This window comes from Maniola hyperantus, chromosome 16 (assembly GCF_902806685.2).
Source record: "Maniola hyperantus chromosome 16, iAphHyp1.2, whole genome shotgun sequence".
NCBI lineage: Eukaryota > Metazoa > Arthropoda > Insecta > Lepidoptera > Nymphalidae > Maniola > Maniola hyperantus.
The window spans coordinates 4,635,889-4,780,067 of NC_048551.1; the positions used below are offsets into that span (position 1 = coordinate 4,635,889).

The 144,179-nt window shown below is 37.1% G+C and overlaps 10 protein-coding genes across 18 annotated transcripts; 6 read left to right on the top strand and 4 right to left on the bottom strand.

Annotated features, from left to right (window-relative positions):
• Positions 1 to 3,745: 3,745 nt before the first annotated feature.
• On the bottom strand, positions 3,746 to 23,738 carry LOC117989758 (cilia- and flagella-associated protein 61-like). The gene is made up of 30 exons (XM_034977170.2): positions 23,596 to 23,738; positions 22,955 to 23,089; positions 22,441 to 22,601; positions 21,756 to 21,900; positions 20,621 to 20,756; positions 20,125 to 20,273; positions 19,477 to 19,561; positions 18,587 to 18,801; positions 18,273 to 18,355; positions 17,745 to 17,865; positions 17,411 to 17,522; positions 17,068 to 17,144; positions 16,668 to 16,844; positions 16,489 to 16,567; positions 15,517 to 15,642; positions 14,034 to 14,146; positions 12,496 to 12,627; positions 11,680 to 11,874; positions 11,079 to 11,207; positions 10,110 to 10,270; positions 9,650 to 9,834; positions 8,833 to 9,028; positions 8,285 to 8,454; positions 7,706 to 7,806; positions 7,430 to 7,492; positions 7,113 to 7,248; positions 6,656 to 6,829; positions 6,099 to 6,212; positions 4,962 to 5,069; positions 3,746 to 3,930 (listed from the first exon to the last, which is right to left on the bottom strand). Exons 1-30 carry the CDS (start codon positions 23,736 to 23,738, stop codon positions 3,775 to 3,777), a joined length of 4,077 nt encoding a protein of 1,358 aa, XP_034833061.1. The 3' UTR covers positions 3,746 to 3,774.
• Positions 23,739 to 24,680: 942 nt separating this feature from the next.
• On the bottom strand, positions 24,681 to 45,303 carry CoRest (REST corepressor). 5 transcript variants are annotated; one of them, XM_069503712.1, is made up of 11 exons: positions 45,011 to 45,303; positions 44,556 to 44,693; positions 44,089 to 44,303; positions 43,000 to 43,188; positions 40,822 to 40,908; positions 37,501 to 37,610; positions 36,112 to 36,343; positions 34,488 to 34,641; positions 34,037 to 34,189; positions 33,769 to 33,863; positions 24,681 to 32,859 (listed from the first exon to the last, which is right to left on the bottom strand). In XM_069503712.1, the coding sequence occupies exons 1-11, from the start codon at positions 45,117 to 45,119 to the stop codon at positions 32,767 to 32,769; spliced, it is 1,575 nt and encodes a 524-aa protein (XP_069359813.1). In that variant the 5' UTR covers positions 45,120 to 45,303; the 3' UTR covers positions 24,681 to 32,766. The 5 variants fall into 5 exon arrangements, with proteins under 5 accessions (XP_069359813.1, XP_069359812.1, XP_069359815.1 ...); XM_069503711.1 differs by having other exon boundaries at positions 44,556 to 44,708; XM_069503713.1 differs by having other exon boundaries at positions 32,780 to 32,873; positions 44,556 to 44,708.
• Positions 45,304 to 47,329: 2,026 nt separating this feature from the next.
• Positions 47,330 to 65,166, top strand: LOC117989566 (uncharacterized). Its single transcript, XM_069503705.1, has 14 exons — positions 47,330 to 47,751; positions 48,814 to 48,998; positions 49,646 to 49,719; positions 50,503 to 50,608; positions 54,892 to 55,061; positions 56,073 to 56,563; positions 58,493 to 58,677; positions 59,561 to 59,692; positions 60,182 to 60,343; positions 60,811 to 60,976; positions 61,953 to 62,054; positions 62,902 to 63,089; positions 63,752 to 63,910; positions 65,013 to 65,166. Exons 1-13 carry the CDS (start codon positions 47,637 to 47,639, stop codon positions 63,905 to 63,907), a joined length of 2,232 nt encoding a protein of 743 aa, XP_069359806.1. The 5' UTR covers positions 47,330 to 47,636; the 3' UTR covers positions 63,908 to 63,910; positions 65,013 to 65,166.
• A 1,467-nt stretch (positions 65,167 to 66,633) lies between these two features.
• Positions 66,634 to 90,050, bottom strand: LOC117989565 (uncharacterized). 4 transcript variants are annotated; one of them, XM_034976926.2, is made up of 14 exons: positions 83,126 to 89,611; positions 82,560 to 83,043; positions 81,917 to 82,020; positions 81,254 to 81,355; positions 80,747 to 80,822; positions 80,008 to 80,158; positions 79,195 to 79,412; positions 78,132 to 78,361; positions 77,707 to 77,848; positions 77,149 to 77,323; positions 76,468 to 76,656; positions 75,556 to 75,835; positions 70,711 to 70,820; positions 66,634 to 67,876 (listed from the first exon to the last, which is right to left on the bottom strand). In XM_034976926.2, exons 1-14 carry the CDS (start codon positions 89,581 to 89,583, stop codon positions 67,602 to 67,604), a joined length of 8,994 nt encoding a protein of 2,997 aa, XP_034832817.1. In that variant the 5' UTR covers positions 89,584 to 89,611; the 3' UTR covers positions 66,634 to 67,601. The 4 variants fall into 4 exon arrangements, with proteins under 4 accessions (XP_034832817.1, XP_034832819.1, XP_034832820.1 ...); XM_034976928.2 differs by lacking the exon at positions 70,711 to 70,820 and adding an exon at positions 73,764 to 73,843 and having other exon boundaries at positions 67,735 to 67,876; positions 83,126 to 90,050; XM_069503704.1 differs by lacking the exon at positions 66,634 to 67,876 and adding an exon at positions 73,764 to 73,843 and having other exon boundaries at positions 83,126 to 90,050.
• A 1,495-nt stretch (positions 90,051 to 91,545) lies between these two features.
• Naa20A (N-alpha-acetyltransferase 20 A) lies at positions 91,546 to 93,423 on the top strand. The gene is made up of 5 exons (XM_034976935.2): positions 91,546 to 91,764; positions 91,835 to 91,950; positions 92,079 to 92,208; positions 92,544 to 92,680; positions 93,302 to 93,423. Exons 1-5 carry the CDS (start codon positions 91,712 to 91,714, stop codon positions 93,385 to 93,387), a joined length of 522 nt encoding a protein of 173 aa, XP_034832826.1. The 5' UTR covers positions 91,546 to 91,711; the 3' UTR covers positions 93,388 to 93,423.
• Positions 93,420 to 97,010, bottom strand: crn (pre-mRNA splicing factor crn). The gene is made up of 5 exons (XM_034976932.2): positions 96,806 to 97,010; positions 96,527 to 96,712; positions 95,884 to 95,999; positions 95,403 to 95,559; positions 93,420 to 95,121 (listed from the first exon to the last, which is right to left on the bottom strand). Exons 1-5 carry the CDS (start codon positions 96,842 to 96,844, stop codon positions 93,547 to 93,549), a joined length of 2,073 nt encoding a protein of 690 aa, XP_034832823.1. The 5' UTR covers positions 96,845 to 97,010; the 3' UTR covers positions 93,420 to 93,546.
• A 1,171-nt stretch (positions 97,011 to 98,181) lies between these two features.
• On the top strand, positions 98,182 to 102,785 carry mldr (mitochondrial ribonuclease P catalytic subunit). 2 transcript variants are annotated; one of them, XM_034976898.2, is made up of 5 exons: positions 98,184 to 98,408; positions 98,500 to 99,295; positions 100,161 to 100,547; positions 101,293 to 101,482; positions 101,863 to 102,785. In XM_034976898.2, the coding sequence occupies exons 1-5, from the start codon at positions 98,351 to 98,353 to the stop codon at positions 102,007 to 102,009; spliced, it is 1,578 nt and encodes a 525-aa protein (XP_034832789.1). In that variant the 5' UTR covers positions 98,184 to 98,350; the 3' UTR covers positions 102,010 to 102,785. The 2 variants fall into 2 exon arrangements, with proteins under 2 accessions (XP_069359846.1, XP_034832789.1); XM_069503745.1 differs by lacking the exons at positions 101,293 to 101,482; positions 101,863 to 102,785 and adding an exon at positions 101,112 to 101,256 and having other exon boundaries at positions 98,182 to 98,408.
• A 761-nt stretch (positions 102,786 to 103,546) lies between these two features.
• LOC117989471 (uncharacterized) lies at positions 103,547 to 109,383 on the top strand. The gene is made up of 6 exons (XM_034976841.2): positions 103,547 to 103,674; positions 104,241 to 104,421; positions 105,462 to 105,606; positions 107,024 to 107,135; positions 107,348 to 107,530; positions 109,307 to 109,383. The coding sequence occupies exons 1-5, from the start codon at positions 103,554 to 103,556 to the stop codon at positions 107,524 to 107,526; spliced, it is 738 nt and encodes a 245-aa protein (XP_034832732.1). The 5' UTR covers positions 103,547 to 103,553; the 3' UTR covers positions 107,527 to 107,530; positions 109,307 to 109,383.
• A 17,181-nt stretch (positions 109,384 to 126,564) lies between these two features.
• LOC117989456 (pro-resilin-like) lies at positions 126,565 to 129,099 on the top strand. The gene is made up of 2 exons (XM_034976824.2): positions 126,565 to 126,678; positions 127,350 to 129,099. The coding sequence occupies exons 1-2, from the start codon at positions 126,667 to 126,669 to the stop codon at positions 128,757 to 128,759; spliced, it is 1,422 nt and encodes a 473-aa protein (XP_034832715.1). The 5' UTR covers positions 126,565 to 126,666; the 3' UTR covers positions 128,760 to 129,099.
• A 5,715-nt stretch (positions 129,100 to 134,814) lies between these two features.
• On the top strand, positions 134,815 to 136,625 carry LOC117989647 (uncharacterized). The gene is made up of 2 exons (XM_034977038.2): positions 134,815 to 134,883; positions 135,512 to 136,625. The coding sequence occupies exons 1-2, from the start codon at positions 134,863 to 134,865 to the stop codon at positions 136,397 to 136,399; spliced, it is 909 nt and encodes a 302-aa protein (XP_034832929.1). The 5' UTR covers positions 134,815 to 134,862; the 3' UTR covers positions 136,400 to 136,625.
• The last annotated feature ends 7,554 nt before the right edge of the window (positions 136,626 to 144,179 follow it).

Sequence of the window (144,179 nt, forward strand, 5' to 3'; positions counted from 1 at the left end):
CACCAGTCTGTACGCGGCATTATACAATTAAAGATATAATCGTACGTGCGCGTTCAGTGTAAGGCGCAGTCCTAATTATATGTGACATTTCATCGTGCGATGAACCTGCTAATAGAACAATTATTAGGACATTCAATAGATATCAGTATGTACGATCAAATATTTGCATCGTAAGCAAGCTCATCGCGCGATCGATGCGATGGGCAAATTGGCAATGGACGGCTGCGCCACGTTTTGCCGTCGCCTTCTACTCGTTTCAGTCTTAAGAAAAACGTTTATATCAAACAGGTACAAGTACTACTGAGGCCACACGATGCGTTTTCAGTGCGGCGTCGCATCGCCACGAATTTGAGTAAGTATTGAGTTCCACACGAGCACTGCGTTGCCGCTCCGACAGAAGGTCCCGTTGCATCGCACCACCCTTCCCCACCTTGTCTTTCGTGAGGTGCGGGGCCACATGACGTTGACGATAATTTGTAGGATAACGCAGCGGTACCGCTTATGCGCCGCACTGCCAACGCAACACATCGTGTGGCTTTACTCACGTAAGACTGAGGCCACACGATGCATTTCCGGTGCTTTGCGGCGAAGCACCGCTGTGGATTTGAGTACACTGCGTTACTGCTCCGTAAGAGAGTATGGCGTTGCGACGCACTACCGCTCCCCGCCTCGTCTCTCTGGTTCCAAGTCCGTTACGCCGTCGTCGGTCGTCGGCGCCGCACAACGTCGTAGCGGATCGTGTGGCATTTCTATGTAGGATGACGCAGCGGCACCGTTCAGGCGCCGCACCGCCGACGCTACGCATCGTGTGACTTCACTCTAAGGAAAGCCTTGCTTGGATATTATGTATATAGGTACAAAATAGGTTTCGAATTTAATAAAGAACGCTGTTTCTCTATATCGATTACTGTGTATGCTAGTCATTATTGTACATATATTTTGGATTAGTTAAGTGGTAATGTATATCATATATTTTTATTGTTGTATTGATTACGTGAGTTAAACTTTAAGTTAATAATATGTATGACAGCCCCATATTTTAATTTAGCTGTGAATGAAATAACGAGTAAGGTATAATAAAAAAATAGTTTTTAACTCTATTTTAACTAGATATGGGTCGATTTTTCGAATAATAGACAGTACAATTATTTTGTTGTCTTTTTTGTTTTTTTTTTCAATTTAATCAACTCGGTCTGCTCATGGAGCTGTCATATAATATTAAAATTTTAATTACTAAATAATTGCAATACAGCCCTTGTAAATAAATATTAAACCGTTTGCATGATACATTAAATTAAGGTGTTAACAGCTCAACGATACTATAATAATAAAATATTTAGTTAATTAAATAATATTAAATGGTCATTTCCGTGTAATTTTTTTTGGCGATAAATTGGATCATATTGGCGATTTTAAATTTATTTATTACTACCTGATGCCCGCGACTTCGTTCACGTGGAATTAGGTTTTTTAAAATCCCGTGGGAACTCTTTGATTTTTCGGGATAAAAAGTAGCCTATGTCACTCTACAGGTCTTTATCTATACCCATGCAAAAAACACGTCAATCCATTGCACCATTGCGACGTGATTGAAGGACAAACCAACAAACAAACACACTTTCGCATTTATATAAGGGTACGGATTATTATTCTTTTAAAAACGGCAATAGACCTAATATCTAAACGAGTAGATCATTTACATTATTACGTACCTACCTGCCTTTATCTATCCATAAGAAAATTCCAAAACAGTGGAGGAAGATCAAATAAAGTAATTAATAATAATCCATATATCCATACAAATATTAAAAATATGAAAGTGTATCCGTCTGTTTACCTTTTCACGGTTCCATCCGCTTTGGTAACTGGTTATTAATCAAGGTTAATCAAGTTTGTACCCGACTATAAAATGAAAAAGTTGTTATAATTTGTCAAATTTCATAGTCAAATTGGACAAAAAAAACTAGTTTTCATTTTATATACAGTTAGGAACCTGATTACCCTTGATTAGTTACCAGTTACAAAAAGACGTTAATCTTATTCCGTTACGAACCCGGATAAAATATTCTTAATTAATAACCAGTTAAGAAAAGAAGAAATATTAATCTTATTTTGTAGCTGGTTACCAAAGTAGACGGAACTCTTTTCACCGCCAATCCACTTAAACGATATTGACGAAATTTGGTATAAGAGATAGCATCCATCCTTTAAATTTTCAAAAAGTCCAAAAGTATTTGTATTTTTTTTTTGTATTTATTTATTTCTTAAAGAAGAATATTTACAGTAGGTTACAACAAGTTTGGTGCATTCATAAACTTTAAATATCGTGATATTAAAAAAAATCTGAATCCACGTCGACTAAGTCGCGGATATCATTCTAAAATTTAAATTCTACTTATTAGAAAAAAACAATAAAGCTTTTTTGTGGATTTGAATATGATATCAGGCAGATAATTGAGAACTTCTTAGATTGTAGTAATTTATGCCTTAAAACCGCCAACATGCCAAACACCCGCTAGTCACCAAAGCACCGAAGTATGATGCTAGTCGTACATAATTGAATAAAATGATGACGTAGTTTCCTATCCTAGTAGGTAGGTATTATTATTTCAACTTTGTACAGTAAACAAAACTAATTGAAGGGAAATATTTATACATTCATATCTATAAATAAAATAGTACACCTTCGCAGCATGTTGTATTTTTCCACTAGCTTACGCTCGCGATTTCGTCCGCGTGGACTACACAAATTTCAAACCCCTATTTCACCACCTTAGGGGTTGAATTTTCAAAAATCCTTTCTTAGCGGATACCTACGTCATGATAGCTATCTGCATGCCAAATTTCAGCCCGATCTGTCCAGTAGTTTGAGTAATTGTGCGTTGATAGATCAGTCAGTCAGTCACTCACTCCTTTTACTTATTTACAAATTGAACAACAGGTAATTTTATTTAACTTTACTTTTACTTAGTTTTTTGTTTGGTACTCTTTTTGTTTTATTTCAAATCTTGCATGGGATTTTTCTTTCACCGAACTTATGTAAGTAACTCAAAGGGATCATTTTAGTTCAGTAAGTAATGATAATCGTAACTAATCATTCTGATTATAATGAACATATTATTTTGCCGCAAATAAAGTTTAATTTATACCTACTTAATAATAATTCTACTGCGAAGGTATAAAAGTTTTATTTACCTTGTTAAATTAATTTTGTTACTCGGCTATCTGTGCATCTTTTGTAAATATTATCTTTAATGAAACTTGTCTTACAATGAACATGTGTAAAATTAAATAAATTGTCTAAAAAGGTACTTTTGTATTTTATTAATTTATGTATTAATTTATTATGTAGCCTACTATGTCTAAATGCAGTAGAGAAGGTATAATAATGTGAAAATCGTATTAATTGTATTATTTTGTTCTGTAGGCTTCGTGACCACACGTGAGCGCTGTGGTCTTATTAGTGAGAGTTCCCGAGTTCGATTCCTGGCAGGAAAATTTTGAATTTTAGAATTTCCAAAAAAAATCTCTGGTTTGGTCTGGTGGGAGACTTCGGCCGTTTCTAGTTACCAAGCTATTTAGCGTTCCGGTACGATGTCGCGTAGAAATCATAAGGGGTATGGTATGGCATTCCGAGTTAGACCGCTTCCACCTTAGACTGCATCATCACTTACCACCAGGTGAGATTGCAGTCAAGGGTTAACTTGTAACTGAATTAAAACAAATATAATTTGCAATACAATTTTGGTTTTACTTTAAAAATAACAATGTATTTCAAATGTATTGGAAATCAGGCACAGCATAATGTGGGTTCGCTACGGTATTCTTCTTCAGGTATTTCGTCAGATTCCTAAACACGATTCGTTCCCCGCCCACAGCTTTCCAGAACGTATCCGCATCGTGCCGCAGCACCTCGTTTTGACCGCACTCCTGAAAACAAATTCGAATCTGTAGTACTTATTGTAGGCGTACGAATGTTTATAAAATTCTGTAGTAAGAGATACTCGTAGGTAGAGAGAAGTAGTAAGAGATTTTGAAAAATAATCAAAATAGGTTTCAAATATTACAACAAAAGCAAAAGTAGGGTTTTTCAAAGAAACTTTATTTAGGCCCACTTGTGACTTGCAAAAGGACAGGTTAAACTTTATAATAGCGAATATTTGGCGACATAATGTGGTTACCAAAAAGTGATAATATAAAATAAAAAAAATGTCCTAAGTGAGTCCGAGATCCATAGAGCGTAGGTACACGTACTTTGACTTAGGTACTCTAACAGCGATCACGCACTCGTCCGATCCGAATCCGTGAAAATACGGATATAAAAAATATCTACGACATAATATGTAATAAGCTACCATACAAAACAAAAATGAACGTATTTTGACGGACTCGGATCGGATGAGTGCGTAACCGCCGTAATGGTATAAAGTGCGGGTTACGGGTGACAGCGCCGTTGAATTCCTTTACCTCAAATTTACCCAAGCCACATACCACCACCTATAGACGCCTAATAGCCGAACACTCCTGCTCGCCAAGCTTAGGCACTTGCTTAGCATTAAAAAAAATTGCAAATCGGTCCAGAAACCAGGAAAAAATCGATGTATATACATTAAAAAAAAATCGAAAAAAAACGGGCCGAATTAAGAACGACCACCTTTTTGGAAGTCGGTTAAAAAGTCGACCTACGCCCGTTCGGTACCCTCATTCCGCACATTGTTTTGATTACGTGACTTTTAAGTTCGCCAATCACGACAAAGCATTGTACAATGTACCCCCCTGTCCCCCGCCAACATTTTACGATTTTGTTTCATGCAAAACCTTGTGTGCATCGTACTCTAGGAGTTGAATTCTCTGTGACCCAAGCCCTACCTAACGACTCATTTCTGTGAAACAGTCTATAATATCTTCTAAGAAATGGTATTGACGTCGCATAGTGAATAATAATATGTTTGCGGCTTTACCTTGCATGCAGGCTCCTTAAACTCTAAAGCAGACATATCTCCTGTCAGTGATTCGTCTTGGTTGCTCTCATAAAATTCTTTGTATTTTGTCTTCACTACATCATATACCTAAAAAATACGTAAGTATATAATGCATAAATTTTAAGTTCTCACGCGCCATTTTAACTTTTTGTGTCAAGTGTCATGTCAAAAGTACGATTTTAGTCCTTATTAGGTACTATCTTTTTTGTTCTATTGCAAGATAGGCTTGCGCTTGACGACAATCATGCTTAGAATAGTAATGATGAGGTCTAGGTTGGAGCGCGCTTGCCTAGAATATCACTATTCACTCTTGTTTTGATGGTATTTAGGTTATACGTGGCAAGAAACACGGACGCCGGAAGGGCATTCTACACCTTCGTTGAAAATCTTAGTAGAGTTGAAGAAGTACACCTTACCTTTAGTGCCTAACCTTTAAATATTGTAGAGGAAGACTTAGATTAATCTATAACCTTCTAAATCTAAATATACAAAAGGATTGACTTACTGACTGATCTATCAACGCACAGCTCAAACTACTGGATGGATCGGACTGAAATTTGGCATGCACATAGCTATTATGACGTAGGCATCTGCTAAGAAAGTATTTTTGAAAATTCAACACCTAAGGAAGTTAAATAGGAGTTTGAAATTTGTGTAGTCCACGCGGACGAAGTCGCGAGCATAAGCTAGTTTGTAAGAAAAGTCTTCGTCTCAAACCATAGCGCGTTTGAATCACCTAAATCTTACAAATTCAAAAATTGATAGTCAAAAGTATATAATATGTAGGTTCCATGGTAACCATTCATACTATCCATACTAATCTATCTATACTAATATTACAAATGCGAAAGTGTCTGTCTGTCGGTCTGCTAGCTTTTCTCAGCCCATCCATCCGTTCAACCGATTTTAACGAAATAGCTAGTACAGATATAGCTTTCATCCCGGGGAAAGACAGGCTACTTTTTATCACGAAAAATCAAAGAGTTCCCACGGGATTCTTAAAAACCTAAATCCACGCGGGCATCATCTAGTTTTGAATAAACGCTTCGAGTTTGAGTTTGAAATCAGGTTATTGAAGACTTATGATTATGAGATTATGTGCCGTTTATAACTTACCGTATTGCCACCATGTTCATAAATATCGTTTAGCAAATTGGCAAATGGCTCCTGGTAAAAGGCTGCTATCCAAGTATTCGTGAAGTATTCGAATAAATCATCTATGAGATTCATCTGAAACCAACTTATTGTCATTAATTAAATCTTAACTTGGACATACCTAACACTTGAACGTATTTATCCAGTCCACTTTAGATACTTACGCAATTGTACAGCTTCTGATCTAAGCAAAGCTTTTGATGTAGTTGCGCACAATAACCGTCCATACTTACTTATAATATGTATTATCGAATAAAATGTCCACTATTTAATATAAAAATAAACATAACAAAGATTTTAAAAATCAGTTTAAAAATATCCTATGTACTCACGGAACAGAATTCCGTGTATGTACTTGTGGAATACCTTGGAATAAACCAAGGAGGTCTGAATTCGCCTTAGTTTATTCAATGTTTACGTCAATGACCTGAGTGTTTTTGAATTATAATGGAGCTCAATGCTATATAATATGAAGATGTAAGATTTCCAAAAATTACTACTACCTACAGGGTACTTACATTAAATCTAGCGAGCAGATTATTGAAATAAGCTTCATGTTTTCCATACAGTTGTGTAAGGGTTACAGGGCAAAATTGCTTCTTAGAGAGGCATGTGATGGATTCGACGCAATGCAAGGCATTTATCTGCAGTCTGAAGTAGTTATCTCTTTTATCGGTTATGAGCGTGTGACCCTACGAAAAAAGAGGAACTTATAAATTAAATGATAAGTATTTGTTGTATTGATTACAAGTTAGTGTTTGGCTACAATCACCAAATAATTAGTAAGTGCATGCAAAACGGAGCCAGCTGATCTATTTTTAATAGCTGCGGCAAAAACCCTAACTCTCTCCAAAAAATTCAGAAATCGAATTTGGGATTTATAAATCTACAGCACACTGCATATATGCACTGCTCTATGGAGGTAGTCAAACAAATTATAGCAGGTACCCACCTAACTAAAACAAATAGATTTACCTGTTGAGATAACAGAAGTTTTACTGCCATTGGTGTATCCCGACCTGGTTTTCTTAGCACCATATAATATAATGGACCCGGCAGCGTCGTTGACTGCACTATCGGCGACTCGAATTTCATAATGAGTTGCCAGCGGCTAAGACAGAAAAGTACTCAGAAGTATGATGAGTTGATACTATCATAATCATACTTAATAATCATAATCATAACCATTTATTTATTTTTCTTGGATATGGTACATGTATATCTATTGTTTACGTGGGATCTGTCTGTTGATATAACTTTGAAATCTATTATCACAAAGAATATTTAAGTACCTTTTCTTAGCACTATTTGATAAGCGACGAGAACTGGCAACGCTAGCATGCGATTCTCTAAAGCTGTAAAAATAGCATTTACTTTTTGGAGGAAGTATACTCATTAATTACTAAGAAAAAAAACTATCGATTCATTCAATTAAGGTAATAATCGTGAAGCACGAAAAATGAATAAAATGATTCTTCAAAAATATATAGTTAAGTAGCTGAATTTAGAACATATTCAGTACCTAGGTATACAAAGTAAGTATAAAAAGATCTGCAAAAACATCTTACGCGAGCAAACTCGAACTATATCGTTGCGTAAGTTCTGGTTCTTCAAGGTCAGTTCTTTGTGTCATGAATGGATCAACTTTCTTCAAGAAAAGTTTCGCTAGCTGAAAATCATAAAGCGGGGAAGAAATCACAGATTAGAATAGAAGCAAAAAATTTCAAGCATTGGAGATATTTAGGAAGAATATAAGTTTGCAGTTTCAGAAATCAAATTTCAATGATAGGATGAAAAACTTGAATGTAACGGAATAGTGAACCCTTGAAAAATTTGAGAGGGTTAAATTGGATAAGTCCCGCAAATTGCTAATGCGCGCCGCCGCCATTTTAGTGACGTCAGCACTAGACTGAAGTTTCGAGCAGATGGTATATTTTTATTTCGGGTGACATCAAAATGATGTCATTTCGACGTTAATGAGACATGTTTCCAGCGCAATAGCAAATTGCGGGACTTATAGGTACGCGTTGGACTACGTCGCAACATTTGCGCTAGATTTTACGATAATATGTGATACTGACTACTACTTCGACTTGATTAAGATTAGGTGTTATGATGGAATAAGTCTGTAAAGCGTCAAAATTTACCGCTTCCCCGACATCCTCAGAACAATAGTACTTATGAAGATGATGCGGCGCGTATAGACGGCGTGAGTACCGCACGCAGGGACCTGCGGCGAACACGTGCGGGTCGTTCGTCTCAAATAGAGGACCAACCACCACACCACCGTCGTATACCAGACCACTTTCGTTTATAGCTGTGGAGTATTCAATCCATACTTAATATTATGAATGCGAAAGTATATCTGTCTGTCTGCTAGCTTTTCACGGCCCATCCGTTCAACCGATTTTGAAAAAATTTGGTTTAGTGGTAGCTTGCATCCCGGGTAAGGACATAGGCTACTTTTTATCTTTGAAAATCAAAGAGTCCCCACGGAATTTTCAAAAACGTAAATCCACGCGGTCGAAGTCGCGGGCATCATCTAGTTATTATTCTCCGAAATTGTGTCTTTATAAAAAAACATTGCACAAAATCAATCTACCAATGAATGTCTCATTAATTACAATAAAAAATAAAAAAGCTAAAAGGTTAAGTTAAAATAATGCAATAGATGAAGGATTTACTAGACGCCTACCTTTAAATGCATTCAAATCAATGGCTTTGATCCCGTAATAGAAAAGAGCGAAGCAGGGCACATGTATGGCATGCAGTGGAGACATAAGTCGCACGTATTCCACAATTGCATCCCTCTCAAACCAACCGTTGAAGTAGCACTGACGGTAGGTGCGGATACCAAGCTTATCTAGCTTCTGTTGCACTCTTTCATCGACCTAAAGGCAAACTACGGATAGTAAAAAAGTTACCAAATCATATTTCCACGAATACGTACGAAGCAATTTGCCTCATTTTAATTTGAACCGCTAGAATATGAAATGCCCGTCCAGCATCAGTTTTCTCCTTCAATTTTAATATGGGTACCTTCAAATCAAGAGTGAATAGGCATCTTCTAGGCAAGCGCGCTCCATTATAGGCTAGATCATCACTTGCCTGCCAGTCTGACTGCAGCCAAGCACTAGTTTACAAATTTAAAAAAAAAATGGAATACCTACAATTTTGAATGTTGTTGTAGCCACATTAAGTATAAGATGTATCTACTACATAGACCTATAAATCTGCTTGGTTCTTATTTCATATTTGATCATTTAGTAAAATAGAATGCGTAAAAAAATCGAACGAAGAAATAAAAATGTGTCCTCTAGAACAAACGTGTTCATACTTCAAATGAAGCCTACCGTAGATTGGTAAATACAATGTGCCTACCGCGATTCATTTTTGGTTTCATTCATCCTGCCACTTACTTCCTATATTCTGATCACTTACTTATATACACATCACTTCATACTATAAAAAATAACACTTAATTACTTAACAGAACATATTTTAATACTCACAGTTTCATTATTAAAGCAGTTGACCCTCATTGCTGTACCATCTTCGGGCGGGAAAGGCTCAACAAAAACGATCGAGTTACCCAACAGACCTAGTTCTAATAGCGCCGCCATGCAGCTATATGCTTCTATACAATCTCCGTAAACTACCACTGGCTTTTCATTGCTAAGGCAATCACTTGTGTTGCCTTTCAAAAGTTCATGAAAAAAGGATGTATTTGGGTAAAATAGGACACTATCAATTATCACTTTTTCAGTTACATAATGACAATGACCGATGTATGCAACCAAAGAAAAGAATAAATGAATAAATTATTAAATAGATATAAGATATTTCGCATGCCGATATAGCTTTTAAGGTTCCGCACCCAAAGGGTAAAATAATTTGCCATTTATATTCGTCTTTATAAAAATTCAAAATTGAAAATTCAATATTGCTAGAATCAATAATAAGCGAACTTACTAGTTTCAGATATCATGCGCATAAGTTTTCGTAAGCAAGTATTGGCTTGGTACAAAGAATTAATGAGCATCACATTGTACGGTAGTTTTGGCTCCAATGGAACGCTGTCCGGCAGGTACGCTGGATTGTCCATAAGGGTTCTGATGCAAGGTTTGCCTTTCCTAGTATAAAGTAAGTATGTATGTAAGTAGGTAGGTTATAGTATAGGTATACAATATAGAACCTACAATGAAATCAAAGACGTTATCTTTGATGATCAGATTAGAACAGATCTTCGAGCAAAAGTTTTTAAGTGAACAAAACTCTTCATGAAAATGATGGCATTCATCTTTAAGTATTGTATCTTTGTAAGTATAAAAGAATATTCCTCCAACTAAGCGTAAGGGCGGTTACGGACTGCATCCGATCCGACTCCGTGAAAATACGTTCCTTTTTGTTTTGTATGGGAGCTTATGACATAATATGTGACAAATGACAATCGCTGGTATTCTAACGAGTAACGGATGACGGAAGTGCAGTGCGTAATGGCCGTAAGGGCGGTTACGCACTGTATCCGATCCGAATCTGTGGAAATATGTTCCGAAGTAGTCATAGAATTATTTGTATGGTAATTTATGCACTAGACCGAGACTTCCGTCATCAGATTTCTCTCCGTAATCCGTGAAGAAATATTCGGACCAAAATAGCTGCCGTAGTTTTGCCGTAATTGCCATTTCGACCTGTCGCGTACCTAGTATACAACCACCTACAATATATTCTACTTCTTAGGTTGTATCCCTAACTATGTATAATCCATGAAAGCCAAATACAACTCGGAAGTCTAGTGACTAGTCCACTGCTTAGTATGAGTCTTTATGATAATAATAGATACATACTTACTCTATTTCTTGGTTAATAGTAATCTTTAGTGTTTGAAAGCCAAAGGTAGACTCGGTAGTTTAATCCTAATAATTTATTTTACATACTTACTCCATTTCTTTGGCAAGTTCGATAGAATCCTTCAAATATTCCGGATGTTGGAATTGGTGACCACACGTCAATATAAGTTCATCATACAATTTTACGCCACCGCCCTTAAGGTGAATGCATTTCTTTTTCCTGTTATTAAGAAATTCGTTATTCGTTTATGGTTCACTGAATAAAATCTGATGGCCTAAAACTGTACTGAAATTGAGTTGATTAGGTATATTTCAATCTATATTATTTCCATCGCCATCATCATCATGAGCAACCCATTTTCGGCTCACTACAGAGCACGGGTTTCCTCATAGAGCGAGAAGTGTTTATCCATAGTCTCCAACGCTGGCCAAGTGCACACTTGGCCAGCGTTGCTTCACACACCTTTGAGAACATTATGGAGAACTCTCAGGCATGCTGGTTTCCTCACGATGTTTTCCTTCAACGTTAAAGCAAGTGATATTTAATTACTTAAAACGCACATAACTCCGACAAGTTAGTGATGCGTGGCCAGGATCGAACCCCCGACCTCCAATTAGGAGGCGGACGTCCTAACCAATAGGCTATCGGAGCTTTTTATGAATTTCCATGATTACAGTTAATATATTGGTACCTGTCGATTTTTACCATAACAGCGGCCATCACATCGACATAGTAATAGAAGGGCATGCTCTTGATGTATCGATCTGTGTACCGTCCATCCCTCGGCACACAGGTTTCCGCTGCTCGCATAAAATCAGGTACCGTTGGTAAGCCGTACTGCGATACTAATGTTATATTTGTGAAGGTAAGGTATTCTGATGTTGGCCTGAAAATATTTTCAAGCTTTTTAACCGAATTCTAAAAAGGAGGTAAGTAAAATAATTATATTCGATCCCTTTGTATGTTCGGTATTATACCAAAGACTAATGAACTGATTTTGATAATTTTTAATTTTTGAAAACTTTCTTTCACTGAAAAGTACCCATTAAATATGTATTTAATGATGTAGACGTAGGTATTTCAAACCTATTTTTATATAGCTATATCCCTGGGGATATAATTATCACGGCACGTAGACAGTCACCAGGTAAGTAAGATTTTTTTTGTGAAATTGCACCTTTAACGGGCTTAAATAGGGGTTAAAAATTGGTATTTGAGATTTCGGTTGGAAATAAATAAATACCTATGTGTTTCAGGAATTTAGAAAATTCCAGGCGTTCATCGAATTAAAAAAATTAAAAAAAAGCAAAAACGATTATTTTTGAAAGTTGTGCCTTACATCACCAGTAATGCCTAAATGTTTGATTGATCCCGGGCGGCGCCTCCAATACTTGAGCATTAAAGTAAAAAGACCTCAAGTAGAAGAAGCACCAAAATAGATAAGTTATGTCGTATTATGTGGCACAGCCTGAAAAAAGAAATGAACAAATAAATAGGTAGAACATACCCGAGAAGTAACGTTTCTATAAAGGCGAGCCCAGTTCGACTAGCTCCCACGACTACAATGCTATTGTTAACATGTACCATCGGCATGCTGGTCAGCGGGCGCTCTAACATCCACAACGCGAACGGAGTAGCACTATAACATCTATACTAATAAATAAAATTGAAGTGTCTGCCTGTAATTTTGAAATAACTACCTCAATTTAAGCTCATATGGTTATTTGAAATGTACCATAACTGAATCACACGTTTCTAAAATGTTGTCTTTCTGTCGGGATAAAAGTAAGTTAAGTGTCTGATTTTAGTATAACCTATAACTACCTCAAATTAAGCTTATATGGTTATTTGAACTGTACCATAACTGAATCACACGTTTCTAAAAAGTTGTCTGTCTGTCGGGATAAAAGTAAGTTAGGTGTCTGATTTTAGTATAATTACCTATAACTACCTCAAATTAAGCTTATATGGTTATTTGAACTGTACCATAACTGAATCACACGTTTCTAAAAAGTTGTCTGTCTGTCGGGATAAAAGTAAGTTAGGTGTCTGATTTTAGTTAAATTACCTATAACTACCTCAAATTAAGCTTATATGGTTATTTGAACTGTACCATAACTGAATCACACGTTTCTAAAAAGTTGTCTGTCTGTCGGGATAAAAGTAAGTTAGGTGTCTGATTTTAGTAAAATTACCTATAACTACCTCAAATTAAGCTTATATGGTTATTTGAACTGTACCATAACTGAATCACACGTTTCTAAAAAGTTGTCTGTCTGTCGGGATAAAAGTAAGTTAGGTGTCTGATTTTAGTATAATTACCTATAACTACCTCAAATTAAGCTTATATGGTTATTTGAACTGTACCATAACTGAATCACACGTTTCTAAAAAGTTGTCTGTCTGTCGGGATAAAAGTAAGTTAGGTGTCTGATTTTAGTATAATTTAAACAATTTAGTATAACGCTTAAAATTTAACTCCTAACTAACCAATCTATCTTTGAATATCTATGTAGTCTGTGACACTACGCTACCTATGTGTCACATACACAAGCGTATACCTAATAAGTATTTAAAAAATGACATCTCACGCGCCATTAGAATTTTATATGTCAACTAGCTTATGCTCGCGACTTCGTCCGCGTGGACAACACAAATTTCAAACCCCTATTTCACCCCCTTAGAGGTTGAATTTTCAAAAATCCTTTCTTAGCGGATGCCTACATCATAATAGCTATCTCTGCATGCCAAATTTCAGCCCGATCCGTCCAGCGGTTTGAGCTGTGCGTTGATAGATCAGTCAGTCAGTCAGTCAGTCACCTTTTCCTTTTATATATTTAGATTGTTATGTCAAAAGTACGATTTTAGTCCCTATTTTAAAGGTGAGCCGTACTTTTGTGACCCATAGTGTTAAAATGACTCGTGAGTCGAACTCGAAAGTCATTTTGTACGGACTATACTTTGTCTTCACTCTTTACTTTTTAAAATACAGACGGACGAGCTTTGCCTATCTGAAGTTTTATAATATCTTTGTTAAAAACTTACATATCTTTGAATACTTTCTCGAGATGGTAGTTGCCAATCATGTTGGGCACGGCTCGGCGAGGGCGAACCGGCATCATGTAACCTGCTAGCGACATTAGATTTCTGACCGGGCTCTAGATTTATAATGAAAAAATTATTATTATACAGGGTGTAACCAGAACGCTGGCAAAAACAAAGGCAAGTGATAGTATAGTACTGATATGATACCACAAAGTAAAACGCGAAGAAAAGCCTTCATTTTCTACAATTTCACGCTATATTGCAAATAAAAACATCATGACTGACTCGGAGTGAATGCCGCGTCGTAGGCGGGGCATTGACCCGAGTTTTGCACGCTATACATTGCGGGTTTGAAAAATACTAAATCACTAAAACTACAAAATGAGGCTAATGGTTATTGGTATTGGATTCTGTTTAGGTACGGGTAGTATAACAATAACCACGGAACAGAAAAACAGACAATAACGCTAAGTTTTTGCTAGCTTTTTTGAGATGTAGTTTAATAAAAATTTAAAAACCCCTTAAAATTATAACAATTTGATTCATTAGTTACCTAAACTGTAGCTATGACAACGTCTTACGTGAAAATAATTCATTAGGTATACTAACCGATGCCTGCTACTTCGTCCGCGTGGATGTCTATAGATTTTTTAAAATCCCGCGGGAACCTCTTTCCGGCGTAACCTAGGTGACGCTTAATTCAGGAAATAGGTAAGCTATTTCCACTCCTTTCAGCGAAATTGGTTCAGTCATTGAGGCGTGAAGGAGTAAGTAACAAACATCCAAACTTTCACAATTAGAATTAAATAATATTATTAAGTTTAGGAATTTAACCAGTTAGGTTTCGCATTTATATTTTTTAGGGTTCCGTACCTCAAAGGAAAAACGGAACCCTTATAGGATCACTTTGTTGTCTGTCTGTCTGTCTGTCGGTCTGTCAAGAAACATACAGGGTAGGTAGGTATTATAGCAGACATTCGGGGAAAAATCTGAAAACCGTGAATTTAGGATTACATCACACAAAAAAAAAATTGTGGTCATGAACTAATAAAGTATTTTCAATTTTCGAAGTAAGATAACTAAAGGGCTTTACTTGAACATTCTAAAACATGTTTTTATTTATTTTTACGCATGATTGTTTTTGAATTATCGTGCAAAAAAAAAATACGACTGTAGTACAGAACCCTCGCTGCGCGAGCCTGACTCGCACTTGGCCGGCTTTTTTAGTTAGGTCACGTTATGGCGGTTTCATTGGTGCTGCAATTAATGTTCATGGGCGACGGTAATCAAGATAACATCAGGTGGGTCGGGTCGCCTGCTCGTTTGTTCACTATTTTTATTTAAAAAAAAGGTATTTTTCTTTATACTTAATTTGATTTATAAGAAATCCATAAATCTGAAAAAAACTTTTATTTCACTACAAATAGGTACCTACTTATATATAGTATATTGGTACATATTATTATAAGATTTGTTTATTTACCGCATCTCCTTTAGCGAAAAGTCGGCAGACCCAGAACAAAGTACTATATTTTGTGTGACGCAACACGTCCCTCAAATACCAGCGCGCATGGGGTTCCATGATTGGAGATATAACACATGCTAAAATCTGTCGACAAAGAATAGGTACAGCCCTTTATAGCGCGACTTGAGTTGTTTAATAAGACCATTTTTAACGTTTAAACTATCGTGAGTGATTTCCATTATAAGTACCTAGACATAGATTGTTACGGCTATATACTCACGTATTAAGTCGACTTTTTTATTATTATTATTCAGATACAATCTAGCCCTTGACTGCAATCTCACCTGGTGGTAAGTGACGATGCAGTCTAAGATGGGCTAACCTGGAAGGCGTATGGCAGTTTTTAATAAACCCTGCATGTCCCTTTGGTTTCTACACGGCATCGTACCGGAACGCTAAATTGCTTGGCGTCACGGCTTTGCCCGTAGGTAACTAGCCACGGTCGAAGCCTCCCACCAGAGCAGAATTTTTAGAAATTATAAAATTCCAAATCCCTGCCTGCCAGCCTTGCTGGAGCGAGCTGCAAATCCAATCCACACTCTTTCATCCTCATTGTGTATACACAGATGTATAGATAACGGCAGAGGCGTCTTTACCTATGGTGCAGGGTGTGCGGCACACACGGGCCGCGCCGGGTCTAAGGGGGCGCCGAGCGCCCTCTAATGCGACACCTCCAAAGATGCGTCGATGCCGGCGCTCTCAAAGACCCTGCGCTCGTGTTATGGCCGACGCCGTCATCATTTAAAATCATCATTTAAAATTGCACCATTTGCATCCGAATTTCCATTTGAAAATATAACTGTTAGTATTCCATTTTGACCCTGCTCCTACTAGACTAGAGGGCGCCAGGGTACTGGTTGCACACGGGCGCCACAAGGGCTAGAGACGCCTCTGAGATAACCCACTGTGGGTGTATAGATACCCACTTACCGAAGCGTCAGTCCCAGCTCTTCTAGCATTTGTCTCTAAATCATACTGAGTTCTTAAAGATGTGCCATCTTCCAGCGGCCTAAAATAAATATATCGAAGACTTACACTCTGTCTGGTAGGTAGGCATACGCAGTAGGTACGCACCCATTTATTTTTTAAAGAGCGGAGTGATGATTTACCCAAGAACTACTAATCCAATAGGCTGATTTTCGTTAAGAAGGACATATGAAGATAGCGTTAAAGAGTCCAGGCTATCTTCAAACAACTCCATGAGGTCCTTCTTTCTTGGAGCGTGTTCCAATACTTCTTCCAAATTAGGGATATCGTATGCTTCCGCTGGACGAACGCGAAGGCGCCTGAAAACCAGTTATAGTACAAAAACTAAAACCTATTCCTCTTAAAATACCACCAATTAACGCATGCGCTATCTTGTGCGAGGTTACCATTCCAGCACTTTGATTGTCTACAAGTGCGAGAATACGCAAGTATTTTATTATATTGAAATAAAAAAGCAGGAAAAATATACTTATTTAACTTCTTTTAAAAAATCTAGCAAATACCAATTTGATTAATAATTACCCTCTGATCGCATTCACATGAGCTACGTATAATGAATCATTCATAAATCGCGTCCTAAATCTGCACGGTGTGACCAGCTATAAGAAAGAGAAATTAAATCAAAAGATAAATAGCCCAAGACCAATAATTATAATCAATAATATTGTTATTGTTTTTATATAATAAATAATATTTATAACTACAATCGTACTTTTGACATGAAATTTGGCACATAAAGTTAAAATGGCAAATGAGAAGTCATTTTTTATGTATTATACCTATCTACACGTCATATAAAACCGTCTTTGAGTTTTCTAAAAACAACCTTAACAATAAAGTTAAAAAAGTATGCAAATTGAAATACCGTAAAATGTTCTAGAAGTGGAAAACATGTGTGGCAAGATGGAAGGCATATGATACAGTAGTCCCTGTCGGGAAATAGCTCATAGGCCGCTTCTAGCATCTCAAAACCGTACCTGGTTTAAAAAAAATAAGCAAAGCTCAGAAAATAAAAACCAGATACGAACCCTAGAAGAAATAAAATCACGCAAGCGTGACAGATGTACCTACACAACGAGAAATAAAATGAATAAGTAGGTACCTACCTACTTAATACCTAATACAAAATGTTAATTTTATTAAATGCCTGGGATTCTTGGGAAAGGTCGCTAATTTATATCTATTAAAAATGATCTTACCTTTCATCGTAATTGGCTTGCATAGCAAACACTTCTAATAGAAAAGCATTTGGTGTTCCAGAATATCGAGTCGGTTCTGGAGCTTTGCACGAGGAAATTGAACTGATGTGTGGAGCAGTTGCTGTCATATCACAAAATGTTTATAATATACTTAACTAAATATCGTGTAAAAAGGAGGAAGTTCCAAAGATGAAATATTATTGCAACTAGATGTTCGCCGCTTCGCCCGTTAGTTAGGTTTAGTAAAGTTAGGTTTTTTTAAATCCCGTGGGAACTCTTTGATTTTTCAGGATAAAAGTAGACAATGACCTCTATACCAAATTTCTTCAAAATCAGTTATACAAATGAACCGAAAATGCTAGCAGACAGTCAAACATACCTACTTATAATATTAAATAGTACCTACTTATGGATTCATTTAAAAGTATCCATGAAAAAAGCTCTAAAATTCAATCGGAAAAATGCAAGGAAATATACGTACGTAACTACCTAAGTACATTGCTTGAATTTTGATTATGATTATCTTACCAAAGGGCTTCGGTTTTTCTTTTAGAATGTATTTATTGTCAAAACCTGATTCCTGACGTCTTGGAAGAATCTCATCCGAAGATCTGACAAAAATAATAAATCCATTGCGCGTTTTTCTAATAAACATATTATAAACTCACAACTCAACTCTCAATATATAAGTACCTATAGATTCTAGTCATGAAAAAACTGCACAAATATCTATGTAATTTTACCATTTTATCATTTAGCATGTTATAGCCATAGATTTAATTTTAGCAGAGTAGGTACTGCTGTCAGTACTTTATGAAAAACAAAAAAAAAATAGCACCTACCCTTTGAACTTCATAATATCATCGCTCGTAAACAAACGAGGAAGTCTCAACAAATCCGTATCAATATTAACGATATCGTATTCAAATTCATCTTCATCTTCTTCTAAAAGCTGTAGACTGTCCAGCTTCGAATAATTGTCAAATTGATTCAATTTAGATGTCTCCACTTCGTTGCGGATGTCTTTGAATGCGTCATCTTCATATGTCCATGTTACCTAAAATGTACTGACAGAGGCAAATGGCAGACAGAGAGACAACGAAGTGATCCTATAAGGGTTCCTTTTCCTTTTGAGGTACGGATACCTAAAAATACACGACTGCTATAGGAACGAACAAAAAAGACATTTTCACATTTAAAAATGACACCATACAGTCGCCACATTGTTTTTTTTTCAAAAAATTATTGCTAGCGTCACTTGGGATGATGTAAGGATTCTAACGTTACCTACTCCATTCATCCCTTAGAATTTATAATATTGATCATCTATTCATCCAAATCTGTACAGGTATGTTCAATGTTCATACAAGAAGCCTGGAAACATTACACTCCTTTTCTGGGCAGTCGTGTAATTAAAATAATTTTGCAGTGAGCAGTCCCAAAGGGATTTTTTTGAGACGGTAGATTAATTTAACTAAATAACTATTTATAAATTTCTTTAATAAGGACTAAGGACACTCGGCGGTCAAGACACACACTTGGCCTGTTCTTTTAAATAAACAAAATTGTAGACACAGCTCCTATATCCAGTTAACAGGATGTAAGCTTTGAATCTCTGTGCCTTATTCATCCAGATAGATGCAGCGTTTGAGCCGTGAAAAGGTAACAGACAGACAGTCAGACAGACACACCTTCGTGTTTATAATATTAATATAGAAATGACTAAGCTCACCCGTTGTTTAACGTCTCTCGGCCCGGAGAAATCTGCGTTCAATTCTTGTAGAGATTCAAACATATTGCCTGCACCTACAAATAAACTGTGGAAAGAGGGAAAATTGCAGTTTGAAATAAACGTATAAGTAATAATTAGCCAGTCAGCTTCGCACTCAAAGCGCGTACCATCGAAGGTACAAGAAATAACACTTTTTAATTTTTTTGTAATATAACCACAACTTTACGGTTTTCGGATTTTCCCATTACTTGTGATGAAACATATTGCAATCTGCTAAATTTCATGACTCTAGGTCAACGTGAAGTAGGTACCTTATTAGTTTTGATTCTCTTGACGGGTCTCGACAAACAGACAGACTGACAACGAAGAGATCTATTAGGGTCCCTTTTTCTGTGGAGATACGGAACCCTAAAAACGACAATCTGAGCAGAGTTGGGCTGCGGACATCATGGAATCCGTGTGTTGCCCAATCTCATAAATAACTAACGACCCGGCCCGGCTTCGCACGGGTGGCTCATTATTATTTTTTGAAAACAAAACATATAATGGGTCAGTATAGTTTTAGAGATTACCCCCTACAAACAAACTATACAAACTTTACCTCTTTATAATATAAGTATAGATTTAAGTAGGTAGGTATATAGGTACCTAGTGGTGGAACCGTAGTCCCGTCGCCTTGGCGGATTGTCGACGAGATGCCTCAGTCCAGCAAACGGCAAGAGTTCAAAGCTCTCCTCCAATGCCTCGTAGTTGATCTGCGTGTTCAGGATCATCACACCGACTGCTACCTCTCTGTGCTGTTTTCGTAAATAAAATCTATTATATTATGTACCTACCTTATATATTTTATCGTCAAATTTGCCATTGGTTTCCGTGGAACTATTTTGAAACCAACAAGAACTTAAAAAAGAAGTAGCAGAGAGAGAGAGAGTAAATGATCGCGATTTTCAATATAACTTTTTCAAATAGTTATAAAAACTTAACAGGTAAGAAAAGACCATAAAAAGAAATACCAGTACTAGACTATCTAACGTGTGAAACAAGTTCTACTAGCGACACACCTACTTAACTCATAAGCTGTAGTTTACATGGAGCGTTCTCAAAATTTCTAGCCTACCTATGCAGGATTCAAAACCATACGTACCTCGCACACAAGCAGTACTCGTTCGGACTCAGGATGTCGCGATATTAGCTCGCTGATGTAGAAGTCGCCATACAGCTCGCGTAACAACTTCGAGTGGCGCTCGATTATAGGGATTATGTCGTCGTTGTCTTCCTCGCTATATAATACGGGAACCTTTTTTGAATTTCTATGATGGTAATTGAACCCACGAACCCCCCAAATAGGAGGCTTCGGTCTTAACCAGCTATCACCACTTTACACTGGGTACGCATCTCTAATTTTTAGGAGTTACTTACGTTTGTCGTAAAACAATTAAATATCACTTGCTTTAACGGTGAAAGAAAACATCATGAGGAAACCTGCATGCCTGAGAGTTCTCCATAATGCTCTTAAAGCATTGATGCCTATAACACGAGTGTACAACTTATTTTAGGCATCGGTGGCTTAACCTAATTTTGGTTGTAATTTTGGTGAAACAATAAATTATTTATTATTATTATTAAAAAGGTGTATGAAGTTTACCAATCCACACTTGGCCCGTGTGGTAGATTACGGCCAAATCCTTCTCATTCTATGAGGTGACCCGTGCTCAGTTAGTGAGCTGGCACTGGGTTGGTCATGACTCATGATGGATTCGTCGCATTCCCTCCCCCGATTGCCCTCTCAACCTGTCGCGTAATAGAAACACACAACCGGAAAAATATCGTATTACTTACTCTATGATTACTTAGATAAGTTTTTCGCTCGTTTCATTGTCCTGTCGTAGCTTTATCGTAGCGGTTGTCTACGTAAAGAGCTACGCAACCGAAAGTTTCAGTTCCATACTTAGGTGGTAAGTAATTTGTTTCGAATAGCAGACTGGATACATAAAAATAAAATAGGTCCAGGTTCAAGTCCCAGTAGGAGCAATTTGGTGGTTTGTTTGGTGTTTGGTGGTTTGTACATTGTCTCTGGTCGATGGGAGGATTCGACTGAATATTATAGTTACCGACAAAAAAGCCCGCCAAACGATTTAACATTCTAGTACGATGATGCCGCGTAGAAACGGATTAGCGGTATGGTAACTAAACAACCCTTCAAGTTCTGTGAGACAATAAGACTATCGTGTAAAAGAGAGGAAATAATAATTAGTACAAGAAAAAGAAGAATAACTAACACCGCTCTCCGTATCTTTAATTTAGGACTGACTTCTTTCCGTTCCGCGACCCACAGTGAAGGCAACTGATCTCCGGACAGGCCTCGCTCTCTGGCCTGAGTGCGTTTAAATGAGCCTTCACTACGGATCTGGCCGGGCATCAACACTGTTTAGTAAAGAAATTCACATAAAGTAGAACGAGATTAGCCTCTGTCTCAGTGAGGCCGGAAATTTGAATACCTACACATATTTAGGTATAGTCTGCGACAGGTCGAGATGACAATTTTGGTGGCGTGGGTGTGCAGGGGACGCCCGCACTGGGTTAGCGCGGGGGCTGTGCGGGTGTGCGGAGCGTTCTCTCCCCGATCGCCATCTCGACCTGTCGTGTTCAATAGATACAAATCGCACCGCGACGACAGCGTGCGTCTTCAGTAGTGCGCCTTCACCATGCTTTGCTTTGTAGTTTTAGAGTAGGCCTTCGACAAGAGTGCTACGGGTGGGGTTTAAACCTGTAACTTTCAGAATTCAGTATGTTCTGTAAATGTACATAAAGTAATTTAAAAAATGTATGTAAAGTAATTCGTGCATCCAATTCCGCAGCACAGCACCACATTTAGCAGTAAGTAACTTAAGCTTCGCTTAATTTTGATGAGACATTCTATTCCTTTCTTCTAGAAAAAGTAAACGATGCATTCAAATCACTTACATGAACTGCCGATTATAGATTTCATCATTCCAATGAATTGCAAGTAATGATCATGCATGAACACAGACCTCAGCATGCCATCCACCAGCTCGCGGCCGTACGACGAGTTCCAACATAACAGATGTATGAACACCGAGTTCCTTGAGTTAAGCTCTATAGTTCTATAATAACAATCAAATTCATTTAAAACCGGCCAAGTGCGAGTCAGACTCGTTCTAGTTCCGTACTACAATCGTATTTTATCGACATTTTGCACGATAAATCAAAAACTATTATGCCTAAAAATAAATAAAAATCTGTTTTAGAATGTACAAGTAAAGCCCTTTCATATGGTACCCCATTTGGCATAGTAATCTTCTTTCTATCTATCACCGAGATTGGGAGCTAAAGATAGGTAAAGACATGTCATTTGTCCAGTAGGTACCTACCTATTATTATATTTGACTATGATACTCTCCGAAGAAAGTGGTAATAAATGTAGGTAGGTACATACTATATTATAATAGGTATTTACTTATATTTGGTGTGAAGGAAATCCTCCCAAGCGCCAGGATAGATGGCGGGAATCAAGGGATAGTCTTTTAGGACAAGACAACCGACTACAGCCTCGTTACTATCCAAATGGCATATTGACAATAAGCAGGTCTCACTGGAAGAAATGTGAACACGAATAATACATAGGTATAGTACGCGACAGGTCGAGATGGCAATCGGGGTGGGGACGCATCGCACACCCGCACAGGCCCCACGCTTACCCGGTGCGGAATAACGCGGATATCGTGCGGGTGAGCGGGGCATCCCCCCGCCTCGTACCCTCATTGCCATCTAGACCTGAACGAGTAGGTGGATCACGTAGGTAAGTGATTGGATAGCCCATGAGCATTTGCAACACCACAGGAAGCGCCAATGCGTTGCGCGCTTTTTATGAATTAGGCGTTTTGGACCCTTGACACAACCAACTTGCACAACTAGTAGTGTAAAAAAGTAGTTCGAACCAAAATAAGCGATTGCCTAATGGACAGCCTACAAGAACTACGATTGACGTCCCTTTAGGCAGCCATCACAGAGGAATGGAGACGCATAGTTAAGCGTGCTACAGCACTGCAGCGACAATCACGACGGCTCAGCAAGAGCGTAACGTCAAAGAAGACTTACAAAAGGTACACAATGTCTGAAACATCGTTGACTCGGAAGTTCTTGGCCATAGATTCCGTTACTAACGAAAATATAATTGAAGCATCCTCCACACTTGCTAATCGCAAACGGCCCAAAGGAGCTTTCAATTCTCTCGACACCATGATTTTATATGAATTCTCCTACAATAAAGTTGAGAACATGCGAAGAGTTTGAGAATTTTTATGACACTTTGATGCTTTGTAACATCGTCTCCGAAAGTGACATATAAGTTGTTCATTTTGCTTTTTCTATTAATTATAGTCCATACAAAATAAAAACTCACTCGCCATTTTAACTCTGTGTTAAAACGGTCATGTCATTCGGTTTACCCACGACATGCCCACCCACCCACGACCTGTTTTTGAAGCAACTATCATTTTGGCACTGATAGCATACTGTGGGTGTGGTAGGTGAGCAGTGAGCGTACTCAGAACTAAATGTTAGTGATGAGATATCTGCCAGTGATGACATATGGATCCGAGACATGCCGCTAACAGCTATGGGCCTCATAAGAAAGCTCGGAGTCACTCAGCAGGCGATGGAGAGAGCTATGCTTGAAGTTTCTCTACGTGATCAAATCAGAAATGAGGTCCGTAGGAGAGTAACCGACATAGCTCAACGGGTTGCGAAGCTGAAGTGGCAATGGGCAGGGCACATAGTTCGTAAAACCGATAGACGTTGGGGTTAAGGTGCTAGAATGGCGACCTCGCACCGGAAGACGCAGTGTTGGAAGACTCCCCACTAGGTGGACGGACGACATCAGACGAGTCGCAAGGAGCCTTCGAATATGTACACAAAAGTTACTTTTTTGTACGGGTCACCTTATCTAGCGTACTTGCATATTATGTCTATATTAGTGGCAAGTCCACATAAGAGTGAACTATCACATATCCCATGCGAAATAAGGGCACAAATAAGGGCCTACGCAGACGACGGACTATATAGTCCGCCGACAATTTTAATGGTATGAGATCCGGTATTAGGAATATCTACCCTCATCTGTTATTTAATGGTGATAGAGAATTGACGAGGATTGGCGAAGTTTGAGAAAATAAAACTCCAAATTCATACAGACTTATGTTTAAGTATTTAATATCCTAAAATTCAAACATTACGAATGTTAGAAATACATAATAATATTATGTAACATAATAATAATGTAAATTGAAAAAAAACTGCCAGGACAAACTGAACAGCTGTTTGAGCTTAAAGTTAATGATAAAAGAACACGCTTATTTTCATTTAACTAAATTGATCAATATGCTTAATATACAGAGAACACAATATTCTAATAAAAATAATTTAATTCTGTAACAAAATTTTCTACTAGACCTAAAAATTAGCATCAATAAATAAGATGACTTCATTTTGTGGATCTCTTTGGAGTGGATCTCAAGTGCATTGTAAAAAAAACAATTAGTAGGTATTGTTTCAATGTTTCCATTAACAAATTTGTTTAAGAAGCACATAAAGCCAACATACGAATTTCAATATTTACATAATTTCCACGAATAATAAAACCCATAACCCAAACTTAAACTCAGTTAATTATAAATTAGTGAAAAATATTTGACTAAATTTTATTACTAGAGCATAGTTACAAGTTTGTTTAATTAAACTTAAGTCTTAAAGTTACAAGAGTTCGATATTATTGCTGAAGGAGTTGCTACAAAATAGAATTTAGTCTTTTTATAACTAGCCCCCCTTCCTTCATGTCAAGAATTAGAACATAATTCTTTATTTTCTAACGATTAATTATTTATTAATAATGTCCTTCAAACTTAAAATTAAGTATAATATTACAGCAGCTTTTAGTATTTGCAATGTTGCTGTTACTATACCACAAAATGTCTGCATGTATAGTGTATATGTCGCAGGTATATTGTGAAAGCCGTGATATTACAATTTCACTAGTGATATTATAATTAAACGGTAGATTGTCAATCCACTTCATTTCTTACAATTTAACGGCCTGGTTTTAGTGATATTGTAATGTCACGGGGTCATTATAGCGACATTATAATAAATCTAGGTATATTATGAGTGAAGTTGGCAGTGGGAGACGTCGAGCGTTCTGATTGGTCAAAAAGTCCTCCTCCAGAAAAGTGTCATACTACGTGACTCATTACTTTCCATGAAATTATTACAATGGTTTGTGATTTTTTAATTATAACTCTATGATTGCAAAATTGACATTGGAAACGGACCAATCAGAGACGGCCTCATAATCTGAAGACCAGTGAAATAGGTAGTTAAAATATAATTGCCTTACAATATCACTATAGTGTCCCCGTGACATTACAATGACACTAAAACCAGACAGTTAAATTGTGAGAAATGAAGTTGATTGACAATCTACCGTTTAATTATAATATCACTAGTGAAATTGTAGTATCACTGATTTGACAATATACCTGCGACATATACATTGCTTGCTTTTTGCAAACCAAAGGCCTGCCTGAAATAACCTACAAAAAAATTGATTTTAGGCTCTTGAGAATTGGGCGCTTTGAAAATTTTCGGATCCTGCCTTATAATTTGTTGACATTGACCGGATTGATACATTTTGTGTTTAATAACATAATATACGATTCTATGTCAATGGGCGAAGACTAACGGCGACTACGCACTGCACTTCCGTCATCCGAGTTCTATCCGTCATTCGTGAGAATACCATCGATTATCTACAACATGTCATAAGCTACCATACAAACCAAAAAGGAACGTATTTTCACGGACTCGGATCGGATGAGCGCGTAACCGCCGCCGTAAGGCTTCACATTTTTACTATTACGGCGCTCGTTCCTTACGTTCAAAAATACGTTCCTTTTTATTTTGTATGGTAGCTTATGAGCTTATGACATAATATGTCGTAGATATTTTTTATATCCGTATTTTCACGGATTCGCATCGGGTGAGTGCGTAATCGGTGTTAGCCTGGTTAGTTTTGGAAAAAACACACAGGAATAATATCATACATTTTTTTTAAAAGATATTGCTTAACATAACGTTAGGCGGAATATTCTGAATGTAAAATAATAAATCATTTACTTATTATTATTATTTTCCTTTTATCACAAGCAAGAGTACTTGATTGCCTTCAACTTATTCAAAACATGTGAGTGCTTATAAAAAGATACTAATTACAAATCTACGTATAGGTAACCACATCTTCGGCTCAATAAAATAAATCAAAACCATTACGTTGAGATCTGGTGGAATTTTTAAGAGCGATCGCGCACTCATCCGATTAGATTCCACGAAAATACGGATATAAAAAACTCGGACCGAACTCTGATCCAAATCCAAGCATACAGTGGACATCTTTGACATAATATAGTCATACGTCCGATTTGAATTCGAGGCACATCTGAGATATTCTTATGGATGACGGAGAGAACTCGGATGATGGAAGTCGGATTTAGTTCGTAAGCTGCCTTACAAATAGTTGTCCGACTTCTTCGGAACGTATTTTCGCAGACTCGGATCGGATGACTGCGTGATCGCTCTAAGGGTGTGCTTAATAGTAGCTGAATGTTGTAGTATGCTTACGACCAAGAAAACTAGATATGTACAGTACGCGACACGTTGAGATGACAATCGGGGAGGGAGCACATTGCACACTTACCCGATGCGGGCGAGCGCGGGTGATGTGCGGGTGTGCGGGGCGTCCCCCGCCTCATACTATACGATCTGTCACGTACTATAACCGCGATCACATGTTTCCCTACGTAGCTTCATATTAATATAATCAATCAATCAAGTTCCATGATACAACAACCGGACCCGCTCGGGCTTAACACCAGCCCGGAGATTAAATCTTCCTATTGCTACGGTTGAAGGGATATTAGTTGATCATCATAAACAACTCTATATTGCCATGATCAGGGAAGGTAGATGAATATTACAGGCATTCAGCTTTTAATAAGCACCATCTCATAAATTCCCATGGTCTCTCCGCCTATAACATCTCATTAGTGGTATCACATTAAAACTATTTGTTTCGCATTGATCATGCTTACGATTAAAACGATCACGATAAAATGAAAAGGAACGTAATGCCTAAGATATAAGAATAAAATTAATACTAGAATAGTTGATGTTTTTTCACATGATCTTAATTTTAAATACCTATCGTGGCTAATTTTCTTGTGCACAATATCTTAACTAAAATAACGGGTCAAAATATCCCTTTCATAATGCTCCGTGCGGAAAAAGATGGCTCTAGATTTAGACCTGTCAATTTAGTTTAATTTAAAGATACTGTACAACAGAATTGGCCACATTATGAATTGAATGTTTGAGTGTACAAAAATATCTTCAATATTTATAACATTTGTCTATAATTACATAATTCTGATAAAGCTATATTACTATAAGAGAAGATGTTTTGAAGCAGTGAAATTATGATCATATCAATGGTTGTAAGTATATTTATAGGAGCTTGTAACTTAGGTCAAAAAGGGTTTTTTTTTTTTAAACGAAGCTACCAAAACTATTGGGATTTTATTTTCATATTAATTTCCCCGAATTTCATTTGTTAAAACAAATGTTCACTCATAGTTACCATAGTAGAGACCACTAGTAAACGACACCAAAATAACTTGTTTTGTAAATAAAGATATTTTTATTTTATTATTATTTTTTATAGTTATACAGATATTCATAGTTCAATCGTATTAATTCTGATTTCTGAATTGATGGTAGTCTTGTATTACCATAAGAATTACAAGTTACCCTATCTATGATTGTATTGATTTTTTTTTCATTTTAAAATAGATAGACACTAACTCAAGTTACAAGATTACTCGAAAACGTACACTCGATTCTTAGAAAATAACGGGCTTTATAAACTTTACGCGGTCTAAACTGACGTTAACATACACGTACATTGTAGGTACCATAGGTAAGTCGGGTTAAACTGACGTTAACATACACGTACATTGTAGGTACCATAGGTAAGTCGGGTTTAACATTACATTAAGCCGTATGTATCTAAAGTTTTTAGTGGTAAGACAGCAAAAGTTTGTAATTTATGTTATTGTGTAAAGTTAAACTATTAATTGTTTATTTTATTAGACATGCGATACATCAATATAAGTTATCTAAAGCATTTATATGATTAAAATTATTAGTAAGTTTCAGTTCATTCAATGGCATTCATATTTTTATTTGCAATTAAAAAAAATTGACACTTAATCAAAATCACAATGAGGGAACTTGTCTAGCTATTAGTTATGCATTATTACTTATACCATATTTTAAACTCTTCAATTTGTGTTAAATTATGATCCCATCAGCCCTGCACGACAATATTTGCCATCGAATATAGTTTCATTGATAGACGTCCACTGCTGGATATACATCTTGCACGGATTACCACAGAATTCGAATATATTTATATTCAAACGTTGTAATGGGTTTTGCATATACATAATAATAAGTATAATATTGTTTTAATTAAATAAATATGGCTGTCGGCATATTATTGTCGTACAAAACCCATGTTCAACTGTATCGTATATTTATATTAAAATTTAAGGTATAAGCATGCGAGTATACGATATATGTAAAGTATGGTGTAACGCACACTTGCAAAGTGAAGCCAAAGCGCAGCGTCTTTTTCTTAAACTTAGCCTTTTTCTATACACAGCGCTCCCCTTCAGTTTTCTCTGCTTTGTTTCCACTATGCCAACTTCCAAGTAAATAAAGCTGAGTCTTGTTATCAAAAAAGCTGCGCTTTCAGCTTTACTAAAATTTGAGGGTATGTGTTGCACCTAAGAGGTAATCCGATTGCGCACCCACATCTTAAAATGCTATGTATTTGACAAGTATAAAAGATATCTATCCCGGCTGTGCTCACGTGTCTAGTCGACGTTGGCCCGACTAGTTTCGAACCTATCCGGGGTCCTTTTTCGAGGGAGTCAGTTCGCGCACGCGCCGCGGCTGTGACTGTAAACGCTTAAGTATAAAAGATTTAAGAGTGGGGCGAGCAATCTTAACTCTTATTATCCCTAATTAAGGCCTGTGGGTTTGGAACAAAGCTTACAACTCTATGACAGATTGTATCTATATAATGTTACCAAATGTTCTAATTATTATTAGAACAACTTCGATTTGAAACCTAGATTTTCAAGTGATTAAACACCTACAAAAATTAAAATATTTTCGTTTGATGACAGACTTAGTATTATGACAGACATATTATGTAATACATTTAATTACATATACATATTATTTACAAGTTTTTATGTACAAAGATGTTCGACAGAAGTTTACGATTTTCACGTTATTTTAAGAAATGAAAAATACCTATTTTTTTAATTATAAACTTCTATTGTCATGGATATAAATCGCCTCTTAACAGAACCAGCGACAGCCAATCGATGGGAATTAAACAAGTATTTCACATTTTTTCACATTATTAGTTTAATAGACCATACATTTAGAGATCCATCAGAGATAGGTTTTGCCCATTTTTTGCCCCTTTTGTCATTCATGTGATGGATAACACTATATCGCTTAATGCGATGGCTGATGTTCACATGGAAAATCTCTAGATAGTTCTCTGTTTTATGAAACATCATTCATTAATATAACGAAATTAAATACAGAATCTTTTATTTAATGAAACAAGCAAATGACATTTATTAATAGATAAACGAATCTAAACAAATCAATAAATTACTTTCCTAGTTCATAGTAATTTCTATTCAAAAAATATCGGTATTAGCAAATACATATTTCCCTTTTTTTTAAATAGGAAATAAATAAAGGATGGTTGTTCCAACAACACTTATGGTCACTGGCTTTCAGTGCACGAGTTTTTGTAGTTATTTGATTTAGTATTGTGACTAAAAAGACCTATCTAACACGTAAATACTATAATATAATGTATCTTTAGTAAAAGATATCTGTAGTATCTATAAGAATTACTTAACTTGCTTTTATCTTATGAAAATTTAAACGCTAATATTCCTTAATTATATTTACACAATTGAAAGCCATCCCCTAAAACGTATACCTTAATTTATTCATGATTTCTAAAATATAAGAATCACATTTCGAACCTTTGTGTTAATCTATCCATGAAGTTAATATTTGAGATCTATTTGTATATAAACCGTTATACAGGGTGAAAGTTGGCAGCTTGTTACATTTCACTGACCGATAAAACTATGTGCCAGATTTAACTGCAGTGTAAAGTTTTTAAAACTGCCTCACTTTAACTAAAAACCTTTTAACAAAAGAAAGCCATATTCAATCCGGCCTAAGACCGGTCAGACACGGACAGCTTGAAGCAGTCAGGATGGACTGCTTCAAGCTGCGACTGCATACTGAACTACAGACTTCTACGTACGTACATACACGAACAGCTCAAGCAGTTGCAACTGCAACGGGCGGTTGGTAGCACGGTGAAATTTCATCATGCGGTCAAGCAGTCGCCAGGCATACAATGACTGCTCGAGCTGTCGACTGCTCTCACGCAGTTACCTCCGCCCGCGCTCCTCATTCCACATCGCGCACGCTTCCCGCCCGCACGCATCGTTGTTATTGAGAACAATGGACGACAACATCGATAGTGATGCGCTTATAAGTGCAATAAAATCACAAGAACTTATATGGAATTATAAACTTGATGAGCACAGTGACAAAATAAAGAAAAATAATGCATGGGCAGCTTGAGCAGTTAAGCTAACTGCTCGATGGCAGCTTCAAGCTGTTGACTCTGACTGCAAGAGCGGTCCGTGTATGGTGATCACTGGCTAACCGCTCGAGCAGTCCGTGTATGGCCGGCCTATGACATGATTTGCGCATGTTTAAGACAGTGCTCAGACAAGCCGCCAAGCACTTACGAGCACGAAGAAATCAACATTAAAATCTTTTGTTTTTGTGGAAAATAAATTAAAAATTAATTGGAACGCTTATTTGCTCGGCAGTACCGCTTTGCTGGTAGGATTAAGTAATTAGCTGCCAAAATCTCAACCCTTTATCGCTCATGTTTATGACTAAATACCCTGGCCGGTTTCTATACAAATATTGAATCCTATTCAAGTCTAAATCCTAAGGACTATTCTTAGTGATATCCATAATTTTCCAATATCAATATTTTTTTCACTCATTTGTTGGAGTAACAAGTGAGTTAGGTATATTTATATAATCAATTCATAATAATATGTTTTAAAATATAAAGTTAATATTTCTTGAAAAAACTTAAATACTATTTGTATTTTATTTGTTAAACTATTGGCAAAAAAAATTTTGTTTGTCTACATATTTATCTAGTGGACGAAATCGAAATGTGTATTTTTAAATCATAGACGTTACTTAAAGCTGGGAAGCTGGCTGGTAAATCAGAATGCTCAAGACTAGTCGTAATGGGCTAGATTTAGAATATAATGGAAAGTGGATCCCACCTGTGGGATCACCAACACTGAGGAATAGCTATAGTACGCGACAGATCTAGATGACGGAAATTGGGGAGGGAACGCCGCTCACAAACGCACAGCCCCCGTACTAACCCGGTGCGGGCGAGCGCGAGTGACGTGCGGGGCGTCCCTTCGCCACATACACCGATTGCCATCTCAACCTGTCTCGGACTATAGTCACAATTTCGGATTTTTTCAGTGTTTTATGTGTGCCTCTAAGACCATTGCAGACAGAACTGAGGGGTGATTGGCTAACTCAGTGATCAACGCTAAATGATAGCCATCACAAACACATTTGACATTGATCAGTTCTACATTGCTGCTTCACTGAGTGATGGCAAAATAATTTTTCGTAGAAAACTTAAATGGATTAAAAATAAATGTCAAATCACGATTGGTTGATGCTCGCTCCCTATTGGCTACATGTATTGTTGCAACAAGAATAGCACAAATTTAGCCAATCAGAACAATTGAGATTGTAATAATGATTGATGCAGGTTTTACGAAATCGACCTAGGTCACTGCTAGCCTAATATTTGACAGATGTCGATTCAGGACCAAACCGAGAGTTTCCTCAATCTAGTTCACTCTGGTTTCGATATTCGAACCGCAAAGTAACGTCTGCTTCTATCAAACATTTAAAAACCTCGTGAACAAGCAAACTTAGTAATCAGTGGCGTGTGGTGTGGTGCAGGGTGGGGAGTATGTGCCGCGGCGGGCATCACTTGGTGGGCTTGTGCTTAGGCGGCGTGGTGGGCGGCCCGCCCTGCTCTGCCGACGCGCCGATGGAAACTCCTTCGCTGTCTACCTCCGTCTAAACAACATGTACTATTATGAGTGAGTAGGTTGTGAGCTCTTCTCAAACCTGTACGCTTAGTACGAGATTTTTTATATAGTCAACTGGATCTTATCTGCCTTGTTTTAAAGCTCAAGTTTGTCTACACATCTACAGCCAACGCCTGAAGCGGAAACGTTGCGAAATTAAAATCAGTGGTATTGAATTTCAAAACTTCAATTCAAGGCTCTTTATGTCCATTTTACTTTGACGTTATTGTGTTTCGACTCTCGAATTCTAGCAACGTTGGTGAGACGTAAAATCTTATACTGAGCGTACTGGGCACGTTTAGAACCATAGCAGCTTTAGTTTTAAGTTTACTTAATTATGACTATTACATTATTTTCCAAATCCAACAATTGACAGTCAAAAAGTGTACAATCCATACTAATATTATAAATGCGAAAGTGTGTCTGTCTGTCTGTCTGTCTGCTAGCTTTTCACGGCCCAACAGTTTAACCGATTTTGATGAAATTTGGTACAGAATTAGCTTACATCCCGGGGAAGGACACCCTTACCTTTTATCCCGAAAAATTAAAGAGTTCCTACGGGATTTTTAAAAAACCTAAATCTACGCGGACAAAGTCGCGGGCATCATCTAGTGTTACATATTTTAAATAAATTACTTTTGATATAATGAGGGGATCCGTAGGAGAACTAGAGTAACCGACATAGCTCAACGGGTTGAGAAGCTGAAGTAGCAGTGGGCAGGGCACATAGTTCGTACAACCGATAGACGTTGGGGTCCCAAGGTGCTGGAATGGCGACTGCGCACCGGACATGATGCTGTTCGAACCGCGGTCAGGTTTTTTGCACTTTTTAAATTACTTGTTATACAAAGCATTATTGGAAGGACGATAAATAATGTTTAAGTTTCTGGATACTTACTTTCTCATCTTTAGCATTGGTCTGTGGTGACCCGGTTCCATTGTTGGCATTACTGTTATCCACATCATTTTCTGCTGAGTCTGTGCTTGTTGTACCTTGAAAAAGATAAAATAATTTAAGACGAAAAATTAAAACAATTTAACAGATAAATCGATGATAAGTAATAACAACTAATTCTCTGATTAAAAAAATGACCATGAGCTGGACAACCAGTATTTCTCTGGATGGCTGGATATGGCTCATATGCCAGCAGGCGTGAGTGGCTCACCGGGCTGTATGTGTTTGACGTTGAAGCGGTCGGCCTCGTGCTCGCGCAGCACGGCGTCCAGGTTGTAGCGGCGCCGGTACGTAATGAAGAACGAGCGGATGTGCGCCTCCGTCTTCGTGCCCAGCGTCTCCGCGATGGCTTGGTAGTCTTTACCTGTTAAGTATTATTACAATACAATAAATCGAGACGACGATCGACGAGACGTTGCCAGTGAAAGATTAATACAAAAACAAACAGTTTTAAAAGATGGGAAAACCTGCATAAATCAGAAGTCATGATAAGGAATAAGTAATGCACTTGTTTAAACACAAAAAAATCTCGAATTAATACTATTCAACGCTATTAAATTCGAAACTAAGTTATGAAAGAATTTCCAAATATATAAATTGTATGAATCAAAAACATGTGAGCAACAGGAAAATAATATTAGACATTAAAATGATACACGTACCATATTTCCTCACAGCCGTAACCGCCATCAGTAGCTCGTCATTATTCCACCGCGACTGAATCTTTGCTGGGGGCTCCCCGGGCCGCAACTCTTCTACCCCCGCATCACCCACTTTGCGTTTCATTGCACTCAATTGCTGCTTGTTTTGTTGCACCTAAGCACAAATACTAATAAATATAAAATAATCCTTCAAAATACAGTATCAAAATCAATAGCAATTGTTATCCAAGTTTTTAGTTCACGTCACGAAATCAGAAAAAAATGGCAGTTAAGGTAGGGTCTCCTTGGTGTGTAAACATGCAACGTACAACTGGGTACGTTAAATGCACCTTTAGTATAGTGCCAGGCAAACAACTTGAACATAAACGCGAATGGCGGGTGCACGCGATTGGTGGATCAGTATGCGCGGAAGCACGCCATTGGTTCATAAGTTGACCGTCGTTGCTTCGTTGATTTGCCAACTTTTTGCTACTACGCCGCTTAATGCTCAACTTTTTTGCCGGGCATATTAAGTTATGCGGTACGTTGTGCGCACACACTTTATATTTCAATAGATTCTTGTGACTTCTGCGTTTGATGCGCTGCGTGCGCCTGCGCACCAAGCAACCCCTACTTCTATTAATTCGCAACTTCGTGAATATTTTCGTACTTCGGATAAAATTACGCACTTTCGGTATATCCTGAAAATTAGGTACGTTGCATGCGGCTCGTCTCGTACTGTAAAATCAGCGATATCTATCGACGTCGCATGCGCCGCTATATTCGTCGCGTTCTGCGATGTACTGCTATATAGATCGTTTCGAGCGCGCTTTTACAAGATATCTGCGCTTTTCAATTTTCGTGACGAGAACTGTAACACCGGCATTCATAGTCAAGATAGGGGCTTCTTTAGAGGATGAGTCGGACGACATGTGTCATACACTACCTTAATGAATTGCATAAAGGTTGAATGACACATGTCGTTTGAAGCATCCTCTAAAGAAGTCTCTATCTTGACTATGAATTCCAGTGTTAATGCTAGGCAGGATTGGGGAGTGCATTGCATATCTGGATTATCCAAATTAACTCTATACGCAGGACTCTCACTGCATTGACAAAAGTTCATCTCAAAAACTAGTTAAAAACTAATGATTTAAACAAAGAAAGAAAAAATAAATTTACTACTGAGTATGTGTGCAGAATATATTGTTAAATCGCCTAATGCATAAAACACTACTGTAACTTTTTACGAGATCAGTTTTTCAATCACATTCTCCACATTACATCACACATTCGATTAGTAACAACCATGGTGAGTACAAAAATTAATAATGTTAAATTGAAGATCTCCGACCATTACAAGGAACGTGCCATAACCGCTTCCTGATAACTCTTGCGCAAAGTGTAAAAGTTTGCAGTGTCATGTATAGGGTTCTATGCAAGATTTGCCCCTGTAAAGGTCAACTAGGAAAAAATTGTGATCAATTCTATCCCGACTTGACACTTGCACGGGTTCAATTAAATCATACGCGATACGGCACGCTCCCATGTAGCGGGCGCCAAGCTAAGCGTCGGGTGTCGGGTGAGATCGTAAGGGTGAGAATGTGAGCTACATAGCGTCATCGGATGGCGGGTTGCGTCTTACTTGTCTCTTGAGCGAGATAATTTCTCTGTCCATCGCTTTGAGCATAGCCTCGCCCTGATTGACCAGGCCCGGCTGCAAGGCGTCGCCGGGCTGCGGGCCGGTCGCCATGGCAACGAGATCGTCGTGATTGATGTAAATGCCGCGCGGCAGGCGGTGCTTGTACCGCTGCTGTTTCGAGCCGGGCCCGCGCCGCCCCGAGGGCCCGCACAGCGGCCGCATGGTGCCCGTGCGTCTGCGCATCACCGCCAACGTCAAACAAACCCGACCAGACCCCATCTACCATCAGCTCCCTAACCTTATATTTCTCATGCTTTTTATTACAATGCTCAAAAACTCAATTCGCTTTTCGCTACGTAAGGGATTAACACTATATTAAGACACCTTTTTTTTTCGCCTTATTTACATACTCAATTAACGGATTCGGTGGCTATTTCATTTTAGTGGACTGAAGTTAAGAAAATCTGGGACACTGAAAATTATGTGGCTCAAAATAAAACCACAATTACATATTATAAGTGCTGCTAAATCTTTGAATAAAGTAAGTAATTTACAAAAATAGTAAGGAATTTACAAAAATTATAAGGTTGTGTAGAAATGAAAAAAGTGAAACTTCTTTAGGATCGCTCGCATGTTTGTATTGTCTGTTAAACTTAAGGGTTAATAGACAATAAAACAACTCAAGATTCAGGTTGGGTTTTATATTTAACGCGCACTGATCCATGTCAATCAGGACTGAACGTTTTAAGATTTTATTTCCACAGTGTACTTAACGGAAAACTTTGGTGGGACCAAATATTTTCACTTCAATTAACTATCCCCTACCGCGACTAAATAAAGAAGCCTTACCCTCACAAATATTAGCAATCAGTGGGGACTGTCGACAGAAGTGAAACTTAAAACTATAAAATTGCACTGTTTTCTTTGGATTTTCAAATTAATTGTAGCATCGAAAATTTAAAATTCCATAATTTGTAAATGAAAACCTTAGTTTAGTTTTTCCATTGTTACACGCTTGGAATCCTCGAAGCTTTAGTTTTAAGTTTACGCAATTAATTATCACCATTACATCATTATTTTACAAATTCCATAATTGACAATCAAAAAGTGTATATTAAGTCTATGGCAGAATAGTACCCAATTTGAAAAAATAAAGCGTGATTGAAAAATTGGAGTTTGAATTTTGAGTTCACCTATCAGCACTCCGAGCACTATTAACATTAGCATGTCTGTAACTCGAACTTGAATTTTTTACCCATCCCCAAATCGCCAAACGCACCTAAAGAAGTTTTCACTTCAAAATGTTAATCCCGTACGGAGGCGCGATAAGATACTTTACTTGAAATGGTGAGTTAATTCAATATTGTATGCAGTATGACAGTTGGTACCGACCTGGCGTGCACGAGGCATGCCTGGCACAACTTGTGCGAGTTGTGAGCGGTGGTCTGCGAGCACTGAATGCCGCACACGGTGCACCACTTGCCCGCCTCACCGCCGTCGCCCTACAGCCCAAGGCAACACTTTACTTCACGCCTAACCACCACAATACCTCCTCAACTATTCGAATTACCTACATTTGGAGGAAATTACCTAATAAATTTTTAAATACAAGTCAATAATTGCAGATTTATCGCCATTTGAAACTATCAGGCTAGAGCCCAGAGCCGTAAAGCCAGTTGAAAAAAAAATTGGAACTACCACCAGGTCTTACCTAAAATGAATTTAATTGAATTATTTAGTTTTTAATTCACTTTACGTGGAATAAATGGAATATTCAAGGACCCTAGAATATTATCAGGTTAACATTTACTGTGCGTGAATCTGCCAAAATAGCATGAAATTACAAACACGACGTGATCCCGTAACTTTGTCGTCTATACTAAATGCCAGATCTACGCACCGTGAACTTGAAAAGCTACGCAAGTTACGCCTAAAATAGAAGGGGAAAATCTCACACCCGTCTGAATATCGCAGAGGTAGAATAATGGCTGATTAACGGCCATAATGAATAAGCTTATAATCTATCCACGATTTACCGTGCTAGGGATAGAGATGTGTGGTAGCTTGTATGGAGCGTATCTTTAGTAGAGCAAATCGTGGATGGATAGCTTATTAATTTTGGCCGTAAGTCACATTTGTTTTACTTACCTCTGGTGCTCAAATTATTTATAAACGTGTATTTTGTCAGTCGAAACGACTGAAGTACCTAAAATTCTAAAAGAAAACACTGCAGCTTTCTGTCGATTTTTAAAGGCCCAATAGAAACCAACGGAACAATAACAAGACCAAAGAATAATTATTCCGATCGATTTTGTTACATTTTTCAATATATTGTATTTAAAAATTTATTAAGCACTCCTCGGACTCCTCACACACTTCATTTAAAAACCCGTTAAAACAATATTCTGCACACATTTACAACATAAAATCCAATGGGGGCTGTTAAAGGAAGCATGCGGGAATACTGAGGTATATTAGGAGGAAAAGGTTGGGTGCTAATTTAGTTGATCTTATACACAAATAAGAATAATAATTAATTAGCGACTCTATAAATAACATTACAACAATGGGTGTCATTTATAACACTAACATACCCCTAGCATGACCACTGAGAAATGCGCGAATGTCAATAGCAAAAGAAAAACTCTAGCAAACTAGAACTCATGTCTCATGATAACAATATTCCCGATTCAAAGTTGACTAAACGCGTCGCATAGTTCTCAAGGCGGTCGTGCTACGCACTGCTATCGTGTTCTAGAATAGGAAATAACCACAGCCAAAATGGCATAATGTTACTTATGTGTGATAATAAAAACGCAAGGTTGAGTTTTTTAACTTTCTAACGATTCATAAAAAAATTAAATAGATTGATTTGTTATAAAATAAATATAATAAATGTGAACATGATAGATAGACACAGTCTGTAGATAAAAATGCAGAGCAGTGAACTTAAAAAAAACAAGCACAGTATAAAAAGCGCGCAAATGAAAAAAAATTAAGTACATAGAAAATTTACGAAACCAAAAAATGAATGAATCAACTTGCTATTTGAACTACTTTTAGTTGTTGAAGAAATAGATGAACCTAACTATAACGTACGCCCTATAATACCAATACAGTTTTATTCGTTTTTGCATCACAACAAAAGATGGTTTTTTATATGAATAACATAACATAACTCAGGAAAAATTGGTAGAAGGAGAGTTACTTAGTTTTTGGTACTAGTTTTTGTAGAGCAAAGAACTTTTTACTCTACTTCCAAGGCACAATAACATATATAATTAGTGGGAAAACCATCATTTCAAGTCATTTAAAAGCAGTCACACTAAAATACAATTTAACTAATGGAAATTTTAAATAACTTAGATTTGTTTAAATACTATATTATGTAGAACAAACAATAATAAATAATAATGAAATGTAGTTTATCGTATGAAACGTAAATACTAAATAGTTAAGCTGAAATCAAGCGAATGCTTTCACAACTGATACATAAATGAAATAATGAGAAGTGCATTTATGAACTGTGTAACTAGTAATGTGTGTGTATAACAAGGCTCCAGGAGGATTGGAAAAAATTGTCATGGACTGATCGATTTGATAAACATCAAATTATGGAAGACAACACACCAATATACAGATAACAGTGAGAGAATGGAAGAAGACATTGAACATCCAGGCATCGTAGTAGCGATGGGACGAGTCATTTTACTTTAACATCAAGGAACTCTCATGAAGGAGCTTAATTCGCTACAATCCGGGCATGGTACAACGTGGATGTGATATGACCTGCCTCTTCTAGTAGTAGTACTAGAAGCGCAGGCGGGGCATATCTCATGCTGCATTTCTGTTTTGAGGGATTTCCTTATATTATGTTATGAACTTCCGCAATGTAACGTCTGCTTCTAAATCCTTATCATTTTAAATAATCCTTCTACCTTATTCTAATATACCTTTAATTAGTATGGGATCCTGAGAAAAGGGATGTGAAGTAGCCTAACATGATATTGGTAGATTTTACATACATCTCTTGATTTATACATACATACACCTGGTGAAAAGGCAGCCTAATGGGCGACTCGTGTACTCGTGTTTTTACTATGGTTACATAGTATACACTAGAAACAACGCGATGTGATATCGGAATTATTTTTCACGTCGTGTGGCGTGTCTTTAGTATCTCGAGTGAGTCCCAAATCGATCGGGATCGTTTACAAATTACGATGTTTCGTTCCCACTCGGGCACGGAGCGAGACGCTAGAAAACGAGTGTGTATGTAATGAAATCACTGAGTCACTCAAGTTCAGTACTACCCTTAGTAAGAGTTGTCATTTGTCATATTTCCACAACGTTGATAGATTTCTATAAACACTATAACGTAGGTGTAAAACGAACCTTACTAAAGCCCCTTGTTTTAATGTCGTATATTCCAGTACTTGCTATTTTTATTTCGCAAAGTTTCCGCTTGGGCTCTGGATATCGAAGTAGGAACGAACTTAGCCTTAAAACAAATCAGTTTAAGTCTATTATAACTTGAAGTTACTGTTTCGATACTCGAAATCTATCAACACTTTCGAAATATGCAAACTCGTTAGCCCTATAGAGAAAAGCAGCTCAAGTCAAACTGTGGTTACTCAAATAAAAGAAAACGAATCAACTCGTCCATCGCTATACGGTAGCAACATGAACACTGATGGGAACAGAACAACCCACCTCGCCTTGTTGGCCGGCGCGCAGTGACGGCCCGCTAACCGGCAGGGACTTGCCTCCGCGGACTATACCTCGGTGTAAAGTCCACCTCTGTCATTACCAACATTATATTATCCATAACAGAAATACTACCCACACTTAGGTATATCTTACTAACCCTTGGATAATTACATCTATGACAAGCTTTTGTTTGCAGCATTGAGCTCCCTGATGGATGGACTGATTTCAATATGGTATACAAAAGAATTTCCTTGATAAAACAAGGAAATTTTGTTTTTATTGTGATTGCTGGCAATTCGCTAGGTTTTATGGATATTGGGATAGTAATAATTATTAATTAATAGACAATGCCAGCGACTTTGTCTGCTTGGATTTAGGTTTTTAAAAATACCATGAGAACTCTTTGATTTTCCGGGATAGAAAATAGCCGGGATGCAAGCTTTTTCTGTACCAAATTTCGTCAACATTGATTGAACAGATGGGCTATGAAAGGCTAGCAGACAGACAGACAGACACACTTTCGCATTTATAATATTAGTATGGATAGTATGGATTGTATTTGGACTAATTTTAATCCTCTTCATAAAACTAATAATAAGCAATAACTCAGACGAAGGGCAAAGAGTCAGTCAGTTCTAGAAAAGCATTGAAATCAGTTCATTTGATGGTGGTATTCAAATTTTTTAATTTTGTACTTATGATCCAATAACATTACTAAGAATTGATTTTTCAATCGCCAAATAAATTTAACTGATGAATAAAATAAAATCATTTTGGTAGATTTTTTTGTACAATGTCGGAACATCAAAATCCTTTAATTGAATTTTATTTGGCGATTGAAATATCGGCCCTAAACTGATTATCCTTAAGCGACGCAATAAAAATACAAAATTATAAACAAGTAGGAATACAAACAATAATTAGTAAATCCCTTATTTAGAAGTATTGTGTTTTTTAATGCAAGTCTAGAATGGATGTACACTACTTGTATGTAATCAAAGAAAAGTTCTACTCTGCATTTTTATTTATGGAGCCACCAATGATTTATTAATTTTATCTATTAGTTAATAGCTTTCAAAGAATAATCATTGGACAATCCAGATACACCGGTTCATAGTAACAATGGTAATAACATGTCTTCTTAACCTAGAGTAAGTTTACAAGTTAACAAAATGTGACATGACCAAATACCGAAACATATCTTAATACTTAAGGCCCGATTTCCACCAGAGCGGAGATGGGCGGAGATGTGTTTAGCAGACCAACTAGATTTTTGTGAAATGACGTGATAATTTTTTCGCCTCATCTGTAATGTGATTGGTCTGCACACCACACTCCACCCATCGCCGCTCTGGTGGAGACCGGGCCTTAGACACACCCCTAACACTCCATAATCCATATAAACGAACTGATTATTATTAATTACCCAATACTACTACTGACCCACCAGCCTGTCTGCATGCTTGTATAGAGCTGGTAGGGCGGAGCATGGCCGAGGTCTGAGCGAAGCCAATCAGCGGGACAAGGACAACGCTATATGTAAGTAACATCAGTGTTTCTCGCTCGCGTGATAGAAAGTGAGAACCGAGTAACGCCAGCGCCAGCACGGCTGTGACAGTTCAGTACACGGCAGAAAGTAATGTACATCGATCGACCTTTAAAAGGAGATAGCAGATTTTTAGAGCGTTGTCTCTGTTGTTGAGATCGTCAAAACGTCATATATGTATGAGTGACAGAGACAACGCTCCACAAAGCAGAAATATCATTCTAATGGCTGATGTACATTACTTTCTGCTGCATACTGTAGTCGTGCCATTACATTACGGCTGATGATAAATAGGCGGTGGGTTAGTTAGTTTTCTGTGCTAAAAATTTAAAGTAGCCCAAAAGCTAAATGACTGTTTTTGATATGTTTCAGAATTTCGTCTCCATTTGAGCAGAGTTAATTGGTTTTGTATGGAGTCGTCAAATTATGTACTTTGTCCATCTGTACAGGTAGATTTACACTAACTGAAATGTCATGTATGTCTACTTGAAAACATACACTAATGACTAAGGCTATACAGTAGGTAGCAGATTATATTATAATTTATATAATAACTGAATAATGATTGGTGATAGACAAGAATGAAACACTAAAGAAAAGCTTTTAAACAAACCAATGTGAATAATAATACATACCTTTTCATCATTATCAGAGTCTTTGTCGGAACCTCCTGGTTCCGATCCTGCACCAGATTCCCTTTTACCAGTTCCGGAGCCAGTGGGATTGCGACCTTCACTAACAACATCCATTAGTGATGTCCTTGCTCTCGTCTTTTTCCATGAATAGTAGTACTTTACTAGGGATGCTATTGATTTATCTGGTAACTGATAGAAAAATACAATTAGGAAACATGTTGTTTAACATTGCATTTTATTTACAAAAGGGATCATTAGAATCCTCTGAAATAGCTGTTTAGACTGATTAGCATCATATAGAGATGATGTGATGATAACAGTACGCGGCCGAAAGTAATGTACATGGACCATTAGAAGGAAATCGCAAATTTGTAGAGCACTGTCTCTGTTGTTGAGACTGACAAAATGTCATTTACGTATGAGTGATAGAGACAACGCTCTATACAAACCGGAAATGTCATTCTAAAGGCTGATGTATTACATTAATTTCGGCTGCATACTGGGTACTGTATACTGGTTATAAAGGGTACATACAACATATAGATTCTATACTCTTTCATTATCTGTAGTACTAGTTTCTGATTTTAAACAAATTGTATTTTATATTAAACTAGTTTATGCCTGTGACTTCGTCTGCGTGAACTACACAAATTTATAACCCTTAGGGGTTGAATTTTCAAAAATCCTTTCTTAGCAGATGTCTATGTCATAATGGCTATCATAACTACTTAAGTAATTTTTTAATTTATATTTACTAACATTGAAAAAGCTAAAGTGCAATGAACATGTCAAACACAACTGAGCGCTTGATGCATCCTCTGAACCACATCTCACGATATACCTTATAATTGACAGTTGTAATGGGTCAATTTTTATAGAAGGAATAGTTTATTATCTATTATCTATACTAATATTATAAATGCGAAAATTTGGATGTTTAATGACTAAACCAATTTGATTTGATTAGACTGAAGATAGCTTGTACCCTGAATTATCACATTCGCAGGTATCATCATCTAGTATTCTGTAACTTCTTTTCAGAACATTGAAATTACCTAATTCCCCAAACTAGGCATGAGTCATACCCACCATTTGTCGTATTCTGTGAAAGCTTTTGCCATGAAACTGAAAGGCTTGCTCAAAAAGCACTTTGTCTTCTACCGTCCACTCATCAGGAAAAGGTGTGAAGTTCGCAAGGTCCATCGTTGCTCTGTTCAGGTCATGTTTGTGCCAGAACAACATACCAAGTGCCTGTTCACCATTGTACCCATATTTTTCCTTTGCTGTTGTTATATATTCATCCACTAAAATAAATAAAAATTAAATTTTTCAAATTGCAAACAGTTTGCAACTTCTAAAAAATCTGGCTTATTGTTTATCCACCCTAGCATTTTAAATGGAAACACCCCCTGCAACACCCCCTTTCGTATGCCGCCCGGGGCCATGCCCCCTCCCCCCCGCACCCCCCACGCCATGCCACTGAGCCCTGGGAATGTCAATTTGCTCTGTATAATTAAAATTTGACTTGGTTTTTTTAGTAGTAAAAAAATACTCACACTTAATATCTGATATGTCAGCTGTAGGTGACCAAACTAGTAGAGCTCTGTCAGATATCTGATCTGGTCTTCTCTGGTCTACTGGTTCCAACTCTGGACATACTGCCTGATAATCTCGACCCACTCTTATTTTTTCAGCTGCAAATGGCACTACTGCTTGGTTTGGGATTTTATATGATGTTTTGATGAGATGAACGCAGCATGAAGGCAGATGAAGAGAAGCATAAAAATAAAGCATGATATGAATTGGTTAATCATTATGATTTTACAAAAAGAAGCTTATTTTAGAGTAAACAAATGGATATCATTGTTTGAGTTTAATTAGACAGCACAGTTATAGGCATCGCTGTCATGCAGTCAGAAATCAGCAGCCAGGTAGGTACGTCTAGTGAGTAGATAGGTACATGACGAATTTTAAAATTGTACTAAGTACATTAATGGGGTTCAGACCTTACCATTCTCATCTTCCGAGCTAGAATCTGGACTTCCATGACCATTCGGGCTTGGTCCTCTCGAACGCTTCCCGTTTCGAACATCATTATTACTTCGTTCAGCCAAAACCATGATTACTAATTTTACTCTATCACAATAATTTCACTTTGACTGCTCACACACTTTAAAAGTCCATTGAAAAGATATTTTAAGCAACACTAATAAATGATTAAATAAAACTATATGCGAAACTTCGCACTTCAATTCAAACGTGATTCAAACCACCGCATCAATAATTTGACAAACCAGACATTGGCCGCCTTGATTCATTTCATGGCGTCTGTACCTCAGCCCTCTGGCATTCACTTTTGATGATTACTATTCTTTTAAAATATTAACTGGGGTAGAAAATGTAAAAAATGTAGCAATTTGATTTAACACGCATAGTTATAATACCATCATAGGTAGGTACTTTTAAACCGTGATTCAAAAATTTATAATTTTCAGTTCGTATTTTTTTTTTATTGCAACACTACACTACAGACTCTGGAAAAAGAACCAATAAACACTTTAATCATCATCTTTTCACGATTAAATCCTCGAAGTAATTAAAAGGCTGTAGAGAATTACAATAATATACTAATATAGGTATTCTTCAATGATGAAAGAAATAATAATAATGATTGAAATAAGAAACACATAGTTATTTACCTAGGTAGTTAAGTAGTTACTCAACATTTTATTTTGAATAAGAGATGGCGCTTTACATTTTACAATCATTAATTTTACCAACTACTCCGGTAACCCAATCTCCCAGCTCCATTCTCGATCCACCACCCCGATTCACTGGTGTCCCGATCAGTACGACTCCCCGGATTCAGATAGCCGACTCTGCGAATCCATGACCCGTGGTAGGTAGGTACTTTAACATATAAAAATATCACGATTCACGATCTCATCCTCCGACCCCCGACCTCCTCGATCCCCTAACCAATAACCCCCAACTCCACGACAACACGAGTCATGACCTTTCGACTCCCTTACTCTTGACTCCTGACTGACCAATCAAATGGCCCACCATTCCATGACCTCCCAAACCACAATCCAACCGCCCTAACCGCGCACACTGACGACCGCAACTGCCCCGACTGCCTGCGACTGTTTGACGGACTAACTGCGGCTCTGACCAAATGACTGTGACTGTCTCACCGACTCCCTGTAACTGTTTGACTAACTGCGACTATATGACTGCCTTACCGACGCCTGCGACTGTCTGACTGACTGCAACTTTCTGACGAGTGAGTAGTGACTGCTACTATCTTACCGACTGCCTGTGACTGTCCGACCGGCTACATGCGACTGCCTGACTGACCGAGTGCAACTGTCTGATTGACTGTCTTACTCTTAGCGACTGACTTACAGTACGCGCGGCGAGAGTTTGGCTTTGACCGTTATTGCGCAGAAATCAGAAATTGGGTATCAACGGGCAATTAGTGGGGTGCGGGGCGGGTGTGTAGGCGCACGCGGTGCTCTGATTGGAGCTCCACTGCTCCAGTCGTTCCCTGCCTCTGTTTGTACAATCAGGTTCACAAGTGAATTGCTATTTTCGTTAATTGTTTATTATATAAGAATCTGAATAGCACTGCTGCTAAGACTTTTTTTTAATGTTAACTTTTGTATTTAATAATTATTTTAAGTTTTCTTTTGTTTGTATGTACCAATTTTACATGTATCTTGGAATAAATAATTTTATTAAAAAACAATTATTTAGAATTTTCATCGCTGTCTCTGTAAACTTTAAAAGGAAATAAACATTTTATATAAGTAAAATAACTATCAATAGTTTTAATAAATGAAGAAGTTTATCTATTTCGTATTATTTTCTAGCATTATTACCACTGTACATGAATTTTGACCCACTCAAATATCCAACCTGGTACATAAAAAAGGAAAAGTATTGTGTGCGTGACAGTACCCATGCGCAGTAATCCCCTCCACCCGAAGGTCAAAGCCAAACTCTCGCCGCGCGATCTGTACCTGCAACAACAAGAAAACAATTTCTTGAAAGAAAAGAATTTTCTTGTTATCAACAAGAAAATTACAAAAATGAAAATAAAATAAAAGGTGTTATTTCTTCTGATGGTACGGAACCTTTCGTGTGCGAGGCTGACTCGCACTTGACCAGCTTTTATTTAAAAATCCCCGCTTCTACCCGTTTCTACTGTAGAGTTGGCAGAACTGCATACACATGGCAATACAACTACAAGGCATAGACACATGTCTAATGTCAATTTGAATTTTGATGAAGTGTCAATCTTGCTGCTGCTGTCGCCTGTCATTTTTCGTCACATTTAATTTTTTTGTTGCGCGTTGATGTGCTTCAGTGTATAGAATTTCATTTCTTCTAATTAAATAGTTATCGTACTAGAGATAATGAGTGTACGTGCATTAGTTTTCACACAGGCTCGCTGTGAAGTGAGCAAACGTGGGTGACGCGATACCCAATACAGAGAGGATGGTGGTCTCGTGAAGAATATTCAATAGTTTAATACCGCATTGTGAAATCGTCATTGTTTTCGCACAAATATTTAATATGATTGTTATGTAATTACTGCTAGTTTGTTATTGTGATATTTGAAGCTGTCGAAGATGAGGGCGGTCGCGTTGATCAGCGGTGGGAAGGACAGCTGTTACAATATGATGCAGTGTGTTGGTGCCGGCCACACGATCGTGGCGCTGGCCAACCTCCAACCTGTTCTCAAAGGTTACTTCTGACATTTTAAACACATCTATTCACCTATCACTTGTAACTATACAAATAATTTATTATATTACTGAGTAATATATCTATATCTTCTAGACAAACACGCTCCAATCTGGACTCAACATTGCTTTCCATGGCTGACTGTCGACTGTTGTTAGGTTATACTCGATAGGCTTGCCTATATTTCTATAAGAAAATATTAAGTAAAGTTGTCTGTGATTATGAAATTCTAAGCTCATAAAATGGTTTGATAATTATTTATACAAAATCAAGCCCAAAAATATAAAAAATTTGATGAAAAACTTTTTAAGATTAGTCATTTTGGCGGCTGTACCGATTTTGACGCAACTTTCACTATACATATTTGTTTAGTATAGACAAAATTGTGGCCAGCTGCTAGTTTTATTGTTATTATGGCTATATCTACCCTAGTATAGACATATTAGTAATAATCATGCCTTTTGTATTTTGTATGAATATAAATACTTAATGAATGAATATAATTATAGGCATATTAGGCATATTAAATACTACCATGTTTATTTATAAAATACTGTCCCCTTATATTTGAAATCTAATATATATAAGCTACAAATAAATTTTTCTAATTTTTTTATTTGGAAAAGATCAATGTTTTTGATGTAAACTATTAAGTAAATATGGAAAAACAATTAAATAAAACTCAGTATGTCTATTTTTACTAAATAAATAATTTATTTGTGCTGTAATAATGAATAATAATTTTTACAAACAAGTGAGAATATCACTTTAAAATATAAACACAATAAAATTCATTGGGGCTTCGATCCCAAGCACGCACCTCTAAATTTTTAGAGTTATGTGCATTTTAATTAATCAAATATCACTTGCTTTAACAGTGAAGGAAAACATGACGCCTGAGAGTTCTCCATAATGTTATCAAAGGTGTGTGAAGTCTACCAATCCGCACATGGCCAGCATGGTAGATCATGCCCAAAACCCTTCTCACTCTGAGAGGAGCCCCATGCTCTGTAGTGAGCCGGCGATGGGTTGATCATGATGATGATGATTCTTTTGTTTTAGATGAACTGGACAGCTACATGTATCAGACAGTAGGTCACCAGGGTATTTCCCTGTATGCGGAGGCAATGGGTTTGCCTCTATACAGAGAGATAATATCCGGTGTTGCGGTGGACCAAGGCAGGAACTATAAGCCAACTGACAATGATGAGGTGGAAGATTTGTATAGGCTTTTGGCAAGAATTAAGGTAAGGTTCTGGACATCCGAAAGATAAGATTTTGTAAACGCCAGACAATTGGGTGTGTGGAAGTCATGTGGAGAGAGTTCTGTATGATTAATATGTATCTTTATACTTAAATACTTTAAATAGTATTTCATTGAGATGGCCTAGGGTGTAAGACGTCTGTCTCCTATTTGAGAAGCTGTGGGTTCAATCTTGGGCACACAGCTCTAGCTTTTTGAAAGTTATGTTCATTTTAAGTAATTTAATATGACATGCTTTAATGGTGAAGGAAAACATCTTAAAGAAATCTGCATGCCTCAGAGTTGACCATAATGTTTTTAAAGTTGTGTGAAGTCTACTAAGTCAACTTGGCTAGTGTGGTAGACTATGGTCATCCAGTGGCATGCAGGTCATAGAGGCATAAATGCACTGCTTACCCCAGTTGTAATAGCTCAATGCAAATTTTACATTATGACCTGCCAGTAAACAGGTTCCTACCTAACTAATGCCTACCCTGGCTTCAAACCCTGTGCACGCCACTGGGTCATACCCTTCTCATCCTGAGAGGTGACAGTGCACAGTAGTGAGCTGGTGATGGGTTGATCAGGATGATGATGGATGATACTTTGTAGTATATTCAGTAGCATAATAACGTATATATTTTTTTCCAGAATGAAATAGATATAGATGCAGTGGCATGTGGAGCCATTTTGTCAGACTACCAAAGAGTTAGGGTGGAGAATGTGTAAGTGTTTAATATTTTTATTTTCCTTCTCCAGCGGATATACTTATACTGCTGATATAAAGAGCCTCTCATTGGCACAGTAAACTATAAACCTATAAACTTCAAAAAAAATTGGCGTAGTTTGCAATCAGCGTGTACATGTTCCTTGAACCTATTGGGCCAATGTGTTCTGGAGCCATTCGATAAAGGAAAAGTGAAATATTTGTCATTAATTTTGTCAAATGTACGTTTAAAATACTTACTTTCTGTTATGGTTACTAATGGATAGCTAAATACGTAAATATTTTTAAAATAATCCGCAGGATAAGTGCCATGGTAATTTTTACAGAAAACTTGCACATTATTCAAAGAATTAAATTTAAAAATCGAAAACTTATACTGTTTTTGGGCTGTAATTTTAAAATGCTAGAAGATATTTCTTGTTTTATAACTGTTTATTATTAACAAGGATATGTACTAGCAAGAAATAAAAAAAATCTGATGAAATACATTGTTTCTTTTTTTCAATAATTTTTAAAGTGGCACACACCCTAGAAAAAAATAAAAAATGAATAACTTGAAAACAATACACTTTTGCATAAGCACTTTAGGGGTCGTTTGATATCTAACGTCCTGTACTATAACCCCTTAACGGTATCGTGTCCTATTTTCCTGTAACCTTGTATATTTATATTCATAATGGTTACTACTCATGATAGTTTAAAAGCTTGATTAATCAATTCATTCAACTTTTTTTTATACCTTGTGTGTATTAGTTTGAATAGGTGTACAATTTGTTTTTAGATGTCAGAGGCTAGGTCTAGTATCCCTTGCATACTTGTGGAGGAGAAACCAGAAAGAGCTGCTGCAGGAAATGATAGCCAGTGGTGTTGAAGCCATCATTATCAAGGTTCTAGTACAACATTCAACTTATATAATAATAATAATAGATGATGCCCGGGACTTTTTAAAAATCCTGTGGGAACTCTTTGATTTTCTGGGATAAAAAGTAGCCTATGTCACTCTCCAGGTCTTAAAATATGCCCATGCAAAAAATTACGTCGATCCGTTGTGACGTGATTGAAGGAAAACCAATCAACCCAAAAACAAATACACTTTCGGGTTTATATGGGTAGTGATTTCACAATTTTAAAGATAAACACTATTTTATTACTTAATTTTAATCAGCCTTTACACTTTTTTATATAGGATAGTCATATTATTATAGGAACGCCGTAAACGGCATTATACCTAATCACAATAATAGTAAGTGTATTTTATATCTTTTTGGCTTTTATATTTATTTTGCACACGAACCGTGAGAGTAAAAACATACCGATAATAATACATCTTTATCTGTTCTGAAACAAACTAACCTAAAAGAGCTCCTGAACCCCCAAACCAGGAAAGCCCATGACAGGGATCAGTCTCTTTAACAAAGAAAACATGAGGGTAAAATCTAGGTATACATATTAAATAAATTGTACTACGCTCAGAAAATAATGTAGGTACATCGACCTTTAGAAGGAGATAGCGGATTTGTAGAGCATTGTCTCTGTCGTTAAGACCGACAGAACGTCATATAGGTAAGTGACAGAGACAACGCTCTACAAAGTCGAAATGACATTCTAAAGGCCGATGTACATTATTTTCTGCCGCATACAGTAGGTATAAACCGGTTACAACCGTCCAAACTTCATGTGTTAGTTACTAAGAAATTGGCCAATAATAATCATTCAGTGGTTTATTATTACATATCTCGTTGGGCGTTTATCGAGATATTTCGGGGCAAAAACAGACAGTGTTTATGCAAACGTAAACAATATACATTGTTTTAGCACATTATTAACCTCAGATTACTTATTAACTAGATTGTGGTGATGTTTACCAAATAATTATTTATCACCATAAGTATTTTATCTACATATATAGGATAATTAATAGGTGTGTCATAATATTGATGTGCCTAACTTATATTTATTACTTTGTATATTAATTAGCTAGACACCTACTTGCCTACAGTCTATTTGTATAGCAGGGATGGTAAATCATTTTTTACAACTATAACGTGAAACTTTCCTTCACTTCAGTTTTCAAAGAAAACTTACTAAACTGAAAAGACAAAATATATATTATAGAAACTCCTAAATTAATCACGGAATGGCACAATTTTCGCTTTGCTGTTGTTAAAAATGTAAGTGCAAAAGATTAATTAGATTACAATACTCAATGCCCAATTATTTTCTAAAAAGTGCCGAAGACCACACTTGCCGTATATAGTTTGCCTGTTTTATTCTCGTAAATATTTGTTTGTAAGATAAGGTGATTATTTATTTATTACGCTATAGGTAGGTCCATGTTGTATGAACATATTGCCATACATAAATATTTTCCCATCGATCATTTTATTAACTTTCCATCTACCTTATAGTATTATATTATATGTGACAAACGATTGTTATTTACCTAGTTTGAGTAGGTATATTGAACGCTGGAAATTACAATGTAAACTTTTGGAGTACCTATACTACGGCCACATTATGAGTAATACCTAACAAATACGACCTTCTGGTCATAATTCAATGGAAAAAAGTCAGAAGACCATCTGACCAAATAAGAATGTTTTGGCTGAAGAACTTACGCCATTAATGGTACTGAAAAAACTACCAGTCCTTGTATTGCGCAGGAGCGCTCAATGTTCAGATAGCCCAAATAAATGCCAGCCTCTGGTAGAGGACAGCATTACAAACAGAAATAAAAAAACAAAATTGACTGGGCGCACTGTGTTATTGGTTGTATTAACTAGTCGATACTAATAGCTAGTAACATGACCTTATCATTTAAGACTCCACTTATCTATTAATTGTCTGACGGTGCCTGCATTAACGGATGTACTTCGACCTCAATCTATCTTTTGTACCTACACAAATACTACCGATGGTCGTACATTAGATTACATGGGGTTATTCAAGGGGCGGAGCAACATATTTCTGAAAGGTCGGCAACGCATAGGCGGTTCCTCTGGTGCTGCAGATGTTCATGAGCGGCGGTAATCACGTAACATCAGGTGACCTGCCTGCTCGTTTGCTCGCTATTTTTATTAAAAAAAGTCAATATTAATTTTTCTGCATACGCGAACTATGTATAATATGCTGCCGTCTTCCGAAATGAGATGGTGCCATGTCAAAATTAAATAAATATTATGACGTCACATCTATGTGTATCAGACAAGCTCTCATACTAAGGGAGCGTTTTGAAGTTTAATAAAAAGTTGCTGATTTGACTATATTGGGCACCATACCTATTTATCTGGCGCGTCAAGCCATAAACAGACCGACAGCAAAGGCGAGCTAAGACGAATTGTGGGTGTGTCCGATAGACAGCGAACTGAACGCCCGTTCGCTTTTGCAGTTGCTGAAACAGCGAATGCGAGCGAAATTGGTAGGGGTTTGTGGCAGAGGAGTTTCTACAAAGTATAGATTTTTTTGGTAGGTATTTGTGAATTTGTAGAACCACAATTCGCCTTTGCTTGCCTTCGCTGCTACTCTACGCGTAATTAAATGCTGTCAACACAACGTCCGTCTTTCGCAAAAAGCTGAAAAAGGTGCTGCTTGAAACGCGTACCGATTTATCTTGTGATATGCAAACGGCTTTAAGCACTTATTCATAATATGGTTACGTGTTTTTGTTTAGAACTGTGTTAAGATATCTTAAACCAAAGAAGACTTTTTATGAGAGGAAAGACACGACGTATCATATTTTCTGTATCTGAAACTTGAGCAACGACTAAATTATTTGAAAGTCAATATTAAAAGTTTAAAAATATGCAAAGATCTGATACTCGTATCAAATTCCTTGGATATCTAATTTCGTTGTAGACTCGTATTTATTTACTGTCGTTATATTGATTTGTGGTCCTTGTGGTTAGTCAGTGAATGGAATGACTTTATAAAGTTATAAGTATGTTCTTGCTAAGCAAAATAGTATGATTATGCTAGATGATGCTCGCGACTTCGTCCGCGTGGATTTAGGTTTTTACTCTTTGATTTTCCGGGATCAAAAGTGGCCTATGTCCTTCCCAGGATAAAATAAATAAAAATAATCTTTATTATCTTAACAAACATGTAACTAATATTGACAGGCTGTAGTGTGAGGCCCTGCCTCCTGAAGTAGTGAAAACTGTGTTTCAAGATACAAGCTATCTCTGTACCAAATTTCATCAATCAGTTAAACGGATGAGCCATGAAAAGCTGGCAGACAGACAGACACTTTCGCATTTATAATATTAGTATGGATTATTATGTAACTTTATAAGTAGGTAAGATTTTCGGAGCAAAATATAATGTTTTGTATTATGCTATGTTAAATTGTTTGTATAGGTACTTAGTCAAACTCGTTTGTACTTTCCTAACTTTCCTTGGAAACTTAACACTGTGTTGTGTCGTTTGATTGATTACTTATAGTCCGCGACAGGTCGAGATGGCAATCGGGGTATGAGGCGGGGGTATGCCCCGCACACCCACGCTCGCCCACAACTGGTTAGCGCGGGGGTGTGCGGGGCGTTACCTCCCCGGTTGCCATCTCAACCTGTCGCGTACACCTAGTTTCTTTTTCTATCTTTCGAAAGAGCCCTTTAATATGATATTTAACCGTTAGCCTTTAGTAAAATTAGGTGTTAACTCCAACAAACAAGTGCCTTCTCTGCGACACTGCCTCGTCTTATGGTCCTCTGAAGTATATTGGCGTATATTATATGCAATCGCTAGCCAGCTTGTCGACTTTTGTAATAAATAATAATTAATAAATAAATGTTTTTGTTTGCAAAATTGTGGGCATAACAAGTTAACAATAACACAACAGTCCCTTACACAATCGACTGTCACCGACAGTGTGCAAATATTTAGCTTGAAATTAATATTAACATTTATAATCAAAATCGAAAACTTTAGTCACTTAATTATACTCGTATATAATGTCAAACAGTACAATTTCAAATTACTCAGTCAAATTATACAATATTATAGATTATTGATACATAAAAATAGTTAGGTTAACTGGTTATTTTTAGTATGTCATTCCATATAAACAAAGGATTTGAAAGCATTCCGCAAACAGCGGTTACACATTGCCCGGCACTCGCCGGTCGCATTAGGCAGGACATTTCAGAAAATGACGTGTTTTTTTACAAAATAGGTGGCAGCGTTAGGTCTGGATCCACGGATACACCTGGGTATGACGCTCAAAGAAATCCAGCCCCATCTTCTAGTCATGCAGGAGAAATATGGACTCAACGTGTGTGGTGAGGGTGGCGAATACGAGACCTTCACGCTCGACTGTCCGCTATTTAGAAAGAAATTAGTTATGTGAGTATATTTCTTATTTATCTCTACATAGTAAAAAATAAAGTCGCTTCCCGCTGTCTGTATGTATGAACGCGTAGATCTTTTAAACTACGCAACGGACTTTAATGCGGTTTTCACCAATAGATAGAGTAATGCAAGAGGAAGGTTTATAGGTATAGTTTAATATTGGTTTGTGTTAATTTGTTGAAATGACGATATTTGAACAAAATGTTGGAAGAAATCAAGCTTCCATCGAAAATTAACAAATATTCCGCGCAACAAAACGAGATGGCGGTGGGCGCATTTATAATATTAGTATGGAAGTGACACTACATAAGTATCTACATTGCAAGTTGCCACCCATGCGAAGCCGGGGCGGGTCGCTAGTCTAAATATATAAAAGGAAAAGGTGACTGACTGATCTATCAACGCACAACTCAAACCGCTGGATGAATTGGGCTGAAATTTGGCATGTAGTTATTATGATGTAGACATTCGCTAAGGATTTTTGAAAATTCAACCCCCTAAAGGGGCTAAAATAGGGATTGGGAAATCGTGTGGTCCACACAGTCGCGAGCATGAGCTAGTCTAAATATATATAAGCTGACTGACTGACTGATATATCAACGCACAGCTCAAACTACTGGACGGATTGGGCTAAAATTTAGCATGCAGACAACTTATAGGCAACTAAATTTTTCTATTTTTTACACAACTGCCGATAATAAGAAGTGTAAAAGTATTCAAGGTTCTTGTTAAGTTGTATGTATGTATGTATGTGAGTTTCTTTATTCCACTATAACTTTTAAATGCCTGAACAGATTTGGATGTATGGGCTATCCGCTATCGCTAGAATCCTTAAATCATCCCGAGTAATATAAATTAAAAAAAATCAATATGGCGGATGTAAGGCGCCATTTTCACTGTGAATATTTTAGTTTATAGTTCATTTTTTGGAAGGGCAGTCGTGTTTTTAATTTTTTTTTAAGTTCGAATCGTTTAAAGTCCGTTTAACGAATATTTTGTCCACAGAGATGAAAAAGAAATGGTGATACATACCGAGGACCCAGTAGCTTCTGTTGGCTATTTAAACTTAAAATTACACTTAGAGCATAAAGAGAATTACGAAACAATCAAACTACCTCCAACTGTGAGAAACTCATTAGATTTTGTAAAAGACTTGAGCGATACAGTGTTTAGCGACATAAGTGATATGGAACTGAGTGAGACCGAACTAGAATCTATCGAGAAATTAGAGAAAGTTGACAAAAATGAACTTAACCCTTTACTTACGTACTCCGGAGACAATGTTAAAGCGCTTAATTTAAGTGATAATGAATATGAGGAAAGTGTAGAGGATGGATACTACTACGATGAAATGCACGGGTCCAGTGAAATACAGCCGGTGTTGGATCATAGAACGATATACGGGAACAGACACGGGTGGTACTTCATCGGAGGCATAGTCGGTGAGGGTGTCGATACGGCTGTAGCGACTACGGACGCTATGAAGAAACTCATTAGTAGGTAAACTTGTGCAAGAGCTTTTCTTTTATGTGCTACTTGGTGCATGATTTATGTTTAGGGTTGCCATTAGTGAATAAGTTTAATGAAGAAAATTTTTTAAAAACCCTTTTCAAAATGTTATCAAAATTACCTTTATCTACACTTATATCTTAAAATCCTGATAATGAATTCATAAAGAATAGTTAAATAATGATAAATATGATTTATTAATTACTAACATCTCTATTATAAAAAAAATAACCTAAAATACATGGTGGCGTTTTAGATGCGTTGCGTTGCAGATTTTAAACGCGATGTTACCATTATATTTATATGTGGATTTTAATATATGAATTTAGATAAAGTAGTGTAGCTGGGTACATATTAATTTAAAACCGGGAAATATTTTTGAATAAAATAGACATTAAATACAAATATTTAATTTCTATTTTGGAACCATTCTCCGATTAGGCTTCCGATACGATGTCACATAAAAATAGTTTTTTGCAAGTTTAATACTTGTCAGTAAGTTTATAAAAGACTGGATGTTTTTGTGTATAAATCAATTTGACTACCAAAAAACCTTTTGTCTAACATATTTTCGCTTCGTTTCTACCAAGAACGTATTTCAAGGCATTTTCATGATTTTAGTATAAACGTGAAAATTCACTGCTTACATTGCATGTAAACCAGTCATTTCATGTCTGATAATATTTTAAGTTAGAAATAAGATATTCGGCAAAAAATGGTTCAATAAATAGCATAATGTTTGACATACTTTTAATCAGGGTACAAAAAAAACAGTTAAAAAAACATTTTTTTAAATTTAAAACTTAAAAAAAAAACATGTTTAAAACACTTGTCTTAACCCAATGCCAACCCTGATTTTTAATGCATCAGCCATCAATATAAGGCAGATTTTCCCGACATTTTTTCAAGGCTGGAGCGTTCAGAAAGATGGCAACACTGATGTTTGTTGTATAACGCGTAAAATTTAGTTCCTCACGCGCCATTTTAACTTTATGTGTCAAATTTCATTTCAAAAGTACGATTTTTGTCCTTATTTTAAAGGTGAACCGTATTTTTGACATGACAGTTGACCGATAGAGTTAAAATGGCGCGTAAGGAGTCATTTTGTACGGACTATATGCTGTTTAAAAGATGACAGATCACTCGATAAGATAGTATGCACTACCAGTACATTATCGTTGTCAGTTTTATCTCATTATTTAACTTTGTTATTGTTTGGGTGCAACTTATTATGTATATTAGGAATAATAAAGTAATTATTTAGTCACCTTAGTCACACAGTGCTAATAAAATGAATAATTAGAAAACATAGTACTCACAGTACGCGGGCAAAAGACATGAACATCGTTCTTTAGAAGGAGATAGCATATTTGTAGAGCACTATCTCGGTCGTTGAGACCGACAAAACGTCATGTTGGTATGAGTGACAGAGACAACGCTCTACGAACCTGCAATGTCATTCTAAAGGCCGATGTTCATCACTTTCGGCCGGTTACTGTACATGATATTCAGTCCTTAATTATGTAATAAAATACCAAAATGTGTTACTAGATGATGCCCGCGACGTCGTCCGTGTGGATTTAGCTTTTTAAAAATCCAGAGAACTCAAGAAGAACAGAAAGATCCAAAGAAACTGTTTGATTTCCTGGGACAAAAAGCACTACTATTCTCATTGAAATTTCAACTTACACGTCATGTAATTATGGTCTATTTTGAAAACTTCCTTGCTTTGCTGTGCCACCAGTGGGCGCCGGGTCTCAGGAATATATAATTTCTAAGTTGGCTCAGGTCTGGCCTGATGGTTGAGTTGAAGAAATGGTTGCGTTTACCATTATGGCGCTGCTCAGACAACCACGTTGATCGTCGCGTCAAAAAACTTTGAAAAAATATAAACTGACATGCTATAAAAATTTCAGACCTCCTCGACTCGGTAAACTTGCAACTACCCGACATATGTTCAGTGAACATATACATGCGTGATATGGACGAGTACGCGGCACTCAACAATGTCTACGTCGATACTTTCTCGTTCCCCAACCCCCCAACACGAGTGTGCGTGCAGTGCCCTCTGCCGAAGAACGTCGGACTTATATTGGACGGGGTAAGAACGTGGTCCCATAAGAATAAATATTAAATTTGTACTTTTTCGGTTGTACTCAATCTATAAGACGCATTGACAAGTTTAGAAGTAATCAAGTGTAAAAACACGATTCTGACTCTTAAGGTTGAGATCTATTATAGAGCGCACTTTGACTTTTCTCAGACTTAAGAAGTTAAGACCTTGTTAAAACGAGACAGCGTTATTTATCTGAAACTTGAGTCTGACCAAAGTCTAAGTGAGCTCTATAGATCTCAGCCTTAGTCTACTACAATGTGGACAGACTTAATAGGCCGAATTTGGGATAGTGTATTGCCAGACGCCCATGAAGTTTAAAAGTTTAAGGTTGCCTTGGCAGGGGGTTTTAACGATACTAAGTGTCTGGCAATGCATGACGTGATTTCTGATACTATTTCGAAGAAAATAATATTAAAAAAATTAGACTTTATACTTACGTAGGATTTTTAGGGTTCCGTACCTCAAAAGGAAAACTGAACCCTTATAGGATCACTTTGTTGTCTGTCTGTCTGTCAAGAAACCTCCCAAACACCCTATGGTGTTCGGGACACAAGTGTACTTCCCGTTGACCTAGAACCATGCGGTTTGGCAGGAAGGTAGGTCTTATAGCAGACATGAGGGGGAAAATCTAAAAACCGTGAGTTTGTGGTAACATCACAAGAAAAAAATTAAAATGTGTTCATGAACTAATATTGCTATTTTCAACTTTCAAAGTAAGATTACTATACCAAGTGGGGTATCATATGAAAGGGCTTTACTTGTACATTTTTATTTAGGCTTATTTTTAGGCATAATGGTTTTTGATTTATCGTGCAAAATACTTACTTAATCAATTAATTTGGCCCTTATTTATGCATAAATGTTCTAGGTTGCATATAAAGCAGTCAACGAAAATAACCAGGAAAGTGACGGAATCTCGAAGGAGCGCGTGACGATGCATGTTCAAGGAATATCGCATTGGGCGCCGGCGAATATTGGACCGTATAGTCAAGCTGTTAAGGTATAGTTTTATTTATAGAAGAAAACACTATTCTTACTATTTTATCCATAACTAGCTTTTGCTCGCCCCTTCGTCCGCGTGGACTACACAAATTTCAAACCCCTATTTCACCCCCTTAAGGGTTGAATTTTCAAAAATCCTTTCTTAGCGGATGCGTACGTGTCATAATAGCTATCTGCATTCTGCATGCCAAACTTCAGCCAGATCCGTCCAGTAGGTGGAGCTGTGCGTTGATAGATCAGTCAGACAGTCAGTCACCTTTTCCTTTTATATATTTAGATATTCTATCTTTTGAACTTTATCTATTTTTTTCATAACAATTTAGTTTCACAGAGCTCATCCAAACAATTTTTTTCCTTCAACCAAAAAAAATTGTATTCCTTAACGGCTCTTGACAGACCCCTTGACAATAAAGTGATCCTAGAAGAATTCCTTGTTTCTCTGGATATACGGAGCCCTAAAAAACACACTAACCCATTTATATGGTAGGTGGGCGAAGTGCTGGGCACGTGCGGGCAGATCGCTCTCGTGCCGGGTTGTATGAAGCTGACGGAAGGCGGAGCGCGCGCGCAGTGCTCGCTCGCTCTGAGACACCTGACGCGCGTGCTGCGCGCGGCGCACTCGCGGGCACACATCCGCAGTGTCGTACAGGTAACATGTTACTGTGATTGTACCGGGTGGTGAAAAAAGGCCTGGTGGAAGGCTACGGCCGAGGCTAGTTACCACCCTACCGGCGACGTGCCCCCAAGCGATTTAGCGTTCCGGTGTAATGACGCGCAAGGGCATGGAATTTAATGAAATTGCCATATCCCTTCCAGGTTAGCCCGCTATCACCTTAGGCTGCATCATCACTATTTGGCATGTGATTGCAGTCCATGCGCTGGACTGCAATCACATGCTTATAGAATAAAAACACCAAACATGGACTAGCTTCCCAGCTTTCCATGACTATTATTGATACTAGCCATGACTAATATTCTTCAGTAAAATCTCAAGAGGATAAACACGAAAGGAATTCATACAATCTAGTAATTTGATTCTTGCAAAATTTTATATTTTGAAAAAAATGTTACATTTACGGTTTGGACTTGTGCTTACGGTGTGTTAATATTACTTAGAGCGTTTGTTACGTGACCGGTCGAGGCGCGGCCCGGGAAGCTAGGAGGCAGTTGGAGCGACGTACGGCGGGCGCTATAGTCCAGTGCGCTGTGGTGGAGGCCTTACCGCGAGCAGCGTGTGTCGAGTGGCACGCGTGGGCGCACACGGATAACAACCGGTTCGAATGTGAGTGGATATTTATCTGTTTGACCTCAGAAATTAGGACTAATTAGTGTTAATTTAGTTATAACTTTGGGGGTAGGTCGCGATAAAATGACAGCTGCAGCGTGATGCATGGAGCGTCATGTAGTATAGGGCAAGGTGGAGGGTGCCAGAGGACGAGATAAGTCACCTATACGATGGACCGACCAAATTAAATCCGCTGTGGGCGGTCCCGTGCACGAGTGTACTACACTATCGGCCAGTAGGGAGAAGTGGCGAATGCTCGTGAGGCGCATAGCATCTGTGCCCAAAAACCTCACTTTGTGATTGTGATGACTCTGTCAAGAGTGTTACGACGAAGAAGTACAGCGTGACGAGCGTATAATGAACTATGATTGGCTGACTATAACTAATGCCGAAAATACATTACCCAGAATACTATAAATTCATACAATCATAACAATCGAGATTATATTATCAAAATGATAATAAAATTTTCGTAATCGATTCGCTGAACTATTCGCCTGTTTGGTTATAAATAAATCAAACTAACAGTAACTCCAAACCGGTCTAAAAAAAATATGCTTTCCTTTCCACAATAATCTCTGGGTTCAAAGTTTTCAACTAACAGGTTTCTCTAGTTTAGAAATTTTTCTACAACCGAATCGATACTAATTGCTGCCGTAGGGTAATATTTTTTTGGCATGTATTTAAATGGTAATTTTTTAATGATTGATCGATTCCCTTTCCTTGAGAGAAAATAAATCAAATCAATTGTTATTTAATTATGTTTAGAACTACGCAATTTTTGTTTAACTTACTAACCTAACCTAAGATTTTGGGCGGATAAATGGCCAGTCACGTATTCAATCATCAAAAAAACTCAAAGATATTTAGAGTATCAAATAATATTTTCCCTATCTTTCCACAATATAAGAAGTTTTTGACCTATTCCATTTTTAATCTATTTTGATGATCTATATTCATGATTTTCGTACAGATGAAGAGACGGGCTGCAACGTGGGCGACTACAAAGTGGCCATCACGAGGCGATGGAACTATGAGAACACTGTCGCTGCTATTGTTTGTTACGTTGCTACAGGTACGTTTAAATTGAGGAGCCGGCAAACACGGTATTTGACAACTAGTCAAATCAGTAACTTTTTATCAAACGTCAAAATGCAGCTTAGTATGCGAGCTTCTTTGAAATACTGAAATGTGACGTCACAATCATGCCATGTACTTTTTTAGTTTAATCGATAATTTTTAATGATTATTACACTTAAAACTAACAAAAGACGTGGATTTTACGTATTTTGGAAGACCCTCTATTTAATAATCACTGAGAAATAATTTATTTATGACATAGGCAAGTACCCAATTGCAAGAAACCCGATCAGATCAGGCCATCTGCCAAGCATAGTGATTATGGGCAAACCCTCCCGTTGGGAGAGGCCTTAGTCAAGCTGTGGATTAAAGGCTGTTGATAGGCAATAGCCTATCAATAGATGAATCGCACGAAACGAAAATTTTACAGGAGGAGCAAAGAGAAAGCTGTTGAAAAATTTCTGTAATTGTACCATTTTAATCGAAATCACGAATTTCGAACTCAATATAATTTTTTTTTTTTAATTTAACTCGAATGTTTCGATAGTACTGCTGAGGGAGATGTCATTCTGTCGCGGAAAAACGAACATTTAAATTTCAAGCTTTATAGATGCACCCAGTAACCATTTGAATAGACTAGTGGAATAGGGTGCCTGCAATCTTCAAAATGAGAACTCACTCGCCATTTTAGCTCTAAGTGTAACTGTCATGTCAAAACTTATAATAAGGACAAATCGCACTTTTGACACGAACTGTCGTGTTTACGCATAACGTTAAAATGGCGAGTGAGAACTCAACATTTGCATTATGCATTATACCTACAATAAGGGGGATTTTGCCAGGTTCGTCCCCCTCAACGTGTCAAGTGTCGTTCCCGGACGCGGCGGCGTGCGACCGCCACCGCACGCACGCCGCCAACATCTCCCGCACCGACCTCGAGGCCGTCCTCGATTATGCGCTCAGAAAACTGCTCAACGACTGCCACGAGCGCGAACCTTGCCCCGCACTCTATGTCAGGATATTCTACCAGGTTCGTGCTTGTATAGTACGTGACTGCTCGAGATGGAAATGTGGTGTGAGGCTAGGGGGCGGCCCGCACACCACCCGCGCTATCCCGCACCACTGTGCAGGGCGTCCCCACCTCAATTGCCCTGTCGCGTACATCATAGTAAAAAGACCCTTTCACAATACTTGCAGTGCGACGCGACGTCGCACCGTAAAATTTCTACAATGCATTGTAATTTTCATGGGAAAGCATTGAGGTGCGATGTCGTTCTCCCGATGCGACGTCGCACTGTAAGTATTGGAAATGCTCTAATTTCCCGGAACGACCTCTCTAGGCCCTACAGTCTGCACGACTACGCGCTACTCAACAATAGCCAAGTCTACATTAAAATATTCTACCATCATTTGTTTTCGAAGCTAAGCTTGAACATCTACAATCGCAGCGTTCAAGTCGATTTTATATTATTTCGGCGATCGAACGCAGAAAGTCATCAAAACGCGATGCAGACGCAAAATCGCCAATCACTGATGCTAAAAGCATTGTCTGCTATGGGCTATGGCCTCGGTATAATGCGATGTGTATTGACTAGCTTTCAAATAATACCGTGCATGCGAGGAATATCAATATGTAAATTTATCCTTAGAAATAGGTATCCATACAATATCCGTGCGTTAAAATGTCCTCAGGTATGGGGTTCTCCATCGCCTCAAAGCATGGCGGCCGCCGCAGCGACAGTCGGCAGCCGCCTCAACGCGCGGGTGGCGTTGAGCGCGGTGCCCGTGGTGGCGCTGCACAACGCCTTCACCTTCCTCTCCATCAGCGGCCTGCGCTTGCAGGAGTAGCTCGTGAGTATCATCATCATCACAGTTCCGACTAAAAGATAGCGCGCACCTCGGTAAATTTCAGTACATTTTTTTCCCGCAAAATCTGTGAACTATATGGAAGCGCGCGCACCGCACCGGATTTTGATACATTTAAATTCAAGTTTACGTATTTTAAAACTCACTGCAACGTGGTGCGCGCTAGCTCTAAAAGACTAGATTGTTATAACGGCGCCCAGTATACGCCGAGTTTCGGTCCCTTATTAAAATTGTATGAACATCTATGGAACGGAAGTCAAGCGCTGCCGTCGATGCATTAATTTTAATAAGCGCCCGAAACGCAGCGCATGGACGTGCGCCTCGGGCTCCTGTTATTACAGTGCCCGACAGAAAATATTGTACATTGACCTTTAGAAAGAGGTAGCGGTTTTGTAGAGCGTTGTCATTGGTCGTTGAGAACGACAAAACGGTATGAGAGACCAAAGCCGATAACTCTTTGTAATAGTCGATGTACAATATTTCCAGCCGGCTACTGTAGTCTCTTAGCGTTGTCCCACTTAGGTTTATATCTCCCATTTTGCCTGGTTTTGAGCATCTGCTTTTTTGTGTTTATTGGCTCTCAGGTCTACGCTCACGACGTCTACCCAGCATTTTCTTGGACACCTTCGAGATTTAGCTCCAGGGACGTCCTACTTACTTGATTTCAATGCGACATGGCCATACTACCTAAGTCGGGGCTCTTGCAACTAACTTATCACCGATGTTACGCACACAGAGTCTACCACGGATGTGATCATTGCGTAGTCGGTCGCGAGCGTTGCACACCCACCACAGCACAGAATCATCACAAATGCACCACCTATTCTAACATCATTATTTCGAAAATCCTCTTCTTCTTGAAATCTTGAAAGTTTTAAGGACAACAAAATCTGATGTTCGAAACTAATCAAATGGAATCGGTGCGTTGTGGATACGCACTTTAGGTGTGACGCGCACAAATAAGTACATCAATCCCAAGTTTGCAACGTTGAAAAAGCAAAACAAAATAAATAAATAGAATTTGCAACAAAAATTATTTTTTGCAGTATTAACAATATAATTGTTATTTTATACTTTTTGCTTGCAGGTACCCAGCTCATGAAATAAGAATGCAGATGCTTTATTGCCGTTTTAAAAATATATTTGCTGAATATTTTTCAGTGTTTATAAAATTTTGTTAATTATGCTACCGAGTTTACCATATTTTAAGTCAAAATATATAAATTATTTTTATTGCATAATATCTGTGTTTCAATTCACCCAGAACAATAAAAACAACGGGTCAAATTAAATTTACTTTATTTTTTTACAAAATTGACCGAACAGTGCGAGATTTCTAGAACGTTTACACTTGCATTAAGTAGACATAAAAGTTATAATTATTTAACTTACAAGTAAGTCTTATTCACCTGTGTCAATAAAGCAATGCAATTTTGAGGTATGTAAACACACCGGAACCAGTTGTGTATACCATAAAAAAGTTACATGATTTGACGAAATTATCTGCTGACATATCTTAAAAATTGTCACTAAGTAAATTATGATTAATAATAAAGAAAGCATAATTATAAACTAAACTTCGATACATTACACTTAATCAGTATTAGTTGAAGTTACTGATTATATCTCTAATACAAGGTATAATACACAACATATTGGGACAATTGCACTCAGCAGTGGTTAAAAGACGATAGCGCGCAGGGACCATAAGGAAACAATGCTTAGACGGATGCCAGATTGCGTTGCGACAGTATAAATTAAATTTTTTTTTTCTACACATACTTTTCTGTCATAATATTCAATCAACTAAATGCCAGGATATTCTTGTTTAAGTTTAAAGGAAATTGAACCATGATCAATAATTTTGTCTATATGGGACTCTTAGAACAATAATAGTGATGTAAAACCAGTAGAAATGATTGTATCAAAATGATGCGATTCCAAACATTGATTTTCTGTACAAAATCATGGCCGATGATTCTTTAGAGATTGAGCATCATATGACATTATTTAGAGATAGAATTAAAAGTACACAAAATGTTTTTTAACCAAATGGCGTAACGAACAACCATACATATTGCTATCAAAAAGTAACTCTTACGTACATCAAAATAATGCACCGTTTCACTGAACACTAAAAAATTAGAAAATATAGAAGTATTGATAAATCTTGAACATCGCCCGAGAAATCGGAAGCGCCTAAAATTCTCTATGTAAGTAATACTAAGTATAATATGATCCATGATAGAATAAATAATTTCTATATAATGAAAACTAAATAATATTATACTCTTCGATATATAATTTAATAATCTGTTAATAAACTTTATTTATTGGGCTTTTACAATTTCTAGGGCGATTGTAAATAAATTAGCAGATAAAGGTAGCCTATGTTTTGTACTTTGAAATTAAGACAAAATGCTAGATCTAACTGGCACTAACACAAAAATACTTAAATCATTTTCAGTGTTGAGGAACACATCTTTTGACAGAAATGTAAAACATACACAATAAAATCTCTATAACAAGATCTAGTACTTTGTCTTGAATGAGTAAAATAATATAAATCGTCACTTGGAAGAAGAGCTGCTGAATTTCACTCGTTCAATTAAACTAAATAAAACCTAACAATCTAGTAATAAAGCAACAACGTTCAAACAGTAAATTAACCAGTACTCAGTTTTTACGAGTCGGATAAATTTATGTAATAAATTTATTCATAAGTAAATTCATATCGGACATCACAGTAACTCTCAACTGAAATATTATGTTCATTTTATACTTTCGCATCTCCTCGAATATACTATAATAATACATATGAATAATGATACGGGTATATGTTGTATACAGTTGTATCCATATAAAAGTATAACTAAAATAAATACCTTATTAAGCAAAATTAACAATACTCTAAAATTAACCTAAATTCAAAAAGAAAATGCGCACTGTCTTCTTTTCAAATAGATCTTTTAAGAAAAACGTCCGTCCAATCGTTTTATTATCTCATTGTCTACGAAGATATTGCATTACAAATGCATTAAAAGGCAGATTTTTATAATATACAGTTTATTTTTTAGTTTCGAGAAATTGTTTGCAGAGAAAACATTCTTGCGAGACACATTCTTCCATGGATCGCACACGTGTAAACAGTAATGTCAGCTTCGATGAAATCAACGTTCCTAACAGAAAACAACACCACACCACTCGATCTCTCGTACCCTATTACTCCACTCCTCATAAATAACACGGGGATGCATACACGATTCGTCTCGCTAACTTTAAAAAAATTAATATTAAAATAGTATGATTGCCCAGCTACCCATATAGTGAAGTTAGTATTAAATTACTGTACAGTTTATGTCGTTAGTGAACCGCTCACTACAGCTATCTAACCACTTTAGACGTTAATTCATACGCGAAACGAAACCTACGCCCTCGAAGGTCACAAGGGACACAACCGGCCATCTCCTCACTATCCGACAGCTTACCTATACATAGCCTACTATAGTTAATCGTTATATTAATCAGATTTATGCAACAGTTTATACCTCACGACCGTATTACCGAAGCGGATAAGAGTTATACATTACGAACTAATAACAGCTAAATATATTACACAGTTCGAAAACTATACACCGATAAGTATGCGCGCGGGGCGGAGGCGGGGTGGGGGGATTCACGGGTCGGGCGCGTCGACGTCGAGCGGGTCGCAGGCGTCGTCGGCGAGCTCGTCGTCGGAGCGGCTGTTGTCCTGGCAGAGCCGCTGCTGGCGCGACTGCAGGTACTGGCGGTGCGCGTACTTGTTGAAGCGGCGCTTGGCCATGAACAGCGTGGCAATGGTGCGCGGCGCGAGGCGCACGGCGGCAGCGCGCGAAGTGATGCCGCCGCGCCGGCACTCGCCGCACGTGTAGTCCAGCACGTTGAGGCGCTGCACCGTCGCCTTAACGCACTCTGCGCGACCACACCACACGTTACACACACAGTCGACGACACCGATCCGTCTACTTACTGCAAGAACTCGTCTACAGTTTACAGTAGATAAATAGAACTACACTCGACGAACTCGTCAAGATGTACCCTATGACGAGTTCTATTATATAGAACTTCGCCACAGGACATATTCTATTAATTAAGTATATTATAGAGCTTGTCTTTAGGATTTCATAAATTGTTGAAAACTGTACCTACATGATGATTTTTTGCAATTAATCAGTTCTTGCAGTAAGCTGACGAAATATTGAGTAAATGCTGAATCGAAGCTCGTATAATATCAATGAAATCATTTCGGTTTTCGTTATTATTCTAGTACTTTAACAGTTAACACTCGGGGCGAATGTGTGCTAATTTGGCAATCGTTGACTTTGACTTTGCTCAGACTTCAGTTTCGGTTAAAACAAGACAGATATAACGCTATCTCGTTTTAACACTGCCTTATTAAGTCTGAGCAAAGACAAAGTTCGCTCTAGAGATCTCAGCCTTAGTGCCTTTCTTCACTGATGCGCTTTCCGACTAGACTATGATTTGCTTAAAATTTTTCAGACTAAAAAAGTAAAATAATGACAGATACTCTCTGAAATTTCCAGTCGTAAAACTGGCAACTAGACCAATGGAGAAAGAGGTTATTCTATTAATGCTCAAGTCTTACCTTAGAGCAAAATAACTTATGAGAACTCACTCGCCATTTTAACTCTATGTGTCAACTGTCATGTCAAATAGATCTCATTTTGGACGTTATGCGACAATTTTTTTGTAAAAATTTAAATATGGAAACATGGAAACCTCAGAATTAGGTATTATTTTTCACCATCTCCACACACCAAGACAAAGTTACAGTACGCAGCAGAAATATTGTACATCGACCTTTAGAAAGAGATAGCGGTTTCGTAGAGGTTTGTCGTTGAGACCGACAAAACGTAACATAGGTATGAGTGACAGAGACAATGTTCTACAAAGCCGAAATCTCATTCTAAAGGTCGCTGTACAATATTTCTTGCCGGCTAAAGTGTACATAGATATTTAATTGACAGACACTCAACGTGTCTTTTCGTCATTCCTATGAGAATCCAATATACCTACATTATATATACTTATTACACGAACCGATTCAGCAATATTTACCACAAATAATATAATATCATAATGCATTGCACACACATCAGCATTTCTATTTGTCTATTAATCCACCATTAAAGACCTAGACCTATTAGTACTAATTCGGTTGTAAATAAACCTTAAGCTAAAAAGACAGTTCTAAAAGTGATACTATCTTTTTCACTACACTCCTTACAGAAAAGGACGGTATGATTTTTAGCCCAGTCAATTTAGGTCAGTTTAGGTTTTGTATACAATCGAATTAAGCACCAATGTCTAAGATGCAACAGATTGTCCAAACGAGGTAGTGCATACATTTTGAGAACGCATTCGCCATATTTTCTCTATGTCAATTATCATGTCAAAAATACGATTTTAGTCCTTAATTTACAGTGCTTATACATATCTAATAATAATAGATAGATAAGTTATCTGTTCAGGTGGACAACATTGGCACTAGAACCGCGTCAGCCGCCATTTCAAAAGCCACGCGGACGAAGTCACGGGCATCAGCTAGTATTGCAATATATTAAGCTATGTTGAAAAAAATATTTTCCATTTTTTCCTTAAAAATAACAATACCAAATTCTCCACTAGCGACGCTGTCACCTGAACAGGTAAGTTGGTTGCACTGAAAGTTTTTAACCATCCTTTTGACGTGACAGTAGATACAACGGAAATATGGCGAGCGCGTTCTCAGAATGTATGCATTATTTTACTGTGTTTACACATCATGCTTTGGCCTATATTATGTCCTTCTAAACATCTAACACAAGACTAAAGCTTTCTATTGTGTTGTTTTATAGTGTATAATAATATATCTCATACATTCAGACTTGGTAAATGATATTAAAGTACATCGAGAGTTAAAAAAGCGATTAATAATGGAATGAAGCGTAAAAATGACAAACATTCATATACCAAAAATGAATTCATGTAATCATGCAAATGGATGCGTAAAACTTGAAGGCATGAAGCATACGCGAGAACACTATTTTCTGTACAAACCCAACAAAACCCCCGAAAATAGTGTCCTTTTGTTTGTTAATATAAACCAAGCAGTATAGTAATAAATAAATACATGGAGGCTAGACGCAATAGGGTGTTCATAGACTAGGTTATTTTCTGGGAGTTTACGTTTCGCTATAAAAATACGTATGACGTCATTAGCACGCGTTGCGACTGCATCAAGATTCAAACATATTATTAGTCTGACACCAACGTTGATAGAACTTAAGCGTTGATACACAATAATGTCAGAGTAAAATGGACTCAAAGCTGCTTGATTTAAAGTATAAAATTCATTTCTTATGGGTTTGGTTTCACTTGAAGCGCTGGCTGCTATGCTGGCTGGCTGGTATGGACGAATTTGATCGTTAGAAGCAGTTAAGGTCCAGTTTACTTCGCTGAAATGTTCGATGCCTTGAATTCTAACAACGTTGTCCGACGCAGAACGTTCAATGATGCAATGCGATGCAAGACGATCAATGTCACACATTTAAAAGAAAGACGTCGCGTCGCCTTTTGTCGCAAATGGCGCTTGCAGCGCGTTCTGATGACGTCACGTGTAGTCAGCAATGGAAACCCAATATTTTATGTTCTCATTTCCGTAGGATATATTACGCCTAGCCCTGCGGTGTGGGGACTGTGGGGGGTGCGGGGCGGGACGCGGGGTGGCTACGGCGGTGACGTACCTTGATGCAGTTGCCTATCGCAGAGCTTACAAATGACGAGCTGCATGGTCCCCTTGGGCCCGATGAAGGAGCGCTCACACAGCGGGCAGTAGCGACCGATGCGATACGCCCTACGTACGCACACACACATACGGACCGTACGCGCACAAGCACCGGAACACAGAAACACGCCATTAGTATCAATCGAGACCTACACCTTGCCGGGCACGGTCCCACCTCTCTGCACTTTGTTACTTCTCCGTTGGCTCAATTATTTATTAAAATATATATATTTTATAAACTAATGTAAAATATATGTACAATACAGTAAATATTTTCACATAACCCAATTACCACTATAAATTATTAATATTAATAAATCAAAAAAGAATAAATATAAGCTTGAAAAGTTAAATAGAAAATAAAATATATTAAAACAGGCAGTAATTTACATTATACAAATTTACGTATAAATCATACTCGTGTAAAACAGAAAAGATTTTGAACACCAATTGTTAAAACAATAAGAACTGGTAATAATATACAAAATAAATAAAATCAAGTGTTTAAGTGTAACATTTGTGTAAAGAGCCAGAAAACAAGTAACAAAGTGTTTGTAGTTAGTGAACGCTTACAATGAAGTTTAGGAATAACGCCCGTGTTAGTTGACAAGTAGTATGAAATGAAGTTAGTTTGTATTGCCATGGCTGATGAGATGTGGTTGATATCCATAGCCACACGATGGACTTATGATTAGATGGCAATTAACTGAGGCAACATTCGAGGTCTAATAATATAATGGAAACATTTAGTGGAATAATAAAAAAAGAGCATAGAGCATGTTGCATCAATTAAAAAACGATGTAATGGAGAAAAATAATTACCAGTAATCGTAAAATTTAAAACGGACAGTAAAGAAGGTTTGATTTATATCGACTAATAACCATTAAATTAATTATAGACCGTACAAAATGTGTTCGCATGCGCCATTTTAACTCAATGTGTCAACTGTCATGTCAATGTTTGAGCCTCAATGAGCTATTGAGGTAAACCGGTAAAGGAGTGGACTGAAAACCGAAAGGTCGACGGTTCAAACCCCGCCCGTTGCACTATTGTCGTACCTACTCCTAGCACAAGCTAGCTAGCGCTTACTTGGAGAGGAAAGGAGAATTATTAGTCATTTAACATGGCTAATATTCGTTAAAAAATATAAAAAAATAGTATGGTTCACCGTTAAAATAAGGACTAAAATCGTACTTTTGACATGACATGACAATTGGCACATAAAGTTAAAATGGCGCGGTAAAATTCATTTTGTACGCATTATAAATTACTTAGTCAGAAATTTTGTAAAAGGTCTTGCTCTAAGTGTCAACTGTCATGTCTAACGACGATTTCAGTCCTTTTCATGGTAAAATCTTACTTTTGACATGACATTGACACATAGAGCAAAAATGGCGAGCATGTTCTCAAAATTTACGCATTATATGTAAACAAATATTTGTACCCCTTTGTAAATGACATTAATATGCATTCGCACCTGCTTTACTGACCAACAAAGATTGTTTGCGTGAACGATATCAATTTAAAAAAGAATAAAAGCACCTTCAAGTATTCAAAAACTAATTTACTAAAAGATAAAAAATTAAAGAATAACAAACAACCTCCGTAACTTAAGTAATCATAAAAATAACTTACGTATGAAGAGATGTGGAGCATGCAACTTAAATAGTAAATATGTATAATTAAAGCCAAATTCTACTAACGAATGCCTTCAATTTTAGCATATTTTTTCAGTATTTCATGTGATTTGACAACTTGGAATGTTACTTCGAAATATTAATGCCTTAATCATGATTTGCCCGTTTTTTCTCTCAATTAACTCTAAATATTAAAATAAGCATTTAGTAGAATTTGACAGCCGGATTTTGTGCTGAATAAGAACGCATGGAAACGCATAGTATGCGGGGTCAAAATGCTACAATATACCAGAGACAAAGCGGATATCGACAGTGAAGATAGAGCGTTGAGTATAAGCTTTCAAGCAAACAAGCGCGACACTAGAGTTCGCATAATTCTGTTTGTTTGTGACCTGCTGCTCGATAATGGAAAAGTTACATCAATCAATATTACAATCTCAATTGTTATGACTGGCTGAATTTCTGCTGCAATAATATGTATATTTCAGCCAAAGAGTCTCGGCCAGAGGTATCAGACTATAGCTGTCAAACTGCGGTAGGCCCCTAGCATACGCGTACTAGCAGGCTGTTCGATTATGGAAATCTCAATTGCGGTTGGCTGAATTCATGATATTATTGTTGCAACAATGCATTTTAGCCAATATGTAATTTTTAAATTTTAAATCCTGGGATTATAAAGATCGGGATTACTGGAATAAGAACCGGACAAAAAATAACTGTTATTTTGTATAGCACACCATTTGGAACATACTTGTATATTATGTCAATTTCAGTGCAATCACATCTGATTGGTTGACACTCATTCACTATTAGCTAAAAAGGTAAAAATGTATTGTTTTTGCAAATCATTATTAATCTGTTGTTTCTTGCTTAGTGGCTGTTAGTAGTGCCACCATGGCACAATTTACTTCTCCAATGACGATATACCCAACGAGAGATTGCGTTTTTGACGTTTCGTTATCAGATATCAATATGACACTTGAATGACATTGACAAGGGGGCGCTGTTGGAGAACAAAGCCTTAGAATATTCAAACTAGAACATAGGAGACGCTTGACGGCAACGTTAGTTCCGATTTTCGCCACGCGCCAAGACGCGCGCACTGTAATACGATACTATTTTGTCAAAAACACAATCTCTCATTGGCATAACAATTTCACATCTCTGAAAGTTTTGTCATACTTTGACAGATCTATAATAACTCCAGTGACGCGTTGGTCTAGATTAAAAGCTCATTACTCTAGCTCGGGGATGGAACAGCTTGTGTTAGTCAACATTGAACACGCATGAGATGACGTGAGAACACAATCGTCTACCAAGACCAGTTAAAATACACATAAAATCATCGAAACTTTGTATAAAAATATTAAGTACTTTTCATCTGCATCCCTCGCTACACATCCTTCGTGTTTTTATATCGGCTTCACCTTTTGCCGGTGCCCCTCTTGTTTTTACTTGAAAAACAATACCGAGTCACTTAAGTAACATATCGTTACAATGTGAGGAAAATATTATGACAGTCAGATTATTTTGATACCTTGTAATCTTACTAGAACTAAAACCAGAAAGTGGTTACATGTCAGCTGATACTTTAACTAACTAACTTTTACAAGACAATAATATAATTTCTTATAATTTGAAAATCATAGATATCGGCAGTTATTGCATCTGAAAAGTTACGAAAAAGTTAAAAAAAAATTGTCTTTACAAAACATTAGAAGCTACTATACTCTAGAACAAAAACTGCCGGTAACTAAAAAAAAAAACTTTATTTTGATAATGTTTTAAAAGTTTCCTAAGGGTATAAGCCCGCATTCCGTCATGGCGCGATTTTTTCACAGTATTCACACATATCGAAATTGTATGACACCGCACGCACTCGCGATAAAATACAATTTCTCGCGAGGAAGAAACACGCACTTTCATACAATTTCTGTCACAGAATATTCATTCTGCCGAAAACCGCGCGGTAAAATGTCGCAGTGCGGGCTTACCTTAAGCCTGTTTTGTTTCAAAAAAACGCAAAGAAACAACTAAAAATTTAATTATTTTGAAGTGATAATGGATCTAAACGTATTTTTAATGGGGATAAAATCTTTGCCTGGTTAAAGGGTCGTAACTCGTAATACTTATTAATAAATAATTTGACATTCTTAATTATTTGATACACTTCTTTAATATTCATAATATCTTGTATTGAGTGTCCAAAAGAAGCTTTCAAAACAAACAGTCAAATTGTTTTGATTTTTCGGTTTGGTCAGTTGGGTTTAAATACAAATCTTGCTGTTTTGTATAAACCTAATATTTATGAGTGACACTTGTAGACACTCAATTATTGACTTGAATAAACGAATTCTATACAACGTAATAATTATATCTTGTAAATATATGATCAGATTAAATAAATAATTTGATATATTTTATCATAACAGTACTCTAGAAAGCAGCAGCCTTAAATGTTGTATAGAGTTTGCGAGTGTCAACTTACAGCACAGTTAAATTAATTGTAAAATAATTCACACAGTCAGTTATAATTGAATCATTATATTATATCTTATTTTTTGAATAATTCTTCTTATATACTCGTATTCAAATTAGTTTAGGATTTAGTTTTTTTTAAATCCCGTGGAAACTGTTTGATTTTCCGGGATAAAATGTAGCCTATAGCCTTCCCCGGTATGCAAGCTATCTCTGTACCAAATTTCGTCAAAATCGATTGAACGGATGGGCTGTGAAAGGGTAGCAGACAGACAGACAGATACATAAACTTTAGCATTTATAATATTAATATGGATACGGATTTAATAGTTTTCTCTCAATTTTTTTTTGGTATGGTATAAATACCATATTTGTACAGGGTATTTGTATTTTGTGGTGGTCAATAAAACTTTTATTTATTTTTTATACATGTTCACAAGTCGAAAAAAATTACGACAAAGTACCATTAAAGTGTCTTAAATTATCTCTTAGATCCAAGAAAGAAATCACTAAGAATTAATTAAACAGCCTTTCTACAGTGTTCAATATGTACCCAAGTTTTAAACAGGTTCTGCTCATTATACTAACGCGTTTTTAAAGTTCTTATAACCATAAAAAGTACAATAAAAAATGCAATGATTCAAAAATAACCAACGGTGTACAAAAAAGTTAAAAGGAAATGTTTTACCTCGCGCACGGCGTGCAAAGCGAATGCGAGTAGACTTTGTGTCCGCCCGGCCCGCGCCGCGTCTGGTGGTGCCACTCCGCGCCCTCCGAGCTCACACTGCCCATACCCCCCGGGGTCCCGCCGCCCCCTGGGGTACCAGCACCCCCCGGGGTACCAGCACCCCCCGATGTGCTGGGTGCTCCCGGCGTTCCCGAGGGGCCCGCTGCACTGCCGCCCGCCCCGCTGGGGTCCCGCGCGCCGCACGATTTACAGATTGCACATTCGACACAGTGCCACCGGCCTGGAAATATCGAAGATATGTATTACTATGCAAAGAGTAAAGCTTATTTCACACTACGGGATATAAATTATATCATAGTCCGGTCAAAATAGACATTCAAGGTTACAATAATTCGCATAGGGCTAAAACTTGGTACAGATGTTGGGAACGTCAATCACTACCCATATTATAAATGCGAAAGTGTGTTTGTTTGTTGGTTTGCCCTTCAATCACGTCACAACGGATCGACGTGATTTTTGCATGGGTATACATAGTTTAAGACCTGAAGAGTGACATAGGCCTCTTTTTATTCCGGAAAATCAAAGGGTTCCCACGGGATTTTTAAAACCTAAATCCATGAGTACGAAGTCAAAACATATTACTGTGTGTGACACGAAAGTGCACAGCGTCACAAACTACATAGACACCTTATACAAACAATGTATACATATATAACATTGTGTATATAAGCCTCAATAGCTCAACAGGTAGACGAGTGGACTGAAAACTGAAAGGTCAACGGTTCAAACCCCGCCCGTTGCACTATTGTCGTACTTACTCCTAGCACAAGCTTGACGCTTAGTTGGAGAGGAAAGCGGAATATTAGTCATTTAACCTGGCTAATATTCTTTAAAAAAAAATGTTCAGCTCACCATTAGGCACGGCTTGCAGCCCCACGCAGTAGATGTGGAAGCCGCGGTCGCACAGGTCACAGAACAGCATCTTGTCGGCGTCCGCGGGCCGGGAACAGCCGCAGCAGGTTTTGCACTCGGCGCACTGCCACGCGTACTCCCGACACTTCCGGATCGTATCCGGACTCAGTTCTACGCATGAGGGGTGTACTGGAAAGATAAAAAGGACACTTTCTAAACACGAAAGACATTTGAAGACAAAGTATTTGAATTTTCATCAAAAATCACCTACGTCACTCTCCAGTTTTTAGGGTTCCGTACCTCAAAAGTAAAAAAGGAACCCTTATAGGATCACTGCGATGTCTGTCTGTCCATCTGTCCGTCATGTCTATCAAGAAAATCTGTGAACACTGTAAACATCAAGTTACTCCAGTGAATTATTGATTCCACTTTAGTGCGCGTTTTGACTTTTTTACAAGTAGGAGCAGACAAAATTAGAAGTCCTTTTATTAGAAGGCTGACCTCCTGCAGTGTAGCCTTGGTCTAGTACTTCTGGGGATCAGTTTTGAGTCCTGACTACTGACATTGGGCCAGCATACGCGTTGGCCCAACAGTTTGCTCCAATGTGTGACCAAACGTTGCGGGGTCTACGCGTGCACGTATACCGGTACTCTACTGGGGTACAGTACGGGCGTTACTCACGCTTGGCGTTGCAGTTGGCGCAGACGAGGAAGCGCTCGTGCGTGTACTTGCGGTTGGCCTCGAGCCGCAGCTTGCACACGCGGCACGTGTCCACCACTTCCTCCTCCTTGAGGCTGGTGGCGGAGTTGGACGCTTCCGTCTGACTGCTGCGCTTCATTTTTGTTATCTTTTTCCGCTGTAAATATTTAACTTATAGTTTTATACTTACTAGTTAACAGGTAAACGACAAACTGTGGAAAAATGATACTTTTTTTAGATCACTGGTAGAGATCTCTTATACATAAATTCTTGTCTTTTTCTTTTTACTGTTACATTGGGGCCAATTCTCTTGTACACAATCTCTAAACTAAACTAAATTAACAGGTCTAAATCTAGTGCCATCCTTTTCTGCAAGCAACCTTATGAAAGGGATAGCAATAGATTCAGACCTGTCATTATAGTTTAGTTTAGAGATTGTGTACAACGGAATTAGCCACATTTTTTTAGTATGAATAAACAAAGATATGCTGGTTAGTCGGTTGGTATTGTGGAATATTTCTAGCATGTTCTGTAACTCACTTTGGCATTCCGATGCGTCTCCGTATCCGAGTCGTCAGTGGAAGAGCATCGCGAGCCCCACTCCGGCTCAGATTCTGAGCTGGACTCCACGGGCGAAGGTGGCGCGGGCGGCGCGGCCAACGCTGTGTTTAGGGGGAAGTACCTGCAACAAGCAAACCATTGTAGATCACCAAACTTCATTCAGAACTACCAGTGCAGTGCATTACATACAAACACGGGATAGCCAATCCGCCGCACCGCCAAATTCAAGTTCACACACCGTAGGGGAGAAAGTACCAGCTCACACATTCACGGCAGCAGCGCGTGCCGGTACAAGCCGCCCGGGGTTCCACGCGCACTGCAGGCAACATGTACTGGCCGGGCACCAGCGCTTGCGGGTAGAAACCGGCCGGAGCCCCACGCGCACTGCGGCAACATGTACTCACCGCAGCTCCTCGGGTGTGTAGAGCCGATAGCAGTGCTGGTACTGGCCGGGCAACAGCGCGTGCGGGTAGAAGCCGGCCGGCGGCTCCACGCGCACTGGCGGCGGCGCGGTGCGAGGCGGCCGGCGGCGCTGCACGGTGAGCGACTGTAGATCGGCGCAGGCGGGCCGTCGCATCGCGTTCAGCCGTGCGTTCCACTCGCTCGCTGATGCGATTGCCGCCGCTGCCATTTCCTGCGACAATCGCAGCATAGGTTTTCATGGGATTTTCAGGATTTCAGCAAGAGTTCGACGTAACTGTACCAGGGGCGTTCAATAAAAAGTGAGAATGTGTTATTTTGGAAGTTAAAAGTACTGGCTGGCAAAGCTGGATTATAAACAAATCAATCAAGATTAATTACAGGAGTAAAATTATTAAATTATAGGAAAAATTATTAAATTAAAGGAAGGTAAATTATAGGAGTAAAATTGTTCACCATATTCCAAAGTTGGACGTTGGTGCAGCAGTTGAAAACTTTGTTTTAGCAGATTGTCGTACCACAGCACGTTTGATTGTTGAAGAAACGTAGATTTCGACGGATAGTGTGCATAACATTCTACATGAATCCCTGGAAGAGATCGCTTTAGCGATAAGGCCGCCTTTGCATGCTACAGCTATTAGATTAAGATCCTGTATTGTGTTTTTTCAATGTTTACTTTGTGTTGTGTGCAATAAAGTGTAAAAATAAAATAAATAAATAAATGAATGCTTGAGGATGAAAAAATATTCCCACGTTGGATACTTGGGTCAGGTTTACCGATGCGCACAAACAAATTAGGCTGAATATTTCCTGACGTTCTATGCTACTTTTGCAACAAGATTTTGATCGTGTTTTGGCTCGTTTGGACAAAACGTGACCTCACTATTATGACCCCGAAAATTACAGTCCATGACTTGAAAAACAAATTACTGGCTGGTACAAATTATTTGCACCTGCCTATACATTAGCTTTTTACGTGCTGATTACTGATTTTTGTGATGCTACAATCAAAGTTCATTTTCATTAATTCATTAGCATTACACTTACTTGTCTGAGTTTTTCTGGATCGACCTTCGGCAATTCAGGTTTTTGTTCTTTCGTTTCTCCTTTATCTGTGTTCTTCACTTCAGGTTTGGCTTCTTCCACCACCTCTTCAGGTTCAGCGAGCTGCCTCTCCCGCTGGTGGCTCCGGTACTCTTCGTATTTATGCGGATAGTCTGAGAGCATTATGTCTAGGACTTCGCTCGCCTCAACTGCAGTTATACCTGGTTATAAAAAAAACTTATACAATCTATGTATTTTTCTTTAGCAAAAGACAAACAAGTCGCTTCTCCTAGAAACGCGTAAGCACGGCGCATAGTACGCTCTTACTGTGAACTATGAGTTATAGATTATATATATATATATATATCGTTTTTATATACCAAACTATAAAACGTCACGCCGGACAAAGCGTGTCGCTTACGCGTTTCTCCAATTGTTTTTGTGGCTACGCTAATAGTAGGATGGTCACTAGCCACGGCTGAAGTCTTCCACCAGATGAGCACAAAGTAAATTTTATTGTACATATTTGAAAAATCTCTTCTTTTTTCTTTCTCTTGCCCTTGTCCCATTTCATTTGGGATCGGGCCTCCTTGTACGTAAGCGCCAGTATTTTCTGCATGTGTGTGTTTATTATATTTTAAAAATCTAAACACAATATAACACACAAATCTAAACACATAAATTACTTTGTTAAGCTAATAACAGAGGAATGTGCAGTGTTCAGACAAGCCACAAAGCACTTACGAGCACGAAGAAGTCAACATTGTAATATTTTGTTTTTTGTGGAAATAAATAAATAAAACAAATAAAGCATACCAAGATCACAGAGTGCTTCAGTGACCAATCCTTTGCTCAACACAAAGTCTCTCTCCTCTGCAGATACGGTCCGCCTCTTCAGTTCAGGATATCGTCTTTTAAAGCTTTTCACCCCTAGGAACATTGCCACTTGCTCTTGTATCATCATCACCTGGAAAAAGGAAATATTGGTGCTATATCGATTGTATATTGTCTTAGGTCTAAAACGAGTACTTACAGTACGCAGCAGAAAATAATGTAAATTGACTTTTAGAAAGAGATAGCGGTTTCGTAGAGCGTTGTCTCTGTCGTTGAGACCGACAAAACGTCATAAAGGTATGAGTGACAGAGACAACGTTCTACAAAGGCGAAATGTCAATCTAAAAACCGATGTACATTACTTTCTGCCTCGTACTGTACATCGACCTTTAGAAAGAGATAGCGGTTTCTTCTCTTTCGCGATAATACAAGTATTTGAAGAAGGACAGCATCTTTCCTTACTTCTATTTAGATTTGAAATTGTGGAAAGTTGGATTTATAGGATTATTTTGTTGGATTGTTATAAATTGGTTTTATTGTTTACTTTTCTATTTTGCCATTAATTTTAAAAAAATCGGGTACTATTGGTTTTTGGGTATAAGGGTTCCTTTTTTCCTTTTGAGGTATGGGACCTAAAAATTGAATTATTGCTTTGTTATCCTGATGGCTGATAACAAAGCAATAATTCAATATTTATAACATTGGAACTAAAATAAAATACCTGTTTCTCTCCATCACCTCTTTCAGGTGGCGGCCATGTATACTCTTTGACGTCGGCCGCCGTCCATACTTTGTTACTGCAAACAAAATTACGAAATTCATGTATCATTTGATTTTATTTTATTTCATTACGAGTTAGCCCTTGTCTGCAATCTCACCTGGTGGTAAGTGATGATGCAGTCTAAGATGAAAGCAGACTACTTGGAAGGGGTATGGTAGTTTTTATTAAACCCAATACTCCTACCGTAATCGTACCGAAACGCTACATCGCTTGGCGGCACGACTTTGCCGGTAGGGCGGTAACTAGACCTACCTACCTGCCAAATTTCATGATTCTAGGCCAACAGGAAGTACCCTATAGGTTTTCTTAACAGACACGACGGACAGACAGACAACGATGTGATCCTATAAGGGTTCCTTTTTTCATTTTGAGGTACGTAACCCTAAAAATTCAAGGTTTTTATTATAAAATTAATTAGTTGGGAAATGCTAATAATTAACTTCTTACCTATCAAACAAATCTGCAAACTTAGATTTTCTCATTTTATTACTATCATTGGTAGAACTTTTTACAGAACTCTGAGAATCTTCATCCAATAAGTGTGAGGGCCTAGAAAAAATAAGAAGACATTAATTAGCTTGAAAGTATCATCATGATCAACCCATCGCCGGCTCACTACCGAGAGCGGCGGGTTGATTACGTAAAACATTGCAGTAGCAACTGCAACGCGACAGCAGTAGCAATGCGACAGTTCATTTGCTGTCTCTCTTCTTCTTATTTCGCTTTGTGGCTATTGCTGTCTCTCTTTAGCCGGACGTTTGACAGCAATGATCGCAAGATTTACGCTTGTCGCAAAATACGTAATCACCCCGCGGGTCTCCTATTACAATGAGAAGGGGTTTAGGCCATAGTCTCCCACACTGGCCCAGTGTGGATTGGCAGACTTCACACACCTTTGAGGACATTATGGAGAACTCTCAGGTGTGCAGGTTTGTTCACGATGTTTTCCTTCACCGTTAAAGCAAGTGATATTCAATTGCTTTAAAAGCACATAACTCTGAAAGGTTAGGGCCAGGGATCGAACCCCCGACCTCCCGAAAAGAAGGGCGACAACCTAACCACTAGGCTATCATCGCTTATGCACTGAATAAAGTATAGTAAGCAGCATACTTGGCAGGTGTAGCATTGTCATCCATCATGCAGGTTTCTTCTTCAAATAGTTGCACAGTGGTGGTCGCTGGGCCACAAACCCTCCCATATATACCCATGGTTTCCTGGAAATAAATACAGTTATTTAATTTTTAAAAAAGACAATATTCTTTAAAGGTCAAAATACACAACAATCAACATGGAGTTACTATACTCTATCCACGAAAATAAGTAATTATAGGGTTTAACATAATCCCATACAAACACAGCCAAAAAACTCAGCCATTTTCAGTCACAATCATGTTTTCAAAAAACATTCGAAATGCAATTCGAAAACATATGAGTACTAAGAAACGTTTTTTGAAAATTCAACCCCTAAGGGGGTGAAATAGGGGTTTGAAATTTGTGAATGCACGCGGACGAAGTCGCGAGCATAAGCTAGTGAAGAGATAAATCGATATCTGGCTTTGTTTTAGATCTTGATTCTAGATCAACACAAAATAGATTATTCAGTTTAATATGTTTGTATGGAGAAGCAAGTTAGAAGTGCGGCCTTAGGCCTATATTTTGTGATAGGATTGTTTTCCACTATGAATTCCAATTACACGAAAATATTCTAAAATCCCATGTTAGTAAATACATGTATAATATGCTGATTGCTCACCTTCATGTACATAGCGCCTCGACCGCCGCCGCGGCCACGCCCCCGGCCCCGCCCGCCGCGCCCCGCCCGCCCGCGCCCTCCGCGGCTGCCGCGCCCCCCGCGACTGCCACGCCCCCGCAACTCGCTCACTATTACGGGTGACTTTAAAAACGGATCCTCCATTTTCGGAAGCGGTGTTTGCTCCACCATAACCTTCAAATCTTGAACAGCGAACATTTTGAGATCAATAGACGGAGACCGTCTTCTACTGGATAACGGTGTCGAGCAAACGGACGGCATTTTATCTAACGCCTCAGTCATTCGTGGCAGTTTGATACGGGAGCTGGTGGGGTCTATCTCTTCCTCTGGTTTCTGTTCAATGAAAATCTTGTTCGAAGTCTCCTCTACGGGCTCGGGAGGCGGGGACGGGTTGGGTTCCGTCTCGATACGCCGACCCCTGCCGCGGCCTCGGCCTCGTGGTTTCGCGAGTATTATTGGGCGTTCCCTGCAAAAAAAAAATGTATAATTGGACATTAAATCATGGTAATAAGTATAGAAACTGAATTAACTATAAAACAAAGTTATACCTTGATAATCGAAGCGATCGCTGAGGTCGCTCCTCCAGTGCCGGAACTGGCAGCGTTACAACTGGTTTTGCACCTTCTGACAAAGGAATTTTTCGGGGACGACCTCGCTTTTTCGGCTGGGGTGTCACATCTACTAATTTAGGAATATCATCATGAACAACATCATTAGATTTCAAATTATCAACTTGCAAAGGGTCTTGTGTCATTTCTTCAGATCCGATACTAAAGTCGCGAGATTCAGAGTTGTCATTAAAAATAATTTGAACCTCAGGTGCAGATTTTTCAATGATCAAACTTTCAGTCATTATTTCTGGGCTATCTGTTGAAGTGGTCGATTTCAAATCTGGACTTGAACTTTGACTATTTTCTGTATGATTTAGATCATTGAAAGGCATGGCTTGCAACTGTTTTGCCTGTAGATTGGATAAAATATTATGTAACTTGGAGCTCCCATTCTTTGCACAATTTTCGTTATTCATAATGGAATGGTGTTTTACACCTTGTTTTGTTTCTGGAGATTTTGTGGATGGTGAGTTTTGAGAGGCTTTGGCGACTATTGGTGTGATAGTAAGAGATTTGTTAGACAGAATTTGTCCAAGTTTTAATCGCTTGGTTTCAAGAACTGACAGCTCAGGTTCTGGCTTGTTTTTTGGAGGGCTTGATGCAGTAGTGGAAGGTCTTTTATTATCAATATTTCGCCTTAAGGATTCAGATTTTTCTGAAGACTGTAAAATTCTAGAACTTCGTAATCTTTTGCCCATTGGCATTGGAGTGTCAATATGAGGCTTTTTTCTACTATTCAAAACAGGTTTCTTTTGTTGAACATCATTCTCCAATTTATGTGCTTTTTCACTAGAAACAGATTGTTCAGAATTTTTGGGTTCCTCTGTTATAATCTTAGCTGATGCACCTTGCTCTGTTTTGTTGATTTTGAGAATTATTCTCGGTGAATCTTGATCTGGACTTTGTTGTGAAACTTTGTCAGATACATTAATTTCTAATGGTTTTGTCACATTTTCATCTGCTTCTTTACATAATTCTTGCATCGAGCGCACTTTTAATGACCCTACATTACAACTGATATCATTAGTTTGACTACTTTCAGCTACATCATGTTTTATTTCAGGACTATTTTTTTCTTTAAGTAAATCACTTTCAATATTTACATTTTTGGGCGATTTAGTAGCTTCATTTGTATGAATAGATGTAGATTTATTGATATTTGTTTGATTTGATACATCTTCTTCTGGAGCCTTTTCTTTCCGAGTTTCTAATAATTTCTTCAACAACATACAGTTTTGCCTTGTTGACAAGTTTTTACTTCGTGTAGGTCTTTCAGGTGGTGTTTTTGATGGTTCATTTGAGACAGTATCTAGTTGCGAAATTGCTTTTACACTACATGTATCTCTTCTAATTTCTTTGTTTTGTGTTGTTCTTTTCAAATGTTTCAGTGATGATTGAGATGATAAATCAGTCATAGTGGCTTTTGTTTCATATGTAACTTGTGCTGCATTACTAGATTCTGGTACAGTTTCTTTAATTTCCAGTAATTTCTCTTCTTTACTAACAGCTAACTTTTCTTCCTTATTTAGTTGAGATATACAATTTTGTTTTACCTCTAATTGTTCTACCTTTTCAGTTTTTTTGGACTCGCTTACTTCTAGTTGATTTATTTTTCCTAAACTTGTTTTACAATTTATATCCGATACATTTTTCTTCTCAGAAATTTCTGTGCTTAAAGGCTTCAATATAGGTTTTATATTAATTTTAGAGACAACAGGAATGGATTCAACACTGATGTTGTTACAATGCTCATGTTCGGATTTTTTATCAATGATGTATTGGTTATCATTAACATAAGATTCAACAGTTTTCCTATTAATTTTCATAACTAAAGGTGGATTTTTCGCTGAAATTTCTTCAACATCATCAGAAGTATCTTTTTGTTTTATATCTTCTGGTTTGATCACAGGTTTTATGTTCAATTTTGTTACTGTAGGGATAGCAGAACTTTTTAAGAGCTCTTTTTTGGGAGATTTTGGAGCTGTGCATTCTTCGGGTTTTACTAACGGTTTAATATTTAATTTGGTAATAACTGGAATATTTTCTTCCTTCTTAATACTTGGTCCAGATTCCATTGTGTCATTTGGTTTGCATATAGGTTTAATATTTATTTTTGTAACAAATGGTATGTAAGTATTATCATCACTTGAATTGCCTGTTTCTGATGATTGGTTCTCATTATCTTTTAAAGTATCTTCATCTAGCGGCTTAACAATAGGCTTAATATTAAGTTTAGTAATAACAGGTATACTATTTCCATCTACATCAGCTTTTAAATCATCACAGTCTTTTTCTTCAGAAGAATTTGTTTCAGGGCTTTTTATGGGCTTTATATTTAATTTCGTAATCTTAGGTACATCATCTTTACTATAATCTACTTCATTATCCTTAGACTTTACTATGGGTTTAATATTTAATTTTGAAACTACAGGAACTTTATCATCTAAGCCCTCAGATGGATCAGTGCTGTCTGAAGGTTTTGTTAAGGGCTTAATATTTAATTTTGTAACAACAGGAATATTTTCAGAATTTTCATAGGGTACTGATTTTTTACTTTTACTTGTAGTTTCATGTTCAGACTTACTAACTGTTTTGGGGGATTTACTGCTCACAGAATCTAAAGCTTTTGGAGCTGTGTGTACTAAATTTCTTATAACAGCATTAGTACTTAATGTTTCAGTAGATATTTTTAATTTTGGTATTTCTTGTGAATGACCATGTTCAACAACAATTTCCTCAAGCATATGTTCTGGAGGTTTTATGGGTTTTATGGTTAGCTTTGGACTAAGAGGTTGACTTTCACATTTTGTGACCGTTTTTATAGTCAATTTAGGTATCTTATCTGTCTGTATATTTCCTGATTGACTTATAAAAACTTTTAATTTGGATGGAGATAGTTGTTCCTCATATTCACAATTTTGAATTGCTTTTATTGTTAGCTTAGGTATATTTTTCTCAGTATAAAATTGACCCTCTGATTCTGTTCCTGGTTTACCTAATTTAATTGTCACTTTAGGAACTACATCCGATGATCCCTGATCTGAGGCAGAAGCTTGATCTGATGTACTAGTACTTTCATCATTTTCAGAATATTCTGATTCTGATATTTCACTGCTACTAGATTTTCTATGAATCTCATTTATTTTTTCTGGTGGTTTGGTAATTGGTTTGATATTTAATTTAGTGACATGAGGTATTTGCTCCTTAGCACTCTCCACAGCCTGAAGCCCTTTTTCTGGTGGAGGCTTAATAGGTTTTATTGTCAATTTTGGTATTGGAGATTTTATTTCATCAGAATGTTTACTACTTAATTTAATTGTTAATTTCGGGACCTGTTTTAGTGATTCAGACTCCTCTTCTACAATAATATTGCTACAACTACTATCACTATTTTCTCTTTCCATATTTAATATTGTATCAACAGATTCCAATTTATTTGCAGCAGATAGATTAATTTTGAGGGGAGGCAATTTTTTTTGGGCATCCATCTCTTCTTTCTCTGGGGAATCTATTTTAGGAGGACTTGGGCATACTTCAATTGCTTGAGTTCTGTTGGCAAGGGTCTCTTGTATGGGTTCTGCAATCACCTGTTCTGCTGGGCCTGGCAAATCATTAGATAATAATCTTTCAGGAATTGGATCTTGAATGGGTAATATTGGGCTTCCTTGTACATGTGATGTGGTATCACTTTGAGGGACATCCAATATTGCTTCTGTTGTACTCTCTGTAATATCTATAGAAGATTTTGAAGCAGCTGTCTCAGATGTCGATTGACACTGTTCATGTTTTGTTGGCTTAGGTTGTGCCTCAACCCTTTTCTCAGGTTGTATATGGCTTTTCTGAGGCACAATTTTTTTTCTTATGAGTTTGATTCTTTTAGTTGGGCCGCTTGATGTTTCTGCCTTGCAGATACTAACTGCATGCACAGAGGGCACAGCATCTGAAGAACTAGATACATCTTTGACGAGGCTTTCCCTGGCCTGTTCAGACTTGCAGATGTTATTGCTTGAATCTACTGTTGAGGAGACAGTAGAGTCTGGTCGATTAGGTGCTGGCCGCACGAGTGGGCGGCGCAAAGGTGATCTTGTCACATTCTCCACAGTAGAAATTCTACTTCTATCACTTACACTACTGTCACTTGATGTTGACTCTGCACTTTCTACAGTAACATTGTCCCGATTATCACTAGACGTAACAAATTTTAGTGTCCGTTCATATGTGGCACTTTCAGTCTGTAACACACTTTGCTCAGTCTGTAACACACTTTGCTCAGTCTGTATAACACTGCTGGAAGGAATATTTGCTAGAGGACTGTCACTCGGATCTTCCGAACATGATACTGTACTCTTTTCGGTATCCATTGATACACTTAAGTCATTGTTATCAAGTACAGGCACACTTTGTTGTGGCGATTCAACACTACTTACTTTCACTTCTCCAAACGGTTCACTTCGAGATGACTGTACTTCAGGCAAAAATTCACTTTTGGAAGCCTCCACGTCTATACAGACTTCCATTTTAGATGTCGGCACTGAATCACTTGCTTCACTGTGGGATGTCTGAACTGGAGTTAATGTTTCATTTTGAGATGTCTGCTCTTTCACACCAGCTTCTCCTTCAGATGTCAGTGCTTCTACACTTTGTTCACTGTATGAAGTTTGTACTTCTGCACTTACCTCACTGTGTAATATCTGTGCTGGTGGGCATTCTTCACTTTGAGATGTCTGCTCTGCAGCACAAACTTCACTTTCAGATATCTGTGCTTCTGCACTAACTTCAATATGAGTTGATGCTTGTGCTGTTGTACATAATTCACTTTGAAGTGTCTGCTCTGTTACACAAGTTTCACTTTTAGATGTCTGCATTGCAGTGCTTACTTCGCAGTGTGAATTCTGCACTTCTGCACTTGCTTCACTGTGTGAGAGATACATACTATCACTTGTTTTACTGTCTGAGTTTTCAACTTCTGCACTGTCCTCATTGTGTAATGTCTGTGCTGTTGTGCACACTTCACTTTCTGATGTCTGCACAGTTGTACATACATCATTTTGAGACGTCTGATCAGCCAAACAGGCTTCACTGTTTAATGTCTTCATTTCCTCACTTACTTCACAGTCTGAAGTCTGTGCTTTTACACTTACTTCACTGTGCAATTCCTGTGCTATTATGCTTCCTTCACTTTGGGATGTCTGTACTTCCTCACTTGGTTCACTACTGTATGACGTCTGCACATCTGCACTCTGCAATGTCTGTGTGTTTGTGCACAATTGGCTTTCTGATGTTTGTATTGTTGTACATAAGTCACTTTGTGAAGTCTGTGCTTTCACAATCACTTCACTTTTAGATGTTAATTTTTCTGTATTTTCTTCACTGTGTGATGTCTGTGCTGGTATACATGCTTCACTTTTAGATATCTGTACTGCATCACTTACTTCACTGTGTATTGTCTGTGCTTTTGCACAGGCTTCAGACTGTATTGTAGTACATTCACTTTGAGATATTTGCTCTGTTTCACTAGGTTCACTTTGAGACATTTGTGCTGTTGTGCATACTTTAGTTTTTGATGATTGTGTATCTGCGCTTTCTGCTGTCAGTACTACGGCACTTTCACAGTGCTGTGTTTGTACTGACATGCATAATTCACTTGAAGATATCGGTCCTGCAACACATATTTGACTATCTGTCATTTGCACTGTTGCACAAACTTCACTTTGTGGTATCTGCTCTGTTGCATATATTTCCCTTTGTGATGTCTGCTCAGTTGCACTTATTTCACTCTGAGATACCACAATGTCACTCTGAGGTGTCTGCGAGTCCACCAAAACATCACTTTGAGATATATTCAAGTCAACGGAAACATTGATACAAGGTGTGTTTGAATCTGTCAAAACATCACCTGGAGATGTTTGTGTATGTATCACATCACTTTGCAAGGCCTGTACACTGAGTGAACTTGAGTTTACACATTGATTTTCTTCACTTTTGGCACTTGTGGCAGAGACTAAATTTGGAGATGGTGCAGTAGTATCAGGTTTAACATCATTTGTTTTATCATAGCAATCTCCGCCACCAGCGAACCTGCTGTCGGTGTTGTTCCCCACGGCCAGCGGAAGTCGCTTGGGCGCTCCGGGCCCGTCCACGATCTCGTCGATCATGTCCAGGATCGCTTCCGTGCTCGTGTTGACGTCGTGAGACGACGGCGACGGAACGCTGTCACCGTCGAAGTTGTCCTCGGACATTGCGGGGGTTTGGCAACACGTTCTCGGTTCCGATGGATCTTCATGAAAACTACCAGTTGCATTGACGTCCTCGATCCGCCCGACATCCTTTTCCCGCGCCGATACACGGCGGGAAGCGATCGTCGCGGCGCCCGCATCGTCTTCTGAACTCTCCATTATCTACTCTTTAGCGACACTGTCATATCTGAAATACAAAATGCTGGCTGGATGATATTTACGTTTCGAACGGGTAACCTGTCGACGTGCGAGCTTGACAAACCACAGGCACCATTCTAATTCACCATAACGCTACGAAAATTTGATCACGGATCCATGGTGCAAATTATTGTACCTGCACATGTACTTTATTCTCATATTCACGACGTTTACGTGTCGCTGGAATACGCACAGGGTCTTGAAAACTATTCATTTAACAGCGTAAACCGGCAAACAAAAAGCTTGTATACGCCATTTTTAAAACCAAAGACATGGCAGGTTTAGATGTACGAGCCAATAAAAAATATTTTATAGGGACAATTCGGCCATTGTCGTGTTGGTAAACTGCAAAATGCCCATAGATCGCTCACTTGAGCTTTTTGCTTGTAAAAGAGTAATAAATATGCCTTTCGACATGTGGGAAAACGAGTAGGAAATAAAATGTTTAAGCGTAGCTCAATTTATATTAAATAGCAACATTTACAATTTCAATTCATTCAACTGTCAATATTGTCAAATAATAATTATTGTCTGTGCGTTACTAATGTAGTTGATACACTTTCCAATCTGATCCAATCGTTATCCAGCTGGTCGGTTGCTAGAAAGTCTGTCTAGTTTAAAAGCTGAGTGAGTGAAAAAAAATTCTAGGAGAATACTTCTATTGTAAAAGTGCCAAAATGAGAAAATCACTTTTCGTGAAAAGTCACCTGTGAAAATATAATCAAGCAGAAGAAATTAATAGTAGGAAACTTCTTTAAAGAAGAAAATGATTAATTAAAAGTAGTATTATTGCCCATCTCTAACCTGCCGGCCACACGCTCTCCGTGTGGCATGGGAAGTAGCGAGGAAAGGAGGCAGGGACGTAGTGTTGCTGCGTTGCTCGTAGGTATGTAGCACGCCATATTCTTCGTTCAGGCATGAATGAAGCACGCGAGTAATCCAGGCACACGGGCAGTGTGTGGCCGGGGGGGGGGGGGGGGGAATAGGTTGTAAGATGTTATTTTGCTCTCATAGCTTTATTTTTATTGGCCAATGCATGGAAATATTTTAAGAAGAAGGTACCTACTTTATTAATTCATAACTAGCTGGTAAGGTAGTTAGATATTTAATAATTATTCTATGGGCCGATGTGGCACCCATTTTCTAATGAGTGGTTCTATGGTGACATGTTTGTTTTGTTTGTTGGCACGATCAAAAGAGCCTATTCTCTATACTTGAATAATTATTATGATCCTATTACAATGTAAAGGATTATTTGAATGATAAGCAAGCTAGGGAATGAGTTGCTTAACGGCTTTGTGATAGTTCTAATAAGTTTCAATAATTTTGTAAAGTGGTGATAATAAAAAGAATACCCGGCTGAGTTTGTTGTGGGCTCTTCTCAGACCTGGGCGCGTTTGGAACCTTTAGTTTTAAGTTTGCGTAATAATTATCACCACTATATGTTACAAATCCAACATCTGACCATCGAAAAGAGTAATTTATTACCTATTTTGAATAAATCATTTGACTTTGACTTTGAAAAATTCAACCGAATCAGTCTTGTTGAGATCATCGCGACCGCATCCGCACTTTAATTTCTGTCGTCCTCTAGTGTACACTCTTCTTATAGTCGAACCAAACATGTTTAGACACAGATTTTTTTTTTGTTTTTCTTCTGGCTTTACACAGAAGGGCGATTGTCTAAAACATGCATCAATCATTATTACAATCTCAATTGTTCTGATTGGCTGAATTTGTGCGATTCTTGTTGCAACAATGCATTGTAGCCAATAGTGAGCGAGCATTTACCAATCAGAGATGATTGCGATCGTGACATTGTAGCTGTCAAACAACCGCGGTAGGGCCACAGATTAGCCAATGTCATACCATAGATTATCTATCTGTGACGTTATGTACTCTTTGTCTATGGCTGTCAATAGGACTCAAGGACTGTAGCTGTAGTCTGTGGTGAAGAATAAAAAAAATGGAATTTATTTTACTGTGTTATTTTCCAAAATATTGGAATCGTGAATAAAAAGTACCTACCTATTTAATTTTAATTTCTATTTTTCTGAAAACTAGCCTGAAGTTATTGATAAAAATCATTATGACGACAATTCGGCCATTTACGTGCGAAGATATGCTCTACTTTAACACCGTGTCGGTAATAAGATATCTAATATTAATTCTTTTGTAATCTGGACATATAAAAGAAACATTGTTGTTTCAGAAACCTGGATCCGTTAACCGAAACATATGGGTTATCATTTTATACACAATATTTGGCTCACTGGCCCGAATATTTCCAAGTAGCTGAATCTCCAAGTGGGGAAATAATGGGATATAGTAAGTATAAGTGTATCTGAATAAAATTATATTATGTTAAATGTACCTAAAAATCAAGTTGCTTTGCATTAAGTTTGAGTAGGTAGCTTGTAAGTGGTTTGGTTAATACAAGTTCTACTATTTTTTAGTAATGGGCAAGGCGGAAGGTCATGGTGAGAACTGGCATGGGCATGTAACTGCACTGTCAGTTAATCCAGATTATAGAAGGCTGGGAATTGCAGCAACCTTGATGAATATACTGGAGGAAGTATCTGAAAAGTTAGTTGTTTAAAAAATTCAAAATGTAGATGTTGTGTGGAAATTATTCTAGACTTAACTAAAGTTAAGTTAGGTTAGGTTAGGCCCCTGAAACAGACATGTTTAATCAAAAAACACATATCTCTGCTTGGCTTCACTTTTTCTCAACTCTGACGGACAGGCAGCATCATCAGAGCTGATTATTAAGATCAGATGTACACTGTAAAAGTTTTATATTGTGGTCTGTGAAAAAAGTTCATAGGTTGGTTTTGTGAAGTTCAACTCAACGAAATATTTTTTGAAAAATTAATAGTAACTAATATTGTTATATTTTAATCTTTATTTTTCTTCAACAGGAAAAAGGCCTACTTTGTTGATTTATTTGTAAGAGTGAGTAATAAAGTGGCAATCAACATGTACAAAAATTTGGGGTACATTGTGTATCGAACAGTTTTAGAATACTACTCAGGAGACCCCGATGAAGATGCTTATGGTATGAGATTTTCCATCATATTACTTGTTTTAAAATTAGTTACAAGTTTATTCTAAAATATGACAAAATATATGAAATGAATGTTAAAAAATATGAAATTGTATAAATGGATATTTATACCTTCAAATTCTCCATTTTTAGGGTTCCGTACCTCAAAAGGAAAAACGGAACCCTTATAGGATCACTTTGTTGTCTGTCTGTCTGTCAAGAAACATACAGGGTACTTCCCGTTGACCTAGAATCATGAAATTTGGCAGGTAGGTAGATCTTATAGCTGACATTTGGGGAAAAATCTGAAAACTGAATTTAGGGTTAGATCACACAAAAAAAATTAAATTGTGGTCATGAACTAATAATAATTAGTATTTTCAATTTTCTAAGTAAGATAACTATATCAAGTGGGGTATCATATGAAAAGTCTTCACCTGTGCATTCTAAAACAGATTTTTATGTATCATAGTTTTTGAATAATCCTGCAAAATGTCGAAAAAATACGAATGTAGTACGGAACACTCATTGCGCGAGCCTGACTCGCACTTGGCCGGTTTTTTTCAATTCAATGTGATTTTATATCTAAAACTCCCTCATTTTGGACTATAATTTTTTTTTACTTTGTTTCAGACATGAGAAAGGCGTGTTCTAGAGATGTGAATAAAAAGTCTGTTATACCCTTGGCACATCCAGTTAGACCTGAAGAAGTGGACTGAATTGATTGACAATAAAATAAAACTTGACTAAGATTGGTGTTTTGTTTTAATTGTAAATGAACAACATTTTACTGTGTAGTAAAAGATAGCTTGTTAAAATGATAATTTTTTATAATGATATAAACAATAATATCTGCAACTCAATGATTCATTATTACTTTAACTTTCTTCTGCACTAACACTCTCCTTTTCTTGCTCTGCAACGGTGTCAGACTCTGTACTTTCTGGTACTACTTGCTTTTTACGCCAATTCTTGGCAGCCGCTAGAAGTTTCAGATTAGGTCTAACCATTTCATCTTCGGGGAATATGTAATCAAATACCTCTTCCCAGCCCTCTTCAACACCTGCCTCACTGACAATCTTCTGTCTCTTTTTAACTCTTCGTGGCATTTTAGCCAAAACAGTTTCAAGCTTATCTTCATCACCTATTTCAGTCTCGAAATCTTTCCAAGCTTCTAGGAGCAGAACTCTGCATTCTTTTTCTCCAGCTGTTCTAAGACTATCATTGGCGCGTTCGTAGACTCGTCGCGCTAAGTCAATGTTAATATTATCAGGGTTCTCTGCATTCAACTCAAACTTGGCATATGAAAGCCATACTTTGACGTGAACAGTTCTTTCTAATAATCTCTCATATAACTGGCGAGCTTTATCTGTTTCACCTTGAGAGACTTCAAAATCGATATAACTCTTCCACAGCAACTCAGGCATGTCAAGTCTCGGCTGGCCCACAGCTACTTCATAAATAGCCCTAGCTCTATCTATATCACCAAGTAAGGTTTCAAGTTCAGCAAATTTTATCCATGTTATGCAGTTTTCAGGGCCATACTCTAAAAATTTTTGATATAAAATTCTGCATCTGTCGAATTCTCTCAATTGAATCTCCAGATCAATGTAACCCCTGTACAATTTGTCTCTTGGACACATCCCTAGAGCCAATCCTAATGTTTTTCTAGCTTGTTTTAAATTCTTGCATCTGACTTCTAGTTGTGCATACATAAGCCAAATTTTCGAAAATGTGAATATCTTATGAGGTATTAGCTCTAGGCATGTTTTGTAAACTTGTCTAGCTCTGTCTATATCTTCTGCTTCTAATTCTTCATATAATGCATAATTAATCCAAAGGTAAATATATCGCCTCCAGAATTGTTTGTCTTTGGACGGTGGCACATTGGCAACAGCCCTCTCATAAGTATCTCTAACATCATCAGTGTTGCCCTCATTTTCAACAAGTCTTATGTAATCAAACCATGCATCATAATTAGTAGGATTCTCAATTACTTCCTGTTCATACATGTATTTCCTTTTGTTTACTATGACATCTTCAATTCCAGATCTATCACCATATTTTTTCTCATGAATAGTATAGGCTTTATACAGCTCTTTGTTTCTGTCTTTAGCTATATGGTCCAGGGCATACTTATAAATTACTCTTGCCCTATCGTGTTCCTTCTGATTTTCTTCAAATTTGGCAAAAGCAATGAATAATCTTTCATCTAGTTCTTCATCACCAAAGAATTCCACTGCTCTTTCATAGACTTTTCTGGCACTATTTATGAAGCCATGGTTTTCTTCAAACCTAGCATATTTAATCCAATGTTTCACATCGGGATGGACCATGACAAACCTTTCATATATTTGTCTAGCTCGGTCAAGTTCTTTATATCGTAATTCAAAGTTAATGTAAGTCTGCCAGGCTTGTTCATCAGGTTGCCACTCCATCCATCGCTCAAATACCTGGAAGTTGAAACCAAAACTTATTAGGTAAGTACTCATAACACATGCTGGTACTTTTATCTTTGCCCATGTTCTAAATCCTTACTAAATAGTTACTATTATAAATTCAAAACTATGTCTATTTATCTTTTATTTTTCATAGCTCATCTATTTAACTGATTTTGATGAAATCTGGCACAAGATGCTTGCATTCTGGGATATCTATCTGACAATAGCAAGCAATTGTAGCATCAAAAATACCATAAATACAGCCATTACAAATATTTTTGGAATCATCATACTTGTCTGGTTCCAGCAACGTTTTCCAACATCTCCTCCATATATGTGTACTTGTACCAAAATTGGGACACTCTAGGTAAGATTGTCACTGCTCTATCCCACAGATTCCTCGCATGGTTCACTTGTCTGTTTCGCATTTCCATTTCTGTATATTTCAGCCTGTAAGAGGAAAATTTATTTATTTTGTGATTGTATATAAGAGAAAGAAGTTGTGCTCATGAGCAGTTTACCGGATTCTCATTATCATCATCATCATCATCAACCTACCACAGCTGGCCAAAATCTGGTAAGATGAGGATCTGGTAAGTTGCAAGTCTAGTAAATTGAGAATCTGGTGAATTGAGAACCTGGTAAACTGCTCATGAGCGAGAAGTTGATGTGCTTAAATTAGAAAAGTTCAAGCTTTTAAATAATATTAGAAGTCGGAATCCTAATAAATTGAAATTTAAAAAGTTGGTTCAAATACTGGAATTTTTAGCTTACCATAGGGTAACATTTCTGTGGTCAACATCCAAAGCTCTCTCATAAATAGATCTGGCCCTTTGAACTTGTTTCTGTGATTCCTCCCATTGCGCATATTTGAGCCAATTGCCTATGACCTGAACATACAAAATTAGTCTTTACCAATAGCTGAAGATGTGATACAATTTATCTTACACAGATCTACTTGTTATATTCTATTAAACTTGCTCTGTTGAGCCTAAGGGCTCAAGACGACAGTGTAGTTATTATTGTTGGAAAAACCAACTTTTTTTCACTCAAATCATGATTAATCACAGAATGTTGGCACTTAATGGCATATCAATATTAATATTGTCATGAAATCCTACCAATTTGCAATACCTTTTGGTCCCTGCTTATTTGGCAAGTTAAACATAAACCTATTACAAAATATAATTATAAAACATTTACAGTCCAATATTAGTAATGAAGTAATTATTGCACATTACAGTTTGAAACAAAAATAAGTCCTATCGACATTTATCATTTACTGTTTTTAAATAGCCATAGTCATGCTTTTTTAACATGATTATGGTTATTCAAAAGTTTGTATGCACCAATTATAAATAAAAGTTATTACTTGAGTTAATATTATCATAACTGAGAATTACTGGAATAAACATACAAGTCTATTCTTCCGAATGTTATCTTCGAATGCTTTTCTCTTGCGATGTTGATAGTCTCTAAGTTCTTCTGGATCTGAGATCTTCTGTTTCGGCGGTGGAGGTAATATTTCTAAATCCCTCTCTTTGGCCTCGCGTAAAAGCTGTTCCGCAGTGATTTGTATTTCAGCCGGGGCTTTATTCTTAACCTGCAATATATTATATATACAATAATTGTTAAAATATATCTTAGTATTTGTTTACAGGAAAACAAAAATCTCAGTCAAGAGTTCTAAACTTACCTTTGCCACTTTGGGCATTTTCGTTGTTTTTCCATCCATATTGCAAATTATACTTAATATGACTGTTTTTAAATTGTAACCAAGCGGTTTTATAAATTTTGTAACTTTTGAAACAATTTAAATGTAATTTTTACACATTTTTGTTTGCGAAACACTTGCAAATAGCAAAGAGAACAGAACCTTTTATTTCTGGTCGGTGAACAGAACAGAGGGCGATTTTCTAAAACCTGCATCAATCATTATTACAATCTCAATTGTTCTGATTGGCTGAATTTGTGCGATTCTTGTTGCAACAATGCATTGTGGCCAATAGTGAGCGAGCATTAACCAATCAGAGATGATTGCGATCGTGACATTGTAGCTGTCAAACAACCGCGGTAGGGTCACAGGGCCAGGCCAAAGATTATAATAATATACAGGGAATAATATATAGGGGGACCAGGCAAAGAGTATGTAGGTACCACGTATGTACCTAATCACTGGTACCCATAGATTATCTACTATCTGGTACCTAAAAGAGTACCTACCCTATATTTAACACTACGTTTATACTATTTATAGTTTACTAGCTGATGCCCGCGACTTTGTACGCGTGGTACGCGTGATACACGCGTGCAATTTAGTAATTATAAGTGCCGCAAATTGCTATTGCGCTGGAACCATGTCTCACCATTAACATCGAAATAAAGTCATTTTGACGTCAGCTGAAATAAAAATATACCATCAGCTCGAAACTTCAGTCTAGACTCTAGTGCTGACATAGTGCTGACTACGAAGTAGTGCTATTGTGACACTTACTGTTAGAGCGAGATAACTAAATGCATTTAAGCTCTTATTAGAACGTGACAAAATGATTATGTTTTGTCGTTATCACCGTGGCCACTTTTTTTTGTTTGCCAAAATGTATTTGTACGTGAGTATTTGGCAAACAACGTGAAGTGAGGTTATGTTGACTCAAGTATTGTAAATAAATAATTGTTTTGTTTTGTTGTTTTTTTTTTTTGAAGTTATTATGCAATGATGGGTTGCAGTATACTTGGCTACAATAACCGAAGCGAACGTAAAATAGACTGAATAACATTTCACAAGTAAGTACATCTGCTTGAGCGAGAGGGACTGAGGGGGCCACGCCAGTTGCATATCTGAACATATCTGTGTACCAGCCAGATAACCTTTTAAAGGCCCCGTAAACGGTCAAGCATGTTTGTCCAAACATGCTTGACCGTTTACGGGGCCCACAAGCCCACGGTCAAGGAACATATTTACTCTAGGGAGACAATTATTATTATTATTGTATGTGGGTGGTGAGCATACATATTAATCTATGGTGGTGACTGGTGATTACATACTCTTTGGGACCAACTTTTAACCTATGCTTTTATCCCACAGAGTACTTTTTACATATAACCGGTGATATAACCTCAAATATTTAAAAATAAATAGTAATGAATTCCTGGTGATTTAGGTAAAATAATTAAAATGAATATTGTAATGCAATATTGATAATATTACACAGACAGCAAACAATTGAATTTATCGGGCAAGATGAGTCTTCTTCATAAAAGTTTTATTTTACTTCACAAAGGAGTTTTTAAAAATATATGTAAGTTATTACCTCCAATACTAAATGCAGGAACTATAATGAAACTTAAAGTTACCAAGCTCGTTTATTTATAAATAATTTATTTTTGCAGATTTGAACCTGACTACTCGGTTTATAGCTACACCGGTACTAAACAAGACTGAACAGATAGAATTTATAAAATCTGCTATAGAAACTAGCAAATCTGAATCAAATTGGTCAGATTTAAAAAACAATGTTCTTTGTAAGCAAGGCAACTTGAACGAGAAAAATGTTGATGCTGTTATATTAAAAATGATGGTTGCTAATAAAAAATTCAATGCTGCATTATCCTTTGCTAATTATTTGCAGAAGTCTAATCAGGAGCCATCACTAGGTGCCATAAATAGTCTTCTAAATCTTTATTACGAATATGCCAAAGAATATGAGTTGTCGGAGCCTGAGAAAGAATTTATTTTGAGTAGTTACACAAGTCTTTATGGCAAATATAAAGTACTGGATAGTGTTACTTGTGAGAGACTTTTGCATGCACTCTGTGCAATAAATGAATGGAAAAAATCTATGAAAATATTAGACGATATTTTACTAACCGGCATTCCTAGTCATTCTGCTTATAGCATAGTAATAGGAACTCTTTTCAAAAACAATAAGAAAGCTGAAGCATTGAAAATTATAGAGAAAAGCGAGAACAACAGAAGACCTCTTCAAGATTATGCATATGAAGAATGGATGAAGTATATTTTTAGGAAATATAAAGATAAGAAGACTATACTGAAATATTTGAATGAGTTGTGTGAACACATTTCAAAGAACTGCACTGTTGTGCCAGAGGCCACCGCACGGAAGTTGAAAGAATCTTTTGAAGCTATGAATTGGACTGTTAATTTTACTGAGATAAATAAACATAGGTAAACTATACAGACTAAATTAGATACACTTGTATACAATACTAGCTTATTCCCGCGACTTCGTCCGCGTGGACTATAAATAGTTTATAATAGTTTTAGTTTTTTTTTTATTTTCAGGCATAAAACAACCCATATACACATTTACAAATTACAAATCCCTATTTTAGTTGAATTTTCAAAAATCCTTTCTTCTTACGTCGTAATAGCTATCTGCATGTTAAATTTCAGTCATCAACCCATCCAGTAGTTTGAGCTGTGCGTTGATATATCAGTCAGCTAGTCAAATTTTGCTTTTATATGTATATATATAGATAATCCATAGAGGCATAAAATAAATGGCTTAATTTTAACTATAATTATAGGCTTATACTTGATTGCAACCACCAAATAGTAGGTGATGTTGCAGCCTAATATGGTGTGTCCTGCCTAGAAGGTGCGATACTCACTCTTTTGCAGACATCAAGATGCTAATGGGTAAAACTGAAGCTGGAAGTACATTCCATATATTTTAGCATTTAGTTAATTTTTGTCATTCATTGATGACCCTTTCAATCACAATTTCATTAGGTTGTTTTTAAGTGGTCAGCTCACAGATTTCCAGGTATATATTGTGAACATGCTATATACATATTGCTTTAATCATGGAGGAAAACGTTGTGAGCAAACCTGCATGCCTGAGAGTTCTCCATAATGTTCTCAAAGGTGAGTGAAGTCTACCAATCCGCACATGGCCAGCGTGGTAGACTATGGCCAAACGCTTCTCACTCTGAGAGGAGACCCGTGCTCTGTAGTAGCCAGTGATGGGTTGATCATGATGATGATTGTAAACATCTACCTAAATAAAGTATTTTAACTTATTTTACAGAGGTGAATGTATGAGTTGCAACCTAACATTAGACTGCCTGAGGTTATCTACAGAAGAATTTACTACATTACAGCAAAATATTAAAGAAAAACTAATAATTGGCTCCGATTTATTCCTCAAAACTTCTCCTGAGGAATTAAAAAGATTTATGGCGTTTGTTGAAAGAACTGCCCCTTACGACATAGTCTTGGATGCTTTAAATATTGCTTATCTGGCTGGGAAAGGTGATGTCAATGATAGGTTAAGAATATTGACAACTGTGATAAAGCATTTTGTAGAGAAAAAGAAAAAGATTCTGCTTCTTGGTAGAAAACACATGCTGAGATGGAATAGAGGATTGCTACACCAACTTATTAAGAAAACGGATAGCTTTTTTACTGAAAACATGTAAGTTTTTTTGTTATTAAAAATGAACAATGAATAGAAGTTATTGGAGATTAAGATTCTGCTAGGTTTCTCCCTAGCCAGATGCAGAGTTATGACAACTTTCTTTCTTTCTAGAATAGAATTTATTTTTATTCAAGTGCTTTTGAATCATCAAATAGTTTAATTTACCACTGGTTTGGATTTTGGAATGAAGTTCCTACTGAGAAGAACCAGCAAGGAAGTCTAAAAAACTTTCCTTAAGAAAGAAAGAACTTTTACTCAGTTGAGTTTCCACTCAGATTATTTTGTCGCGTGATGGTTGTGCACATAACCTAGTGTGTAAAATTTTTCTAGATTTGTCTAAGTGTAACTTTTTTTTTAAATTCTTACAAATTGTTATGAATTTTTTGAATACTTTATAATAAACATTATTATAAATGCCCATTTTACATACTATTTATTAAGCCTAAATAAGCTAAATTATTAATATTGGGTACAAATTGTCAGAACTGGCAGTGTTCCGGTACGATGCCATGTAAAAACCAAAGAGGTACGGGTTCAATGAAATTTCCAAACCCCTTTCAGGTTAGCCAGCTACCATCTTAGACTGCATCATCACTTACCACCAGGCGAGATTGCAGTCAAGGGATTACTTGAATCTGAATAAAATAAAATAAATAAAACGTGAAAACTTAGCGCGATTGAAGTACGTATAGCGACATCTAGTTTCTTATAAGAAAGTTGTATATTTTTTTTTTAAATTTAGATCACAAGACGACCCCTACTTCATAACAGCGGCAATACTAAGCGGCCCACACACCGACATAGTATCGCGGGATTTGCTTCGCGGCCACAGGTTTCTGCTGCAGAACGAGGAGTTGCGGCAACTGTTCCAGAGGTGGCAGTGGGAACATCAGTGGATGGTGTTTGCAGCTAGACATAAACCTATTATACAGGTGATCTATAATTATTATGGTATGATAAAATGAGGAAATGACTCACTGACATCTAAATATGTAATAACTTGACTTAGAAAGCTGTGCACAGAGGTAAACTTAGGAGCGAATAAACTTTCACAAGTGCTTTTGAATATTCAAATGAATCTACCAACTCTAAGAACTCGCAAAAAACTCGGCGGTTGCTATTTTCAACGATCCGATTTACAATATTATGCCACGTTCAATTCAATTAATTTTCATTCAATTGTACAATTTTTGTCTTTTTTCAGGAGCATATTTCTTTAACAGATTATTTATGTGTCTAAAGTTGATAATTCTTTTCTTTCTTTCTTTCTTTCGACTTTCTTTTCGGACTGAAAATAAGTTTTATGTTTCAGGAACCCCTAAAGTTCACACCAATCGCGCAACAAAACACCAACGGCTGGCACCTTCCATACGAAGCGGAGAATGCATCCACCATAGGTCAAGTTAATGACGGCGTCCCTGACGTCTCCAGTTGGCTTTGCATGAGACCAAAGCCTTAACTGATATATAATTTCCCAAAAGCCCAAAATCTGCATCAATCATTATTACATTCGCAATTGTTGTGATTGACTGAATTTATAATATTCTTGTTGCAACAATGCATTGTAGCCAATAGAGAGTGTCGGCCAATCAGACGTAATTGCGATCGTGATATTGTGTCATTCTGCTGCAATCGAGCTGTCACACAATACGCGTGACAGCTGCGATAACCTATAGGTTTTCTTGACAGGCACCACGGACAGACGGACACACAGACAGACAACAAAGTGATCCTATAAAGGGTTCCTTTTTCCTTTCGAGGTACGGAACCCTAGAAAGTGCAGTGTTAAAGTCGTGTGAACGGGATTTAATGCTTTACACAGTTCCTGGTAGACGAATCGAAAGAGAGAAAAAGACTTACCAATCAAGTGGGTGATTTATCAATCTATTTGGTGGTACAAAGTGAGGCGCGAATACCGCGTCTACCCTGCCACGCATTGGTTCATCAATCAGTCTTTTTCCCGCGCTTTTTCATCATCAGTCTTTATGAAAAAAATTACCTGAAAATAGACCTGCTTTTTAGTTTAGGGATTGTGTCCAACAGACAATATGATATGGAACAGAATAGAATTTTGATTGTTAGTTAATTTGATAATAATGTATCTGTTTATAACAAGTTTCTTGTTGATTTGTGTATGATTGCAATATTTGCAATATCATGATATATTTCGTAATATATTTTATGCATGTTTTTCGATAATAGTTATCTATTGAAATAAAAAATGGAATGCTTTATCAAAAATAGTAGTTTTATTTATTTTTAACTAGAATCTAGATGATGCCGACGACTTCGTCCGCGTGGATTTTTTAAAATCCTATGGGAACTGTTTGATTTTCCGGGATCAAAAGTAGCCTATGTCCTTCCCCGGGTTGCAAGCTATCTCTTACCAAATTTCTTCGAAATCGGTTAAACGAATGGGCCGTGAAAACACTTTCGCATTTATAATATTAGTATGGATTATAAAATCGTACAAACCTAATTATTTCATAAAAATAAAAACTAATTTACCTTGCTCTGAAAAATATTAGGTAGGTACCTACCTAATTTTTTAAATTTCTTAAAAGTACTAGACTTTATTTTGAGACTTATTGAGATGATACATAATATGTATGTCGTAGGAACAAAATATACCTACTACCTAGGTAATTACTAATTAGGTATAGGTACAGTTCTAAATAGGTATACTACCTGCCATACATTGAGATTTAAAATCCTTTTTTTGAGTTGATAAAAAGAAAGCGTACCTACGCAACTCAAATTACTGGTCCTTGAGCTCAGAAGTGGTTATTTAGTTTAAAAAAATCTATTTGCATAATATGAACTCATTTGGTGTCGTCGATAATTAAAAAAAATTATAAGTACCTAATAATAATATATTGACAAGAGTCACTCGACTTATTATATTTTCTCATTTTTTAAATTTATTTTAAAAGCTACGTACTTTGGTTGATTTATACATTATTATTATTAAAATTATCCGTGGTATTTATAAAACCTAAAACAATGCCTCAAAATAGACGTCGAAGTTCGGGACAGCCTGAAGACACAGAATCGCTGAAATCTGAAAAATCATCCACAACCAGTCTTAATGCTGACCGAAATGTGAGAATTAAGAAGGAATCTGGTGAGGTTGCCACTGATACAGAAATATTATTTCTACTCCTGCCCCATATCAAAGTAGGTCAAAGATGTTAAGTAATTAATTATCATCATGATCATCAACCAATTACCGACTAAGTATTACTGAGAACGGGTCTCCTTTTAGACCTTTCAGAGTAAGAAGGGTTTATCCAAACCACTGGCCAAGTGCAGATTGGCAGACTTCACACATCTATGGAAGTGAGAACGTTATGGAAAACTCTCAGACATGCAGGTTTTCTCACGATGTTTTCCTTCAACGTTAAAGCAAGTGATAAGACTCATTTAATTTCTTAAAACGCACATACCTATAACTCTGAAAAGTTAGAACTTAGAAGTACGTACCCGGGACTGAACCCCGGATTCTCCTGATAGGAGGCTGACGTTTTAACCACAAGGCTATCATCTCTTACTTAATAATATGTAGTACCTAATTATTAAGTACTTGGTACGCTTTGAAACCCGTGCTCAGTAGTTGGCGATGGATTGATCATATTGCTCTAAAAGTCTTCTTATTTTACGTACCTACCTACCTAATATAATAGTTTCCAGAACCCACCATAAAGAAGGTAGGGTCTCGCGTTCGCCGCAACATGGAAAGGGTAGAGATGCTAGCGCGACCAACGGCTCGTCGGCTCCGAAGCTTGTGGGACGACAAGTGCGGAGTACTACCCAAGGATCGCAGGGATAAGATCAAAAGTGCTCTGGAGGAAGATTATTTCCTTAGTCCTGAGTGAGCATCTTAGTTTTCACATATTCTTCGACATGGCATACCTACCTAGTACCTACCTACTTAGAATATAAAACATTTGGCCAACGTATGGTCAGCTTTAGGCACTTGTATCACCGCCGACAAAGTAGCGAAGCTTCTTCCTTTTTATGCGCCATCTCCATTACAAGTTCAGCAGTCAGTTTTCCAAACTTCTCTTTATAAACTTCTCCGTGTAATAAAAACAGCCGGAGAACTATTCCGCCGAGATGGCTAGGCGGAATAGTTCTCCAACTGTTTTTATGCCAGTCGACTCTCTTATGTTACGTAGCCATGACTTCTTCCTTCTTCCTACCCCTCTTTTTTAGCAATTTTACCCATAATTAATAACTGAAGCAGGCGGTACCTATCGTGACGCAAAATATGGCCCAGGTACGATATGGTTGATGGTTCTAATTCGGTCTTCTTCTGCATTCGAGCAAGAACTTCAACGTTGGACACCTTACCCGTCCAGTTTATGCGGAGCATCCTGCGATACATCTGGTCGAGGCAGCGCCACTAATCGACTATTTTCTCGCTCAAGAAACGTACAATCGTTTCTAGTTTTTAGCTCAACTCGTTTCTCGCTAATCGCCTTAGATGTACATGTAAGTACCTACCTACCTAGGTACGACAAATTCCATCTGTTAACCATCACAAGTTTTTAAGAGAAGCTGTGATAGCCTAGTGGTTAATAGTTAATACGTCCGCCTCCTAATCATTGGAAGTCGGGGGTTTGATCCCGGGCACGCACCTCTAACTTTTCGGAGTTACATGCGTGTTAAGTAATTAAACTTGCTGAGGAAACCTGCACACCTGAGATTTCTCCGTAATGTTCTCAAAGGAGTGTGAAAGTTGCCGATCCGCACTGGACCAGCGTGGTAGATTATGGCCAACCCCTTTCTTATTCTGAGGAGAGACCCGTGCTCTTTAGTGTCCGGTGATGGGTCTGATTATGACGATGACCAACACAGTTTATTCTACTTACCTATACCTGCTATAAAACCCACTTACCTATTTTATAGACAAACCGAACAGTACTTCCAAGCCTTGAGCGAGTCATCCCAGCGCTGGGTGGGTCCAGGTGGTATGGTCAATCGCAAGGAGCAGCTCGAGCGAGCGCGGGAACTCCGGCAAAGGCAGAAGTGGCTGGTCAACTTTAGTGCTCAAGTTGGTATATCTACGTTTTCTAGACAAACAGGGCTTTGAGCTAAGCCTTGAGCGCTGGGTGGGTCCAGGCGGTATGGTCAGTCGCAAGGAGTAGTCGAATTTTCCTGGGCGTCATAAGAAAGCTGAGAGTCACTCAGCGGGCAATGGAGAGAGCTTTGCTTGGAGTTGTTGCAATGGGCAGGGCGCATAGTTCAAAAAACCAGTGGACGTTGGGGTCCCAAGGTCCCAGGAATAGAGATCTCGCATCGGAAAGCGCAGCGTTGGAAGAAGCAGCCTCCACTAGGACGGTGACTGGACAGGCGACAGTCACCGTCCTACTGACTACGTCCTGGATTCAGCGGCGCCTGAATCCAGGAGCCGCTGGATTCAGGCGGCGTAAGACCGATGGCGTGTTAAAATCACAAACAATTTAAAATATTGCTTATTATTGCTTATGGGTTAAATTTTCAAAAATCCTTTCCTAGCGGATGTCTATGTCATAATAGCTATCTGCATGCCAAATTTCAGCCCGGTCCATCCAGTGAGCTGTGCGTTGATAGGTCAGTCAGTCAGTCAGCTTTTCCTATTAAATATTTATACAAAGTAGATATGTAGGTACATACAAAAACTACAACTACTAAATTCAAAATATTTATTTCATGTAGAACAACTCTAGCGTCTCTTATGTTATGTCTGGGATATACATAATCAGTGGCGTGAGCACAGCAGGGCGATTGTCTAAAACCTGCATCAATCATTATTACAATCTCAATTGTTCTGATTGGCTGAATTTGTGCGATTCGTGTTGCAACAATGCATTGTAGCCAATAGTGAGCGAGCATTAACCAATCAGAGATGATTGCGATCGTGACATTGTAGCTGTCAAACAACCGCGGTAGGGCCACAGTTTCAAGCCAGTGGCCCTACCGCGGTTGTTTGACAGCTACAATGTCACGATCGCAATCATCTCTGATTGGTTAATGCTCGCTCACTATTGGCCACAATGCATTGTTGCAAAAAGAATCGCACAAATTCAGCCAATCAGAACAATTGAGATTGTAATAATGATTGATGCAGGTTTTAGATTACTGGCTGGCTAATTACGATTATAATGAAAAATAAGCTTTGAGTACGTACAGCGACTAAGGTAAGCAGTGCTCTTATGCATCTATGACCTGCACGCGGTTGTAGGTTTTATTTCATTTACTCTTGACAACGAATAATTAAGAATGCATCTAAGAGAGGCCAAGCTTACATTGTTTCTATACTCTTAGGAAAGTTAAAACGTAATAAAACAAGATGTCATTGAAATACGGTATTTAAGCATTCAAGATTGTCTACCTGTTGTACCTACACGCACCTAAATGCATATTTATAACACAAGTATAATAAACAAAGCATAAAACTAGATTAATTACGTATGTAAATGTGTTCCCAGGTAGCGTACCGTCTGTGCGACTACATCGCCAAGGGACAAAAGGAGATGCTCGTGTCCAATCGATTGAGGAGTATTGCTGATGTCGTTTTGGAGAGAGTTGCGGAAATATTAGGTTTGCTTTGAAACCTATTTAAAATGACCTTTTTTTATTATTATTCCGATACAAGTTAGCTTTTGACTACGATCTCACCTGATGGTAAATGATGATGCAGTCTAAAATGAAAGCATAAGCAGCAAAGAAAGGGTTAACTCGGAAGGGGTACGGCAGTTTCACAGACATCGTCGCGGGCATCAGCTAGTGATTAACAAAACTTTTGTCCTTAGGAGAGCCTAAACCCTCCCGCACTCACCCTGGTCGCCTCGCCCGCTTCATGGTGGCGATTTCTGACCGCATCGCCGTATGGATAGAGAACGCAGTGTACCGTGCCGACGCCTTCGAGCCTCGCGAGTCCAGCGTCGATGAGCACATGCGGCTGGACGCGGAAAAACCACTCATATGTTAATGATGTAGGGTTACTTTTGCTTTAAGGCCCAAGACATGGATCTGCCCGTGAAATTCAAATTTATTTTGGTTTTCACTATTTGTGAACGAATGCGACAAAGTAGACTTATGGCATTCAAATTTCGCCCCTAGCAATATCATCTTCACAGGTTTATATAAAAATCTTTACTTGAAAGTGTCCAGTTTAAGAAATTAGTCAAAATAATGAGTTCGACGTGAGTTACTTACAAATTAGTCTTATTATAATTATTACCTAGGTATGGAAGTCAATTATTTTAATATGAACATCAAATTACAATACCTACTTGTATAGGGACAATGGATTACGATTATAATGTCATTTGAAATGGTAATTCGTCTAGATACATAGATACTTAAATGGATGTTTGTTACATAAGGAATTATTATGAATAGCTATGAGCTATTTTTTAAAATAAATTATTTACAATGATATCAATCCAATACGCGTATCCACATTCCACAAAGGGGGAAAAGAGTTAGGGTGCTAACAGACGAGCGGCACAGACCATTGCCGACCATTGACACCGACACTCATTCGATAACACGAAAATCGCTAAATTAATAATATTGGTTGTTCAGTAATTTTATTCTTTTATGGCTACCGCAAATCTTCGACTGCATGTCGCCGACTTGCCGTTTGTCGTTAGTCTGTAAGTGCGCTTAATAATATTACAATTCTAGTGTTTGTCATCAATGCACTAAATGGGCCAGTTAGGTATGTTAATAAGTCATAAGGAACGCATACATTTTAATCTGGTTTAAAATGCATATTGCTATCTGAGAAACAAAGGAAACCATGTCAATGTGAACACCAGTTTCAACAAGCTATACATTGTTGCAAACTTGTAATATGACCATTTCTAAATTGATTATCAAGCGCCACTGAACTACCTGTTGACTGCAGTTCAGATTCAGTAGCAGATTCTACTATTAGTACGATTTATCTCTCAAAATTCAGATGGTAAGTTGTAGGCTCACTTTACGACTGAGTGGAATTCGTCGATTTCAGGTAATGCCATCATTTCATGAAATACTCAGGTAAATCCTCGATCTGGAAGACATACCTATCTAAAGGTATTAGTCTAACTGCCGAAATCTAGTGCTTAAGACCGTCGTCGGCCACCTCTTCGGAGAGTCTGGGATTTAATCCCGGGCACGCACTTTTCAGATTTATTTGTGTTCTCTTAAGGAAACCTGCATGGCTGAGAGTTCCTCATAGTGTTTTCAAAGGTGAAGTCTCTCAAACTGCACTTGGCCAGCGTGGTGGCCTAAGCCTTTCTCATCTTGCGAGGAGACCAGCTCAGTAGCGGGCCTGCGATGAGTTGATGATGATTAGTCTAAACTCTACTGTAACAGGTCATATTATTGAAGTATGACCACATAAGCTTCACCCAGTTCTCACCAATTACTGCTACGCCGCTACTAATAGCATCTCTTTAAATGATTTATTTTCATAGACATATGTATCAGAAATATCTAACACATCTAATTATGGGTATGACCCGAATACTGGCTACAAGCCTGCAAGTGATACCATATGTTAAGTCGTCAAAGTTGACCCAATAAATTATTACTTATTGATACCATAACAGAAGCGGATAGGCTTAGTACAAAACGAGCGAGTATTTTTTTCTTGAAGACAGGTATTTTCATTAGATATTCAGATAGGTGACCTTAGGAGCTGCTAGGCTTAGGGAGACGTAATGCAGGACTGGTTTGCAACCTTCTAGGGCACTATATAACGCGTCTATCTTCCGCAGATCAGCATAGTTTGCACTCAGAAGGCCTAAGAGCAGTTCTAGTGAGATCTACCCTCAAAAAACCATCCCATCAAAATGAAATTCCTCGTACGTATTTCTTTTATATTTTTAAACAATTTATTTTAAAAAGCTAGGAAAGGTACACAACTTAGTACATTTTATGTGTAGATATTATAATTTATTAATTTGCGAATTCTATCAAAAAGTGTAATTTAGAATTTATTATTACCTATAACTACTTATGATATTTTTTAATTATTACTTTCTCACATAAAACACCAATTGGGCGTCAGACATGGAACTTTGAGAACTTTTTGCAACGGGTAAATAAATGATCGCAATGACATTATTGTGAAAATGATATCAATTTTTTTGCTATAAGTATTTAAAGAAAATTCGGCGATTCTTTTTTAGAAATCTCTTTTATTCTATTTTTAACAACAGATTATTAAGTAGGTATAGGACAAAAGGACAAAAGGAAAAAAACGAGGTAGATTATAGGTAAATATTATAATTTAAGGTAATATAAGCTAAACTAATATTACGGGGGAAAAATATGCTCATAAAAGTGAAACTTGTTTCGCGCACGTGGTATATTGCGTAATTGGATTAATTAAAAAAACTTTGACACATGAAGACTATTTATATTGTTATGTAAAAGGAGAAACTAACTGACATATCCATTTTGCATGACGTAGGTTTTCATTATATCCCTACTAAGAAAGGATTTCAAATTTTTTAAATAAACGAAGTTTGTATGGGTCAGCTAGTATAGGTATTCCCAGCTTTTGTTCAGAGAATGGACGATATAATAAAATAAATAGTCCAGCAGCTGAAATTCACCTACACCCCTATACATTTCAGTCGGTTAAGTACCTATTCTTTAGTAGCCAATAGGCTACTTGACTCATATCTAATTTCGTCCAATAAATGATTATTTATTATAGTATTTTGCTTAAGACAACGAAATATATCAATAACAATTATTAAAAACGCAGGATGGATATATAAATCCAGTTTAAAAAAATACAGTTTTTATTTTTATTTGAAACTCAGAAAACGCTGTCAGCCATGATGTGACGTCATTAAATATGTAAACAAACAAATGTCATCCCTATTGACTAACGTAGTATCCATATATATAAAATTTCATGTCCTCCTGACTAACTTATATATCAATGCACAGCCTAAACATCAAAACAGCTGGTTCTAGATACATGAAATTTGGTGGGTGTGTTCTTTGTAGGTAAAGAGAAGGTATCCACTAGGAAAGGATTTTTTGAAATTCCACCCCTGAGTGGGTTAAATGGGGGTTTGAAATTTATGAAGTTCACGCGGGCGAAGTCACGAGCATAAGCTAGTTTTTATATATTTCTAAAAACTCATAGTAAACGTAAAAAATTATCGTTTTCTCTATATAAATTGAATAAGTTATTAAGTAAGACTTACAACAAAGTGATCTTTGCAAAAATAAATTTGGGTTGCAGTCGTTAGTGATATAGGATCCCTTTAAGCAAGTCTTCGCGTGTTACGTATATTTATTTCACTGGGCACTCTAATCCACAACTTTCCTGTGGTCTTTATCGATGCGTTTTTACATTCTCGGATGATACAATAACGATAATTACTATATTTTTCATGTAAACTAGTATAGAAGTCATGTTTATTAAACTTTGGTAGGTTATGCTGTTGTTTACAAATGCAGACGTCAGAGCACAGATAATCTATCGGCCAAAAATGGCCGACAGTGTTTTCACCTGTCTAAGAAAAATATATTTTTAAATTAAAGTTTTACGGATTTTAGGGCGCAAAAAAATATAGTGTTAATTTTTTTGATCTAATAGGACAAATATTAACCATTTAAGACCTACTTAAAAAAAGTGTCAACTAGCCTATTCCGGACGTTTTTCTATTTTCGACAGACCTGTGTCATTTGAAATAGATGTGGAATAATGTTTTTATTCAAACGAACTTTTACAAGTGCTTTTGATTCGTCAAATTATTTAATCATCTAACTACCATCGCTGGTTCGGCATGCCTTTCCTACCTAGAAGAACTATTAAGAAACTCGGCGGTTGCTCTTTTCAAAGATTCTATTTACAATAATATTGTCATGTATAAAAAAAAAACCTATTTGTTTGTCTTTAGTTTAAATTCAACGGCACGTAAAGATTACACGCACAATTTTTTTTGGTATATTTTTAATGTGTTAATGTTTAGGTGTTCTTCTTCCTGTGCTGCGTCGCCATGGCGGCCGCTGCCCCGCAGTTCATCGCCTCATGGCCCGGCTACGTGGCACCCGCTTTCGGTTCTAGGGTAAGAAATCAATTGTTTATTACCTCAATCAATCAATCAATGAGCCTGTTTGCGCCCACTGCTTGACATAGGCCTTCCCAAGAGCGCGCCACCACACACGACCCTCTGCCTTCCTCATCCACCCACTTCTCGCTACCTTCTTAAGGTCGTCACTCCAGCGGATTGGAAATCGTCCCACACTGCGCTTGCCGATACGCGGTTTCCACTCCAGAGTCTCTGCCCCAGCGGCCATCGCTTCTGCGGCAGACGTGGCCTGCCCACTGCGACTTCAGCTGGCTTATTGGTTGGGCTATGTCAGTCACTTTGGTTCTCTGAGGGATTTCCTCGTTACGGATTTTGTCCCTCGGAGATACACCAACCTAGCCCGCTCCATAGTATGCTAAACGACTTTGAACTTGTGGACAAGGCCAACTGTCAGTGTCTACGTTTATTGCCTACTTGATAATATTTTTCAAAGCTTATCATTGAAAAAACATGGGAAAACAAATGGATTCTTACTGAAATTTCAGTGTACCTACTTATTTACAAAATATATGGGAACTTTGTCTTAGCTCGAGTGGTCGAAGCGCCTGGGGTAACTCATACTTTAAAAGTTTTGTATTGTGTGGCACAATAGTTATTATTTGACCAAATAAGTATTTTTTCGTTCTTTCATTAGAAATAATTTTAAGTAGAAACACAGTTTAAATGGTCTGAATTTTTTTTTTTGCAAATATGGGCTCTGGCTTCTTTTAAGTATTCAAATGTGATCGAATCGAATCGGTAATTTTATACCTACAGCCTTTAACTTCGTGTAACTTGACAACTCCGTACGGCAGATTAGTAGGTAATAATAATTCGGGTATCACGATACCGTGTACCTCTGACTATATGTACCTACCTACTTACCAAAGCTTTTCTTCTGGGTCGCTTGATAATGTGCATTCAATGTATTTTCAATTTCCTTTCAGACCGTCGTGGCTGGACCAACTGTCGTGAACGGATTCGACGGCTTGAGCCGCTTCGTAGCCCCCGGGTACGTCGGCGTATACTAACGCAGCCCCCCGTCTCCATCTGTCCGGACAAAAGTTAACGAAGTACTCTATGATTGGCACGTCTAAATTGTTATGTACATAACTGAATAAACACACGCTCAAACTTATTTGTTTCATTGAATCATCATAATCATAATTATTAATTTTGCTCGAATAATATGGTACATGTAAGTACCTGTATTATTTACATTGGGTCTTAAAAATTAGGTAGGTAATCACTAATCACATTTCCTTTCAAGCATGGAGTGCAAAATTTATTGAACCCAGCGTCTCATCTCCCACCTTGTTAAAATATTGTCATTATGTAAAAATTATTAATAATTATTATACTATGCATTATTTAGAATTTCTCATTCAAAAATTCATCAACATAATAGCTTTTAATTTTATCAAAGTGATATAATTAAGCATTTAAATTATTTTAACGTTTAAACTATCGTGAGTGATTTTCTATATTTATAATGATAATATTATGATTGGTATAAAGTTCTGATTTCCTAGAATAGCGAGTGCCGTCTCATAATATGGCTATGTAACGGCACTGCTGAAGAGCGTTTATTGACATTCAATCAGATTACTGATAGATGACGTGATAATCTTTTCACAATAATATATATCAATAATCTGCCTGGTATGCTGGACACAATACCCGTTCCGCTTTGCTTAAGTAGATACAGAGCCTTTTTACTAGCAGGACGATTCTAAATCTATAGCAAAAAAAACGCTTTGTAGGAAATGGTGAAGCAATGTTACAGTGAGGTAGTTCGGCGCTATCGGTAGGTAGCGTAGGTACATATCGCCATTTATGTGACGGACGCTATCCTAGGAAACTACATAGAGTCAACTATTAGATCAGCTAATCAAGTAATCACATTACGCAATGAATTTCCACCTAACCACATTTTCCTGATATGCATAGCATCCGGTGCGGTTGTAGCCTAGGCAAAGATGTTATTAAATCTATTAGGATTTAATATATAATTAGTATGCGTATGTATGAAATGGCAATCAGGGAGGGAACGCCCCGCACACCCGTTTAGCTCCCGCGCTACCCGGTGCGGGCGAGCGCGGGTGACGCAAAGTAAAGTAAAATATTCTTTATTGCACACCCAAAACGATAGAAATATAACAAGGATGTTTGCAAGTACAATATGCGGCTTTATCGCTAAAATAGCGATCTCTTCCAGGCAACCTTAGGATAGAGGATATAATAAAAATAAAAGAAAGCGGAAGGGGTGTACTAATTAAACAAAGTATGTAAGTGACGTGAGAGTGTGCGGGGTGTCCCTCCGCCTCATACCCCGATTGCCATCTTAATCTGTCGCGGAGTATACGTGAGTACTGAGTACCTACGTCACCTACAGTCTGACCACCATAGACAGTATAATTTGACTTATACAGTTTTTTTGCTTCGTTTTTTTGATAGACCTTCTAAGTACGCTGAAGTATTTTCGCCTACTTTTGTGCGACCCACTATTTCGGTCGCTTGATATAATCTAGGCGGACATAATAGACTATAACCGCGATAATCATTATGCAGGCGAAGCCGCGAGAAAGTCTTTTATGGTAGAAATTGTCCTATCGCGACATCGCCGTATATGGAGATTAAATTAACATATGCGATAGAATGACATCATTTTATGCGAGCATATTCAAAATTCTTATGTAATTTGTCGTGCTTTATCAATTCTAGATTTGGATTGATTTTAGAACTAATTGATAAGAAAAATATTTGAATTTTAATTTATTTTGACTTCCGGAAGTAATAATTCAACATGTTTTCAAGAGACTGAAATGTATTTTAGGAGTAAGGTTTCGATTCTAGTGGTTCTGGGTGGTTTTCGGTGCGAATTTATCACATCACTAGTCCGATTAGAAACTGACATAATTTTTGTCTGTCTGTCTGTCTATTGGTCCAGGTTTATCTTCGAAACGGAGAGATAGAATTAATATCTGCCGTGTATGTGGTTCCCAGATTTCTCTAAAAATGTATTTGGGCTCAAAAATTTACAAACAAATCTTTGAGCTCGTGTTACGTTGAAACTACACATTTTTACAAAAATCTGGCAAACACAGATTTGTCTCTAGAAGTACCTACCTATCTACAAAATTTCATCGAGTTTGATTAGTCCATATTCAAATGAGACGTTTGTACTTTGTATAGAGAGCGCTGGAAAGCGCGCTAGGGAAATCACCCTAAAAAATTGACGAAGGTAAATTCTTAAATCTCAGGAAATATATGGAAGTTGAAATAATGGCGGCATCCTATATACTTATCTAAGGCATTCATGTACCGTCTCTACCGTGTGTAGATTATAAAACGCGCGAACCGAAGTGATAGTAAAAGTGGTCAGCTCAGTATAATGGGAGCAAAACAAACTTCTTATTCAATCTGGTTCTGCTGGGTAGTCAAAGGCATAATAGGGGTTTATGTGATGAGTTTCACTGGTAGACTGACAGTATTGATTTCTCCGTTTCTACTTGGCATACAGCCTTCGATGGGAAAGGGACAAATAATAAAGGTAGGCTTTTGCACGCTGAATTGTTGTACTTTGGTAAGACTTTGGTATATAAGTTTTTGAATGAATATAGTTTTTGAAAGAAAGGAAGAAAGAAAAAATTTGAAGGTGCAATATGGTTGCTTGCTCAGGTGATTAAATATACAAGCTCCTGGTCCAACAGAGCAAGGCAAAAAAATAGCAAGCCATGTCAGCTATAAAAGGTCTCCGATCGTCATGTCGGAATTCAAAAAAGCGGACACACGTATATAAAAAAAAATATACAAATTCGGCTGAGATCTGATTTGTACATAGATAAGTACAATACTCAGTCATGCTCATGAGTCATGAGCCTCGTGTATTGGACTACTTGTTTTACTCGTTTTATATACCGTGGGCCCTAAATCATTCTGCTGTGACATCTCAATGTAGGTATTACATCAAGGAGAAATGAGACAGTGAGAATCGGTAACACTAAACAATTAGTGGCATCGTGGTGGCATCTGATTAGTGAAAACTTTTGTAAAAATAATTTTTCTGCATTTTAGATCGTAGACCTATAAGTTTATCTATTAGGTTAGTTTGATTGATTTAAAAATATGCAACGTTCTGATATCTAGGTAGGTACTGAACAACATTCACTGAATTCTAGTCTATCTATTTTTTATTATGTTGATGTAAGACTGCGGTACTCTAAAAAAAGGTAAACAAAACAAACCTGTGGAAGTTGCCGTGATTAAATTGCTTAGATAATAACATTAGGCTCAGTCCACATACGAGTAAAACTAGTATCCAGTAGTAAAACTTGTTTGATTATGTATATAAAGATATTAAACTATTATATAAGAACGTAAGCGGTGCTCTGAGAACCTATTAAATTTTCGACAGTAGGTACAATACCTAATTGTTTAAGGTTAAAGAAAAGTTTTTTAGCGAATTAAGTTTTTTTTTTTCTTGATATAAAAGTTAAAATCGCAACGCCATTATGACAATGACCTAAGCGCGTATTCACAGTTCATTCATACCTCAGTAGATAGAGATACCTTCCCACTGTCTTTTCTTGAAACTATAAATCTAAATAAATTTTGCCGAGTGTAATCCGAACTTATGTAACTTTAGTTCCGTGTAAGTTTCCCACAAAGATCGTAGGGATAGTAAGCGATTAGCTTATCCAGTTACGCAAAAGTTAGCTAATAACTAATAACAGTTGGTAGGGTTCGAGGAAAGGAACTGGTGATACTGTTACGATTGCGAGTAGTATGTATAAGGTATGTAGGTATGCACCTACCTACCATACGTGCGTGTGTGGTGGGCTATGGCCTAAACCCTTCTTGTTATGAGAGGAGACCCGTTCTCGGTAGTTGGTCGGGTTGTTGTTGATGACGATGATTGATGATAATATTACGTATTCTCAAGCCACTGTTTTTATTGACGATTTCTGTTCGTAGCACGATCCTAGAAACATGAATATATTATAAACTATTATTATTCAGTTAGTAGGTACTTACATATTGTATCGACCGTTCGACTTAAATAAAATAAGTAAAACATAGAGCTTTAAGTAAATCACTGAATTTAAAACAGAAACTCAAGCTCGCGTATGTAGGTATTTTTTTATACAGTAGGTAGGTATATACATAACGTCTTATTTAACTGAGGTTCTACGACTGAGCCTTATAAGTATACTAGCTTATTCCCGCGACTTGGTCCGCGTGGACTGCACAAATTTCAACGCCAATTTTAACCCCTTAGGGGTTGAATTTTCAAAAAATTCTTTCTTAGTGGATGCCTACGTCATAGTAGCTATTTGCGTGCTAGATTTCAGCCCGATCCCTCCAGTAGTTTGAGCTGTGCGTTGATAGATCAGTCAGTCAGTCACCTTTTCCTTTCATTTTTTTTTTTTTTGTTTTAGTAAGAAGTGAAAGTGAAAAAAATAATTTTAAACATTTTTTATAAATAAACACTAGCTTTAATCTTAGTTCAACATTTCTAAACATCGACCATCTCTCAATTAGAATGAACAAGTTTAAAATATGCATACGGGAAAAATATAACATTTATGTAATCGCCTTATACCGTCAGTTTTACTTTTTTCTAAGCCTTAATTTTGTGCCAAAGCGTTTGCAAAATAGATAAATGTTTTTTTTAATTCGCTGAAACAAAGCGCAAGAAAGTAAAATAAACTTACAACCCACTTTTTAGTCGTGTTAGATTGATATCTTACACTTACGTAATAATTTAATAGAGATGTAACTGCCGGAATTTGTGCCGATGATTATCAAGCTAGCGACGACGATAAATTTAGGCTTGCAGTGAGTGTAAAATGTTTATAATCAGTACTTTATTAGGGTTCCGTACCCGAAGGGTGCTAACGGGACCCAACAACCAACTAACCAACTGTCCGTCGGTCCATTTGTCTGTCAGCGGCCTGTACCTACCTACCTATCTTGTGAACCGTAGGTAGACAACAAAATGATAAAAACTTTAAAATAACTGCCATGAAAATTTGAAAAAATTAAACTGTTATTTCTTGTACGATAAGTACGGAACCCTTCGTGTGCAAGTCCGATTCTCACTTTTTTAAAAACGCCGATTTTATTTGGAATACTTTTTCTTTTTTAAATACAGAACAATCCTTACTTGGAAAACGTTTCAATTTTTAAATGTAGAGCATTCCTTACTTTGAAAACTTTCTTATCATTAAATCAAACAAAATGCCTAGTTTGTCAGTTTGCTCATAATAAAAGCTCTAAAAATTAGTACGAATGTTGGGAACACCAATATTGACCGGACTATAATTTTACTATGTATAATTTATATCCCGTAGTGGAGTTTTAGTCAGGTTTATTCAACTTTGATCAAAATCGGCTATTATAGAACATGAATTATAGCTTGACCAAAGGGCAAAAGGGGCAAGGGCAAATAATGGCAATTATTGGAATTTAGAATTAATTTCAAAAAATTCTTTAAAAATTTTCAATAACAATGTCATGGGGGGAAAAAAATATCATGAGTGGGTAATAAACGAGAAAAATAACGTCGTCTCCTAAAGCTAACTTGGATGATGCTTGGATGCTACAAGGTTTATTTATATGCACTGAGTATTTAGGTACATGGTAAGTAGATATAGGTTTATTTTGGTACGTAAGTACGTGAATTAATCCAGCGGATTCCTCTGGATTCTGGCGGCGTAAAACTGTAGCGTCTGGAAGTCCCTACAAGAGACCTAAGTCCAGCAGTGGATGTCTATGGGTTGAGGATGCTGATGATGATGACTGACGAGTTAATTGTTTACGAATCTTTGCAGACAACCACATTAAGCCGATTCCCATTTGCATGCAGATGAACTTATTCCCACGACATAATAGTATGAGTACATGAGAGATTTTCGATTAATTTTCCGGAGAGTGTTGTTGCTTTTGACGTAATGGTGGCAAATCAATCAACATAAAAAACTAGGTGTATTTTACATAGTGATAGTTGGCATTTTCTAATTTTATATGAAGTAGGTACTAGCTGACTGGCGTCAGCTTTACATGAGATAACTGTAAGTATAAGTCCCGCAATTGCTATTGCGCTGGAACTATGTCTCATTAACATCGAAATGACGTCATTTTGACGTCAGCCGAAATAAAAATATACCATCAGCTCGAAACTTCAGTCTAGTGATGACGTCACTAAAATGACGGCCACGCGCATTGGCAATTTGCGGGACATTTTCACTGTGACCGCTCGTGAGCTGGGGCGTGGGTTGCCTGTATCCACAGACCATTAAGCCTAACCTGTATCTAACCGATAGACGTTGGTTTCAAAGGTGTTGAGCTGGCGCTGGTTCGGTCCACGTTCGTAACCAATTTTTCGTAACCACCTATGGAAAACGATTAATACTTCGTCTTTTCGTAACTGGTTATTAATTAAGAATATTTTATCCAGATTCGTAACGGAATAAGATTAAAATAACGTTGTTTCGTACCTGGTTAGGTACTAAACAAGAATATTTAATACGGGTTCATAATGAAACACGAATTGCAACTATGCTTGATTCACTTTGTACTTAATACTATATCTAAAGAAGATTATTTCTTATTTATATTTTAGCGAGTACTTACTTACTCAATAAAATTAGATAAATTTTATAATTTACATAAATGTAAAATAAAAATTAAATACACCTCTACCTCTCACGAAAAATGTAATGATTAATGAATATGCAATGCCTCTGATATTTTCGGAACGAATTACGTATTAAAATCATAAATATTAGCTGTTGTATCTCCAAACTAACACGTAACACAACTATTTCCTTCCTAGTGGTATGCATATTTTGTATTTATTTCAATGGTAACAAAGTAATATTGCCCACAAACCTCGATCAAGACAATCTCCTCTCTTATAAAGTCAGTTTAAATAAGCTGAGTCGATCGCCGAGTAGATTTTTTCATTACTCCATATAGAAGACTTCAACGGCCTGTAAGCGCTAATAATATTTTTTGTTTGAATGTCACAAATACGTAAATAATTTATTTATTTATTTTATTCATGTACCATTAACTTATATACCTAGTAATCGTTTAATTTTTTAATCTATATAAATAACAATGAATCGCCGAAATGTATGTAACTTCCGAACGACTGCACCAAATTGAATAATTCTTTTTTTTGTGTTCGTTATCGTCAGGACAAGGCTAAAACTACTTATAAATGAATATTTTTCCGTATAGTAAATATATAAGTAATAATTATACACAGAAGCATAAAATAATTTATGCATTTATATCTAGGTAAAATCATTTTAAATATTTAATTCTTAGTAGGCATGTTTGTAGGTACTTATATAAGTATAAAAAATAGATGAACTATATAAGTCCGTAGGTAGGTACTTACCTATTTTACCAGGTGAGTTAGATATCAAACCCGTCTGTATGCATGAATTATGACCACCTAGAGATTATAACTAGTTTTAGTAATAGGAATAACGCTCATTTGGCCGACTTTCTATTGCGGTCGGCACGATGTAACTTATTTTTTTTTATCGAAGTCCACTCTACGATTTATTTTATTTAGGCCTAGTCAAGGATCGATCGAAAAAAAAACTATAGTTGAAATAAGCCTACCTACTAACCCTAAAATATTAATACCTAAGTACCTACTTAGTTTTATATTTATTTCAAAAGTGTATTGGACATTTACTCAAATACATTATTATAATTATCTCAACCTAATTTACAACCACTTAGATTTACTTAGTTTTGTATTATACTTAAGTATATAAATATCATTCTACATAATGTTCTCAAAGGTATGTGAAGTCTACCAACCCGTACATGGCCAGCGTGTTAGACTATGGCCAAAACCCTTCTCACTCTGAGAGGAGACCCGTGCTCTGTAGTGAGCCGGCGATGGGTTGATCATGATGATGATGATATAATATCAAGTATGAAGTAGGTAAAAATCATGATAGGTACAGTTCACTTTCAAGATCACTTATGAACGTAAAGAATACTGATATTTTTGTTTGTACAGCAGACTAAATTACTTAGTCTAATAGCTTTTATTTGGTTTACAGTCTAAAAGCATTTTGTAAAAAGTATGTTTAATTTTGTAACGTAAGTAATTAGTCAATCGAGTTTTCGATTTCCTGATTTAAAGAAATGCAGGTTTCAATGTGTTAACTATGTCACTTTACGAACAACACGCGATTTTTTACATATTTATGCAAACGGTTTCGATTTGCTTATTAAAATTGCACCAGCCTACCTATTAGGTGGTATTTTGTTGCTTTAGCTAGTGTACTAACGTGAACTTTAGATTAAAATCTATATTTTCTTGGGTATAATAAAACTGTACCTAACTTGCCGCGGCGAGTTAACTTGTGCATATTAAAATATAAAAGCAAAAGTGTGTCTGAATGTCTGCTAATTTTTCACGGCCCATCCGATTAACCAATTTTCACGTTGCTGTATCAACGATAGCTTGCATCTAGTGGGTGGACATAGGCTACCCTTTGTCCTATATGTGAGCTACCACGGGATAAAAAAAACTAAATCAACGTAGACTTTAGGCATCATTTATTTGGCCCGGAAAATAATTTTGGGGACGGGATTTTTGAAAAACTAAATCCACCCGGTTAAACTAGCGGGACCATCTAACCCGAATCATTTAGAAGTAATACCAAAAATACTTTTTAAATTGTGCTTCCACGTGTAGGTAGTGGCAGTTGCGACATAATTTCCGATGAGCTAACACTTCGCATAATAAAGACATTATACAGTAGATCGCAGTGTAGAACTGTTGTATTGTGAATGACTTACTTTTACCAAAAGTGGTAGTAAGAAGCTTATTCACGTAGTATCGTTTAATTCTTCGTTATGGGAAATAAAATATGCTCACCCAATTACTTATAGTCTAATGTGTTAAAAATTAAAATTAATATGTTAGGATATACGGATACCTATCCATTAAAAATCAGTAAAAATGAATGACTGAACTTTCTGCGCATATTTTTCCTTATAAGAACTTTTGGGCGAACCGTAATGCCAAATATTGAGATACGGTTGCCATATTTGGCCACACACATTTGGTACACAATAAAAAACTAGCCGATGTTTATTCAAGAAAATAAAAATAATTTTCGATTTTATAGAACGACGACGAAGATTCAAGATATTTAAATGTGTCACAAATAGGACAAGTAAACAATCTATTTTTACGTTTCCATTGTAGAATATCGATATCATTGGCAACTAGAGCGTATCTTCCATTTTATTTGAAGACTGTTTTTCTAGCAACGTATTAATAAAGACTCAACGGTTAGTTCTTATTTAACAAGGCTCTACAATGGCGTGAAGAATTGGGCTGACGGAAGTAAAAAGTGCTAAATGAATTCGGATTTCCGCTCATTTCGAGACTTATCTCTTTGTTAAGCTTTTTGCCCTTAAACTAGTATTGGTTTGTGTTACTTAATTGTTTTAAATAAGAAGCAGACACTTTATAAAAATAAGAGAACGCTACCTATACTGAAATTTATACTTATTTACTCAAAATCATAACTCGGACAAAACTAAGCTGTGAAGTCGTTGTATTTTGGAATTTAGACGTCATTACCAATTTAGATATTTTTGTGTATTTTTGTCCATAGGTACAGTGTATTATTATACATACAAAGAACCTATTAACTATGATAATTATCTACTGAAATAATAATTAAGTACTTTGCACATATTATTACAACCATAAGTAGGTTATAAAACCACGGTGCGTCTTTATTTTGGTCCAATAATAGCCAAAAACTATAAATCCCGTTAGGTACAATGAAACCGTACGATCTTACAATTTGATCAATTGCACACAATAGACTTATGTAACATGACGTATTGTTTTTAGGGTTCTGTACCAAAATGATAAAATAAATCCTTCGATTTCGTCGAGGATCTGTACAGATTTTTTTCCAGTTCTGAGGTTAACAAAGCGAAAACCTGAAATACTTAAATAATAATTTTATTTTTTGTTGATAGAGGTTTAACGTAACATTAGTTATGTTAAACTAATTTAAGTTTAGTTTTATCTATTAAGATAAAACTAAATTTCTAACTTATTAATCTTCACAAACTTAGTTATGAGGTTCTAAACAAAATAGATTTGTTTTGAGGCAACTTATATTTTGGTTTTTATCTACTTAAGTATGTCCCAATGTACGGAACTCCCGGTGGGTGAGTCTCACTCACACTTGGGTGGTTTTAAGTATAATATGTGAGGTAGATTTTAAACAATGGTTGCTAGGTCAAAACATGGCTTGCGTTAATTGACTTTTTATTGAGGTTAATACTATTTTACAATTGATTTTCTAAACGCCACTGTTGGTTATTTTAATTCGCTTGTAGCAATACTAAGCGGTCAAGCACAATAGAACTTTGCAAGTATATAATAATTAAACAATAGCACTAAGAAAACCTACTTAAATCTAATTCAATAGTACGCCTAAGTACCTACCGAAGTGTCAATAATTCTTTTGTAATCCTAAGCAGGAAGTAGGTAGTAGGGGCTATGATGAAACTGATTTTCAGTAAAATGTGGGAAAGATAAAATTCACTGTAAGTAGTGTACCGAGATAGAGATGGTATTGGTAAAGCAAGTTTGCGGCGATGGAAGCAAAAATAAAATTAAGCTTATCGAATGCAACTATGAAAATGTAGACCATTCATAATTTCATACCACAGATCTATTCATATGCACCTTACCTGAAGTAACAACGGTTTTATTTTAGAAAATTATGAATGTTTGGGTATTAAAATGCCTGCTCGAGTGTTAATTTATTGAATAATGATCATTACTTGTTGAAGTACCTAGGTACTTAGTTATCTTGTTTCAAATTGTAAGGGTTGTTACACACATTACACTCATTAATTAGGTTTCAAGCAGTGGATAAAAAAGACGAGTTTACTATTAGGCCTGTCGTAGGTTATAAATCATTTATTCACTACCAGTTTACACCCGCAAATTAGATTTTTTTTAAATCCTGGGATAAGAATAAAAAGCCTAGATCACTTGTTGCTTATGAGAAAATTTCGTAATAATCGCTTCAGACGTTTCGAAGATATAGAATTATTGGCTTTAATAACCTGTAGAATACCGAATGATAAATACAGTTAGTATTGATTATTTAATGATAAGTATATCGAAATCACTGACTAATAGTTCCATTTTTTTTTCATAGAGGTGCTTTAACTTAAAGATACTGCAATGGAAGGTTAGTAAGTTAATTTTTATTTTTAAAACGCGCGTCTTCCGAATGTTTAAAAAAACGCGCGTTTCGCATAGTGAATTAATTGCAACGTATGGAGGGGCCCTAAAGCTTTTTCATTACATTATGCGTAACACCGTAAATATTATACAGTTCTAAACTTTCTTCCGAACATCCGTGAATGTAAGTAAATTTTTTATACTTAGTGTTAAATCCTGGATTGGATTCTTTGAGGTGTCATTTCTGAAAATCCTTTCTTAATAGCGGTCCTAAAATCTCAAGTTTCTAGGTCCAGCGGTTTGTGCTGTAGGTACGTTGATATGTCAGTCAGTCAGTTTCTCCCATTAGTATTATCAACGTGCTTAACGTCGTCAATGCAGCCAGTACAGCCAGTACAACATACATTGGTAGATTAGTAAGCTTATCATATTATCTACTCATAAATACTCGTATGTAAAAAGAAAAGTGCTGATTCACTGACAGACTCATCAACATCCTTGGACCTACAAAGCTGAAATTTTGCGGAATATTTACGTCAAGCGAAGCCGCTGGCGATTGCTAATTAAATTATAAGCCCACGCAGGGCCGGACCTACCTAGGTCCTAGACTATAAATTGAAAGTGGGTAGAAATCCACACTTCAATTTTGGTTACATATCTAATAAACATTTTTCAGCGAAATAAAAGTACCTTCAAACTTTTACGCCACTATAACGTAAGATTGTTCAAATTTCAAGGGCAAAGGTCCAACATATTTGTGAAAAATAATTGGGAAGGGAATAAGTGAAAAAATTGGCAATTGTTTGTCATAATATTATTCATTCACCAACAGAAAAGACAAATATTTTTTTTAAACTTAATATCGGGTATATTTAGCTGCGTAAAAATAAAGCAGTAAATTATATTAGTACCATACAAAAGAAAAGTGCATAGGCACTTTCTAGGCAGGCCTACTATTTGCTGTGATTGCAGTCAAGTATCTATTTAAGCCTATAAAGTAAAAAAAATACGTTCGAATCGAATTAAGTCCCGCACATTGCTAATGCGTGTGGCCGCCATTTTAGTGACGTTAGCACTAGACTGAAGTTTCAAGCTGATGGTATATTTTTAATTTGGCTGACGTCAAAATGACGTCATTTCGATGTTAATGAGACATGGTTCCAGCGCAATAGCAATTTGCGGGACTTATAGCGGCTGAACTTAAGTTACACTAAGTACAAATTTTAGCTGTACTTAAATGATATAATCTTACACTCACTGAGATAATGCAGGCTGGTTGCGGAAGATATCACAATATCAGATGTCAATCGCAGCGTGTAAACACCGGTAGCCTGTCAAATCTGGGTTAACTACCGCCGGAATAGGTTCCATCAAGATGTGCAAAGATTGACTGTAGACTGTAGACTCATTTCCTCTCGATGAATGATGAATTTTCTTTATTTCTTTACATACTTAATATTGTTTGTTTTTTTACAGGTGGCTATTAGACAGATTTGGTTTTAGGGGCTAGTTTTGCAAACTTTACATAATCGCAAACTGAGAGGTCATAAGCTATTCAAATAATTTTGATTAAGTAGGTATAAGTATTACCTGAGAACTCTTAACACAAGCTTTACGTTAAGTTAGAGGGAAAGAGAAAATTAGGCGTGTGAAATAAGGCTTAAATTGTAAAAAACATGCATGGACAACAATAATTAAAGGCATTATAAAAGAGGTAAGCAGTCTTTTTTTTAAATAGTACAAGATAAAAAAGGCGCTACTCTATGGAAGTATCTTCTTGATCAAGAAATGCTTATTATTTCACTGTAAAGTATTTCCGAGTATCTTAAGTTTATTAGTTCAAATTGCGAATTTTGATAGTTCAATAAACTTTAGTTTGGTTCATAAGAATGATTGTTTTGCAGTCCACGCCCTATGATGTCAACAATCGCAAGAATGAAAGTGCACATGAGCCTTAAAAATTCTGTGCACATATCTAGCGAATCTACAGATCAATTTACGTGTTTGTTTATATACGAGAATAGGTAAATATTAAGTAGAAATTTATATTATATATAGAAAGTATTTCATTTGTAGGTATTTCTTTTAATTAAAAAAAATCAGTTTTATCTATTGAACTAATCCTTCAGATCAGATGTATCAAGATTTTGTATTAAAAGTAGATTGAATGCATGTTAATTATTTCAGTATAATTGTTACCACGTAATGTTCCCTAAAAATCTTAAGTTAACCTTAGAAAATTCTAAATAAAATTTTCGGTACAGTTTAATTTTGGTTAGAGCGTTATTGTTTTTGTTATTACCTTCCTTTTGTATTTGCAAAGTCAAGTTTGGGGTGACGAATCAGTGGTTGGTGATTAGTTATTTATGTGCTCTGAATTATTTGACCGTCCGGTATGTAGCACTCGTGCGTCACGACGTACGACCTGAGCCTCAAGAACTGCATCTAACCGTGATCTAATGATGTAACGCTTCCGGCCCCAAGTATTACCTCATTGTTGGGCTCGGAAGCTCGATGGCTCGCTCCCATTCTTTCAGTCGGTTCAGTGAAAGGGTCCTCCGATACACTTTTACCCTCGACGGCGCCTGCGCACAAGCGGGTGCTAGTCTTACGCCGTCTTATAAATTCGGTGAAAACTCTGCGACATCACATTACGAATTCGGCGGCTGTACCAAGCGGCCGTCCAATCACTGATATTTACGGTTTAGTGTTGTGCTTAAACATAGTGATTTAGTTTCAAAACGTGTTAAGCGTTCTTAAATAAACGTACAAAATGAAATTCACGGTGAGTGCGTGTTTTGTGATAAGAGAATAGAAAAGTGCATGTTTATAGGTCATCTAACACAAAGGATGTATTTTTAATAACAAATAACTAGTGTGATTAATACAATTAATGATATACCTAATCTATAGTGTTTGAACCTTACTGATAAATTGTGACAGATAACAAATTGAAATATAATATAGTTTTTTCTCTATAATTAAAATCAGAGATAAAGATTTTAATACGTTGAAAACTTTTAAATTCTTCACTTTTATCAAAAAACTGTTAATAGAATATTATTATTAGAAATAGCAATTATTGCTTCCATACAGAGAAAACTATAAGTAATAGGTACTATAGTTACCTACTCAGTAATAGAGCTTTCATCCATACATTAACTTTCTAAGTTTAACTTTCAACGATAATAAATGTTAAAGACTAATTGCATACAAATTGGTCCTGCATAATTGTAGGTTTATTTTTGTACCGAGTAAAAGTGGTAAAAGTGAAATTAAATTTATTATAGCAGTTATAATCTTGAACATTGCCATGCGGGCCGTTGTTCTAAATATTGTGAATAACAAGTTTTTTATCCCGCAGCTTTATTTGCATTAATGAAAGTAAAATTAGATTTTGATTGAATAATACCCCTATTAGTAGTTGTGAGCTTTACGTGAACTTTGTTGTTTCAGGTATTCATAGTTGTGCTCACCCTATCGACAACATGGGGTATAAAATCCAAAACAGAAGAACCAAAGGATAAAAGAGAAGCTGCGACTGGTACTTATCTACCACAAAGCTCCCAAAACTATCAGTCACCATCCTCGGGCCAGGAGGAAGGTAATGCTATCAGTATTGGAGCCGGATACAGCATTGGAGGTGGTGCCAAGCCCACTTACAGTTTTGGTGGTCAAAGTGCGGGAGTCGGAGCCTCATATCAGTTACAGCCAGAAAGTGGACACGCAAACATTCAACTGGCACCAATTTCTTTCCAGCAAGCCAGCGGAGGTCTCGTCTCCAACGATCTCTCGCAGCTAATGAGTCAAATATCTCATGGACTTAATAGTGGAGCCATTTCTTTACCATCATCTGGTAGCCAAGGAGCTTTTTACCAGTTTGCTGGCCAAGGCGGTCAAGGAGGCCAAGAGATATCTTTACCCCAATTTTCTTATGGAAGTCCTCAATTACAGCAATATAGCTTAGGCGATCAAGGGCAAGGGTCCCTTCCGGCTTACGCTCTCGGTACTAAAGGCCTAGGTACCTTTAAGTCAACAGGTCCAGTCTTATTTAGTCCAGAATCTTCTGGTAACCAAGGTGCACAGAGCTATGCAGCACCAAGTTTTGGCCAATCATATCAAGCGGCTGCATTGCCTTTAGGAGATTCAGGGCATTCTTTCCCTGGTTTCTCCTTCGGCGGCTCTGGCCAGTCGTTGGGTGGATCTCTGAAAGGATTCAGTGGTAACTACGCTACACCAGCTGGACAATCTTCTTTTAAACCCTCAGCTTTCTTAGGTGCATCAGTCCAAAGTGATTCAGGTGCTGGTCTGGCAGGTCTCTCTGGATCGTATGGATCTCCATCTTTCGCTGCCTACCAACAACCCGCTGGTGGTCACGGTATATCTTCTCTCGGCTCTGGCGGACATGGTGCTTCTTTCGGTTCTCTATCTGGCTTTTCCGGTGGTCCATCTAAGGCAATAGCCGCATCATATCTGCCTTCAAAATATGAAGGTGTCGGATCTTTGGAGTCCATTGCCTCCGCATTTTCAGCTAGTGGTCAAATAGGGGCACCTGGAACTACCTACGGCTCACCTTCAAGTGCATACTCCAGCAACGTACACGCCGCATCTGCTCCATCTCCCGCCTATTACGTTTCGTCTGGTAAACATTCTTCACCTAGTTTTGGTTTGGGCAGTTCGTCGTTCAGAGGTCCCACATCCGGTCATAGTTCATTAAATTCTTTTTCTTCAGGACCTAAATATAGTTTTGGTGGTGGACACGGCAGTTCTCGTTATGCACCGGCTAAAGATGTTCAAGGCTCATACAGTGAATCCAATTACAACACAATCAAATACAGCTCGGAGCTTAAGCCACGTTATAACTAGGTTTTAAGAAAATATAGAGTGGATTCTGCTGTAAATAACGCCTATTAGATGAATTTTAATCGTGGTGAAGAATGTTTATTGTTTGTGTGGATGAAAACAAGGCACAGACACAGTGATATTAAGTTGCCTTTGGTGATTTATTTGGGTACGTTCCGTTATTTGGAGTTATAAATGACTGCTATAGTTCTAAGGGTTTTCCTAGCTACCAAATTAACTAGAAAGTACAGTTTAACGTTCAAAACTTTCAAACTATACAGCTGTTACAGATGCATTTAATAAATCTCAATTGGGCGGTTTAGTAGCCACCGCATCAAGTTTATGTCGTTATCTTGTTACTGTGAATACCCAGTGAATTTCTGTACATAATGTTAGATGTAAGATTGTTTATTTATTGTTGATACGTTGTTTGTTTTAAGATTGTTATTATCCTTATTAATAAATTGTTGTTACAAAATATATCAATATTTTACTTTTGTCCAAGAATCTTCCTACAACTCCTTGAAAAGCACACCTATGCTATAATGCGTACAATCTGAAAGAGGACTCGCAAATATTATGACGAGTCCTTTCTCAAATTGTATTAAAACACATAATACACATTTAGAAGTGATTGTCAAAGGATTTCAAAGGAATTATCAAAGGTTTATAGCTATCTCCCTTACTAATTTTGCCTTAAAATAAAGATACATGAATGAAAAGGTTTGAAGGCCCTTTGAGCTGAAAGACAAGCTGGTAGTGTATATCGACTTATATACATATCATACACGACCAGCTTTTCTTTTAGTAATTTGTTCACATATCAATTCCATTAATCAGAATTTTTTAAATATATTTATAGTAGGTAGGTAAGTATGTCCTGGGAAATCTAAAATCTATGGATCTAGGAATCGAAGCATCCTTACAGTTGTAACAGAAATTTAATACTATTAAGTACATACCTATTATTTTATTAGACATCACCTTACGAAACCATGGTCTTGAAAGGTAAGATGCGGGAAACTTATCTAGAAAGTGTTTTATTGAAATAGGAATCAGATCACGTATGAACTTTTTTACAATATCAAGAAACAATACGTCCAATATGATTTGGACATAGGTATCTAAAAAACCTATACTTATTTCGTATATTTATTTAGTCATAACATTATAATTTGACCCAATTCGAAATAGATATAAATTGAATGACGCTAAAAGGAAAGTAGGTTAGGATAACATTTTAAAACTATAAACTACATCGATAGATATTATATAACCAATGTATAATTGAGCGTTAGGGATGATTCTATGATTAATAATCTATGATTAATTATTTGTGATTACTACTTTTCCGCGATTTTGTCCGCATGAAATTTCTAGCTTCAAACAAGAAAAAGTAAAATCAGATATTTCTGCTTCTTCGATTCTGATGGAACTTAGCGCAGCATATGAAGTCAGATTTGATCGTAATGCTACTCAACTACAAAGTTTCGTCTCAATCCGTCCATATAATATTTAGGCTCTCGCACTGCATCCAATCCGAATACGTTACCTAATTATCTACTCGAAGTATCTAGTCGTAGCAATATTTGTAACGAAATTCGACAATAAATTCGAATTTTGTTTTTCAGCTTTGAAACACGAGACGACATTCGGATCTGTTTAGTTCGCAAACCCTCATACAAATATTGTATTCCGATTGTATGCAGTACGAGCCTTATGCGATGCGCAAACAAATAAACAGACAATCTTTTAAATATAGAAATAAAGTGTCTACGGATAATACCTTAGCTATACAAATGGATGAATCATAGGATTGTGTAAACACATGGCTATATCAGTCGTCCGAGTGGCCACGGTTGAAGAGACATGTATCTCGGTAGCGAAATGCGTTCACTTCCGAATTCTCGGTTACGTATTGCATAAAGGCTTTTTGTTACAGTTTTTATTTGATATCATTGTTTGTTTTTATTTGTTGTGAATGATTGATATTGAATCGAAATGAGGTGGTATTAACGTAACGTCGGAAATGGGCGGAAAGTAACAAATTGAAATTGTGGGGTAATTTCATAGGGTAATTTGGTGGAAAGTCGTTTTGATGACACACTTTATGACACTACGATACTTATCGTATGTCAGTAGGTACATCCGAGTTTTATTCAATCAATCAACTTGTTTACGTCCACTGCTGGACACAGACCTTTCCATGAGTGCACTAAATAAGTACACACGATCCTCCGCCTTCCATTCTCTTCCCGCCACCTTCTAGTTCGTAGATCGTCCCACGCTGCGTTTCCGGTACACGATTTTCACGATATACTTATTAAAAGTATTCGGTTATACTGTTTACATATTTTGCTACTAAAATTTGCCAAAGTTGGTGATACAATTTAAGTATATGGCAGTTGATGACATATTACTTACCTACTCAATTTGTAGAATAAAGTGAGTCCGAAGAGAAGGAGTCCGGTGGATAGTTTGAATTAAAGTTAAAAAGTTTTTCCAGGCTTTTCTACCGGAAGGAACTTGGAATTGGATACATCCGGGCGGTATCTCCGGGCAGGTACCCGTAGGTAGCGATAAGAAACTGTAATTAATTGTCTACCACTGAACACGGAAACACACTTTTTCCTCAAATGTATATAACAAAAATGAATCGCCGAAATGTATGTACGATGTAATACGACTGCACTAAATTAGTTTTTTTTTTGTTGTGTTTGTAATTGTCAGGACGAGGTTTGTATGAAAGATTTTTTTGGAAAATCCACGGGAAAAGACAATTCCCGCGGGATGCAGACGAAGTCGCGGGCAACAGCTAGTATCCTATAATAATTATTAGGTAGGTAGGTAGGTATCTATTTAGGAATATTTGCGGAACAAAATGGAAAATATGAGAAACATTAAGAGGCTATATTTTTAAATTTTGTTTTTATAGCGATCTAGATGCCTGCGACTTCATCTGCGCAGATATAGGTTTTTAAAAATCTTGGGGAAAATCTTCGATTTTTCGGTTTAAAAAGTAGCCTATATTCGTTTCCGAGATGCGACTTATCGGCAGATGATGCCTGTGACTTTGTTAAAATCAGTTAAACGGATGGGCAAAATTCTATGGAAACTCTTTGGTTTTAAAAATGCCAGTTCCCGGGATGCTAGCTGTCTCTTACCTCGTCAAAATCGGTTTAATAAAGGATGGGCCGTAAAAAGCTAGCATATAGACCTACAGAGATACCTACCTACATTTCACATTTTGTATTATTAGTATGAATGAATGAATTTTTTTGTGGTGTAAAAAGCAAGTTACATGTAACTGCAAAATTAAAATTTAGATTTGCAGAAGCGATCGATTTCTCTATGTTGTTGATTTTAGCTCCACCTGATCTCATAGCTGTGTACTAAAATGTGAGCTGTGGCTTTATATAATATTTTTCACTACTATACATAGATGGCGTACATTATTATGTTTTAGTTCAAAAGCTCAAATAAGATAGCGCCACTGACAGTAAAAAAAATAAAACAAAACGATTGAAAATTTCATTTTGCGACTAAACTTTATCCGATGCAAAATTTCAGTTTTTTTTTCAATTTGTTTAAAAAGCTTCCAAGATTCAAAGATTCCAAGGTCCTATTTCTTTATCGCCTGTAACAAAACATCATTTTTTCATATTACAAATGTTTTGTTTGTTAATAAAAATGTACCTACGACTCTTTTTGAATTCATATTACTTATTTATTCATCAGGATTTTAAGATAGACAGGAGCACAGAAATTAGAGTGGATAGATAAAATTCTTGTTTTCTTTTTTAGCAGAGATCAGTAAAAAGTAGTTATACCTATATCATTATTCTAACCCGTAGGCGTAGGTATAGTATAATAATAATATATCATGATACTAGCTGATGCCCGTGACTTCATTCGCATGAATTTAGGTTTTAAAAATTCCATGGGAACTCTTTTATTTTGTGGGATAAAAAGTTGCCTATGTCACTCTCCAGATCTTAACTATACCCGTGCAAAAAACACGTCGATCCGTTGCTCCGTTGCAACAAAACCAACAAACAAACACACTTTCGCATTATTCATAATATGGGAAGTGATATGGGTAGTGATAATATTGGTAGTAATATGGGTAGTGACAATAGGGGTAGTAAGCAAATGTATCGAGCTACGCGCCGTTAATAATTATTATTATTTTACTTGGTAGGTAAAACGATTTCATGATGTCCTTATTTATTTACTATCCTTAGAACTTTTCATTGTATTTTTTCCCGCAGGTACCCATGGATTGTATTGAAAACTAGTTGAGCGTGGTAGTCAGATCGTTAAGTAGATATAACGCTTGGATTTGTATTTTTTTCACGTCCTTGAGTCCTATTATGACCACCAAGCAACGGTATTACGAAAATACTTTGAATCACTTGTAAGAAACTGAGGTTATATGATTTTTTTGATTAATTTAAACTCAGCTTTATTTACTTTGACTCAGTAGACCGTAGAAGTTGGTATGATTGAAAACAAATTTCTTACTGAGGAAACAGTAAACGAGCGAGTCGCGCAGGAGCCAGGAGTGCGCCGCCACAGCTAGCTATAAGTTTCACCAAAATCTTTTTTGGTGAAACTTATTACATTAGAATCCTGATGGCTAAAGTAATCAAAAAACCCGTGTGTAAAGCTAAGCTTAAGTTTTATCAAAAAGACTTGGTATCAACCATCACCTCGATTACACTCGTCTGCAAGTATGCATTGTGCCTTATTGTCTGTTTATTAGTCATCCACTGTAGTTTGGAAGTAGTTCAACAATACATGCATTATTTACTCGTAGGTATACGAACTGCTAATTGCTAAAATTCATAAACGTTGAAATTTTGTTGCTATAATGCAAATGGTCTTAGAATGAGAAGGGTTTAGGGTAGCTAAGGTAAGTTCCGCACTACGAAATTTCACCGCGCGATTTTTCAGCACAAATCTGTGACATGGAAATTGAAAACCGTTCGCGCGTATTTTTTTCGCGAGTGAGTTCGGCTCCATACAATTTCCCAAACTTTTGGAATAAGTCACAGAATTCTACGAATAAAATCGTGAGGTAAAAATTCGCAGCGTGGGCTTAAGTACCCTAAGGCCACAGTCTACCACACTGCTAGCCCAGTGCAGATTGGCAGACTTCACACAACTTGGAGAACATTATGGAGAACTCTTAGGCATGCAGATATCCTCACGATGTTTTGTCTCACCGTTATAGCAAGATATATTTAATTGCAATGGGAATAGGAGGGGAAAGCCATTAAGCTATAACCTCTTAAATATACTAAATTATCGGTAACCGATAGACGTCCACATCAGGACATTGGTCTCCTGTGGGACTGTCTTGCGCCGCCTGAATTCAGCGGCTCCCCTTGATGTCGTCTGTCCACCTAGTGAGGGGTCTGCCAACACTACGCTTTCTGGTGCGAGGTCGCCATTCTAGTCTTGGGACCCTAACGTCTATCGGTTTTTCGAATTATGTGCCCGGGGCACTCATGCCACTTTAGCGGGGACGCTGAAGTGGCATGAACACATGGCACTGAACTCGTTGAGCGATGTCGGTTACTCTGGTTCTCCTACAGATCTCCTCATTTCTATTTTGATCACGTGGAAAAACTTCAAGCGTAGCTCTTTCCATTGCCCTCTGAATTACTCCAAGCTCTCTTATGAGGCCCATAGCGGTCATGTCTCGGATCCATATGTCATTATTGGCAAATATACTATTACAGAACAGAGCCCAAATTAGCAACTTAGAATTTAGTCAGTAAAATACCTTACCCGTGTAAAGAAAGGGCGGGTCAGCTAGTCTATAATATCTCGATGGGAACGCGAATGTGAAGCAAATCATCAAATGTGGTCGCAATGCGTTTCCGCCGCGATGCAGGAAGCCGGCGTTCTCAGTGAAACTGGATCTGTTACGATGCAGGACAAAGACCTATCGGTCACTTCCCTAAGTACGAGTAAGTACTTCCATCTGGAACCGAAGGAAAGTTGCCCATAGCCGCTCATATAAATACGTGAACTTGATATTCACTGACACTTTTCCGAGCAACGGTGAATAGAGCACTTTTGCTCAAAGTTACTTAATTGAGAAATGTAATTGCACAAAATGGTGAAAAAGGGATTCTTTGTAAGTCTTCCATTGCTCCTCTTTAAATAGAGATACTTGTTACTCTATTAACGTTACGTTACTAGTTTCATAACCTTCGACTTTAGTGCGTGTTCACGTAGAAAGAGCGGACGCTGGTGCGGGGTCGGGTATGGCACATTTTGTTTTCGCGCGAGTTTTGTTCAATATTTATTATCTTGATTGTCTTGTATGAAACTTTATCGGGTTACTACCTACTTTAAACGTGGGTGACATCAAGCACATGCGTTGGTTTGCGCAGCATATTAGTTTGTTGGTTTGCGATGATGATGAAAAAGATGCCCGTGAAGTCACCAGCAAGTAGCCGTCATAGTACTCAACGTCAACATCAACAAATGTTTATTTACACCAAGTGAGTTGTGGGTCGAGGAACTGGGTGTCTCATTTTGACCCAGAGTTTATTCGGTCGCGAGAATACCCGCACCAAACAAGTATTTCGCATTATTCGCCGACAGCCGGATTTACATTCAATGCCGGCAAGCATTCGAATGGTGTAAACTATACCTTACGGGCAGTAAACACACAATGTGGTAACAACGAGTTGATTGAGCGCACTTAACGCCTATTTAGAATTTTCTATGACGAATCGTAAAACTAGTATTTATTTCAGATTATTGCCGCTTTCGTTGCGCTCGCGCTTGCTAGCGAAGAAGACAACGAGCAGAAAAAAAGAGGAGCAGGGAAGGCGAATACTTTAAACGCGATTCCTACAGGAGCACAAAAGCCTGACTATACTTACAGCATTTACGGCCAAAGTCCTAGTGCACAAAGTAGTCCTAGTCAGCCCTATCAAAGCCAAGTTCCGAATTCTTTCTATCCTAATCAAATCGCAAGCCAATACTATACTTCGTCCAACAACCCAGATCAATCCACTTCAAACGCTCTTCATACTCAAGTGAATTCAAATATCAACTCGCAAATCGCTCAACCCTCTCAATCTCACTTCGTTCCTATCAACTTCATTCCCAATCCAGGTTATCAATTGAAATACCAAATTCAATCTCCTAAACCAAGTGGAAACTTGCAATTTGCTTTTATTCAGCAGCCAAGTATGCAACCTTCGTCATTAATACAATATCCTCATTCTTTTTTCTCGCCTAGCCATACAAATCATGTTGCTCCTCAAAGCGCAATCTTTGGTTCACCAGGACATTTCAGTTTTGCTCCGGCCTTGCAGCCCTTATCATTAGGAGGTTCCTTTTTAGGTCAACCGTCAATGGTTGTGCTTCCTCAGACCCATACCGGCTTGTACAACAATTTAGTGTACCCTAACCCGTCTCAAAGCTTCTATAACTATTACCCATCGACTTCACAAGCGAAGTATAGCTACGCATCAGGGCCGCCTATAACACAGTCTACTGATCAAGCCCAAAGCAGCATCCCTCAATCTGTCACAAAAGAAGACAACATAATTTCGCAGAGCAGTGAATATTCTCCTTCGGATACCAGTTCCGGATTTAAGAACTCTTACACTAGAAGTACTTACTCCAAACTTTGAAGATAATGTTTTATACAGAAAATTGCTTTTAATTTGCTTATTGATGCCATTATGTTTAAGGCATAACGCATAACTGAGTAAACTCTTACGGTAGTGGAGTGTTGCGGAAGGGTGTGATCACATGACTCGTGAGCTCAGTGATTCGTCAACTTGTGACAACTGTCACCCTCCTGCACCGCTGTACTACCGGTGGGAGCCTACTCAGTTATACGTTATACGTGTTGTTGTCCACTTATTTATTTTGTTCCACTTATTTGATAAGACATGATGTTGATTTTTGGTTTTGTTACTGTAAAAATATATTATTGTTATAAGTATTTAAGATTTGTTATTTTTCTTCTTTAAAAACGAGGTGTTTAATTACTATCATACTTCTATAATTGCAGGCAGCTAGGTTCTTTATACGTTATGAAACGAATCCGGGGTTAAGTACGTTATTACTTACAATATTAATACACCTACACTACATACTTTTTTGTTTTTGAAAATGTTAACAGCACCGATTGCAATTACATGATCTAGGTATATAAATAGTTTTAGTTACATAATGTTAGCAACGATATTATGATGTACAAAATAAGGGTGTGTTGTTAACATAATGGAGACGGACAACGTGTTCAACCGAAATCTCCATCTTTACACAAAATAATAGGTATTATGTTGGCAACGCGAGATTTTTATTTAGCAACAGTGCAAGGATAACTTTTTTCGCCAATATTATAAATTATTTTTATTAGGTAGGTAAGTATATTATATTGCGTTACTTTGATTTATATTTAGTTACAGATCAAATATAAGTGGCCGCAGGCTTATTGCAATATGTAAAAAATATATAAAAAAACCAGATGAGTGTGTCAATAGTTATCGAAACGCGTGAGTAGTGACCACAGCATCTTTAGTGAAAGGAATACATAGTGCCCGATAATTGGTGCTTGTACTATTTGTATCATTTATAGATACGCAATCTATGCTATAATAACAAGTGCTTTCGATTGTATTTTAAGAGAAGTTTTTATTCGTAACGCCCTCCAAACAAACGTAAGTTATCATCTGAGTACCTACTAATCAATTAAACTCAACAAAATTTTGTAGAAATTTAATATCTATGTCTTTCAGCTTGGTAAATGGTTTTTAGATTCCTGTAAAAATGTGTACTTAGTTTTGAAGTTACACGGACTCAAAGATTTACATAGGTCTTCTTTCCTTTGATCTGAGCATCATCGAGATCTTGTCACTTTGAAACTACTTACAATTTTTACGGAAATCTAGCATACTTAGATATGTGCTTACAAAATTCAATTGAGTCGGATGATTGATATTATATTTAAATGAGAATCAAACTACGTTTGTGTGGGGAGCGCTGGGGAGCGTGCTAGGGAAACTTCTCTTAAATTAGGACTATAATAATAATAATTATGTAGGAGTATGCATAATGCAATTTGATCGACAGCTGGTTTTAAAAGTGCATGTAATTTCTTAACATCTTGTTGTCTGACATTCATACACTTTACTGATTTATCAATGAAAGCAAAACTTAAATTATGATGATAAAAAGTTTTGTAAAGACTAACATACACCTACCTAGTAAGAAATAACAGGTATGCTACAGAAAATAGCTGCTCATGCTCTTCCAACTTTTCGTGAGTATAGGTATACCTATAGATGGAATGTTGACGATATAGGGTCTTGTGGTACGGCACTGAAAAGGCGAGGCGTCAAGGGGTGACAAGATCGAAAAGCTCCTGGGCACACAGCTGATGGTCGTGACCATTGATAATATTATACGTAATGGTAAAAAAATATTCTACAGAATACTTTTTTGCATAATAATGCGTAGGTACCAACAAACATGGCAAGGTAAAAGAAATCAAATTATGTCAGTTATAAAATTCCTCAGATTGTTACGTCGGGTGACTAAATGATACCTATTTTTTGGGTCATGTTGATGGCACACTGGATAAGAGCAGAAAAAATGCGGTTGACGTGTGATGTTGACACACCACTTGCATTTTCAATGCTGAGAAGTGCAGTGAATTTGGCTCATGCGAATCTTGCGATTCTTTCAGCTCGAGCTGTAATCTGCGAACTGAAGAATAGGCTTCTTTACCTCGTGCCCTCTTTGTTGACATAAGTCCACTCTGATAATGATTTACGAACAACACAGATGTAAGTAGGTATCTAACATAAGCGTGTTTATTATTATGTAACAGAGGAATCCACTTATTGCGATTATTGCTATTATGATTTGATATCTGCTCTAGAATTTACAATTTAAAAACCATGAGAACTGTTACGTAATTCAAAATAGTTTTGGGTAAGATTTAAGTATGTAGGTAGATAAGGCTATGGAACAAAGAAATTTGAAAGCTTATTATAACGTAGATAACTGGTAGGTAAGTACATACTACTATTAATTTGATTGTTATTTGTTTTATTATTTTGTTGATTTTCGACCCAGTTCCACGAGTTGTGGTCACGACGTGAAGGAAATAAGGTCTTAATCTATCGTGGTATGTACCCGTTATCTGCATTATAATAAGTTATGTCGTTATACCACTAAATAAGCTTAAAATCATTAATCTGAAAGCTCTTTGGAATCGACTAAAACCGTTGAAAAACATCTTTCAGAAACCAATTAAATAAATAAAAGTGTTGGACGCTCATTCAGACAGTTTGCAGTTGGCAGCTGGGAGCTAAATTAGATTTCGTACCTAATACGCAGCCCCGAGCTCGATTATACTGTATCTAAAATTTTATGGGGACTAGTAAGGAATCAAAAGTACAGAAATAATAAATGGATATCAGTTGGACTCACTGAGGTGTTAGATCGCTGTGACATGTGAAGCTTTGGAGGTCTATGGGCAGATGTTAAATACGTAACAGATTTGTTTGGGGGAGCTAGGAGAAATCTCAGAAATGTCGACTTCACTCATTTCTAGTACATTTTCTTAAATTAATGTTTGTCTGTCTGTCTGCCTGTTTGTTTCCGCGCGCATTCGCAATTCGCATTCACACATCGTTAATACGATTGAGTTGAAATTTAATACATTTGTTTTGGGACTTGCGGGTTGCTTCCTAACATCGAACCATCAACGTAGGTACAGTATACGGCAGAAAATATTGTACATCGACCTTTAGAAAGAGCGGTTTCGTAGAGTGTTGTCTTTGTCGTTGAGACTGACAAAACGTCACATAGGTATGAATGTCAGAGACAACGCTCTACAAAACCTAAATCTTATTCTAAAGGTCGATGTAGGTACAATATTTATTGCCGGCTACTATACGATAGATGGCGAATGAGTCGCGCTGCAATGCGTGCCACACATTAGCTAGTAGATAAATAATAAAAATAAAAATCACTATAACTTTTCTAGGTGGAATCTAGAAAACAAAAAAAAAGTAGTGCATGACAAACGCAGGTATAATGTATGTTCACAACCACTTCATTTGCCTTGCCTGCCTACGACAATCCATAGACGGTCAACGCGGAGAGCGATTATGTGAAAATTCTGTATCATTATAACATCTCTGTTGTAATAGAATTGCGTAATACCGCCATAGGAAATTATTCGAGCGAACAGTTCATAAGCAAAGTATGAAATTGTATCTTCATTTGAGTATGAAGCAATTTCGAAGATTGACAGAAGTCGAGCATCCGTTTGTTATTCGCCGCATGCTGTAGGGCGATAACATAGTTGACGCAATGTTATGGATTATGACACGGATATATTGTGGTAGGACTTTTTTTCTTTATTTATTTAAGGGCTTTTATACCTATGTACAATCATGTCAGCCCTATTATAATCTAAGTAGGTACATAAAAGAAAAACAAAAGTCGTAACCTAACAAAATAAAGTGGTAGTCGTCAGAGCTTAAATTAACTAACGTACAGGGTATAATTTTAGTGATTAATTTTGTAAAGATCCCTTCTTAGTTTTTTGGGTTTCGTACCCGAGCGTGCCAAAGGGACCCTATTACTAAGCCTCCGCTGTCCGTCCGCCTGTCTATCTGTCTGTCTATCAGTGGGCTGTATCTCATGTAATAAGTAGAGTTGAAATTTTCTCAGAGGGTGTACAAAGCAGAAGGTGTACAAAGCAGAGGGTGTGTGTAACCCTATTTCTATATAAATGTTCTTTACCTATCCCCTAACTTGTGGGAATTTCAAAAAATCTGGTCTTCATTATACCTATAGAAAACCTCTGTGAAAAATTTCAGAGCGGAGCGAGACCAAAATTAACCTATGATTTCAGCTTTTTGGCCCAAGGCTTTGGGCTGGGCATTGATGAGTCAGTCATTGGGTGAATCAAAACTTTACTTCTTATTTATTGATTGCAAATGCAAAGCATTCTTTGTCACTAAAAATGATTCATTTTTATTCAGACCTAATTCTCTTATGATATTGAAATCGTTATGGGTGCCGTCAATTTTGATAGCTGTAGATTCATCTATTTCGATTCGAATGTCTAAACGGTTTGAATATCTATCTGTAATCTTCGATAAGTTACTTACAATTTTTACGTTGTGACTTTTGACAATTAACAAAGTTGCTCACAGTAACTTACAGATAGATTGAATATTGAAACCCGACCTAAAGTCAATACTTAGGAGTCTGATGGATACCTATATCTTATTAAATATTTTCATTACACTATTTATTATTTTATAGGTCGGATTTCAATATTCCAGCAAAATTACTTAAGTTTCCTTTGTGTTGTTCCTATCTTATCCACAAGTGTTTTGATAAAGGTATGGTGAAAAATAAACATTTGTAGGTATATTAACATCAAAGTCCTGAGTGCAAATTTTCATGTTATAACAAACATGGTTGAGGTATGTTATATTCTATTTATGTTTAACGTTGTTCATTATAAACTCATATGTTTTTTTCGTGACAATGATATTGTAATCATATTAATCTGGGGTCAAGTACTTGTGTTTATTGGAAAACTTACACTAAGCTAGTGGTATTATAGAAAACCACAAGATCTCAATAGCTCAATACAATAGGAAAGGCGTATCGGATGCAAGGGTTACAAAGAGAGATCGCAATAGGATATCGGCTCCGCTCAGGTGGGTTAGAAAGTGCAGTGAAACCGATAGTGCTAGTCTAGGGCTAGGTATTTTACATGAACGTGAAAACTGTGGTGGATAGTGTGGTTTCGCGGCCAATGGTGGAGTGGTACAAGTAAAAACGGATCGTGGATTAACCAAAAACATTATAAAAAAAACGGGTTATTAAGTGGGATAGCCTATTGGTTAAGATGTCGGCCTCCTATTCGGCGGGTCGAATGTTTGATTACATTCAATTTTTCGAAGTTAGGTGCGTTTAAAGTAATAACTCTTCTTGCTAGTCTAAGCCTCGCTTTAGGTTACTTAAAATTTCTTTGATATTATGTGCGTTTTAAGCAAATAAAAACTACTTGTAGCGTATAAGGTAAATAAACAACGTCAGAAAATCTGCATGCCTGAATGTTTTCCATGTATGAAGTCTGCCAATCCAGTCCAGACCAGTGATGAACTATGGCCTAAATAAAATAATAGCACTACGAAATAATGCACCCCTGCCTCTAGTACGTCGCCTCTTCCATGGCGGTGTCGCGTATTCATAAGCACATACTAGAAGAATGGCCAAAGACGAAGGTTTGGCCGAAAGTGGTTTTCAATTTTCCGGGAAAAAGGTACCTATCCTATGTCGGTTTCCGGGATGCAAACTATGTATATTATACGACAGGTTGAAATAGCAATCGGGGTATGAGGCGGGGAGGCGCCCCGCACACCCGCGCTATCCCGCACCAGGTTAGCGCGGGAGGGGCCCCCACCTCGACTGCTATATCTCGACCTATCGCGTAGGTACTATATCTCTGTGCATTTTTTTTTTCAAATTGGTTAATAGATGGGCCGTCAAAGGCAACAGGCAGAGAGACAGACACACTGTTGCATAGATATCAATTAGTATTCAAAGCTAAATACTATATTTATAAAAATATAATGTAAACACAACTCTACATCGATTTTCAGTAGATACCTACGTACGGCTCGGCGTCACTAATTATGATTGACGGCGACTAGTCCACGTGCGGATGTGTTACGCAATGTTGTTACCAAGCTCTCTTCCTGGGACCGACAGCACTAACTCTCTTTCCGTAAGGAGCCCCATCAAGATGTATTGCAGGAAGTCTGAGATCCCTGCCTTAAATATTTTTATTGATAAGTACCATGTGCTTGAGATTTGATCACGGTCACACGCTAAATGCTATTTAGTCGGAAATATAAAAGACACTTAGAAATAGATAAAAAGTGGACTCAAATACATAATATTTATAGATAGTAGTAGATTAATACTAAGCTCCCAGAGTAAACTTTCAAGTTAACAAAGTAAACGTGATATTGGAGTTACATTAATCAGCGTTAGAATGAATTAATGTAGTTATCAAAAACTAAGTACGTTAGGTCATCAATGGTATAAAATCCTCAATGTCGATTAGCAATAGGTAGAAACATGTTGGAAAGAGGTTATCAGATTTTGATATTATCAGATAGAAAGGTCCATGCGGTAATTGTACCAGGATAAGATGACTTCGTACCAGAACCAAATAACTATCTAGCGCAGTAGGTAGTCTTTTTAGACCGTTGCCCCAGAATGGTACCTATTCGTAATAAAAATTCTATAAAATGTTAGGTATAAACAATAAATTAATGTTGCCATGGTGCCTATTCTATGTACAACTTCTCATGAATATTTTATTTTATATTTACCTTCAGAGCGCTATGATTTAAAAAAGTGGACTCAAGAACTGAACCCAATCGCCTACCTCGTGTCAATATTAGATATTATGGTAATTTAACTTAGTAAATTATCTCTTAACGTTCTCAAGTACGCAAATCGACGACAGGTACGTTCTTATAATTTATTCACGGTTAAATTCTGCCGAAACAATGCTGGAGTACGCTCACCTATGCGTCGACTTGTGGACACTTATAACAAAAACTTCGACGAAGTAGACATTTTTGCCCTGTCTGAAGGTAGATATATAAAGGCTATTATTGATGTTTTGAAAAAAGAAACAATAAACGATTAAAAATTTTTCAATTCACTTATGTAGAACAGTGTTATGATTATGTATTTTTGTATTGAATGTCTCCCTTATTTTGTAAATAAGACTTTTTTTTTAATTAGCGCGATTAGTTGTTTAAATTTTTATGTATAGTTTAGTCGTTTGCTTGTATTTTTATATTATTATATATATATGTATGTATTGTATATGTTTGTTAATGTTGTGTCGCCCTAGTTGTTTGTAGTAAGCTGTGGATAGTGTAGTGGATTACATATTTATCAATTTTGTTAGATTTAAGTCGTACCTAGTTTTAACTTTTAATATGCAATTGTTTACTGTCCCAAAAAAAAAAAAAAAAAAAAAAAAAAAAAAAAAAAACTTGAAATATCCATAATATACTAAACGGTTTTCTTTAAAATCGCTTTAGGAATTTATAATATTAATCTATCTGTTCATAATTTGCAACATCTGTCCGGCTTAAATAAAATTTGCGAGGTGATGAAGAAATAAATTTTGATGTATAGTTTTTGCGAAAACTTCATATTCTAATGAAATTAATATCTATCAATGCAGATATGATTTTAAACTTAGGTGTTTTAAAATATTGAATATTTTGATTTTAGTATTACCATACTAAGATCATACGTAGGCAATGAAGATAAGAACTATGTATCTTAATTCTGCCTATGAAAAAAAAACCATTATAACAGTGTTAGTAGGTACCT

Coding starts and splice junctions, on each gene's coding strand:
- LOC117989758 (XM_034977170.2), bottom strand. CDS start 23,738: ATGGTGTCGAGAGAATTGAAAGCTCCTTTGGGCCGTTTGCGATTAGCA. Junction 21,901..22,440: donor ATCTATAATCGGCAGTTCAT/GTAAGTGATTTG, acceptor TTTACTAAACAG/TGTTGATGCCCGGCCAGATC. Junction 7,249..7,429: donor TCAAATAGTGCTAAGAAAAG/GTACTTAAATAT, acceptor TTTCTGTCTTAG/CCGCTGGCAACTCATTATGA.
- Naa20A (XM_034976935.2), top strand. CDS start 91,712: ATGACGACAATTCGGCCATTTACGTGCGAAGATATGCTCTACTTTAAC. Junction 91,765..91,834: donor ATGCTCTACTTTAACACCGT/GTCGGTAATAAG, acceptor TTGTTGTTTCAG/AAACCTGGATCCGTTAACCG. Junction 92,209..92,543: donor CTGGAGGAAGTATCTGAAAA/GTTAGTTGTTTA, acceptor TTTCTTCAACAG/GAAAAAGGCCTACTTTGTTG.
- LOC117989565 (XM_034976926.2), bottom strand. CDS start 89,583: ATGGAGAGTTCAGAAGACGATGCGGGCGCCGCGACGATCGCTTCCCGC. Junction 80,823..81,253: donor TTTGCAGATTTGTTTGATAG/GTAAGAAGTTAA, acceptor TTTTGTTTGCAG/TAACAAAGTATGGACGGCGG. Junction 80,159..80,746: donor GAGGTGATGGAGAGAAACAG/GTATTTTATTTT, acceptor TCCTTTTTCCAG/GTGATGATGATACAAGAGCA.
- CoRest (XM_069503711.1), bottom strand. CDS start 45,119: ATGGTTTTGGCTGAACGAAGTAATAATGATGTTCGAAACGGGAAGCGT. Junction 43,189..44,088: donor TTCACAGAATACGACAAATG/GTGGGTATGACT, acceptor TTTTTCTATCAG/TTACCAGATAAATCAATAGC. Junction 34,190..34,487: donor TACGGCTGTGAGGAAATATG/GTACGTGTATCA, acceptor AATACTTAACAG/GTAAAGACTACCAAGCCATC.
- mldr (XM_034976898.2), top strand. CDS start 98,351: ATGAGTCTTCTTCATAAAAGTTTTATTTTACTTCACAAAGGAGTTTTT. Junction 98,409..98,499: donor AGGAGTTTTTAAAAATATAT/GTAAGTTATTAC, acceptor TTATTTTTGCAG/ATTTGAACCTGACTACTCGG. Junction 100,548..101,292: donor AGCTTTTTTACTGAAAACAT/GTAAGTTTTTTT, acceptor TTTTAAATTTAG/ATCACAAGACGACCCCTACT.
- LOC117989471 (XM_034976841.2), top strand. CDS start 103,554: ATGCCTCAAAATAGACGTCGAAGTTCGGGACAGCCTGAAGACACAGAA. Junction 103,675..104,240: donor GAGAATTAAGAAGGAATCTG/GTGAGGTTGCCA, acceptor AATAGTTTCCAG/AACCCACCATAAAGAAGGTA. Junction 107,136..107,347: donor GAGAGTTGCGGAAATATTAG/GTTTGCTTTGAA, acceptor TTTTGTCCTTAG/GAGAGCCTAAACCCTCCCGC.
- LOC117989647 (XM_034977038.2), top strand. CDS start 134,863: ATGGTGAAAAAGGGATTCTTT. Junction 134,884..135,511: donor TGGTGAAAAAGGGATTCTTT/GTAAGTCTTCCA, acceptor TATTTATTTCAG/ATTATTGCCGCTTTCGTTGC.
- crn (XM_034976932.2), bottom strand. CDS start 96,844: ATGGATGGAAAAACAACGAAAATGCCCAAAGTGGCAAAG. Junction 96,000..96,526: donor ACATTCGGAAGAATAGACTT/GTATGTTTATTC, acceptor TTGTATGTTCAG/GTCATAGGCAATTGGCTCAA. Junction 95,122..95,402: donor ACGTTGCTGGAACCAGACAA/GTATGATGATTC, acceptor TTCAACTTCCAG/GTATTTGAGCGATGGATGGA.
- LOC117989566 (XM_069503705.1), top strand. CDS start 47,637: ATGAGGGCGGTCGCGTTGATCAGCGGTGGGAAGGACAGCTGTTACAAT. Junction 56,564..58,492: donor CGCTATGAAGAAACTCATTA/GTAGGTAAACTT, acceptor TAAAAATTTCAG/ACCTCCTCGACTCGGTAAAC. Junction 59,693..60,181: donor CGTATAGTCAAGCTGTTAAG/GTATAGTTTTAT, acceptor TTTATATGGTAG/GTGGGCGAAGTGCTGGGCAC.